General features: G+C 39.1%; 1 protein-coding gene across 2 annotated transcripts; it reads left to right on the top strand.

Moving 5' to 3' along the window:
• Positions 1-31,693: 31,693 nt before the first annotated feature.
• On the top strand, positions 31,694-120,456 carry LOC111160044 (fermitin family member 2). 2 transcript variants are annotated; one of them, XM_022522851.1, is made up of 16 exons: positions 31,725-31,775; positions 32,190-32,355; positions 65,434-65,667; positions 92,425-92,559; positions 98,614-98,839; positions 99,176-99,278; positions 100,723-100,830; positions 104,298-104,432; positions 105,143-105,192; positions 106,588-106,712; positions 113,340-113,446; positions 113,583-113,804; positions 116,315-116,335; positions 117,151-117,275; positions 117,584-117,725; positions 119,136-120,456. In XM_022522851.1, exons 2-16 carry the CDS (start codon positions 32,199-32,201, stop codon positions 119,307-119,309), a joined length of 2,064 nt encoding a protein of 687 aa, XP_022378559.1. In that variant the 5' UTR covers positions 31,725-31,775; positions 32,190-32,198; the 3' UTR covers positions 119,310-120,456. The 2 variants fall into 2 exon arrangements, with proteins under 2 accessions (XP_022378550.1, XP_022378559.1); XM_022522842.1 differs by lacking the exon at positions 116,315-116,335 and having other exon boundaries at positions 31,694-31,775; positions 119,136-119,630.
• Positions 120,457-144,179: the final 23,723 nt, after the last annotated feature.

Raw genomic sequence — 144,179 nt, 5'->3', positions numbered from 1 at the left:
GCAGAGAGGCAGGCAGGGGGGCGGGGGAAACAGGCTCCCTGCTGAGCAGAGAGCCCGATGCGGGGCTCAATCCCAGGACCCTGAGACCATGACCTCAGGCGAAGGCAGAGGTTTAACCCACTGAGCCACCCAGGCGCCCCTCATTTATTCTCTCTTTCATTCCAATGTATTGCCTGCTTGTGTCCCAGGATGCACTCGAGGCTGAGGATAAAAGCAACAAGGCAGGCCATCTACTCTCAAGACAGTGACAGACTTGTAACTGAGGATGTATAATTCACCGTGATGGACACAAAAATAGCACGCAGTAGGCCACAAGAGAGGAGTGGATTGCCGTGCAGGGGAACACTGGGGAGCTTCAAGAAGCCAGCTTAAAAGTCCTGTAGATGATGAATTTTGTTAAGGGATCCATGACGGACTATAGTAGCATGACTATAACGTCAGCCTGTTAAACAGAATCGTTCTTCCCTCTTACATGATCGACTTCTGTGATTCTTGGTGGCATACGCTCCCAATGTTCTCTTAGCAACTTTCAAAAACCTGATTGGGTTCATTCGCCAATGTTGGAAGAGGATGACACCATCCAAAAAGGGGTACAAATTGGAAGCAGAGAGGTTTTCCTGTAAGGAAAGTGAAATAAAGGAGCTATAAATTCTGAAATTAAAATGTGACATTCTTGGGACGCCTGGGTGGCTCAGTCGGTTAAGCATCTGGTTTCAGCTCAGATCATGATCCCAGCGTGGTGGGATTGAGCCCCACATCGGGCTCCCTGCTCAGTGGGGAGTCTGCTTCTCCCGTTCCCTCTGCAGCTCCCCCTGCTTGTGTGCTCTCTCTCTCTGTCAAATAAATAAATAAAATCTTTTTTAAAAAAGTGTGACATTCCTGGCTAATTCAGGTCTTTAGTGATTTAGTTCATGCAATGCACTACCCTTTGCAAAATTTCACATTAAGAGCTGGGCAAATACTTCATAAATTGATTTGGAGTAGTATGGTTCTATCAAAAGGTTAACCTGTTAGTACAAACCAATTTTTGCTAAGGGGCATTATTTCCGTGCTATGGCTGAGGTGCTGGCTGCTTCTTACCTCTCTCTTCTTAGCTCTCCTCTTCTTGGGCACGTGGCTGTCCACGTGCCCCAGCCCTCCTTGCAGAGAGGAGCAGCCATGTGACTGAGTCCCAGCTGAAGTCTTGTGTGCCACTGCCAGGCCTGGCCCATCAAAACCTCACATGCTTGACCCATCTTGCCCTTTGCCCCTTGCAGCTGGCTGGAAGGCAGATGACCCCCCCAGGCAAGCTTGGAAGCCACCAGTTAAAGACAGTGGAGCTTCTGTCAGCTCCAGTGCCAGAGGAGGCACTCCACGACCAGTGGGGAGTCCTGAGCACTGTTACATGAGCAAGGAATAAGCAGTAATAATTTATTTGAGCCATCATACATTTTTAGAGTGGTTAGCCTTTCTTAACTCATAGCTAAATTCTTCTTTTTTACTTTTTTGAGGAGGGAGAAGACACACCAAAAAAGGATAAGTGCAGGGAAATCTAATTATAATGTTTGTGCTGGGCCTCTGTCATTTGCCCCTTTAGACTCAGCCTCTATCCTTCTGTATCCTGCTTTTAGCCCATGAAGACTGACCTACACTGTGGGCCTCTCAGGCCTCTGAGTGTGTGGTGATGACAGGGAGGGAGGAGGGGGAGGTCAGGGTATTTTCTGTGCTGACTCACTCCCTGTGAGGTCCTCATAGGAGTTCATGGCTCCTCTTAATCTGGCCGGTTTACAAGAGGGTCCCAGTCCTTCCGGATTCAAAGAGCAGTGCCCTGCCCTTGCCCATGCGCCTTTGTCTCAGCTTGGGTGCCCTGACAAAATACCACAAACTGGGTGCTTATACAGCAGAAGTTTCTTTCTCACGGTGCAAGAGGTTGGGAAGTCCAAGATCAGGGTGCCAGCGTGGTCAGGTTCCTGGGAAAGCCCTCTTCCTGGCTTGCAGATGGCTGTCTTCCTGCTGTGTCCTTAGAGAAATGGAAAGAGGGAGAGAGAGAGAATGAGGGCGAGAATGTTCTTTGGTTCTTTCTCATAAGCACACTGATCTCATCATGACAACCCCTGCATGACCTTATCTAAACCCAATTACCTCCCACGTCCTCCTAATACCATCACATTAGGGATTAGAGCTTCAATACATGAATTTGGGGATTGGGGGATGCAGACAGTCTATCACAGCCCAGGCACGTGTTGGCAGCCAGGCCGTTACTGAGAGTTACTGAGACTCACGTTACTCCAGCATTCTTCACAATGACTCCAGGCCCCCACTTTGGGGCCCCCACCTTGTCCGTCTGTAAATAAACCCTCTTAGAATCATCTCGCTTTGAGTGGTCCATCTGTTTGCTGTTAACACTCTGACTGAGACAATCTTGCTTTGTCTTCACTCTCAAAAGTAATAGTAACAAATACTGTACATACTGCCCAAAACAAGTAAGCAGTTGTGTATTTTAGGGCAATCAGTAACAATCCCAAGCAAGAATTCCCATGCAGATTATAGCATCTCTCTCCTCAGTGGTACCTTGAACTTCGTGGCATCTCCAGATTCACCTCGTCCACAACCCAAAACTAAAAAGGAAATCTCCTTAACCTTAAGGTCAAAATTTGAGTCCTTAGCCTGGCATTCAAGGGCTATCATAATCTTGTCTCTCTCTTCTGTCTGGCTTCATCATTGTCATTTCCTCCCCCCATTCTCCTTCCCCACCCTACAAGCTGGGAGAAAGGTGACTCTGACCCTGTACATCACAAGCCCTCTCTCTGGATCGCCTCCCTTCTTCCTTCTCATTTAACTCCAGGAAGTGTTTCACCTCTGTCCTCTTTCCCTGACATCTAGACCCAACTCCTACCCCACCTGCCCATGCACATACACACCTTCCTGGCCTGGAGTGAGCACTCCTCTACGGCCCCATCGCATTGTGCCTACCTGCCTACATCACACCACTTTCCTACCTGCCCCATGACTGCTGGATTGTGATTCTCTTAAGGACCAGAATTGATGATTATTAACGTCTGTATCCCCACAGTACATCCTTAACATATGTTTGTTGAATGCATAAGCCTCCAATAGTTTTAGGCTTTTGTTAAAAACTTGCACTTGAACAGAGATTCCTGTAGGGACCTGGATAAAGCTGGAATGAGGATCAGGGCATGTCACTCTTCTGTTCCCATCGCTCCTCTACAAGAGCTGGAGACTTGGAAAAAGAATCTTGTTTCCCTTCCAGGGTCTCAACAACCCCACCTCCCCAAGAAATGAAGAGATCATTTCATCACCCCTGACTTTCACATGTTCAGCTCAGCACACATTCCCAATGTATAGGACCTGAAGTACTGAAGTCTTGCTGTTAGACATACTGAATTTTTTTAAAATTTAGTTTTCTAAATAGGTAATACGTTGTCATGGGTCAAAACCAAAATGCATAAAAAGTTACACAATGAAATGTCTCCCTTCACCATAGCCCACATCTCCATGAAGCCGGTTCGTACACTCCATGTATGTTCCTTTCTTAACATATACTTGGTTCCAGAGTTGTTTAGTGTATCTGCAAGCAAATTACACATATACATTTTTATATTTTGCCCTTCTTTACTAAAGCATGACATATTTCTTTGAACAGTTTTGGTTTTTTACTTACCATGTTTTGGAAACCTTTCCTTACATGTTCAGTTCTTGCCTCCTCTTCCTTTTGTAAATCTGCTTCATATTCTAGCATGTGCATGTATCATAGTATCTTTAACCAAACCTTCACTGATAGACTTTAGAGTTGCTTCTAAGCTTTTTTTGCAAACAGTGCTCGAAATGATGTGAATTTAATCTTGATATGATGCCATATGATTTAATGTATAATTCTTTTAACATTTTGACTTTATACTTCCCTTCAAAAAATGTTTACTCTGTGGGCCAGCTAATATACGACATTTGCTAAAGGATAAACTAAGGTTAGACCATAGATCAATGACCTGAAAAAGTTATTTAACTTTATGAGTTCACTTCTGGGCATTTATCCATAAGAATGTTGGACAATATAGCAGAGTATGAGTTCATTTCAATAGAGCAGGCAGGGTATGTGTAAGCTTTGCAGGTTTTGCCAAGGTCATTTGGACAAAGCAGCATTCAGGGTTTCCCTTGGGGAAAAGCTCAATCATTTTGGTACTTTTGATGATCAGTAATACTTCAATATGATTCAGTAAGCTAATGCATTGTATTCAGCAGAGGTTTACAAAAGTGGGGAAGGACTCAGCCTCCAGAGCACCAAAGGCCTCTGGAAGAAGGCATAAGACATCGGTGTCAAGACCCTGCTCATTCCAGAGGCTAAGAGGTCAGTTGGAGGTTTTCTGACTGCTCCCCTGTACAGAACAGAATTCTGTGTGGGATTCTCTATGGTAACCCTGCACGTACCTTCTGCTATAGAAGCTGGTACTCCATTTGGTCAAAGGGAGATTGTCTCCAGCTACCCTTCTTGAACCCGGTTGTCAAGGTTGCCTAATGAGGAGAGCCCTGAGGCGTGCCAGGTGCTACGTGGGCTGGAGGGTGGTGGTGGGTTGGGAAGGGCCTACAGAATGAGACTAGAACCTGCCAAAGGCTGGTAGGAGCTGATTTCCTCCGGGGGTGGGAGCATTATGGGTGGGGTCTTATAAAACTACTCAGCCTAAATAATGTCTGGGATTAAGACCAAACCTGTAAGACCAGATCTATCTCCCTTCAGGAAGGATGGACCTCTAGGCCCTCTGAAGCAGAACCAACTGAGCACACTCCACAAGGCCACACCAACCTCCACCAGGCCTTATTTGTGGGGCCTAGAGATCTAACTCCCTTAGAGGAGCAAACTGCTCTATCTCCTTTATCTCTACGTGTATATTTTATCCTTTCCAGTTGGAAGATCTGATTTAAGAACATAAACCCTAAGAAAAAGACAGAGATAAAATTACAGGCCTAAATTAGAAGGAACTAGTGCTAAAGAATATAGGTTTACAGCCTTGTTCTAGAGAGTTTTCACAAACCCTGGCTTTGTTTTGAACTTTAGCCTTCATAACCCTTTCTGAGTTTCTGGTAATGGAATCATATCTATTTTGCAGATTTCTGGAACTCTCTCAAGCTCACTCCACCTCTTCCCATCTCACCAGTCATCTGTTTGGAACCCCCAATGCAGATGAACTACTCTGTTATATTTCTGATATTTATTAGGTAAAAATTTTAGATGATATTGCTATTTCCATGTGTGTTTGTTTATTTCCTGCCACAAGTTTCCAACGAGCAGTTACCAAGCAGGCCCAGTTCCAGTCACTTGGAGATGCATTAGTGAGTAAAATTAGCAAAATCATGTCTCTACACTGAAGGACAGAATGGTAGATGAAGAGTTTATGTGAGCAACAGTTGAAGAGGGCCGATTTATTTTTTTTAAAGATTTTATTTATTTATTTGACAGACAGAGATCACAAGTAGGCAGAGAAGCAGGCAGAGAGAGGGAGGGGGAAGCAGGCTCATCCCTGAGTCAAAAGCCTGACACGGGGCTCAATCCCAGGACTCTTAGACCATGACCCAAGCCAAAGGCAGGTACTTAACCAACTGAGTCATCCAGGCGCCCCCAAAATGGTCAATTTAATACATTTATTTCCAGTGCCTCTTGGGTTCAAATATGGTCCTGAGAGAAAGATAAGCTCTTTTGTGGACTGTTTTCCCTTTTCTTCTTTCTTCTTCAATTTTCTTAGACATTTCCCTGACCTTCCCCCAACACATAGACACACACACACATATTCTTGTTTTATCCTATGTTTAATCTAAATACAGTAATAACTCCTCATATCTTGCTTCCACAGTTTTCTTGCATTGTTTGAATTTCTTACTTTTGTTTGGGAGAGTTATATTTACTCCAGAATAAAGCCCAGGTGGGCAGAGATCTCATACACATGCACTTGTGTTTGTAAACCTCCTGACTAAAACCACGTGCAACTTGGTCCTTAATTAAAAATCTCTATTATGACAGTATTTGTATGTTTCAGTTATCTATTGCTGCGTAACAAACCACCCCCAAATTTAGCAGCTTTAAACAGCAGCCGTTTTATTTGCTCATGATTCTGTGGTTCAGGAATTTGGGCTGGGCTTAGCTGGGTGGTCCTTCAGTTTCATATGACAGTGCCTGGGCTCACTGATATTGCTGCATTCAGCTCGGAGTTTGACTGGGGCTGGATTGTTCAAGATGTCTTCAGGTGTCTCTCCTCCAGGCTCCATCCAGCAATGATAGGACTTCTTATGTGCCTTCCAAGATGGAGACACAGACTTGGAAATTATGCATCACTTCTGTCACATTTTATTGGTCAAAACAGGTTCCAGAACCAACACAGATTAAAGAGGAGCAAAATAGGGGTACATGGGTGGTTCAGTTGGTTGAAGATCCAACTCTTGATTTCAGCCTAGGTCATGATCTCAGGGTTGTAAGATCAAGCCTGCATGGGGCTCCATGCTCAGTGGGGAGTCTGCTTTATTCTTTCCCTCTCCTTCTGTCCCTCCCAGCTCATGCTCTCACTCTCTCTCTCTAAAATAATAAATAAATTCTTTACCCAAAAAAAGAGGAGAAGAGGGGCACCTGGGTGGCTCAGAGGGTTAAAGCCTCTGCCTTTGGCTCGGGTCATGATCCCAGGGTCCTGGGATCGAGCCCCACATCGGGCTCTTTCCTTGGTGGGGAGCCTGCTTCCTCCTCTCTCTCTCTGCCTGCCTCTCTGCCTACTTGTGATCTCTCTCTGTCCAATAAATAAATAAAATCTTTAAAAAAAAAAAAAAAGAGGAGAAGAATACTCCACTTCCCCCCAAATATGAGGGGAGTGGCAAGATCACAATGCAAGAGCATGTAGGATGGGAGGTACCACTGCAGTGTCCTTGGAAACATGAGCTACCACACATTATAGAGCTTCTGTGTTAGCTGGTAATCCACTATACGTCTCAGTTCTGGGCAGTAGTAATGAATCTGCTCCTAATTTTCTTTCTCCCTGTATGTCTGTCTGCTTTTTATTAATCAGCACTTTAGCTTGAATGGATGTTTTGAATTATAATCCTGAGTTCCACATGTATCAGTCAGTATGTTCGGTTCCAAGGCACAAGAAGCACTTCTGGCTCACTTAAGCAGAAAGGGAATTTTCATTGGCGTATCAAGTTGTTTTCAGAAGAGAGAAAGGTTGGAGAACTAGATACAGAACAGGGACAAAACCTAAGGAAGGCTGGCAGGAAGGTATACGCATAGTGGCCCCACAAGGACACTCTGCTTGGAGCACTAGTGCTAACACTGCACACATTAGGCTGTGGGGCTGTCAATGTCACTGGGCCTGGGCGTGAGGCTTTCATTTTTTCCCTTACAGTTCCAAGTCCTGCACAGGAAAAATGAGTTGTCCAATTCTACTTACTACATCCTTTTTTTTTTTTTTAAGATTTTATTTCTTTATTTGAGAGAGAGAGAGCATGAGAGGGAGAGAGGGTCAGAAGGAGAAGCAGACTCTCTGCCAAGCTGGGAGCCTGATGCTAGACTCAATCCCAGGACTCCAGGATCAGGACCTGAGCCAAAGTCAGTCGCTTAACCAGCTGAGCCACCCAGGCGCCCCTACTTGCTCCATCCTTGACCAGGAAGTGGGGAAGAGGGCCCCCTCCACTTTACAGGTTGGGGCTAAGAGTATTCTGCCTCCTGCCTAGACTTACATGTTGGAATGTCCCCCACAAATACAAAGAGCTACCCAGTACTGAACATCCAGCCATTGCTAAAAGTATGAAATTGTCCTGATCTGGCCCCTCCTACCTCTCTGACCTCAGCTCCTATTCATTCCACTGTAGCCTCAGTGCAAAACAAAAACTAAGTTTGCTTCTGTCTCAGGGCATTATATATGAAATTTCCCATGTGAAATGCTTGTCCCCAAATACCAGCATGACTCTCTCTCACATTTTAAGTCTTCCAATAGTGATTTTGTCTAAAACTGTAACTCTTCACCCCCACACTTCCTATTCTATGGGGCAAGAATTTTAGCCTGTTTTGTTCAATGTTGCATCCCCAGCATCTAAAACAATGCCTAGAAAATAGTAAGTGTTCAATAACTATGTCTTCAATAAATGAATGTAGAGCCAGTATCTACATGAGTCCTTTGAAATCCCTTTGAAACACACTTGTTATACGGTTGACAAGGATTCTTCTCAGAGTTTAATCCTCCTACCAGCATATCTGCCTGCATATGGTTTCTTCATTTTACGTTGTTATGCAAGACAAATGAAATTTTTTGATAGGTTGAAAAATTGTTTAATTTATTGTTCCCTCTCCTTCAACCAGGCTTATCCCTGTGCCTAGAAGGAAATTAGGTGAATCAGACAGTATCATTTGTTGTAAAACCATACCTTATGCTTGATTCTCTTCTCACCATTTCTAAATTGATATTTTGCTGATTTATTGTACTATTTTTCAGGATATTGCTGATAGCTTAATAATTTTCAAGGTCATCCCTTTCATCCTTCATTCAGAAAGACATGAGGTTGGACTTTTTCCAGTTTTCAAGAATGTATTAGTCCTTGGGAGCTGCCACGAGCAAAGCAGCATGACAGTGACCTTAACTGATCCATGATCTCTCCCAGGAGGCAAAACATCAGCCCCTGTAGATTTGAACACAGTGAGAGCATTCACATAGCTATGAGAGAGTCAAAAAAAGTTTACTGAGAATCCACTGAATGCAAAATTTGTACTGGACATTCCCTTTCTGTGGTTCGGTGATCTTCATTCTCATGAGTCAGTGTGACATCATGGAGGTGCTAATCCAGCTCTGCCATTTGCTCAGCTTGGGCCAAGAGGAGGCAGAACGGAGAGGATCCAGCAAACTTTACCGGGTGTTTCATGCCATCACATTTGTGTTCCTGCCAGAGGGCCGGTTTTCTGTGGCCTGTTTCAGATGATAACATATTTCCCTGTTTGTACAATAACTGGTAAAGTGATCTGTCACTTACACCCTCATCCAGTCATCCATCCACTCATTCACGGACAAGTTACTCACTAAGTCCCTACTCTGTACCAGGCATTGTGGTTGTAACAGTGAACGAAACAAGGTTCCATCTTTCAGGAAGCATATGACTAATTGTACCACCTACTTTTATAATTCTTGCTTTATGACCACAGATATATACAGAAGAGAAGGTTGATGGCTGACACTTTTACCATCCCCCAGAAGGAGCAAAAATCCTTGGGTTGAAAAAAGAGCAAAAGGAAAAAAGGGGCTTCAGGCCCAATTCTTATTCATATTCCCAGCAAGCATCATCCTGACATATTGAGAAGAGGTAAATGATGACATTCCACCTGCCCACTCACTCCAGACCTCTGTCACACCCTAACACTGCCTCCTTGTTTCATGTCTTCACCTAAGGATGTCATCCTGCTGTCCTGGGTTGTATGCAGTGGGCAGGTGCTAAGGGGCTCTAAGTATTGTAGCATTTGGGGCAAGATTACCCCAGAAAATTCAAACTTTTACATGTATAACAGAAAATATTTATAAACCATTTTCTCTCTCCATTCCCATCTTGTTCATTTGGTATAGCCCATTGGGTTTCCAGCCTTGGAGCTTGCTTGTTTTCTACCCATTACTTGGCCCTGAGAAGCCCTGCCTATGAGCCTCAGACTTTCACCCCAGGGTATTTTGGCAGAGTTGGTGTTCAGTGAATATTGAGCACACAGAATGTGAGAGGCAAGGTATTTTCCAGCATGCATAGTGAGCGAAAGTTAAAGCAACCTCTGAGAATCTGGATAAAAAGGGATAAAGATCAGGATAAATCATGCATAGCCGTGTGATGTAGAGCCTCAGTGAAGGCTCTGAACTGCACTGAACTGAAGAGCTCCACAAACATTTCAATGTTTGAAGTGTCCAAACATTCTCTTTGGACTCTTCCTTGACTCCATACTCTCCTGCTTTCCTTCCCAACTCTATGGCTGCTTTCTCAGTCTGCTTTGTGCATTCCTACCCCTCCGTCTAACCTCTATTTGTTGGAGGTCATGGCTGAGCGTTGAGCAACCTTCTTTTCTCCATCCAAGCTACACTTTCTCCCTAGGTGATCTCACCACCCACTGTCTTTAATTGCTACATATAATTTTAACTCAATTACTATATATGTATTAATTACTACATATGTAGGAGTGAAGGCAGGAGAGAGGGAAGGAGGAAGACAGGAAGAGTCCATTTAATTACTGTATATATATATTACTTTAATTACTACATAGCAAAAGTGAGAGATGGGTAGAGGAGAGAGAGGAGAAGGAAGAGAGAGGGTGTATAAATCCAGCACAGTGACTCATGATTGCATAGTTGCAGCTCCTCTCTCCTCTAGACTCCAAATTCATATATTCAACGCCTTCTTAACATCTCTCCTTGGATGTGTCAAAGGCACCACAGACTCAACATGTCAAAACTGATTTCATATTCTCTCTCTTAAAATCTGATCATCCTTTGCCCTGATATCCTGGGATGGCATTTCCCATTCACTCACGTGGTTATACAAGCTGAAAATCCAGGTGTTATTTTGACACTTCCATCTCTCTTATTGCCCATAGCCAGTCCAGCACCAAGTTTTGACAAGTTTGCCTCCTAAATATCATTCAGATCTGTCCTCTTCTTTTCTATTCTCATCATTCCAATCCTTGCAGAGAGCAAAAATCCTCTGAATTTGACTCCTGCTGACCAACCCTTTTTGTCTCTTCCAATCCATTTTCCACAGAGCAGCCAGAGATCCTTCGGAATGCAAGGTTCCCAGATGGCTCTCAAAGGGTTCCACTACTCTGAGGATACACGTGTCCCTGCCGACTTAAATCAGCCTCCATTTGACCTATATTCCCCTTCATTCTCTCCAACTAGTTCCCTAACCTTCTTTTCAGTTCTCTTCTCTGTATGTCTCCCCTACCATAGGGCCTTTGTCCTTCAACCTGGGAATCCTGACCACATCTTGAAGTTTACTTCGATTCATGCTTCAGATCTTGACTCTTTTCTTTTTTTTTTTTTTTAATTTTATTTATTTATTTGACAGAGAGAGACAGCGAGAGAAGGAAGACAAGCAGGGAGAGTGGGAGAGGGAGAAGCAGGCTTCCTGCTGAGCAGGGAGCCCGATACGGGGCTTAATCCCAGGACCCTGGAATCATGACCTGAACCGAAAGCAGATGCTTCAGGACTGAGCCACCAGGCATCCTGCAGAGCTTGACTGTCTCTTCCCCATCACTTATCCCAAAAATATTTGTGAAATGATATTGGAGCTCAAAGAGAGGTATTCATAAGTGAGACTTCCTTTATCCTTGCCTGGGCTGAGAGCCAGTTGAGAGACAAGATATGGAGGGAACAATCAGATGGAGATCAAAATATCAGTTTTATGATCAATAGAGTGGTTGAAAAATGTGGTTTAGGTGTGCAGCAACATTGATATCCCCAACACAAAACCCCAAATCAGGCAGCCTCACTCCCCTAGTCTTTGCTGTACACACATGCCCATGGGAAAGCCCCTCTCAGAACTTACTTCCTAGAGGAAGAACAGAATATGAATCCAAGAGAAGAGGGGAAGAAGGAGGGCAGGCTGTGCCCCCCCCACCACCCTCAAGAACCTTTCCCAAATTTGCCATCCACGTAAGCCACCTCCACGGGTCAGAATGAAGAATGTGGGAAGAGGCCAAGTGTGCTGGGAAGATCCTTTCCCATAGAAATCAGAGTGAGGGAATCAGAAGCAATATGCCCCTACCAGGTCAATAACTGGCAGGACATATGACTGAATGAATGAGTAAACATACATTGACTACACATCTAAGTAGTGGTAGGCACAGTGCTAAGTACTAGAGATATAAAAAGAAGTAAATGTATCTAACATTAATCAAACATATACCATATGCATAGCTCTCTTTTAAGAGCTTTGTATCCATTTATTTAATTAATATTAAACACATTAGTATTTAATCTATTTAATTTTATGTAATATAATGTATCTCATTCTAATATAATTTAACATGCTTATTATGTTATGTTTTATAATTATAGAATATATATTAAATATAAAAATAATTTAACATGTGTTAATATTTGCAGTGTATTAATACATTTAATCCCCATAGCAACTCTCAGAGGTAGAAACTATTATTCTTCCTACCCTCATCTTTCTGCACCACAGGGTGAGGCCTGACCAGTGTGATGATGAGTTTTGAAGGCAACGTGCACACCTGCCTCAGCCACTTCTCTCTTCTTATGCCTCTATGTGCCGACAGAAAGGATATATTCTCAATTGCTCTGCCTTGTGTGGTAAGCTTACAGTTTCATGGACCTCATTTGCTTTCTTACTCAAAAACATCGCAACAAATTAGGGGTGCCTCACTGGCTTAGTTGGGATAGCATGTGACTCTTGGTCTCAGGGTCATGAGGTCAAGCATCACCACACAGAATGTAGAGGCTACTTAAATAAAACTTTAAAAAATTCCAACAGATCAGTCAAAATTTCAGATTATGCCCACATTAGAGCCAGTCCTCGTTAGTATAGTGGTGAGTATCCCTGCCTGTCAGATTATGCCCACATTGAATAAAAATCTCATAGAGCATTAGTTGAACATGATTCTACAAGGTTAGGCCATTAATAAAAAATCAGCTCTGTCCTCTGCATTATTTAGATCTTTAGTAAACAAGCATTATATCTGGTTTCGATAATTATACTTTGAAAACAATGCAGTGAATGCACTTAGGGTTCTAAGAAAAGTGATAAAGATGATCATCAAAATCAACAGATAATAAATTACTGCAATGGAAGTTTAAATTAATTCAGGTTGTTAACTTGTAGAAGAAAAGGCTAAGGAATTCTTTTATTACGCCTTACAAGTAAGTGAAGTATTTCAGTAAGTGGGCTGGTCTCTCTGGCCACAAGAAAAAATAAACAGATGAGGTTGGTTTTAGAAATTTTAATGTTTAAAACGTCAGAAAACTGCACCCAATACAACAAAACCATATTTCTTCCACCCCAAACTAGCAACCATTACCATTTTGTCTTATTTTGTTTCCAGCCTTAAAAAAAGAGTCATAGAGTGCATGGTAGAAATTAGTACAGTATTGAAGAGTTTATAGTAAAATAAAAGTAAGCTTCCCATCCCCAGACACCTGATCTCTCCTAGAGGCAACCATACAAAGATGTTCTGTGTACATATAATCATACATATGTTATTCTCCTTTTTTTCACAATTGGAAGCACATGATGTACAACATTCTGTGTCTTTTTTTTTTATAAGATTTTATTTATTTATTTGACAGAGAGAGAGAGATAGTGAGAGAGAGAGAATACAAGCAGGGGAGTGGGAGAGGGAGAAGCAGGCTTTCCACTGAGCAGGGAGCCCGATGCAGGGCTTGATCCCAGAACCCTGGGATCACAACCTGAACCGAAGGCAGATGCTTCAGGACTGAGCCTCCCAGGCGCCCATGTGTTTTACTTTTCTCAATTATCTTTGAGACTGTTGAAACAGGAGAGTTTAAATCTAACATGAGAAAGTACTTGTTTGCAGTCATGTGGATAAAATTCTGGAATGAGTCACTAAAACTGATACTAGTTTCAGCTCTCCTAAGCGACCTCTGTCATCAAACAGTTTGAGGTTCCTAGGAAGACGACTGAAATAGGAAAATAGTATGCAGGAATTTTATTAGGTAGTGCTCTTGGGATCAATACCTATAGAAGGGAATAGGAAGAGAAAAATATAAAGCAGAAATGGGCAGAGAGAAAGTTACAGCTGCTATGTGGTCTCAACAACATGAACCCTTAGGGAGCTAAAGCTGGAAAGGCCCTTCTGAGTTATCCTGGGATAGGAAGGAGTCCAGGCCTTCCTGCCTCCACATTAATCAATCATGGGATGCAGATGGCCCTGGGGAGGTGTGACCTTGGGCTACACAGTCTCTTCAACCAAAATAATTTCCAGAGAAGAACAATGGCTAAAAGCTATATGCCAGTGGCACTTCAAAAGTACAGGGGAATAAGTTCTTCATCCCTGAAGGGGATCTAGACAAAGAATTGCAGTATCTGTGGGAGGATGAGAAAGGGAAAAAGACAGAGCAAACTTACAAATGCTAACAGGTAGTGAGTCTAAGCAAAGGATGTATGGGTGTTCACAGTATTGTTCTTGGAATTTTCCTATGGCACTGGTGACACAGTAAGAAATTGTGCCTGGAACCCAAATGTTAGAACTAGATGTTGTGGGGCACCTCGGTGGCTTAGTGGGTTGAGCCTCAGTCTTCGGCTCAGGTCATGGTCTCAGGGTCTTGGGATCGAGCCCCCACATCAGGCTCTCTGCTCAGCAGGGAGCCTGCTTCCCTCTCCCTCTCTGCTTGCCTCCCTGCCTACTTGTGATCTCCGTCTGTCCAATAGATAAATAAAATTAAAAAAAAAAAAAAAAACTAGATGTCATGACTTGTTAAAGGCAGAATTTGTAACTATCTAAGGCCATAATGCCAGAGTTTCAGGGTAACCTTATTAGGGGGTACAAAAAACTCAGTGAGCCTCCACTAAGGTTTTCCCCCAACTTGTTGGACCTCATTCTGGGCAAGAAGAATTTTCCATCAACCCAAACATGTCTTCCAAAGGATAGTGGGGAGATTTGAGAAGCCATGTTCTCTACACATCACTGTAAAGAGATAGTATCCAAAACTTACAAATGAAACAGAAGGTACTGTGTGCCCTTTTGATATTATACCAGGGCATTATCTAACAAGACTACCTAACAAGTCCGATTCTCCAGGAAATATAATGTGTCATTTACTATTACTGTTGATTAGAGCCTAGACACAAGAAAGTTAAATGGTGCCTTGTAGAAAATCGAAGTGATTTTTGTCCAGTCAGTAAGATAACCTCAGGGCACCTGGGTGGTTCAGTTGGTTAAGCACCAGACTCTTGATTTTGGCTCAGGTCACAATCTCAGGGTCATGACGCTGAGCATGGAGCCTGCTTAAGATTTTCTCTCTCTCTTTCTCCCTCTGCCTCTCCCACCCTGCACCTGTGATCTCTCTTTCTCTCTCTCTAAAAGTAATAAGATAAAATAATGTAAAATACCTCAAAGGCCAAAGCACTGGTCAGGGTCTGCTGTTTCATGCATCCACCATCCATCCACTCTGACTGGACCAACCTTTGTTCTAGTTGCCCTGAGCCCCTGCTGTGTCAGCCATTAAATATTTTGAATATCATCCTTGAATTAATATAACTATAATAAGGTTATTGTTGTTTGGGGGATCATTTAAAATCACAGCATTTTGAAGTTCAGAGGTGTTGCCTCCTTTAAAAAACAAGAATGAACTTCTATGAAGTGCCTAGAATAGTCAAATTCATAGAGGCAGAAAGTAAAACAGTGGTTACCAGGGACTTTGGTTGGAGAGAAGGGGGAATTAGTGTTTAATGGAGACAGAGTTTCAGTTTGGGAAGATGAAAAAGTTCTAAAGACAGAGGGTGGTGAGGGTTGGACAACATTGGGAATGTTCTTAATGCTACTAAACTGTACTTAAAAATAGCTAAAATGGTAAATTTTGTGTTACATATATTTTACCACAAAAGAGTCATTATTAAAAAAAATATTCAGTCCAAAAAAAAAAAAAAAAAAAAACAGAATGAGACCACAGGTAGAAAATAAGTTCAAACAGATAATAAAAGGATAGAAAAAATATAGGTGTTCAGAAAAACAATAAAAATAAATGGTTTCGGGGAAGCCTGGGTGGCTCAGTCGGTTAAGCCACTGCCTTTGGCTCAGATCATGATCCCAGGGTCCTGGGATTGAGTCCCATGTTGGGCTCCTTGCTCAGCAGGGAGCCTGCTTCTCTCTCTCTGCCTCTGCCTGCCACTCTGTCTGCTTGAGCTCTCTCTCTGACAAATAAATAAATAAAATCTTAATAAATAAATAAATAAATAACTGGTTTGGGGTATTAATTTCTTTGAAGGAACTAAATATTGACTACTGGGAAATTATTAGTATTCTAATACCATATTTGAAAATTTTAACTTGTCACAGAAAGGAAATATCTCCAAGAGAAAAAGATGAAAATTTAAAATTTGGGTTGATTACTGGAAACACTCCCTGTCTGAGAGATAAATATTAAATTATGAAATGGCCTCCTCAGGGAAATTGTGAAAGTCATCATCGAAAATATTAAAAATTAAATCAGATAAAACATTAGGCAGGCCTAATGTAGGAAATGATCCTGGTCTGGTTTTGGGGAGACAGACTGGAAGGCTTATTGGGGCTTTTCTATTATTTATTTTAAGGATTCTGCCAAAAAGCATAACCCATATCCTCAGTTTCCGGCAGAAGCTAGAAATTGTTGTTCACCGTTCCTAAAGAAACAAGTGTTTGATTAGAGGTTGGAGGTAAGGTTTGGGTGCCATTTCAAGTGTATTAAACTAGAGACCCAGACGGACCAGCTCCTACACCACCAAACATACTCAGTTGGCTTGACCACATGAAAAGAAAGAGCCAAATGATGGGACGCCTGGGTGGCTCAGTTGGTTAAGCTGCTGCCTTCGGCTCAGGTCATGATCCCAGGCTCCTGGGATCGAGTCCCGCTTCGGGCTCCTTGCTTGGCAGGGAGCCTGCTTCTCTCTCTGCCTCTGCCTGCCTCTCTGCCTGCTTGTGTGTACTCTCTCTCTCTCTCTGGCAAATAAATAAAAATCTTAAAAAAAAAAAAAAAAAAAAAGAGCCAAATGCAAAACAGACTTCTCCTTCCTTAAAAGCTGAGCAAGCACTTTATAGTCCTACGAGGAGGGAGGAGGTCTCTGGCTAGATTGAGGAATGTAGCTTGTGTGGAAGGTCTAGGTGAGGTGTCATTTCTTTGCCCCAGATAGTAGAGGCCTGAGTCTCTGGAAGCCATGAGGAATGAAAGAGAGAAAGGTGTGAACCCTGCCCCAGATGTGGTACAGCTACTACAAAAAAAAAAAAAAGTGTATATAAGTGCAAACTTTAACATACAGTAAACTTACCTGTTAACAAAACAGTCCAGATGAATAATCTGGGCTCTAAACTACAAAATAAACTCCTCTCTTGAGGCATGAAGGCAACAGAGATTGGGTAAAGACTTTAGGTGTGGCGAGAAGGGGCACGTGTCCTCATCACCAATTTTTCACAGACCCAATGAAATTATTTATGAGGGCTGATTCAATCTCAGAGATGCAAAATTATTTAATATGTGTTCATATGTTCACCTCCTTTAGAAGTGAGAAGTCTGATGGAAGCCTGCAGGGAAAAGCCTTTATAGACTTTGAGGATGAATGGCAAGGAATTTTGTGATTTGAAAATTAAAAATCCTACTTAAAATAGAGTCTTTTCTACAGTTAGAATAGAATGACAAATGTTTTGGTTAGAAAGGAAATATTTTAAAAGATAAATCTAGACAAAAGTAACAGAAAGTAGTATTATGTAGAGAATACCATCATCCTAAACAAGAAATGGAAAAAAAAAAAAATAGAACCTTATGAAGGGAAAGAGGAGAAACCTACAAGAAGCATAAAAGAAAAATATGTTGATATGTAGATGAAAGAAAACCCGAGACTTTCTCAGATAGCCCTTTAGCAAGTTATGCATGAAAGGATACTTACTATCCATTTGTTGTCATTCATTCAACAAACATTTACTGTGTGTCTATTTTTGTGCCAGGCACTGGTAGGCATTGATGATGCTCTCGGGGAAATGCTGTGATGCAAAAGAGAAGCGTGAAAAAGAGCAGGTAACAGAGTGAGCTGATCCAGCCTGGATCATTGGAAAGCTTCCTCCACGTCAGGTATTCTCACTGTGTGTCTCAGTATGGGTCTCCCCGTAAGCAGATCTGAAGATAAGGATCTGGGCACAAGCGACCTATTGAAGAGTTGGTTCCAGAAAGCTCTATGGATGAGCAAGGAAGTGAGACAAGGAAAGGAAGGAAGGAAGATCATTAATGCATGAGGTAGTTCTGTGGGTAACTGGAGCTCAGTCCTACTGGGGACTTTCTGAGAGACTTTGTGGAATGTTCCTTAGAATGTCTTACTAAGGGGTATGGGGCTAGGCCTTTTATCCAGCACCTCCCATCCCTCCATAGTTAAGGGTCACTCCAGGGGTGTTAAATTCCCAGCACTTGACCCTCCCCTCAGGCAGAGAGAAAAAGGACATTTATATAAACACTATAAGGCAGGGGTTCCCAAATCTTCAGAATCACCCGGAGGAACAAGATTGCAGGACCCCATCCCAGAGTTTCTGATTCCGTAGGTCTGAAGTGGGATTGGAGAATGCATTTCTAACAGATTCCCCAGTGATGCTGATGCTGTTGGTTCAGGGACGACACTTCGAAGACCACTGCTCTATGCCAGCTCTGGGCCAGTATGTCATAGTATCTGTGACATACTAATATCTAAAGGATAATGGTCATTAAGGAGACAGAGGGTTAGAGGGAAACTAGAGCTGTCTGGGTAGAGGAAACCCTCTATAAAGACCTGAGGCTAGAGGGAGTCTGCCTGGTTAGAGGAACTGCAAGGTAGTGCTGCATGAGACAGAGAGAGAGAGAGAGAAATTAAAGGAAGTGCATGGGGATGAGATCAGTCAGGACCCTGGATGCATGGTAAGGATTTAGGATCTGTTTCCTAAGAGAAAGGCAAAGGTATTGAATAGTTTTACACAGGACAGTGACCTGATCAGATTGCATTGTTTAAATGTTCATTCCTGGGGTGCCTGGATGGCTCAGTGGGTTAAGCCTCTGCCTTCGGCTCAGGTCATGATCTCAGGGTCCTGGGATCAAGTCCCACATTGGGCTCTCTGCTCAGCAGGGAGCCTGCTTCCCCCCACCCCCTGCCTGCCTCTCTGCCTGCTTGTGATCTCTATCTCTCAAGTAAATAAATCTTTAAAAAAAATATATATATATATACATGTTAATTCCTGCTATAGCACTGAGAACATTGGGAGGGGCCAAGACAGGTATGGAGAACCCCCATAGGTTTCTATTGCAAAGCCAGATAGGAGACCACAGTGGCCTGCACTAAAGCGGTGGCAGCGGAGATGGAGAGAAGTAGATGGGTCTCATAAACACGTTGGAGAAAGAATCAACAGGACTTGATGATGGATTAAGAAGAGGAAAGAGGTGAGAATGTATCACGGATGACTCCTAAGTACCTGGTCTGTGCAGTTGGGTTGAGAACCACCTTACAAGGAAAGATCCAGGGTTCAGTTATGTGCACGTTGAGTCTGAGGCTCATGGGGGACACCTAAGTGGAGACCTGCAGTGAGCAATTAGGTATACAGCCCTAGAGCTCATGGAACTGCTTAAAAGCATAAAGTTGACTAAAAGTCAAAATGGCTGCATTAATGCTTCACTGAAGCTCGATTTTAAAGTAAGCTTCTTAGGGGCACCTGGGTGGCTCAATGGGTTAAAGCCTCTGCCTTCAGCTCAGGTCATGATCCCAGAGTCCTGGGATCGAGCCCCACATCGGACTCTCTGCTCTGCGGGGAGCCTGCTTCCTCCTCTCTCTCTGCCTGCCTCTCTGCCTACTTATGATCTCTGTCTGTCAAATAAATAAATAAACTCTTTAAATAAATAAAGTAACCTTCTAACTCTCTTTCATAAACCTTCCCTCTTCCCTTCTTAGCCTTTTGTTTCAGGAACCCAGTACCACCCTGAAGACAGGACAAAGGAGGCCAGCAGCAAGCAGCTAATTCCTGTCAAAACCAGCTAGATCCAGGTGCCTGGGTGGCTCAGTGGGTTAAGCCGCTGCCTTCGGCTCAGGTCATGATCTCAGGGTCCTGGGATCGAGTCCCACATCGGGCTCTCTGCTCAGCAGGGAGCCTGCTTCCCTCTCTCTCTCTCTCTCTCTCTCTGCCTGCCTCTCTACTTGTGATCTCTCTCTGTCAAATAAATAAATAAAATCTTTAAAAAAAAAAAAAAACAGCTAGATCCTGTATTTCCCTATTAAACACCCCCCCACCTCCCCAGTCCTTGCCTCTGAGGCAGGCTTGCAGGTTTTTTTAAAGGTCATAACTCGCTGCGGCCTCCTTTGCCAGGCAAAGCAATGAAGCTATTGTTCCTCTTTATCCCAAACTGTCTTCATGTGATATTTTGCGCCAAAGCACGGAGGCCAGTTTTTGGTGATTTAAATTTGGGAGTTCTTAACATGTAGCTGGTATTCAAGCCATGGGCCTGAGTGAGCCCCCTAAAAAGAGATCTTTGCATGAGAGCAAAAGGAGGCTCAAACAGAACCTCAAGGACTCCAACAAATCATGGTTATGATGAGGAACTTGAGCCAGCAAAAGGGTCTGAGAAGAAGCAAAGAAAGACGAAAATATGGCATGACAGGAGACAAGGGAAGTGTCGCAAAGATGAAAGGGTTAAGAACTGCCAAGAAATCAAGTCAGGTGAGGGCTTTTAATGTATGTATGTATGTATGTATGTATGCATGCATGTATGCATGCATTTTTAAGGTGAGGGTTTAAAATGCATTTCAACCTTAGGGAGATGGAGGTAATTCATGAGCCCAACATGAGCCACTTTAGTGGAACAGGAGGCAGAAACAAGGATGAAATTTGTTCCATAGAAAGAGAATGATATGGAAATGGAGACAGTGAGCATAAAGACAATGCTTAAAATACTTTTGAGAAGTTTTGATATCTACAAAGGGGAAGACAGCAACTAAGATGACCGTGAAGTCCGTGTGTACTTCATGACCTGTCCTCCATCCAGTCTTTCAAATGTTGGGGAAGACTGGAGCATATTTAAATGCTGATAGGAAGTTTCTGTCGAGAGAGTCTGAAGACATTGGACATGGATAACTGAGAATTTATGAATTGAGAGTAGGAGGAACTGGAATGCAGGGCACAGGTGGATTAACCTCTGATAAGAACATGGGTGTCTCTTCTGCCTAATGGCAGCAAAGGAGGAGAGAGCACCTTGTGCAGACACAGGCAGGATTAAAGCTTCAGTAACATAAGTCAAGGGGTTTCTACCCAGATGGCTTCAATGTTCAATGGAAATAGGGGATGAAGTCATGGGAGAGGGAGGAGTGAGTCTAGTTTGGAAGGGGCTAAGGTTGACTATTCAAGGGCAGTGGAGGAGACTGGAGAATGATTTTTTTTTGGGGGGGGGAGGTGGGGTGTGGTGGGAGGCTGAGAATCCCAAGCAGGCTCCACACCCAGTGCAGAACCTGAGGCGGGAGCTTGATCTCATGACCCTGAGATCACAACCTGAGCCAAAACCAAGAGTTGGACGCTTAACGGACTGGGACACCCAAGTGCCCTGATATTTTTTTTTTTTAATAATGGAAGGGAAAAACAACCTCATGGCTTGAATTCAAACTGATTTTCTCAAGTGGGCTGTTTTTGTATGAAGATGAGGACAGTACCTATAAACATTGATATACTTTACAGCTCAGAGATCAGAGACACCACGCTACTCAATATGCATGTGTCCCTGAGAAACACACCAATATTTACATGTGTGTTTATACTTTTGGTTCTAATGATCTTCTAGACTTTAAGTTTCTTGGAGGCATGGATCTGGGATGTGCGTCTGGGATCATCTGGCATGCTACATTTCATTCTTTCATTTCACAATTGTTGAGCACTTGCCATATGACAGGCACTGTGCTGGATGCTGGGGGATATGACTCTGAATGAGGCAGATGAGGGCAGGTTGCCACAAGGACCTCCATTCCCGTGGACTACAACACTGATGGTGCCCGGGAGCTAGTCAGCACTATGCAATTGGAAGCTCCCTTTTTTCGAGGAGCTTACATTCTAATGGCAGAGGGGAAGACTGGGTGTGATGGAGACAAGCAAAAAAACACATGAGATAATTTCAGGCTTTGGATAAGGTTTATGAAAGGAAAAAAAAAAAAGCAGATAAGGATATAGAAAGTAACTTGCAGGTGAGGACAAAGATTACTATAAACTGTGTGGCCTTTTTGAAGAGATGATGTTGGGGCTGAGGAAGACCCAGTCTTGGGAAGAGCCAGGGCAAGGACTGGTTGCAGGAGGAAAGGCAAGTGCTAAGGCAGAAGAGGGAGGAGGCCTCTAGGACCCGAGACAGGGAGCAGGAGCTCAGTGAGGTAGGTTCACCCAGATCCTGGGCTGCCTCTTGAGCCAGCTGTGTAATGAGTTTGGGTTTTATCCTAGGCTTGACCGGAAACCTTTGATGTTTCTTAAAGAAGAGTAAATGTTGTGATTTGCACATGTAAAGGATAACTCTAGCTACTGTGTAGGAAATTGACTGGATGGAGAGAGAGCAGAGAGGCCACTTAGGAGGCTACTGAATAAATAATCCAAATGAGAAGACAGTGGCTAAGACTAGGGTGGTGATGGTGGAGATGCAGAGAAATGGATCAATGCTGGACAGATTTCAGAGACAGACTTGGCATTAAATTAGTCACTGGTGGAGGTGTTAAATTAGTCACGGGGTGGGGGGTTGATAAAGCTGAAACCTTGTTTTTTGGGGGGGGGTTAGGCTGAGCTAATAGATGGATAGTGGTGTTATTTACTGAAATGGAAAATACTGGAGCAGGAATAGATATTGGGGTAGAGCCAGTCTCACATTGCACATGCTAGTTGGAAATGCCTGTTACACATGGATCTCCAACTCTGGAGCCCCAAGGACAGGTATGGGCTGGATATTTGGAAATCATCGTAGAGGCAGTATTTTATGTCTAGAGGTAGGAGATCAGCTAGAGAGAGAATGCATATCGAGGAGATAAGAGTGCCCAGACAGGGTCCACACCTGCTGTGCTGAATTTAGACATGGGTTGAGGGGAAGGAGCCAGAAAGGGAGACTGGAAAAGAAAAAGAGAGGTAGAGGAAAAACCAGGATGTGGCAACCTCCAAACTCCAAGCGGAGGGAGCATTTAGAAAGACAGCACCATGTGTTTTGCAACACAGAGGTCATTAGTGACGGCAAGAACAGTTTCAGGGGAGTGGTGGAAACAGAACAGTTTATCTTTTAATAGGTACAGGGATGGGCCTCCTGGGTGGCTCAGTCATTAAGCCTTTGACTCTGGTCATGATCCCAGGCTCCTGGGATCCAGCCCTGCACTGGGCTCCCCGCTCAGCAGGAAGCCTGCTTCTCCCTCTCCCACTCCCCCTGCTTGTGTTCCCTCTCTCGCTGTGTCTTTCTCTGTCAAACAAATACAATCTTAAAAAAAAAAAAAATAGGTGCAGGGACGCTGTTTCCATTTACTCCCTAAAGTTCTTCATGAATTATTTGTTGAATGCAGGTCAAAGGAGAGACAAGATTTGCAGTGACACCTCCCAGGCACCAGATGGTGATGTTCAGCTGCAGTCAATTCTCTGTCACCTGAGCACCTTCTCAGGAGCAAGTAGATAAAAGGTACTTTTGTCCTTCTCGATTGGACTGGGTTGGCTTTAGGGCAACTGGAATTGTAGGTGACTTTCTGGTTTGGCTCTTTTAGTGGAACTGCAACTCCTGTTCTGGGAAGAAGAGAAGGTTTATGCATGCAAAGAGGACATTGTGACACAAAGCACAAAGAGAGTAGGGATCATTTCCCAGAATGGGGGTTGGGAGTCAGTAGTTTACCTGCCACTAAAAATTGGGAGGAACCAGCTAGCTGCTAAATAACACTGAAAATCAGGGAGGAGACTAGCGTGCTCCTAAACAGGGAAACACTTGAACAAGTCAGGGTTTCTGGTGTGTTGTTGGAACTGACTGCATGAAGGCAGCGCGGGAGAAATGGCCTCTTGGCCTGTGGCCTTGGAGTCATCTGTGAGTGGTGGCTATACTGTCCAGGCCAGTGGACCCCAGCAGCACCTCTGGGCTGGGCCCGTTGGCATCTCTGCTGTCATCACTGGTTCTCCCTTATGGGCCTTGGAATCTGTCCTAGTTGTACCGAAATAATCTCTTAATCACATCCTTCCTTTCTTACATCCGGGCCCCAATCTGACCTCCTGGGAGGGTGTCCGCTGACCGGCACAATAACCCAGCCAGCCCCACCCTCTTGTTGGCTAATAGGAACAGCATTTATTGAAATATGTTTGTGCACGATTTGCTGTATCCTGCCGTGTGCTTCCACTTGTGTAAGATGGTTAGAGTCTTCCAATAACCCAATCCTATCCTTGCAAACTGGTGGGTATTTCTTCTGTCGTGGTAAGAGCTGTTCCTATTGCCCCTGAATCTGTAGAATTACCCCCAAATCTCAGAGGCACCTTGGTTTTAGGTTTAAGCAAACTATTTCCCCCTTATATTTTCCATAGTCTTTCTGCATGCTCCCGTCTCCTTTGTTTTTACAAAGCATCTTTGCTCCTGTGGCAGTTCCATATTACCGTTTTAGTTCTTGCTTTCCTTTCACTGATACACGTCCCTTTCTCTTCTTAAACCCTTGAGACCTGTCTCCGCCAGCTATAAAACTGTCCCCTGCAAGGTGAGCAATGATTTTTGCCAGTCTTTGTGTTCTTCAATCACTCTCTTCTCTTGGACTCCTCTGCATCATTTGATACTGATAACCACCTTTCTTCCTTCCTTCTCTCTTTCTCTTTCCCTCTCTCTCTTGCTCTTTTTTCCTTCCTTCCCTTTTTTTAAAAAAAAATTTATTTATTTATTTGACAGACAGAGATCACAAGTAGGCAGAGAGGCAGGCAGAGAGAGAGAGAGAGAGGAGAAAGCAGGCTCCCCGCTGAGCAGAGAGCCCGATGTGGGGCTGCATCCCAGGACCCTGAGATCATGACCCGAGCTGAAGGCAGAGGCTTTAAGCCACTGAGCCACCCAGGCACCCCCTTCCTTCCCTTTTTTGGCTTGCCTGACACTGGACTAACCTGATCTTTTTTTCACCTCTGATCCTTTCCTCTGTTGCCCTAGAGGACTCTTCTTCCTGCGTCTGCCCTTGGGGAGAAATTAGTAACCCCTGGGTCAGGCTCCTTTGCGGGGTGGAGCTATCTCTTCAGGCTTGCCTCTATGTTAATGATTTCTCTCTGTGATCTGATCCTCTCACAAGATAGGCAGGCTTATTTATCTAATTACCCTCTAAATGTTTCTACTGGGATATACTGCTCTCATCCCAAGTTGAATATTTCTTTTTTAAAATGTCTGTCTTCCCTTTGGTCCCTAACATTGACTCCTCCCTACTTCTGTTTCCCAGTTCAGTAACTCCACTGTTCTTCCTGCCTGGTCACCCAAACATAAAGAATTTGAAGCATGTATGACCTTCTTTTTTGAAACCTAGGTTTTGTTTGACCATCAGGTAACTCACATTAAATAAAGATAATCCAAAACTCAGGGTTGCTGTGAGGAACATTTAAAGTGTGCTGCACAGCACTTAGAACATCAAAAATGCTCAAAAGCTTTTGACAATAACTCTTTTGAAATTCCCTCCCTCTCCCAACCCCTGTTACTTACCTTATCAGCCCTCCACCCCCCAATCCCTATTACTTTTCTTACATCAAAGTTACGAGCAGATTCCAAACCAGCCTTCTGTGTTCTAGTCCCTAGCTCTTCCAATCCATCATGCATATTTTTACTGGGTGAATCTCACTTGAACGTTGCTTTCAGGATAATTGCCACCATGTACCAACTTTTTAATGGCTCACCATTTTCTGTCTCAGAATCTAAACTTCTGTCCTACCTACTCTGGCCTCACTCTACACCCACTCTTCCCCAGAGCATCTCCTGGGCATTTCTTCCTTTCTTTTCCCTGGTGGTGAGCATGCCACACTCACTTCTGCCTTGTGATTTCACATACTACTCCTCTTGACAGGCCAAACTCCATCCTTCGGATCCAGTTAGAGTTAACGTCTTTGTAAAGACGTTCCATGACTTCCCTGATGACTTTCTTTCAGAGGTTAGGTTATCATAATCCTCATAGTGGGTTTGTATTTCACGATTTAGATGTTAGAGTGATAGTTTTTCTCCTTCTTATTTTAATGAATCATTTCTTTAATTACTTGTAGCCAAGTAATTAATGCTAGCCAAAAGATGGAAACAACCCAACTTTTGTTCATTTATCCCTTGAAAAACACTTGGGATGTTTCCATCTTTAGGCTAGCGTTAAAATTTGCATACAAGTATTTGTGTGGATATATGTTTTCAGTTCTCCTGGTATATATCTAAGAGTATCGTTGGGTTATGTGGTAGCTCTCTAATGTTCTCAGGAATTGCCACATTGTTTTTCAAAACAGCTGACCTATTTTGCATTCCCACCAGCAATGAAGGAGGGCTACAATTTCTCTACATCCTAGTCAACACTTGTTTTTGTCTCTTTTTTATTATGTCATTCTAGTGGATATGAAGTGTTATTTCATTGTGGTCTTGATTCGCATTTTCTTGATGCCTAATGATGTTGAGCATTTTATCATATGCTGATTGACTGTATATCTTCTTTGGAGAACTGCCTACTCAGATTATTTGTTCATTTTAATTGAGTTATTTGTCTATAATAGCTATATATATTATATACATATATAATATCTCTAATAGCTATATATTCTAGATATAAGTCCCTTAAAAGATATACAATTCACAAATTTTTTTTTTCCACTCTGTGGGTTATTTTTTCACATTTTCCTTTTTTTTTTTTTTTTAAAGATTTTATTTATTTATTTGACAGAGATCAGAAGTAGGCAGAAAGGCAGGGAGAGAGAGAGGAGGAAGCAGGTTCCCTGCTCGATCCCAGGACCCTGGGATCATGACCTGAGCCAAAGGCAGAGGCCTAGGCTTTAACCCACTGAGCCACCCGGCACCCCTTTTTCACATTTTTCACACTGTCTTTTGAAATTTAGGTATTTTTTTATTTTTATAAAATCCAATTTAGTTTTTCTTTTGTTGCTTTTGCTTTGATGTCTTATCTAAGAAGCTATTGCCTAATCCAAGGTCACATGTTTTCCTCTGAGAATTTTATAGTTTAGATCTTAAATCTAGGTCTGTGATCTGTTTTGAGTTAATTTTTGTGTACAGTGTAGGGTAGGGGCCTGGTTTATTCTTTATGAATGTGGATATCCTTTATGATGTTTTAAATATAAGCCTCCTACATTAGACAGATGTTCCTTTAAGACCTTGCGACGTGTTTCACATCTACATGACTCTCAGTGCCCTGCACTGTACTGAGCACGTAATTAGCTACCTTGTATGTGAGCCTATGTGTGAACACTTTATATTTTTGTCAAGGACAGAATATCTCACAAGATGACATGACGTTCAAAGTTAAACCAAAGAAAAAAAGTTTTTAAAGTATCCCCCAGCATGGTTTCCTGCGAAAAATTTTCTATGCTCCGGAGCAGTAGATACAAGCAGCATATTTCTTTCTCCTTGAAGTAAATTTCATTGCTTTCCCAGAGTCCTTCTTTAGGTCTGTGTTGAAACATCCCCACCCCCAGCAAATCTTCCCTGTTTCTAGGTTTGCCAGTCCTTTTCCTGCTGTTTGCAGTGACTACCACTTCTACTCAAAAAAAAAAAAAAGGCCCGAAGGGACCAGCTGCACCCATCCTAATCTAATTACTACCCCTTGATTTCTACCTCCTTAGTAGCTTTACCAGTATGTTCCATTTTTGGCAATCCCTGGGACAAAGAATTCTGCTCACCTGGTATTTGACAGGTAATTGATTACATTTCATCTTGCTGGCCTCAGATGCTGGCTTTAAGTGCAATTTTAACCCCCCCCCAACACACACACATTCACATTCACACAAACCTTCTCTTATTTTTTCCTATCACCCAGCATCTGTTTCTTCTGAAACCAGTGGGTACACTCTGTATTCGCCTTTTAGAAACATAAAAGCGCAGTTTAGGTAGGCTCAGAGAAACAGCTGAAGTCAACCTGTGGATTAGCCAGCCCAAGGGTTGCATTTGACGGCAGATCTGTGAGGTATCATTTGGTCTAAATCTAAGACCAGTGCTTGGTACCTTATTTGGATATTGCTGCTTTCAGTGCTCGGGCTGTTCTTCCAAACACTGGAGTTCTCGGCTACTTTTCAGCATGATGTCAGTACCACAAGTATTGCATTGTCTTCAAGGTTCTAGTGGAGGATTTCAGATAAGATTTCACATCTGAATACACTAGAAAACATTAGGTAGAAGTAAACATTTAAGAAATGCACTTGAAAGCCTCACTTGATAAACTGGGGGAAAAAAAATCCCAGTTTCAGCGATTGGAGTCTGACTCCTTTCATCTTCACAACAAGCACCAGCTTGAAATACTCAAAAAGAGGGCCTGAAGGGACCAGCTGCGCCCATCCTAATCTAATTATTCCTCCAATGGTACTTAACGGAGGGTCACTGCCTTCCGGTGCTCTATACTGCTCAAACATAAACTGCTGATTTTCTAAAGATAGGAACGTCTCGTCACGCTATTTTCAAAAGTTGAGAAATGGGGCTGTTATTTACAATATTAACCACCCCCCTCTGTCACTAAATGTAGGGAACATTCACAAACGTGTGCGATAGAGCAGTAAGCACTGTGGTGGGAGGTTGTTCAGAAAGTACTCACCCGGAGGTGAGAAAATAACGAAAATGTGGAAACTGAGTGTTAAAAGCATTTCTGAGACATGACAGTTAGCTTCGACAAATTTGTCTGAAGCAAAGGGAATACTGAGAAAGGACATGGATATTTTTGGTTCTATAGAGGAATAATTGAGAAGCAGGAGTTATTCGGAACTTACTGGAACACTTGCCAAGTTCATTAAGGTACAATGCTCATTCCTGGCTCCATTTTATTTTATTTAAAGAATTTTAATTTATTTATTTGACAGAGAGAGAGAGACAGCAAGAGAGGGAACACAAGCAGGGGGAGTGTGAGAGGGAGAAGCAGGCTTCCCGCTGGGCAGGGAGCTGGACAAGGGGCTCAATCCTGGGACCCTGGGATCATAACCTAAGTGGAAGGCAGATGCTTAACTGGCTGAGCCACCCAGGCGCCCCCTGGCTCCATTTTAAATCTCTGTCCTTCCCCCTTCCTACCTCCTCCTGCTCCTAATTTTGTGGCATTTTTAATGTATGTTATCTCATAGCCTATGCATCCTTAAACATTGCCACAAATCTTTTTGAGATAAGATGTGGAAATAACAAACACATAAAACTTAAAAGCCAGGATTTCCCTGGTAATGAGATTTCACCCTGACCTACTGTTTCTTTGACATTTATACTGATTCGGTACTAGCATGTTTTCCATTTTTTTTTGTTTCAAGCTATTTGTAAATTTGTGGGCAATGCAAAGAATTCAAGTCCCTGCTCTCAAAGAACTCATGTTTTATTTGGGGGATCTTAAGAAACACAAAAGGAAACCCTTGAAAATCCTGCCAAGGAGGCCAGTAGCTTCTCCATCAGCTATGTCCATTATTGTGAATGTAATGGTATGCATAGAGAAAAGGAGATGCTGGATGAGATTTAAGGTGGTGACAGAAAAGTCCTAAATCTTAAGCTTTGGAGCTCGTACAAAAGAAGAGGGGCGCCTGGGTGGCTCAGTCCTTGAGCATCTGCCTTCAGCTCAGGTCATGATGCCAGGGTCCCGGGATGGAGCCCCACATCCTGCTCCCTTCTCCGCAGGAAGCCTGCTTCTCCCTCTAACACTTCCTCCACTTGTGTTCCCTCTCTTGCTATGTGTCTCTCTGTCAAATAAATAAATAAAACCTTAAAAAAAAAGGTTTTATTTATTTATTTGACAGAGAGAGAGATCACAAGTAGATGGAGAGGCAGGCAGAGAGAGAGGGAGGGAAGCAGGCTCCCCGCTGAGCAAAGAGCCCGATGTGGGACTGGATCCCAGGACCCTGAGATCATGACCCAAGCCGAAGGCAGCAGCTTAACCCACTGAGCCACCCAGGCGCCCCTAAATAAAATCTTTAAAAATAAAATAAAAGAAAGAAAAAGAAGAAAAAAAAAAACTCCCATGATCTTAACACAAAGACAGCTTCTTATCATTTTGGTGTATTTCCTTCCAGTCTTTTTTCTCTGAATATTTGAGGATAAGCTTGTGATGTTATGGCCACATGTACAGTTTTGAACAGCTTTTTACCCTAACAAGCAATTCCCTATTTTATTAAGACCGCTTTCATGTATATTTTCAGCACTGTAATTTACACAAATATCCCTTCCTCTCTGGACATTCATACTGCTTCCAAGAGAACTATCTGGAACCTTCATGAATAGAAGTAATTGGAGAGTGGAGAGATGACAGACTTGAGGCATCAGTTTCTCCATGATGACTAGCTGAAAATACTGTAGTGGTTTTCCTTTTTTTTTTTTTTTTTTGTGCCAGACCTCTGGCATCTGAGTTTCGCTGCTCTTCTTTCACTCTTTTATGGGTCCCACCCTTTCTTGAGGCCTCTAACCTCATTTCCCAAGTGCGTTGATGAACTAAGGGTTATTTGCCCAGTAGGTTCCTTTTCAAAGTAATTGACACAGTTTAAAAACCGGGGTCTTTTAGGGGACCCGACACATCTTGGTCTTTTTGACCTAAACTTTTTGGGTCATGCGTTTGCTAGCGAGGCAGGTTCCCTGCTAGCTGTTTCTGAATTGAGTGCCACAGTAATGGGTGAAGTGGAAGTCAAGTGGGAAGCAGGAGGACCATTTTCTATCACTAGTCAGTCTCAACAGAGTTCTTTAGCTCTCCTCTGTACCTGCTGGCACTTTTCCAGGGGTATTAAAATTCTTTCAAGGTGTGGCTGAGGGTGGGGTAGAGGATGTTTAGCCATCTGAAAGCCTTAGTAGACTGTTAGTTCTAAGCTGCATATAAAAATACACAAATACGCAAAGAGCTGGAGCGGCTGGAAAAAGTTTTTGAGTAAAACTCATTCTACTGCATTTCCTCCCCCATCAAACAAGAGCATCGTAGGGCGTATTTGACTCGCCGCGGGTCGGAGCTTCCGAACGGGTTAAGAGCGCAAGCGAACTCTTGGGAGTGCAGTAGGAGTTGCTGGATGTGCCGGACATTGCTTGCAAAGCAATTTTAGTGGTTCACCTCCCTCTGGGTTTTCTCATTCTTTTGTGGGATGTTCATGGAGCTGGCCCGGGCATTTATTTTCTAAAGTTTTTACGTCCCAAACCCCTCTCTCCGGCTCCCGGAGTGCTGCACCTCTTCCTGCCCCGAGACTTCTGGACTTGCTCCAGGCGTGGGGAGGGGGCGGGGGACTTTGTTTCCAGAAAACGACCTTGTCCTGGGAATTTCCTGTGACCATTTCTCACGGACCAGCCCCCTTCTCCCGCCGGAAGCACAGACACCCACCGCTGAGCGCTCCCGCAAAGTCGGAGACCCGAGCACGGAAAGCAGCTCCCCCGCGGGAGGCCGCCCGCCCGCTCCTCGCTCCTCGCTCCCCCTCCTCAGATCCCGCCGCCGAGAGCCCGGATGTTGGATTCAATCCCTACGCCCGGTCCTTCATTTCCATAAAAGGGCAGTGGCTCGGCGGGGCTGAGATTGCTGCGCCGCGGGCGCCCCCCCGCCTCCCCCGCACAGCTCCCACCCCCGCCGCGCGCGCTGCCCCGCCCCCGGCCCGGGAGGGTGCGCGGCCCCCAGCCCGCAGCGCGGCCGCGGGGGACAGTGAGGGACGTGGGTGAGGCGGCCCGACCCGCCCGGGGCGGCTCGGCGGGGCAGAGGAGGAGGGAGCCGGCGCGCCCTCCCAGAGCCGGACTCCGACTGAGGGGGCGGGGAGAGAGGGGTGGAGCGCTGGGAGAGAGGCGAGGGGCCGCGACGACAGGACTCCATTAAGTCGCTCCAGCCGGGAGGCAGCGCTTCGCGGGCTGACGAGGGGGACCGACGCCGCCGCCCCGCGAGCCGCTGCCCCCGCGCCTGTTGCAGCGCGAACCCCCGGTCGGGAGCGCGAGGAGCCTGCGGTGAGGGGCCGGGATCAGGGCTGGGACCTGAGAGGGAGCGCGGGCGGGGAGGAGGAATGTGAAGCCCGCGGGGCTGCGTCTCTTTGGGCCGGGGTGCGGTCTGCAGGCCGGCAGGTGAAGCCCGCCGCGGTCCGCTAGGCGAGGGCCGCTAGGCTGGGGCCGCGCGGGGCGGACGGGCGGCGCCGTGTCCGCCGAGGGCTGCGGCGGGCGGGAGTGCTGGGCCGCCGCTGGGAAGGGCGCGGGGGCGCAGAATCCCGCCAGCGGTCCCGCCCCACCGCTGCTCTCCCGAGTTCGTGCGGAAACCCTCGGGTCTTCCACCTTCTCCCGCTCCGCGGCGGACTCTGCGAGTTCGGTGGGATTTGCCTTCCTTTGGGGGAGTGACGCTTACGAGAGCCATTTCCTCCGTGCTCGCAGGAAGGAGCCATGGCTCTGGACGGGATAAGGATGCCAGATGGCTGCTACGCGGATGGGACGTGGGAACTGAGTGTTCATGTGACGGACCTGAACCGCGATGTCACCCTAAGAGTGACCGGGGAGGTGCACATTGGAGGGGTGATGCTCAAGTTGGTGGAAAAACTTGGTGAGTAGCATCCCAGCCGCGTCTAGATAGATAAACGACCTCCATACCTAGGCGGCGGGCGGGTGGTGGGGGGTGGTTACGGATGGGGGAGGGGAGGCTTTTGGAAATCTTGCTTGGCATCCCGCAAATACTTTTCAAAATTGTAAGATCTTTCACTATTTAACCAGAAAGACTTTTTTCACATTTGTATCTTGTTTTGCGATGTTACTGTTTGAAATTTTCTTAATGTGGTGATTCCAGCCTCCCAATTAATAAACTTAATTGTGTAGTGATTGGCGAGAACGCCTTCAGCGACTTCACGTTAGAGGAAATGAGAAATGTGCGCGTTTATGTAGAGAGGGGAAAATTACGGGGCTTGTGGTTATCAGTTACTTCAGTGTACCTGAATGTTGGTGACATCTGGTATTGAGGATGATGCAAAGAATTTTTAAAGTATAAATTGCACTGGAAAATGTGCAACTTGCGACGCCAAAATGCAGGTTCTATAGCTGTACTACTACGTGATGGAGCGTATTACAATATTCCAGTCATTCTCTGTTAACAAGGGGTGGGGCAGTGTTTGACTGTCTGTAGTCTGTGCTTTAAATACGCTATTTCGAGTGTTCAGTTGTATAATATTAAGCTCATGAAAGAATGTGCTTAAAAAAAAGGCATAATTAAATCGAGATTCATAGTATTTGCTTGGGTACAAATATTACTGCATTGATTTAAAACTGACTCGATTTTAAATAATAGGGTATCCAACAGTATGGACTGTAAGAAAATTCTGCAGTACGTATTTTGGTTCTGATACATTAAATAATTTGCAGTTTTAAGAATCAACTAAAATGATTGTATAGATAATTTTATCCCAAGTGAAATGCTTGGGGCTCTGTCTTTCTGAGCTTAACATACCTTTTTTATGTCATGCAGTTCTGGTAAGGTGATGTGTGGCACTGCCTTTTTTTTTTTTTTTTTTTTTTTTGTGGTCTTTTTGAAACACAGTATTCATTTTTGAAACTACTGTGGAAAAATAGAAGAGTGTTTATCAGGAAACGTATTCCTTAACCATGGGATTGTTGTATACCTGCCATGTAAATCTATGGAACTAGAGTCCCAGTGGTATTTGCACAATAAGGCAGAATTCATTTAGGTAGATCTTTGTATCTCTACAGGAAGTTTAATTATTGAAGGACCAAAAAGAAGCTCCTTACAAGGGAGACTCTTCTTTGGTCTCTGCATTGTTTGCCTCTCTGAGACTTGGCCCAGGAAAGCAAGCCCCCCTGAGTAGTCCTTTGAAAATGAGATTTTGCATATTGTTAATCCAGTTAACTGTTGGTTAACATTGTTCTTACCTGATTTGACTACATCAGTCACTGCAAAATACCCGTGAATCTTTTTTATCCAGCACTAGTGTGGGATTAAGGAAGAAAATAACAAAATTTTTAATGTTTCCTTTGTTTTCAGAGGAAACAAGCATTTGCATCAGAAGTTACATATATATGCTGAATGGACCTTGTTAATACACTGGTTTCAATAAGAGATACTTCTTACTGTGAGAAAGGAGCTGTTGAAGGTGATTGAGACAATTTAACAGTTCTTGAAAGCCAGTCTTTATCTGATGAATAAGTAATGACTTCTATATTTATATTGCATTGATTAGAACTGTTTATAACAGAATTACAGGCATAAATAGAAATATAGAGAATAAACTATTTGCAGGCAGAACTGATGTTAATTTTAAGTGACTATAACCTGAATCTTTTAATGTTGATACATTTTAAATTTTTTATGCAGTGAGAAAGAAGCCCACAAGCCCTGTACTTGGAAACCTTGCATTTTTCTTGAACTGAACCAGTACTGATCTCTTATATTTTGACTTCCAAATAGAAAGTGCTTTTCATCATTATTCTGGCTTATCTGTTTGGTACAAGGAGAGCTAAATGATTTTTTGCTTCTGATTTTAGGATTAGGTACTTTGAATGGTAAGCTGTTTTCTTACCTATTGGTAAGGGAAAAGAGGAGAAATTCAGTAGGGCAGCATTTAAAGTTTACAAACCTGGGTAGGCAAATTAGAAAGGAATTTTATAATTTTTTTTTCTTAAAGATTTTATTTATTTATTTGACGCAGGTCACAAGAAGGCAGAAAGGCAGGCAGAGGGAGAGGGGGACTCAATCCCAGGACCCTAAGATCATGACCAAAGCCGAAGGCAGAGGCTTAACACACTGAGCCACCCAGGCACCCCAGGAACTTTATAATTCTTGAGAGTAGCCTAAAACTGCAGTGGCCTGTCTTTTGAAACACTGAGCTGTGTCACTGAAGGTATTAAAGGGTGGACTGGGTGGCTGGCTGCTTGTCAGCAACTACAGTAGATCAGAATAGCTTGCAGGATCTGGAGGATTGGAGGTGTCCATGGCAGAAGGTCTTGTGTCTCGGGATTGCAGAGCAGGGATGGACAATTGGCAGAACCTGGCAGCTATGGCTTTGGAACAATTATGGTAACTGTGCAACAAAAGGTATCACAGGTTTCTTCATGTTCTGATGAGAATCTGTATGAAAACCAAAAGCGCTGAGTTTTACGGCTTTCTTCCTATGTAATCAGTGATGATAATTATTTCCTGGGGATTGATGGATTCTATGGTGACTCCTCCTTTCAAGACTGTATTAAAATTTTGTATGTGGGGCACTTAGTTGTTTCAGTCAGAAGAGTGTGTGGTTGCCTGGGTGGCTCAGTGGGTTAAAGCCTCTGCCTTGGGCTCAGGTCATGGTCTCAGGGTCCTGGGCTCAGGCTCTCTGCTTGCTTAGCAGGGAGCCTGCTTCCCTTCCTCTCTCTCTGGCTGCCTCTCTGCCTACCTGGGATCTCTGTCAAATAAATAAAATCGAAAAAAAAAAAAGAGTTTGTGACTCTTGATCTCAGTGTCTTCAGTTTAGAGTTCCACACTGGGTGTAGAGATTACTTAAGTAAATATTTAAAAAATAAATAAAATTTTGTAAGTATGTACATATATGGGATTTTCTGAGAAGAGGCTTTCTAGCTTTCATTAGATTCTCAAAGAAGCCTGTGATTTAAAAAAAAAAAAAAAAAAGGTTATGACACAGCCTGTGGGTTTGACCCCTGAAGGTCACCCTTACTGTGAGCGTATAGCGGTCAGATCAGACTTAGGCACTTTAATTAAGCAAGCTAAAAAAGTAAATAATGCTTCCTTAGTATGTGTCAGCAACATTATTATATTTAGTTAGAATTTTATAAAGAATTTTTGCACTTCAGTTAAGGTCATTAAATAATTCTTTGATTCATGACTTTGAGTCAAAGATCTGAAAGGCCTCCTTTAAATCTTAGTGTAAAATTCATATGTCATTCTGCACTAACCTTTTAAAAGAAAATAAAGAGTGTATGCTATTAAGAAGTGGGCCTTAAAGGAATTATATCCTGATGTCACAGAAAACTTTTTGCATCTGTGACTTAGTTTAGGCTGATTAGACATTATCTCAAGATTTGTTCCCTCAATGTTTATACCTCATTCTAAAAATAAAAAGTTGAAAAAAAATGAAAAGTTGTTTTCACTTTTTTATTTTTAAAAATTCAAGTTGAAAGCTTGAAATCAAACTTGAAAAATTTATTGTAGTTTTTGTTAAAAATAATTTCCAAATCTGTATAGTGTTTTTTGTTCAGTGCTTTTTTATTTCAAAGTAAAGAGTTAGTATATAAAACATCAGGGATAAAGATTATAAAAATAAGGGGCACCTGGGTGCCTCAGTGGGTTAAGCCTCTGCCTTCTGCTCAGGTCATGATCTCAGGCTCCTGAGTTCAGCCCTGCATCCGGCTCTGCTTAGCAGGGAGCCTGCTTCCCTCTCTCTCTCTCTGCCTGCCCTCTGCCTACTTGTGATCTCTGTCAAATAAATAAAGTCTTTAACAAAAATTACAAAAATAAGACATTAGAGAATAAAATTATAAACTAAGTGTATTCAAAAATTTTGTAAGGAAGAGGCCCAATTTTATGGGATTCCCTTATGTTCTGGAGATCACTAATATTCAGAACTAAGTATTGAGGATTCTAAATGCCAAGGAGATGCTTTGTTTCACTGCATTTTGTGCTTTATAAATGTCTTTTCTGAAGTTTTTCTTTTTTCTTTTCTGAACTGTGTACAATATTCCCTTTCTGTAGAGATTTGTATTAGAGGATAAGGAATTTATTGTTACATGGTACTCACTGGCGTCTCCAGCCAGTAGCTCTCTATAAGCTTGAGGGAGGAATAGACTGATTTCTGAGTTTCTTTTCACCTCTGTCTATGAGTAGGAAGAACATAGAAATCGGGTTAGATCAGGTTAAATAATCAGAGGAAAAAGTACAAATTGGGGGATTCAGGAGGAATTAAAAAAGGTATGGAGTTGACCTAGAAAGTTTAGGGAATGATTCTGAACGTAGCCTTTATAAAGATATCCTTCTGGCATTGAAGTGTGTTATGTTCTTGCTACAACTAATGAAATAGAGTACATTTATGTTGGAGTTGTATGTTCAGATGCAGTTAGTTGTGAGGTTGGCACACATGACAAAAAAAGTAGATTTTAGTTAAAATAACCCCCTAAAATCCCTTAAAGTATTTATGAATTATAATATACGTTTATTCCATCTCCCAGGAGTGCAAAATAGCTAGTTTTTCCTTCATAAACTTAGAAACCAATTTCTTTAGTTGAGCACCACATGAAGAGGTTGGCTTGTGTTAGGGGATTTGTTGCACAAAAATACTTTAAATACTAGAAATGAAGCTTGGCAAGATGAACACAGAGAAAAGCATGTGTAACTGGACAGCTCCCTTCTACTGGTGCTTAGTGCTCCTTGGGGAAGTCATGTTTATTTAGTGAAATGGTGTCTGTGCTATTGAAATCCTGTTTTTTTTTATTTTCCCCCTGAAGTCTTATGGTTTAATCATGGAAATATCTACATGGTGCACATTCACAGCACTTACTTTGAAATATATGAAGATTATAAAAACATTTTTTAAAATCTTTTGGAGTGGGATGGGAGAAAAATTCAGTGGTAAGATCATATAAAAATGGGTTGGGACTCCTGGGTGGCTAACTCATTAAGCGCCTGCCTTTGGCTCAGGTCATGATCCCCAGGGTCCTGGGATTGAGCCCCGCATCGGGCTCTCTGCTCAGTGGAAAGCCTGCATCTGTCTCCCTCTCCCACTCCCCCTGTTTGTGTTCCCTCTCTTGCTGTGTCTTTGTCAAATAAACAAAAAAATCTTTTAAAAAAAAGTGGGTTGAGTTTAGTTAAGTATGTACTTTCTGATAGGAGATTTACTCTAATATCCTATTAATGATCCATAAGAACTGGACATTGGATTTTATCTGCTCTTAGTAAATATTAAGCTTCTTAAAAATAGGGGACAGTAGGGGGCGCCTGGGTGGCTCAGTGGGTTAAAGCCTCTGCCTTCGGCTCGGGTCATGATCCCAGGGTCCTGTGATCGAGCCCCACATCGGGCTCTCTGCTCAGCAGGGGAGCCTGCTTCCTCCTCTCTCTCTCTGCCTGCCTCTCTGCCTACTTGTGATCTCTGTCTGTCAAATAAATAAATAAACAAAATCTTAAAAAAAAAAAAATAGGGGACAGTAGGGATGTCTTGGTGGCTCAGTGGGATGTGGGTTAAGCGTCTGCCTTCAGCTCAGGTCATGATCCCGGGGTCCTGGGATAGAGCCCCACATTGGGCTCCTTATTGGTGGGGTGCCTGCTTCTCCCTCTCCCCCTGCATGCTGCTAACCCTGCTTGTGTGTGCATGCACGTGCGCACTCTCGCTCTCTTTCTCTCTCTCTCAAATAAATAAGGAACAGTATGTAAATTTTACTAAAATTCTCATAGTACTAAAAAAGTATGAGCTGTTCCTTGGATATATTAATGTATGGTTTGCTGTCATGTTTTGTACCCCGTTTTTTTTTCTTTTAATCAACAAATAACTGAGTGCAACTAGTGTTAAATAAGTTAGTCACTAAAAAATAATATAGGCACTAAAAAGAATATCTTTTAAAATTCAGTTTCTTGGGGGTACCTGGGTGGCTTGTTGTTAAGCGTCTGCCTTTGGCTCAGGTCATGATCCCAATGTCCTAGAATCAAGCCCTGTGTAGGGCTCCCTGTTCAGCGGGAATCCTGCTTCTCCCTCTCCCACTCTCCCTGCTTGTGTTCCCTCTCTCGCAGTGTGTCTCTCTGTCAAATAAATAAATCTTAAAAAAAATAAAAAGTAGGGATACTTGGGTGGCTCAGGAGGTTAAGCCTCTGCCTTCAGCTTAGGTCATGATCTCAGGGTCCTGGGATCCAGCCCTGCATCGGGCTCTCTGCTCAGCAGGGAGCCTATTTCCCCTTCTCCCTCTGCCTGCTGTTCTACTTGTGATCTCTCTCTGTTAAATAAATAAATAAAATCTTTAAAAAAGTAAAATTCAATTTCTTTTTTTTTTTTAAAGATTTCTTTCCTTATTCATTTGACAGAGAGCACAAGCAAGGGGAGTGGCAGGCAGAGGGAGAAGGAGAGGCAGACTCCCCAGTGAGCAGGGAGCCCAATGTGGGGCTTGATCCCAGGACCCTGGGATCAGGACCTGAGCCAAAGGCAGATGCTTAACTGACTGAGCCACCCAGATGCCCCCCCACCAATTTTTTTGGTTTTATTTATTTGTTAGAGCATGTGTGCACACATAAGCTTGGGTGGGGGGGCGGGCAGTGGGCAGAAGGAGAAGCAAGCTCCCCACTGAGCAAGGACCCTGACATGGGACTCTATCCCAGGACCCTGGGTTCATGACCTGAGCTGAAGGTAGCCGCTTAACGGACTGAGCCCCCCAGGTGTCCCTTTTATTCAGTTGCTTAACAAAAGATCTCTTTGGAGGTGTCTAATAGCTATTGAAGAAAAGTGAAAAAAAATTAATGTTTTTTATCTTCAGCTCTATTTTTTGAAATTTCAGTCTTACAAATTCAGTAATAAAAGTAACCATGAGGGGTGCCTGGGTGGCTCAGTCAGTTAAGTGTCTGCCTTCAGTGCAGATCATGATCCAAGGGTCTTCCAGAGAGCCCCACATCAGGCTCCCTGCTCAACAGGGAGCCTTCTTCTCCCACTGCCCTTCCCCCTGCTCATGCTTTTTCTCTCTCTCTCAAATAAATAAAATCTTAAAAAAAAAGTAACTGTGAGCACTGTATAGTTTTCACCTATGTCACCAGTTAGCATTTTGCCATTGATTTCTCTGTACACACATAAATTTTTTTGAACCACTTTCAGTAAGTTGCAGACATCATAACCCTTCATCCCTGAATACTTAAAATAGGTATTACCTAAGAATGAGGACTTTCTCTTACATGCTATATTACAGTTATCAAATTCAGGAAATCATTGATTCAATAGTATTGTGTAATATGCATCTGTGTTCAAATTTGCCACTTGTTCAAGTAACGGCCTTTGATTTTTTTCCATCCAGGATTCCATTCCACATTTAGTTGTCACTAAACTGCTCTTTACTCATTCTCCTTTAATATACATAATGGGTACCAAGTATTGCTACTATTTTTAAACATTGTTAGGTATAGCTTTCCCATAATGTTGTCTTCAGACTAGTAGTAGATGCTGATGGGTACACAGAATAATACAAAACAACATCCTGGCTCTAACACTTAACTGGTATGCTCTTTGGACAACTAATCTAACCTTCTGAATGGGTTTTGGCATTTACAAAATGGAAATTAAAAAACAACAGCACACTTTGTTATAGGTCTTGGTGAGAATTAAAAGAGATAATATGTGTAAAAATATATTTATAAACTATTAGTGCTGTAAAAATGAGAGGGGCTGTTTTCTCAGTGGCATTGAGAGTCCCTGTATATACGGTACTGGGGGGAAATAAAAGGACTGCTTTTAAAAGGAATTAAAATGTTATCTCAACTATTTAACTTTAATAGGTTCCACCTTTGAAACAGAAATGTACTCAGAAGGGGTTTAGTTTGGGACTGCTTTGTGTTCTCACCCCCTAAACAAAAAGAAAAATAGTTATCATTTCAGCTTTCTCACTTCCAAACACACCTACCTCTTTAACATAATAAAAGCTATTTAACTGCTGTATACACAGGATTTCTGAAGTTGAATGGACCAGTGAGAGGATGATGGTATTAAAGGGATTTGAAAAATTTATAACCATGAAGGCTTTAGTAGTAAATTAATTCTTTTTATTAGAGTGGTTTGTTTTTTCAGTTATAACAAAGGAATGATATAAAATTGTTTTTTTGGCACATGAAAACATTGAGCCCATGTAGGAACTAGGGAAAATGGTTAATGTATACAGTATTTTTTTTTTAAGATTTTATTTATTTATTTGACAGAGCTCACAAGTAGACAGAGAGAGAGGATGAGAGAAAGGGGGAAAAGCAGGCTCCCCACTGAGCAGAGAGCCCGATGTGGTGCTCGATCCCAGGACCCTGGGATCATGACCTGAGCTGAAGGCAGAGGCTTAACCCACTGAGCCACCCAGGTGCCCCTACAGTATTTTTATTTAAATAATTATTTTAGTGAAATAAAAATTAATGTTAATGACATGATATGTTACAAAATGGTATATATGCCCAGTGTGAATTAAACGAATGTTCTAAAGGAAAATTTAAAAATTTTTTAATAGAGATGGGATGATGTTCTACACTTGGATTTGTGGTTACAAATTCATATCCATTATAATTCATTGCAACATATTATTTGTGTAATTGTATTTTTGACTAGTTTTTTTCTTAATACTTAGCTTACTATGATACAATTTATGTACGTTAACATTCATCCTTCTTGGTATAATGTGCTGAGTTTTTTTTGTTTTTTTTTAAGATTTTATTTATTCATTTGAGAGACAGAAGGTGGGGGTGGGGAGCAGAGGGAGAAGCAGACTCCCTGCTGAGCAGGGAGCCAGATGCGGGACTTGATCCCCAGACTCCAGGATTATAACCAGAGCTGAAGGCACTTGCCCAACCAACTGAACCATCCAGGTACCCGTAAGGTGCTGAGTTTTAACAAATGTATACCATCATGTTAAACTACCATAATTAAAGGGCATCTGGGTGGCTCAGTTGTTTTAGCATCTGCTTTTGGCTCAGGTCATAGAGCCCCTCATCTGGCTTTCTGCTCAGTGGATAGTCTGCTTCTCCCTCTCCCTCTGCTGTTCCCCCTGCTGCTCCCCCTGCTTATGCTTTCTCTCTCTGTCAAATAAATGAAATGTTTAAAAAAAAATACCATAATTAAGATACAGAACTTATCCAGCACCTGGAGAAGTTTGCTTGTGTTCTTTATAATCAGCCTATCCCCTTAACCCCACCTCTTGAAAAACACTGATAGTCATTCTTTACTAGAATGTCCTCTAAATGTAACCATAGAGCCTGTAGCTTTGAGTCTGGTGTCTTTCACTTAGCATAATATATTTAGAAAAACATTTTTTTAGCATAATACATTTAGATTTATCTATGTATCATGAATATAAAAGTAGTTTTTTCTGTTGCAGTGTTGTCATTGTATGAATTGTACCGGTTTATCCATTCACCGGTTGAAGGGCATTTGTAGTGTTTCCAGCTTGGAGAGATTATGAGTAGGGCTGCTGTAAATATTTTCATTTCTCTTGGATAACAATTGAGGAGTTGGGATTCCTGGATAGTATTCTAGGTATATGCTTATATTTATAAGAAGCTGTCAACTTTTCCAAAGTGGCCACATTATTTTGCATTCCTGTCAGTGTTGTATGAGAACTGGAAAAAAAAAAAAAAGTTTGAGAGTCCAGTTGTTCTGGGTCCTTCCCCAACATTGATACTGTCAGGTCGTGTTTATATTTTTGTTCAATTTTAGTCAGTCTCATAAGTATGAAGGGGTATCTCATTATGATTCTAATTCACATTTTCTTCATGATTAATGATGAGGAGCTTTTCATATGTGTGTATGACATCTGTATATCCTTTTAGTGAAATGTCTTCATATATTTTGCCTGTTTTTTTTTTTCTTTCTTTCCTGCCCTACCTCATTTACCTGTTTTTTGTTTTATTTTGTTGTTTTTTAAAAATCTGTGTTGTTTTTTTACTGAGTTTTGGTTTTTTTTTTTTTTTTTTTTTTTTTTTTTTTTTTGAGGGGGAGGGAGTTGACAGGTGGGGGGGGGGGGGGGGGAAGCGGGCTCTCTGCTCATTCGGGGCTCAATCCCAGGACCCTGGGATCATGACCTGAGCTGAAGGCAGAGGCTTATTAACTACATTGAGCCACCCAGGCACCTGAGTTTTGGGTATTCTTTATATATGTTTTAGACATAAGTCTTTTATTGGATACATGTTTTGCAGTACTTCCTTCTGGTCTATGGCTTGTTATTTCATTTTCTTCACACAATGTATTTCAAAGAGCAGAAGTTCTTAATTTGGATGAAGTCCATTTTACCAGTTTTTTTTTCTTTTGGATTACCCTTTTTAATACGAAGCTTGCCTAATCTGAGATGTCCAATGAAAACCAATTTGTTATTAATCTTCTAAAAAACTTAGATTTTTAGAACTTTAGTCGTAAATATTGACTATAATGAAGCATATTTGAATAATAAAAGAAAAATTTCAGGGTTTATTTTATTTATTTATTTTCTAAAAGATTTTATTTATTTGAGAGAGAGAGAGAGATAGCAAGAAAGTGTGAGCAAGAAGAGGGAGAAACAGGCTCCTCGCTGAGCAGGGAGCCTGGTGGAGGGCTCCATCCCAGGACCCCAGGATCATGATCTGAGCCAAAGGCAGACACTTAATGTACTGAGCCACCCAGGTGCCCCAAGTTTTGGGGTTTAATGTTACAGGAATGTTACAGAAAGAATTAGGTCTGGGTTCTAATCCTGCCCTACCACTGAGTAGCTGTGTGATCTTTTTTTTTTTCTTTTTTTAAGTCAGAGTTTTCAGTGTTTAGAATCTCAATTTCCTTATCTGTATAGTATAGATAAACACAGAATAAGTCTTCCTTTAAATTTGTTTTCTTCTCTATGTAATTTTATTAGAGTTCTTCGAACATTGCTTTTTAAATGTGGTAACTTTTCAAACTAGATGATACAGCATTCTAAGATAGTCCTGTTGTGGATGGTCTACTTTCCTTCCCTGAGACTATTATACTATTTATTTGTAGTAACACTCCTGGAGTGACCTGGTAAAATGTTTTGAAAACTAAATCATCTGGTATTTTCTCTCATTTCAATACTTCTTATATATGCGAATTCACGAATAAGTGAATTAGTATAAATAAAAGAAGAAGATAAGCAGTAAATGATTAAAATGTGAAGTTTGCATTTGGATTTTCTTTCATGATTCATGTTTTTTTCCTTTTCTCCCATGATTCATGTTTTTGGAGTTGATTTTCTACTATCGAGTTGTATAAGAACCAGCAACCCTCAGTATTTCCTTGGACAACCTGTATACATTTTTCATTATTAGGAAGCTGGTAACCTCCAGCACAGAGGAGGTGAAATCTGCTTTAGAATCTCTTGTGTATCTTTTCTCAGATATTTATCTTATTTTTATATTATGCTATAACTAAAAACTATATCAGGTATTTTAATGATTGTGATTTCAAAGCATCGGTGTAATGATGATTTAGATATCTTTTCTATAGTGGAACACTCAGAATTGTGAATAAAACACCAATAAAGGGCCAGCATTATTGATGATAGATGAAGCTTTCTATTGGAAAAGTACCTCCCAGCTTAATATTCCTTAATATAGTCCCTGAATTCCCTAACTTTTGAAATTAAAAAGCAGATGATTGCTATTAACCAATTTACAGTTTCAGGCAGGGTGTTGAATTCTGTGGCTGTGAGAGAATGCTCTTGGTGGGGAGAATGACTGGGATGGGGGACAACAGCCTATTGGTGTGACGGCCCTGACTTTATTCTAGTTGTACAGCCTTGTGCTGGGTGACCTACCTGGTCTGTGCCTCTGGTTGCTTGGCTATGAATTAGGGATAATAATAGTAACTTTATCAAAGCATTGTTAAAGGATTAAGTTTAGTTAATAAATATGAAATGTTTCAGAATAGCCTTTGTAAATGTACTGATGATGATTATAGTCTGGACTATTTTAGTGGTGAGTAAATTTTTCCCTTTTACTGAACTAGAGAAATAAGGCTATTTTATAAAAGATTGAGAAAGTATCTTTTATAAAGGGAGGCCAAATAGTACTAACTTATTCACTACAATATTAGGAATGTATTTTGACTTTATTGTGCTACCTTGTATCACTGTAGTATTATTATAGAGTTATGACAAGAATGTATTAGAAGCAGTAGATTTTATGCTCTAATATATACAAAATTATAGATAAACTATGCTGCAGTGAAGGTATTTCCAGTAAATTTAATTTCTGGTTTAGGCAGATGCTTTCTTTAAAAGATAAATTTTGTTAGTGTTTAAGAACTTAGTCTAAGACATGGCTACTTATGGTTATGTTGTGACTTGGTAGTTCTTTAACTTCTGATTATTTAGTCTTACTTAACCTTAGTTTATTTATCTGTTTCTTGGAGTTAATTATAAAAACTAAGATGTTAAGAGGATTAACAGAATCCCTGGTAATCAGTAGAATGGTTAGGAAGAGCTCAATAAAATGTTATCTTCAGTTATACTTCAAATACTATGTAAACCTAAATAAAATGTAAACTTGTAGAATGAAGCAGTCTAATTTGTTTTCATTGTATTTATGTAGTATTTAACCAGAAACCCCGTCTTATTTTCTTGCTTTTGTAAATTGTGTTGAATGGTTCTAAACTCTCTGGATACATTACCTGAAGCCAGACTGCCTGGGTTTGAATACCAGCTTTATTCCCTGTAAGCTTTGTGACGGTGTGCCAAATTATTTAATACTGCTGTGGCTTGGTTTCCTTACAAGTAAAATGGGGGTAATAATATATTTACCTTAAGGGTTTGAGGGTTAAATGAATGTATATGTGTAAAGTACTTAGAACAGTTTTTGGCACGTACTAGTTGTTATAATGTTATTTTATTGAGGATCCTAATGGACCTCTGGAATATCTCTCTACTAAGTATCTTATCTCATGGGTTTGAGGAATAAATAAAATGCCTTAACTCAGACTAGGAAAGAAACACTTTAGAGTGAGATGGGACATTTGTGTGTAAACATTCCTGTATAAAAATAGTTCTTCTACTCACACTGTATTTTTGATAGGTTATAGAGGTATATAGCAGGATACTTCTATGGGGATAGAAAAGGTAGATGGACTTGATCTCATCAAGAGCAGCAGCAGCAAATGTTTATGGAGGGCCAAGCATTGTATTAGGTAATGGGGCATAGTCCCTGCTTAAAATGTAAGCAGCTTTCTAGTACCAAAATGAAAATGGAAGATTGCTTTGAGTTAATGGTCTAGTTGTGAAGTGCCAAAGAAAAGTATAGGAAGATAATGGAGATTTAGAAGAATGAGCAGTGACTGGTCTTATTTGAAGAGGGCCAGGGTGAAAAGTTAGGAAGAAAGACATTCCAGATTGCGATTGCACTGTTTATGGTGCATTGGATAATAGCTTGGAGAAGTAAAAGATAAGATTGTAGAGAGGAAGGGTGAAGGTGCAGTAAGTGAGGAGATGATATTCTATTATTCCTTCACTCACCCACTTAATATTTTTATTTTTAATTTTTTTTTATTTTTAAAAATATTTTATCTTTTTATTTGACAGAGACCTAGCGAGAGAGGGAACACAAGCAGGGGGAGTGGGAGAGGGAGAAGCAGGCTTCCTGTGGAGCAGGGAGCCTGATGTGGGGCTATATCCCAGGACCCTGGGATCATGACTCCAGCCGAAGGCAGGCATTTAATGACTGAGCCACCCAGGTGCCCTCCCCCGCAACTTAGTATTTTTAAATGAGAAACTGCTGAATGCTAGACAGTGTACTATGAATGGGAGAGACAGGAAGTGGACAAAATTCATTCCTTATTCTCATCTTATAGTCATAGGGACAAGACAGTCTTTAAATATGTAATTGCTATAGTGTGATGAGTATCATAATTGAAATAGTTACAGAAGTATCTCCTGGGGAATGAGACCTGGTATATAGGGAAGGATTTTTGGAGGAAATTATTTTAAACTTGAGAGTTCAAGGTGGAGTAGGAATTAGCCAGACGTAGGCAAAGGATGTTAGCTTAGGGCATGGGATGAAGAACAGCAGGTTGGGAGAAATTGAGAAGCCCCAGCTTGAGAGGTAGAGTGAGGAAGGGTGGCCATTCAAGGAACTGAAAGAAGTCTAATGAAGAGCAGTCCTAGGGAATCAGTGGCTTGATAGGCTTAAGAAATGAGCTTAAGAAGTAAGTGCTTAAAATGCTTTATAAACCAGGTTTAAAAGATTTAGCATTACATATACTAAGAGCTATCAGATACCAATAAAAGATTTAAACAGGGAAAGACATCAGATTTTTACAAATTTGAAGCTCATCAAGTATGTATAAGTCAGTAACATAAGATATAAGCTATAATAAGCCTCTTGGATTCCAAGAAATATTTATTTCAGTAGTCTGTACTTCTGTCCTGTATTAAGATATAGAAGTACTTTCTGAGATAAGTTTACCATGCCAAAACCAATACAGCATTCTCACTAAATTACTTCTTTTTTGAATTATAGAATAGTTAGTGCTTTGATCACCTTTTTTTTTTTTTTTTTTAAGTTTTTTTTCAGTGAGAGAAAGCAAGAGCTTGTGCATGGGATGGGGGGGGGTGGGGGGGAGTAGAGGAAGAGGGAGAGAGAATCTGAAGCAGACTCCCCCACTGACTGTGGAGCCCAACATGGGGTTCAATCTCATAACCCTGAGATTAGACCTGAGCTGAAAGGAAGAGTCAGAAACTTAACCGACTGCTTTACCCACGTGCCCTGATCACCTTTAAAAGACAAATCCAATTAGTACTTCTGTGAGTCAAATACTAATTGGTGAGTTCAACCCTGATGTTACTTTTTGGTATTTCATGGACTTCTCCAGTCCAATCTCCTAGGAACTAAGCCAAGTTGAACCAAATTAGTATTATGCCTCCTGGATTGGATAGAAAGTTATCCACCCTCTGGAAATGAATAATTGGCATACTTTCTGTGTGTGGGCATTCTGTAATTCGAATGCATGGTTTATGTGATCTGATAAAGCTTATCAACTACTTTGGGTTAGTCTATTTTGTAGTATCAAATAACAAATTGAAATTGACAGATATTATTATTTTGGTCTTGTGACTAACTTCATAAGGGGATTTGTAAGTTAATTGATTTTTTTTTCTTTTTTTAAGATTTAATTATTTTTTTAGAGAGAGCATGCACAGGCAGGGGGCGGGCAGAAGGTGAGGGAGAGAGAGAAACTCAGGCAGAGTTCCCACTGAGCACGGAGCCCATAACGGGCTTGATCTCACTACCCTGAGATCATGACCTGAGCTGAAATCAAGAATTGGATGCTCAACCAGCTGAGCGCCCCAATTTTGTTTTGCTTTGATGAATGAATTCCTAAATTTTCAATAATGAGCTATATCAAAGATACACTAATTTGTCACTTTTTATCAGTGTAGGTTCTAAATGTTTCCTATAAATGTTCAATCCATCTGCTTTAGTCAGTCATTGAAGCCTTAATGTAAGAATAGTTGTTTAGGGGCACCTGGGTGGCTCAGTGAGTTGAAGCCTCTGCCTTCGTCTCAGGTCATGATCCCAGGGTCCTGGGATTGAGCCCCACATCGGGCTCTCTGCTTGGCAGGAAGCCTGCTTCCTCCTCTCTCTCTGCCTGCCTCTCTGCCTACTTGTGATCTCTCTCTGTCAAATAAATAAATAAAATCTTTAAAAAAAAAAAAAAGAGTTAAGTTAAAAATTGAATGGGGTACTTCAATTGAAATATATGGCAGTTTTTTTTTTAATTTTATTTATTCATTCAGCCCAAACTTAGGAGTACAACTTGCCAAGGCATAAGTAAGCACTATTTAAACTACTCTTGATTAAACTTTTTTTTTTTTTTTTTTTTTAAAGCTTAAGGGACTGAGCCACCTAGGGGTCCCACCAAATTTACATTTTAAGAGATAACTTAGTTTTGCAAAAATGCCAAGTAGTCTAGGAAGGAGATGTTGAGGATATGAAGTAAGGCAGTGTTAAAAGGAGAGGAAATGACAAATTCAGCAGCTGCTTGAAAGGTAAATTACAAGAAAAATTGGAGAGGAAGAAACAGAATAGGACTTGAGATACATTCAACTTCAAAGATTTAAAGGGTAAGCCAATATAATTTTTATGTACATGATCTTAGTGTAGTCTTCCCTTAATTTGCTGGATGGGGTGGGGTGGGATGAGGGACAGTTTCTGAGTTATGAAATATTTGCGTGCTTCAAATAGCCAGTGGGTTGTTGTTTTGTTTTCCATTTTATTGATTACCAAAAGAATATGTTCACTAAGTCAGTGTTGGAACTTTCTTTAAGCAGTCTGTTTCTGGTTTTCATAGCTGTGGAAAATCAAGAATAGTCTTCTGTCTAGTATGTATGATGCCTATATTATAGAAATTTTGTGTAAGTCTTAGTTGATGTAGTGATATTTGTAGAATGCACTGCTCAGAATTCTGTTGTTAAAGGGTAGTTCTGGTAGTGGGGAGGGTCATCCTTCTAAAATAAGGTTAAGAATGATTTAGACTCTTGAGTCTTAAGGAAGAGAGGAAATGACTTAGAAGGTATTCCAATTATTTTTAGATGATAGACTTCATTTTATAGTAATATAAATCTAAAATATGAAACAAAAAGTTGTTAAATTATTTTTCTAGGGACGCCTGGGTGACTCAGTTAAGTGTCTAACTCTTCAGCTCAGGTCATGATCCCGGGGTTGTAAAATCGTGCCCCAAGTTGGGCTCCATGCCGGATGTGGAGTCTGCTTAAGATTCTCTCTCTCCTCCCTCTATCTGTCCCCACCCCCCCGCCACCACTCATGTTTGTTATCTCTTAAATGAAAAAAATATTTTTCTGTATTGTTTCTTTGCAGTTTATATGTTAGTGTTTTTCACTTGTTTTAAGGTCATCTTAATTTTCCTTATTAGTATATGCATTCTTGAAATAATTATATAGCTGCTAACAGTAACTGTTTTGAATTTTACAGGAATATCTCAAAGATAATTGCTGGTTTGGTTCCAGACCACTGCAATAAAGCAAATATTTCAATAAAGCAAGTCAAATGAATTTTTTTGTTTCCCAGTGCATAAAAAAAGTTATGTTTACATTATACTGAAGCCAAGTGTGCAATAATAGCATTATGTCTAAAAAAACAATATACATACCTTAATTTAAAAATACTTTTATTTCTAAAAATGCTAACCATCATCTGAGCTTTCAGGAAGTCATGATCTTTTCTGCTGGGGGAGGGTCTTGCCTTGATGTTGATGGCTACTCACTGATCAAGGTGATGACTGCTGAAGGTTGGGGTGGTTGTGGCCACATTTAATTTCTTAAAATAAGACAATGAAATTTGCCTCATTGATTGACCCTTTCATGAACGATTTCTCTGTAAGCATGCAAATACTACTTGATAGTATTTTATTCATAGTAGAACTTCTTTCAAAATTAGAGTCTGTCCTCTCAAACCCTTCTGCTGCTTTATCAACTGAGCTTATGTCATGTTCTAAATACCTTGTTGTCATTTCATCTTCACAGCATCTTCAGGAGTAAATTTCACATCAGAAAACCACTTTCTTTGCTCCTGCATAAGAAACAGCTCCTCCTCTGTTCAGGTTTTATCCTAAGGTTGCAGCAACTCAGTCCCATCTTCATGCTCCACTTCTAATTCTATTCTCTTGCTGTTTCCACTACATCTTCAGTTACTTCCTCCACTGAAGTCTTGAACTCCTCCAAGTCATCTGTGAGGGTTAGAATTCACTTTTTCCAAAATCCGTGTTTATACTTTGACTTCTTCCCTTGAATCAGGAATGTTCTTAATGGCATCAAGAATGGTGAATCCTCTCTAGAAGATTTTCAGTTAACCTTGCCCACATCCTTCAGAAGAATCACTGTCCATGGCAACATTAGCCCTATGAGATGTATTTGTTAAATAATAAGACTTGAGAGGTAAAATTACTCCTCCCTTGATTCATGGACTACAGAGTGGATGTTGTATTAACAGGCTTGAAAACAACATTAATCCCATTCTACTTCTCTATCAGAGCTCTTGGGTGACCAGGTATATTTTCATTGAGCAGTAATATTTTGAAAGGAATTTCTTTCTGAACAGTAGGTCTCACTAGTGGGCTTAAAATATTCATTAAACCATATTGTAAATGGATGTGCTGTCGTCCAGGCTTTTGTTGTTCCATTTACAGAGCACAGGCAGAGTGGAGTTAGGGTAATTCTTGAGAGCCCTAGGGATTTTTGGAGTAGGCTATGAGCATTGGCTTCCACTAAAAGTCACCAGCTACATTATGTAGCCCCTAACAAGAAAGTCTGTCTGTCCTTTGAAGCTTTGAAGCTAGGCATTGACTTGTCTCTAGCTATGGAAGTTTTAGAAGGTGTCTTCTAATATAAGGCTGTTTTGTCTATGTTGAAAATTTGTTTAGTGTAGCCACCTTAATTAGTGATCTTGCCTATACCTTCTTGGTAATTTGCTACAGCTTCTACATCAGCACTTGCTGCTTCACTTTGTACTTTCATGTTCTAGAGATGCCTTCTTTCCTTAAACCTCTTGAACCAACCTCTGCTAGCCTTAAACTTTTCTGCTGCTTCCTTACCTCTTTCAGCCTTAGAATAAAAGAGTTAGGGCCTTACTCTGAATTAGGCTTTGGCTTAAGGGAATGCTGCAGTTGGTTTGGTTTTATATCTAGACCACTAAAACTTTCTTCATATCATCAATAAACTTGTTTCACTTTCTCTTCATTCATTCCTGTGTTCACTGGAGTAGCACTTTTCTTTCAAGAACTTTTCCTCTGCGTTACAAGTTGGCTGTGTGTGCAAGAGGCCTAGTTTTTAGCCTGTCTCAGCTTTCAACACTAGGCTTGGGATTTAAGCTGGGAGATTTGCAACTCCTTCTTTCACTTGGATATTTAGAGGCCATAACAGTGTGGTTAATTGGCCTAATTTCAATATTTTGTCTCAGGGAATAGGGAGGCCTGAGGAGAAGGAAGGAGATGGGGAAATGGCCAGCCAGTAGAGCAGTCAGAACGCACACCAGCCACCTTTATCAATCAAGTTTGCCATCATATGGGCATGGTTGTGGTACCCCAAAATAATTATACAGTAGTAACATAGGAGGTCACTGATCACAGATCACCGTAACAAATATAATGAGAAATTTTGAAGTATTGCAGAAATTTACTGAAATGTGATACAGAGACATAAAGTGGGCAAATGCTATTGGAAAAATGACACAGACTTGCTTGATACAAAGTTACCATAAAACTTCAATCTGTAAAAAAAATGCAGTGTCTGCAAAGAGCGGTAAAGCAAAGTACAATAAAATGAGGTATGCTTGTAGTTGCTATTATTAAATCAGTTAAAGACATGCATAGTTTAAATATTCCTTCATTCATGTTTGGTGTTTGGAGAGTGACCTGATGAGAGAGACATGTAGTTTTGGCTGGTTCTAGGCAGGGCCTCTTAAGATGAGCTCCTCCCTCACTTGAATTACAGTTTCCATGGTGTAGTTCATAAATTTCTGGTGTAATTTATCTTCCTTAGTATACATCTTGAATTGATTAGCTTAGTGATGAACTGGTAAATGTGTGGTAGGAGATGGAGTCCCTTTTATATTAATAAATTGATATTCCAGTATATGGATAATATTGGAACAAAGAAATGGAATTGTTTGAATGACTGTTTCAACATAGGTCTTGGAGACCCAAATGAAATTGCAGTCTGGTGACAAGATTTCTCTGTGCTTGCCAGGCAGGGTTTATTTTGGGCAGAGCTGGATGAATATAAATATAGTCTGTGAACCCATTTTTTCATGCTGATCACTTATTCAGTTGACAGATACCTGTGTGAACTGAATTCTGATCTCACCTCTGCCACTGAGGAACTGTGGGGGCTCAAGCAAGTCACTAGCCCCACTGGACCTGGATTCCTTATCTAGAGGAAGAGTTTAGATTGGGTTGATTTCAGGTCCCAGTTCACACAACCTTCATAGCATCCCTCTATGGTGGGATGTGAACAGACTAAGCAAGTTGCACTAAGATCTGATGAAGTCAGACTCAATGGAAAGTTTGTTGAAACTCTCACCAGAATATTAGTCTCTGCTGCAGCCCTTTGCCTTTGAGATTTCTTGAAATTGGGGCACCTGGCTGGCTCAAACGATGGAGCTTGCAACTCTTGATCTCAGGGTTGTGAGTTGAATGACACCTCACCTTTGGCATAGAGCCTTTAAAAACAACAACAACAAAGATTTCTTGAAATCTACCACATAATAGTGCTCTTACCAGTGCAGGTCACTTAGCTTTGAGGTAGGAAAGGCAGGTGCTAAGGAAGGGAAGGGAGGAAATAAAATCCTCATGTGAAAGCATATCTCACTTCTCATTGCTCCCTCTGGCAAGACTTGGTATTTCCACTTTGGGTTGTTTTTGTTTTTGTTTTGTTTTTAATTTTTAAAAATATTTTTATTTATTTGAGAGAGAGAGAGCATGAGAGAGAGAGCTAGATCACAAGAAGGGGGAGGAGTAAAGGGAGAAGCAGACTCCCTACTGAGCAGGAACTCCGCTGTGGGGTTCTATCCCAGGATTCTGGGATCCTGACCTGAGCTAAAGGCAGATACTTAATCTGTTAAGCCACCCAGGTGCCCCAGATCTTAGTGCTTTTGTTGCTCTCCATTTAATTTTCAAGCTAGGAGCTTTCTAGCTTTCCATTTCACCTACAGCTATCTTCTCTCATCTATAGTCAGTATCATTAAGATCTGTGATTCCTAGACATAGTCCTTCTATTTGGCTCCTTCTCTTCAGCTGCTGCCTTAGGTCAGGTCCTTTTTCCGGAATGTTGCAGTAAATTTCTTGCTATCAGGCACTTCCTTTTCCTGATTTATTCTCCATAATCCCATCATAATTACCTTCATTAAAAAATCTGATTTAGAGACTCCTTTGTCTATAGGATAGTTCCTCTGAGCACATGTTGGAAATCCCATATCTCTTAAGAATCAGGTAAAAATCTTTTTAAAAAGGGGGGGGTGCTTGGGTGGCTCAGTGGGTTAAGCCTCTGCCTTTAGCTCAGGTCATGATCTCAGGGTCCTGGGATCGAGCCCCACATTGGGCTCTCTGCTTGGCGGGGAGCCTGCTTCCCTCTCTCTCTCTGCCTGCCTCTGCCTACTTGTGATCTCTCTCTGTCCAATAAATAAATAAAATCTTTTTTAAAAAATAAGGTAAAATACCACCTCTTCTTCAGAGCCTAATTCCTCTTTTACATTAAAATTGGTTGGTTCTGATCAGACAACAAAAAGAAATAAAAGGAATCCGAATTGGCAAAGAAGTCAAACCCTCATTCTTTGCAGATGATATGATACTTTATGTGGAAAATGCAAAAGCCTCCACTCCAAAACTGCTAGAACTTGTACAAGAATTCAGTAAAGTGGCAGGATATAAAAACAGTGCACAGAAATCAGTTGCATTTCTATACACCAACAAGAAGAATCTGTACTCAGGAAAGTATACAATACTCATGAAAGAAAATGAGGAAGACACAAAGAAATGGAAAAACGGGAGCCTGGTGGCTCAGTGGGTTAAAGCCTCTGCGTTCAGCTCAGGTCATGATCCCAGGGTCCTGGGATGGAGCCCTGCATCGGTTCTCTGCTCAGCAGGGAGCCTTCTTCCCTTCCTCTCTCTCTGCCTGCCTCTCTGCCTACTTGTGATCTCTGTCAAATAAATAAATAAAATCTTAAAAAAGAAAGAAATGGAAAAACGTTCCATGCTCATGGATTGGAAGGAAAATATTGTTAAGATGTGCACACTACCTGGAGCGATCTACACATTTAATACAATCCCCATCAAAATACCATCAACTTTTTTCACAGAAGTGGAACAGATAATCCTAAAATTTATACAGAACCAGAAAAGACCATGAATAGCCAGAGAACAGCAGAGCTGTTAGCATCACAATTCCAGACTTCAAGCTCTATTACAAAGCTGTAATCATCAAGACAGTATGGTACTGGCACAAAAACAGACACATAGATCTGTGGAACAGGATAGAGAGCCCAGAAATGGATTCTTAACTCTGTGGTCAACTAATCTTCGACAAAGCAGGAAAGAATGTCCAATGGAAAAAAGAGTCTTTTCAACAAATGGTGTTGGGAAAATTGGACAGCCACATGCAGAAGAATGAAACTGGACCATTTACTTACCATGCACAAAAATAGACTCAAAATGGATGAAAGACCTCAATGTGAGATAGAAATCCATCAAAACCTTTCAGAACACAGGCAGCAAACCTCTTCAACCTCAGCCACAGCAACTTCTTCCTAAAAACATCGCCAAAAGCAAGGGAAACAAGGGTAAAAATGAACTACTGGGACTTCATCAAGATAAAAAGCTTTTGCACAGCGAAGGAAACAGTAAACAAAACCAAAAGACAACTGACAGAATGGGAGAAGGTATTCGCAAATGACTTATCACACAGAGGGCTAGTATCTGGTATCTATAAAGAACTTACCAAACACAACACCCAAAGAATGAAGAATCCAATCAAGAAATGGGCACAAGACATGAACAGACATTTCTAAAAAGAAGACATCCATATAGCCAACAGACACATGAAAAAGTGCTCCATATCACTTGGCATCAGAGAAATACAAATCAAAACCACAATGAGATACCACCTCACACCAGTCAGTGTGACTAAAATTAACAAGTCAGGAAATGAGACTTTGGCAAGAATGTGGAGAAAGGAGAACCATCTTGCATTGTTGGTGGGAATGCAAGCTGGTGCAGCCACTCTGAAAAACAGTATGGAGGTTCCTCAAAAAGTTGAAAATAGAGCTACCCTACAACCCAGCAATTGCACTAGTGGGTGTTTACCCCAAAGATATAAATGTAGTGATCTGAAGGGGCACCTGTACCCCACTGTTTATAGCAGCAGTGTCCACAACAGCCAAACTGTGGAAAGAGCCTAGATGACCATCGCAGATGAATGGATAAAGAAGATGTGAGATACACACACACACACACACACACACACACACACACACACACACAATGGAATATTAGAAAGCTATCAAAAAATGAAATCCTGTCTTTTGCAAGGACGTGGATGGAACTAGAGGTGTTACGCTAAGCAAAGTAAGTCAATCAAAGACAATTATATAATCTCACTGATTTGTGGAATTTGAGAAACAAGGCAGTGGATCATGGGAGAAGAGAGGAAACAATGAAATGGGACGATACCAGAGAGGGGAAACAAACAATAAAAGACTCTTGATCTCAAGAGACAAACTGAGGTTTCCTGGAGTGGAGGAGGGGGTGGGAAGGATGGGGTGGCTGGGTGATGGACATTGGGGAGGGTATGTGCTATGGTGAGGGCTGTGAATTGTGTAAAACTGATGAATCGCAGACCTGTACCCCTGAAACAGTTAATACATTATATGTTAATTTTAAAAAAGTTGGTTGCTTCTCTGGCATTTGTTTTTTGTTTGTTTTTTTGTTTTTAAATATATTTTTAGTTCATTTTACTTGTTTGTGTCCCTTACTTGGGCTCTTAAGTGTCTCTCAAATGGGAGTTATTACTAATTTTATATTCCCATGGCCTAGCTTAGTGTGGCAAATGGTGGGTACTTGGAAAATGTCTGTTAATTCATATATTGATTGTGCCCCGGAGGAATAAGAGTGTCCATTTTGCTTCCTCTTTCCGTTTTTGAAGTTCTGAGTTACTAAAGAGTCCAGAACAAGAAGGCACACCTAAAATCAAGGGAGGGGATCCTCCGCATTCTTACCTCTGAAATTAAAAGTTTGAGAGGAAGGAAACCTAAAGGGATGAGAGTAAGAAGTTCTTCAGGGCAAAAGAATATGATTGAATAGTGAAATTAAGATCTGATGTCTTTAAATTTCAATATATATTAGAGATAACATCATAGAGATAATTTTTAAACTTATTTTAGCATGAATTTTACTTGTAGACCCTGTCTTTGTGTATTAGTGGCAATGACATCTCCTTAGAAACCTTAGAAGAGATGTGTATTTGTTTTAGCAGTTGGAGAGGAAAGCAGAAACTAAAGCTCTTCTACTGTCAGTAGCTTAGTAAATGTAAGAAACCTTGGCTTAAGACAGCAGATTACAGCTAGGGAAGAGGAAGGAGGCAGATTAATTCCTGGAGTTGTGGAAAGAAGACTGGGGAGAAGCCCAGTTCTGTAAGTTAGATGGAAGCCCTTGTCTCCCTGACAATTTACCAGCAGTGTTCTTTCTTCCCTCTCTAATCCAGACTCTACAGGTACTCCACTGCTAGCAGTTTTCATTCTTTCTCAAATTGAAGCATTGACCATATATTTTGCAAAAAATCTTGTGATATATGTTTAGTGTGGTATAATACTGTTAATAATATGCTTTGGGTTATTTTAGATTTGGGCAACAATCTGATTTGGAACCTACCTATTATTTATACTATTTCTTTGTGGCAAATCTGAATTCTAAGACCTAAAAATGAATTTTTGGAATATAATGATTTCATATTATAGGGTTTGTCTTAGACAAAGTAATTTGTCCTCTTTAGAAGATGCGAGTAGGAAGAGGAAATCAATTCAGTTTGATTTCCCCACATCTAGGGAAATCTCTGTTGTGCTTCTGGTTAGTATAGAAGCATGTTTTAATTCTGAAGTTAAAAACAAAATGGATTTTTTAAAACCTGTATCTAAATTAATCTTTGTCTGGGATAATATTTTCTTGGGGTAGTAATGAAGGATGTTTAAATTTTTCAATATGAGGATTTATTCGTTTATCAGTTACTGTGTGCAGGCACTGTGCTAGCAATATAATGGTGATTGAAACAGAACTTGTGTTTGTTTTAGAGAGTACAGTCCAGTAGGGAAGAAAGACACTTACCCCACCCATGAACAACAGTGAATGCAAATTTTGAGCAATACCATAGGGTACTGAAATAGAGAATAATTAAGGGACACAGGACATTGGAAGGTTTATCTTAGGGTGATTGAGAAGGCTTCCCTGGGAGCATGAAATTTAAACTAAAATTTGAGAAGGAGGGAACTCGACATTCAGAGTGGAATAGCATGTTCAAAGCCACTAAGGCGGGAAAGAGCTTACTTCTATATATTAGTTTCTGGAATAAAGAGAAGCAAAAAGTATGGTTGAAGCAGAGGAAGAGTAGCGAAAGATAAATTCAGAGGAGTGGATGGGCCATAGTGTGTGGGGTTTTGTAGACTATGATAAGGCATTTGGATTTTATTTTGAGTGCATTTGGAAGCTGTTAAAGTATTTTCATCAGGGAAATGACAAGAGTCAACATTGAGTAGATCACCTTGGGATGTTGTGTGTAAAGTGCTGAACGGAATCAGTAGACTTGTCAGGGGGCTGTTACAGTAATCAGTGGAAGAGGTGTTGGTGACCTGAACAGTATGGGTTCATGCCAGTGGAAATTGGAGATTTTTGGAAGTTAAATAGAAAGGTTGCTGATAGATGTGGGGAATGGTGGGAAGAGAAGAATCATTACTTCTAGATTCAGGTTTGGCCAACTGGGTTGATGTTAGTGCTATTTAGTAATAGTTGAGATAGAAAATTGGGTTAAGTTTTGGATATATTAAGTTTGAGATGCCTGTGAGATATCCAGATGGAGATGTGGGTTAGGCAGTAGGATATATAAGCAGGTGCTCTAAGCAGAAGGTTGGGCTGAAGATAAAGCTCAGAAATGTGAGTGTATACATGCCATTTAAAGCCATGGAAATGGATGAGATCCCTAGGGAGTCAATGTAAGAAGTGTGTGGTTCCTAGAAGGTGAGAAGGGCAGCACAGCACAGTTAACAGGATTGGTTTGAGATAAATAGACAGTTATTTTATCATAACTCAAAGGCAGGATACCCATATAGGTAGAATAAATACAAGAAGGTTTGTAAATTTGGTTGGCATGTAGGTGAAATAGTTCCAATCTGATAGCCTCTGTATTTTCTGAAGTAGAATCTGTCATTGTCTACTTAGAAAGAGGGAGGATAGTCAGCAATTTGAGGATGGCTATGAAGTTTGAAATACAGTGGTGGACTAAAGAAACATAGGCTTGCCCAGTGGTGTTTCAGACCATGTTGATCATAAAATTTATAGTGCAGGCATACTTCAGAGATACTTTTTTTTTTTTTTAAAGATTTTATTTTATTTATTTATTTGACAGAGATCACAAGTAGGCAGAGAGGCAGGCATAGAGAGAGGGGGAAGCAGGCTCCTTGCTGAGCAGAGAGCCCAATGCGGGGCTCCATCCTAGGACCCTGAGATCATGATCTGAGCTGAAGGCAGAGGCTTTAACCCACTGAGCCACCCAGGTGCCCCCAGAGATACTTTGAATTTAGTTCCCAACCACCATAAAATGAACGTCCCAGTAAAATACATCAAATGAAATTTTGGTTTTGTAGTTCATATAAACATTATATTTACACTGTAGTCTTAGGTGTGCAATAGCATTGTCTAAAAAACAATACACATACCTTAATTTAAAAACATTTTTTAAAAGATTTTATTTATTTGACAGAGCGAGCACAAGCAAGGGGAGCAGCAGAGAGAGAAGCAGGCTCCCCACTGAGCAGGGCCTGATGTGGGGGTTCAATCATGACGTGAGGCAAAGGCAGACGTTTAACAACTGAGCCACCCAGTCAGCCCTTTAAAAATATTTTATTGCTAAAAATTGCTAACTCTTATCTGAGCTTTTAGCAAATCATATGAGTGATCACAGATCACCATAAAAAAATAATAATAAAGTTCGAAATATTGCAAGAATTACCAAAATGTGACAGAAATATGACGTGAGCAAATGCCGTTGGAAAATGGCACCACCAGCACACTTGCTCAAAGCTGAGTTGCTACAAACCGTTCAATTTGTAAACAAAAAAACCCCACAGTATCTGCGAAGTACAATAAAAAGAGGTGTGCCTGTAATTGTTTCAATCTGGTTATGAAATGAATGAGGGAAAATCCTCTTTTAAATTTGGTAGATAGGTGACTAGGTGGTATAAGTAAGTGGTGTGATGGGGGCATCTTATTTTGGAGGTCAAGGGGACACTGTCTTATGATGTCTGGTCAGTTTGCATGGCTTGCTCACAGTGGTGTCAGAACTAGTTGCTTAGTAGCTTTGTTAATAGATTACTAGGACTGAAGTTTTTTGCTGTCATTAAAGAGAGGGTAAATTCTTGACATGTAATAGTTATATACTACCTAATTTGGGGTTTTAAGAGGAAACAGAGAGGCAGAGAGGCAGGCAGGCAGAGAGAAAGGAGGAAGCAGGCTCCCTGCTGAGCATAGAGCCCGATGTGGGGCTCGATCCCAGGACCCTGGGATCATGACCCGAGCTGAAGAGCTGAAGGCAGAGGCTTTAACCCACTGAGCCACCCAGGTGCCCCCTAAATACTCTACTACTTTTTGAATTTGAAGAGCATTCTATTATAGTCAAATGAGAAGATTTTTATTGATACAGTTAATGTTTTAGCCATTTGAAATTTTAATGATATGAATTTGAGTGTCTGTCAGGTAGTAGTAGTTTTATGTGGAACAGAGCACAACATAATTGGGTGTATTAAATACGGGAGGAACACAGGAATAATTCTTTCTAGAATTCTGGCAGATTTTTAAAAATTAATTTTAAAAGTTAATTTATAAATTCAGCATAATTAACATACAGTGTTACATTAGTTTCAGGTGTACAAAATAGTGATTCATCAATTCTACACATTACTCAGTGTTGGCAAAATGTTTTGAGAAATTTACACATATTACTGAAACTTATAACTTTTATTGGATATATGAAACCATAATCTAAATAATTCTTGACTTCTAAAAAGTTACTAAAAAGGCTAAATTTATGAGAAAGAAAACCATGACTTTATAGTAGTACATTTTCCCCCTTAGGTTTCCTTTCTGAGGAGGTTTGTGTTTATGGTATGTTGCTTCTTAAAAATCTGGATACAAGATTTTAATGTCACAGTATACCAAATACAAGAAGGCGATTTACACTGTACCTGTAGCACAACTGAAATCCTGACATTGGACAAACTATCAGAACATGTTGAGCATGATCTACCCCTTGAATGGTTATATGATATTGATGGAACAAGTCCCCTTTATGCTGATGCTTGCTAATAAGTTCTACCATAGCAAGTGGCAGGGTGATTATTGTTGTTGTTATTATTATTGTTGTTGTTGTTATTTTGAGAGAGTGGGGAGGCAGGTAGAGAGAGAGAGAGAATCTTAAACAATCTTAACCAGGCTCCATAGCCAGTGAAGAGCCTGACATCTGATTCAGTCTCATGACCCTGAAATCCTGACCTGAAATGAAATCGAGAGTCAAGTCTTTTTTTTTTTTTTAAAGATTTTATTCATTTATTTGACAGAGAGAAAGATCACAAGTAGGCAGAGAGGCAGGCAAAGAGAGTGGGGAAGCAGGCTGCCTGCTGAGCAGAGAGCCTGATGCGGGGCTCGATCCCAGGACCCTGAGATCATGACCTGAGCCGAAGGCGCCCCGAGAGTCAAGTCTTTTAATCGACCAAGCCACACAGGCACTCCAGGCCGGTTATTCTTATGAGTGAGAGTATGTGTGTGTTGCATTCAGTTTTCCAGTGCTACGTTTGGAACACCAAGACTACCATTCTGAAAAATCAGAAATGTTTGTTTATTAGAACATGGTGTAGGGCTCAGATTTTGATGTGGAAGGGAGTTAAATACATGGAAAGTTGTTCCAAAGCTTTTTGATTATGCAAATGTAGGGAATTTCAGTAACTGTTTATAAATCCTCTTACGATTTATAAAGAAAATAATCCATTATTTTAAAAGAAATACACAAAGAAAAATAAACCATTGTTTTACAAATAAGTAGCATTTTCATTTGCTTTTCATTTATTCATAATTATTTTATAGATGGCCATTTTACTTTATTTATTTTAGAGATTTTATTTATTTATTTGACAGAGACACAGCAAGAGAGGGAACACAAACAGGGGGAGTGGAAGAGGGAGAAGCAGGCTCCTCACTGAACAGGGAGCCCAATGTGGGGCTCGATCCCAGAACCCTGGGATCATGACCTGAGCCCTGAAGGCAGACGCTTAACAACTGAGCCACCCAGGTGCCCTGACCATTTTACTTTTAAAATCAAAGTTTTTTATGCCTCTATTCAGTCTCTAATGGGAGGAATATGTAAATATATATGTTGATATCTGAAATCTACTCTTGTGCATGTTGTTTATACCAGTTACAGTTGCACTGTAGAGACAAGCTGCACTGTAGTGTACTAGATAACTTAAGTACCAAGAGTCATTACATTAAGATATACTGCTTTACACATATACACACAAAATTCGTTAAGCATTTTTGATGTACAGTTGGTTCTTGTGCTTGCCTCGGTGAATGATTCTCAATTGATACACCATCATTTTTCTTAGGATTTTGATCAGTGTTTAAAATAAGTTTTTGCTGCATCTGAATAGAACAACTATATTCTTATGATATCCTGGGTGAAGCCAGTTGTGGGTCTTCATGTGTAAGTATTAGTTTCAAAGCACCAGAGGAAGATTTCCTAGAAACCAAGAAAACATTGTTTTGCGTATTTAAGAGAGCTCAGTCAAGTCTTTAAAAAGTTTTGAAGTGAAACTGTGACACAATGACTCTGCTGAAGACCAGATTAAAGAGTACCAGATTAAAGATTACTGTAAATGTGTTTTGAGCTTTATAGAATCATTCTAGTCACTGTTTAATTGATACTTTAGGGACACATGGGTGGCTCAGTTGGTTAAGCATCTGACTTGATCTTAGCTGGGGTTTTGATTTCAGGGTCATGAGTTCAGGCTAGGCAGGGAGCCTACTTAAAAAAATGATACTGTAGGGCCTCTGGGTGGCTCAGTCGGTTAAGTATCCCAACTCTTGGTTACGGCTCAGGTTTCTAGGATAAGGCCCTGCGCCGGGCTGCACTCCCCTGTTTATTCTTGATGGATACAGGTGTGCTGCTCCTTTGTTGTGAGAAAGGGAAGTGGAATTGATGGGGAGGGTCAGATTTTTAAAGAGGAAAATCAGGTGAGGTGCTTGTTTCTGAGGTTAGGATTTGAAGTCTAATTGTTGTGAAGTTGAGATTGTCATTTGTCAGGGGCACACAAAGTTTTTCTTTAAATGTCCTGATACAAATATTTGGGGCTTTGTGAGTTTCCTCTGCCTGAGTGAAGGGTGGTCAACTACATACATGACATCCAGAAAGTAGTAAGAATTTAATGGCCTTGGGGACAACCTTTAACCAAGGAAGTGGATAGCTTCTCTTTCCTTAGGTGGGCCAAGTGTTAGGCATGTTCCACATAATTAGTCTAGAGGGTCTTTAGCAGGACTGAACTCCAGTTATAAACAGCAGTCCATCTCACTGTCCCTAATCCCCTCAAGTATGCTTCCCCTCAAAGTTCTTATTTCAGGTTTACTCTTGGAGGAATTCAAATGACAGTCGGTTGTTGTATACTTTTGGTGGTGGTAGTAGTAGTGGTAGTATACAGCTTTTTCTTCCCTTCTCCCTGCACTGGAGAGATATGGCTTCCTTAGTGATTGACCCTGTCACAAGAGTACAGCAGAGTGAATGGACTGAGGAATGGGGAAGAAAGTATTGTATGCCTACCTACCATTAATTCAGTTCAGCTCAGCCTTACTCAAATTGGTACATTCTTTGCAGGTGATCTTTTTCTGTCTTGGGTTTTCTATTCATGAAGAAAAAAGTAAATCACTTAACTTGTGTGACCATTTACCTCAGAATAAATGAAAAGGTCCCAACTTTGTTTTTCTGTGAGCAAAATTAGATTTTCTGTGTTTAAAAGTTAATTGACATTTTCTATGCTGGAAAATAACTTAAGATTCAGGGTACTATATACATTGTGTCACATAATGAAGTGAGTAGTTATAAAATAGTAGTTACATGTATTTCTACAGCCAAACTTCAAATAACATGATTGACTGGGTTTTCCCAAAACAAATAATAAAATTTCAAAATGGCAGTGTAATGACAAGTAACTACAGTTCTCCCATGAAAGTACTTGCTGATTAGGAACGCCTGGGTGGCTCAGTTGTTAAGCATTTGGCTCAGGTCAAGATCCCAGGGTCCTGTGATCAAGTCAGGCATCAGGCTCCTTGGTCAGCAGGGAGCCTGCTTCTCCCTCTGCCTGCAGCTCCCTCTGCTTGTGCTCTGTCTCTGTCTCTCTCTCTCTAAAATAAATAAAATCTAAAAAGGAAAAAAATACTTACTGATTAAATTTCTTTTAACGTCTGGGGAATTGAAAGTGTTTCTCCACTTGTGATGTGTTTCTTCTACAATGAGAAGTTCAAATCGTATGATGTAAGTTTCACCATTAGAGAGGGGTTTCCAGGCACATAATCAGCGCAAAAATTTTACTTTTTACTATATGAGGCTTTTAGGTATACAAGTTGTGTTTTTAAAAAATTTCATATTAGCATATGCTTTTGAGCTCATTTTCTAAAAGTTGACCAGTGCTTTTTAAATCTGTGTTAAAATTAGCTTTTTATCACAATCATGATAATTGGTTGTTTTATTTGTAAGAATGCTATTTTCCAGGTTTGTTTGTTTTTCCCTTTCCCTGGAAGGCTTTGGCCAATCTTTTGTTTTAAGGATTTATTTATTTATTTTAGAGAGTATGTTCAGAGGAAAGTGGGGGGAGGGTCAGAGAAAGAGAATCCTCCAGCAGGACTCAGAGCTGAGTTCAGAGTCCCACTCCAGGCTCAATCCCAGTACCCTTAGATCATGACCTGAGTTGAAACCAAGAGTCGGTCACTCAACCAGTTGAGCCACCTGGGTGCCCTATTTTTTTTCTTTCTTTCTTTCTTTTTTTTTTTTTTTTTTGTTTAAGATTTTATTTATTTACTTATTAGAGAGAGAGACTGCGAGAGAGGGAACAGAAGCACAGGGAATGGGAGAGTGGGAAGCAGGCTTCCTGCAGAGCAGGGATCCCGGTGTGGGGCTCTGGGACCCTGGATCCCAGACCCTGATCCCAGGACCCTGGGAGCATGACCTGAGCAGAAGGCAGACGCTTAATGACTGAGCCACCCAGGTGCCCCGCCCTGCCTATTCTTTTTTTGAAATATCATATCCCCTTTTTTGGTTCTTAGTTTAATGCATACTTATCTAAAAAGTCTTCACTTTTATTGCTACTTTAAAAAAAGAGCTGAAGTTGGATTTTATTTTGCAAGTTTATGTTATGATCTGCTTTACTGAGGTAAGCCATTGTGTTTATTCTTTTATTTGGTTTCATTTAATTTAATTGCATAAGGCTGTCAAATAGTTTAGCAGGTAATAACATTTTCTTTTACACTTGTATCAGAATATATTGGGGAAAAAGTTGGGTTGATGTAACTTGTAAGTTACTTCTCTGGAAATGTATTTGGGATAGCTTGTATATTTGGGATGTAGTGTTTTGTTTTGTTTTGTTTTGTTTCTTTTACTCGTGGACATTTTTCTCCATACTCTTCACCTAGGATATTGGTTTTTGTTCACTTGGATTCCCCATCTTAGTCTTCACTACTCCTTGTACACCTCAACACACATCTGCAGCCTTATAAACAAACCTCAGCCTTCTCACTGGCTTTATCAGAATATTGTCCTTTCTTTAAGGCTGGGCTTAGAACCCACCGACTCCACTTCATTATTAATTTTTCCGAGTCTAGTTCCCAGGGTTCCCTTTGTTTTCTGAGTGACTGCAGTGTATTCTCTCTTCATCCTTGTGCCCTATATTGTACCTGATGATTAGTTACACTGTGTACTCCGCCTCAGCTACGTTATGTATGGCTTTCAAGGGCACAGTGTTTTCTCAGCTCTTTAGGATTTCTTTTTTTATCTATCACATAACAGACACTTCGTATTTTAATTAGTTGCTTGTATTAAATACCCAATTTAGCTTTCTTCTTATAATTTCTCTCTAGGTAATCTTAGTGATTTTTAAGTGTTTTGTTTATTGCTTGTTTCTTAATAGATGTTAAAAAGGATTGGTCTGACCATGCTCTCTGGTGGGAAAAGAAGAGAACTTGGCTTCTTAAAACACATTGGACCTTGGATAAGTATGGCATTCAGGCAGATGCTAAGCTTCAGTTCACCCCCCAGCACAAACTGCTCCGCCTGCAACTTCCCAACATGAAGTATGTGAAGGTGAAAGTGAATTTCTCTGATAGAGTCTTCAAAGCTGTTTCTGACATCTGTAAGACTTTTAGTAAGTATCAAATTCTTCATGAAATTATTAGTGGTGTGATGTATGTATGACTGATGATTAACAGCTTATTTCAAAGAGTAGGTTGGGGTGAGCTACGTCTGTATGTATATGTCAGTTTTTCACTTTCTTCTTGAAAGTTTTTTATTACTTTAAGATAAAGAAATATTGAGGTAAGATGGAACAGGATTCTTTCCTTACTAGAAGTATTATGGAATACTTCATTCTGATGACTTAATTTTTATTTCTTGGGAAGGAAAAGAAAAAAGGCGTTATTTTCAGGATATAGGTTTTGCAATGTTTCCTTCACATAAATCACTATTTGATTTTGGTGATTCAGGCACATAGTGTCACTTCCTTCACTGAAGGCCTGACATAGCTCCTAAGGAAATGACCATGAGTGTTATCTTCCTTAAGCAACTTGAACTTGAAGTTCAACTACAACTTGAACACTCTTGTAGTGATTCTGTTTATGCTTTCTGAAATGAAATGTGGACTACTTTTGGCTGACCCAGTTATGTCATATGACAGGAAGTATTCAACTATCAGAGAAAATGAACTATTGCCATTACCACTAGTACATAATTCTTTTATACCATAGATTTAGGGGGAGATGTAGAACATTATTGTTTTGATCTAATGACTGAAATTATAGTGTTTTTTATGCTTAACGGGGTTTTTAGGAAAAAATAAACATACAGAAAAGTATAAGGAATTATATGAAAATTACCTAATTCCTGTTAGCTTAGAATTAATAACTGACATTTTGCAAAACTTTTTTAAAGTCACAATAATAAAGTTCTTGAGTCACATTCTTATAATTTCCCTTCACAAAGCAACCACTGTCATAAGTCAGTGTGTATATCCTTCTAGTACTTTTAAAAATACATCAGCACACACATATGTACATGTATTTCTTCATATTTGTGTGTTTAGATATCCATAAACAGTATACTGCCATAACTCTTTGGGTATTTTTCTTTTTGCAGTTTGTATTTGTATGTCGGAGTTTCTCAAGTGGTTATACAATAGTCCCCTACTTCTCTGTGAGGGATATGTTCCAAGACCCCTGGTAGATGGTTGAAACCACAGATAGCACCCCTATATCTACTGTTTTTTTCCTATACATACATATTTATGATAAAGTTTAATTTATAAATCAGGTATGGTAAGAGATTAACAATAATAAACAAAACAGGTCAATTATAATAATACACTATGATAAAAGTCATGTGAATGTGGTCTGTTCCTCAAAATATCCTCTTATACTGACTCAGACTTCTTTATCTTGTAGTGATGTGAGATGATAAAATGCATATGGGATGAGATGAAGTGAGGTGAAGGATATAGGCACTGTGACACAGCATTAGGCTGGATGGTACATCAGAAGAAGGATCATCTGCTTCTAGATCACAATTAACTGAAACTATGGAAAATGAAATAATGGATAAGGGGGGACTGCTGTACCAATTTACATTACGGGCAGCAACATATGAAAACTCATTGTCCCAAATCATCACTAACATTTGAATATTGTCAGTTTTTAGTGTTTACTTTTTTGAGTGAAAAAATACAGTATTTCATTTTAGTTCATAAAGGTAAGTATATTTCTGTATCTCTATTAGTCATTTAAGGTTATTATTTTTTTTTACTTACCCATTTATATCATTTATTTATTTCTTTAGTTCATAAACTTTATAAACAAAATTGAACAGAAAGTACAGAGAGTCCCATTAACAGTCTGTGGGTTTGGACAAAGACATGACATGTATTCATCATTATAGTATCATACAGAGCAGTTTCACTGCGCTAAAAATCTGTGCTCTTCCCTCTTGCCTACCTCCTGGCAATCACTGATCTCTTTACTGTCTCTGTAGTTTTGGCTTTTCCAGAATATTGTACAATTGGAGTCATACAGTATGTAGTCTCTTCCGATTGTTTCTTTTGCATACTAATATACATTTAAGTTTCTTTCATGTCTTCTCATGGCTTGATAGCTCAGTTCACTTTAGCACTGAATAATATCCCATTGTCTGGATGTACCAGTTTGTTTATCCCACATAGCTACAGAACCTACATCGCTAGTTTTTTCCAAGTTTTGCAGTAACAAGAAAAGCTACTATAAACATCTGTGTGGAGGCTTTTGTATGGGCATTTGTTTTCAGTTCCTTTAGGTAAATACTAAGGAGTGTGGTTGTTGAACATAGGAAAAAAATATGTTTAATTCTTTAAGAAACCACCAAACTGTCTTCCGAAGTAGCTGTGCCATTTGGCATTCATACTAGCAGTGAATGAGAGTTCCTCCTCTGAATCCTCACCAGCATTTGATGGTGTCATGTTCTGGATTGTGGCCATTCTAATAAATGTGCCATGACATTTCATTGTTACTTTAATTTGTATTTCTTGGATGGCATAGGATGTGGAGCATCTTTTCATATGGTCATTTGCTATCTGTACATCTTTTTTATGGAGGTGTCTGTTAAGGTCTTCAGTCTATTTTTTTTTTTTTTTTTTTTTAAGTAGGCTCTAATGCACAATGTGGAGCACAGTGTGGGAACTTGAACTTATGACACTGAGATCAAGAGTCAGATGCTTAACCAACTGAGCCATCCCTTTTGGCCCATTTTGTTAACCAGGTTGTTTGTTTTCTTAACTGTCAAATTTTTAGAGTTCCTAGTATAGTGTTTTGGAAAACAGTGCTGTATTAGATACTCCTTTAGCAAATATTTTATTCCAGTGTCTGGCTTGTCTTTTCATTCTCTGATAATTTCTTTGAGGGAGCAGAAAGTTTTAATCTTAATGAAGTCTAGCTTATCAGTTACTTCTTTTGTGGACCACATCTTTATTGTCATATATAAAATGCCATCACTAAACCCAAGATCATCTGGATTTTTTTTTTTTTTTTTTCTGTGTTATCTGGGGGTTTTACCATTTTGTGTTTTACATTTAGGACTGTGATCTATTTTGAGTTAATTTTTGTGAAGCTTGTAAGGCCTGGGTCTAGATTCCTTTTTTTGCATGGGATGTGGAGTTGTTCTAGCATCATATATTGAAAAATTATCTTTTGTTATATTGCGTTTGTTCTTTTGTCAAAGATCACTTGACTGTACTTATATTGGTTTATTTCTGGGTACTACATTCTATTCCATTGATCTGTTTTTTTTTTTTTTCCAGTAGCACCCTGTCTTGATTATGATAGCTTATATAAGTCTTGAGGTCATGAATCATCAGTCCTTCAACTTTGATTTTCTCCTTCAGTATGATTTGGCTATTCTGATTCTTTTACCTTTGCATATAAACCTTAGAATCAGTTTGTTGGTATCCATAAAATAACTTGCTGGGATTTTGATTACATTGAATCTGTAGATTAAATTGAGAAGAACTGATATCTTAACAATATTGAATTTTCATATACTTGAATGTGGAACATCTCTCCATTTATTTTTTGATTCTTTCATCATCAGTTTTATAGTTTTCCTCATTAAGATCTTATACATATTTGTTAGATTTATATTTAAGTATTTTCTTTTTTATGTGTTAATGGAAGTAGTATTGTGTTTTATATTTCAAATTCCACTTGTTCATTGCTGGAATATTGGAAAGTAATATACTTTTATAAATTTACTATGTATCCTGCAACCTTCCTGTAATTATTTGTTAGGGGAGTTTTTGTTGATTATTCTGAATTTTCTGTAGGAATGATGATTATATTTGTGAATGAAGACCATCTTCTTCTTCCCAATCTATATACTTTTTTTTTCCTTTTCTTGTCTTACCGTATTAGTAGTTGGAGTAAGATGTTGAATAGCCGTGGTGGGAGAGGGACATCCTTGCGTTGTTCTTGATCTTAGTGGGAAAGCTTCAAGTTTATCATTGTTAGGTATGTCCTTTGCTAAAGGGTTTTGTAGGGGTTTTGGGGGGGGGGGTTGTAGGTATTTTTTATCAAGCTGAGAATGCTTGCTAGCTTACTGAGTTCTTAATCATGAACTTGAAATTGGATTTTGTCATGCTTTTTTAATTTATATCTTTTGATGTGATCATGTGAGTTTTCTTTAGTCTTTTTTGTTTAGTCTTTGATGAGATGGATTATGTTGATTTTTGGATCTTGCACCACCCTTGTATAGTTGGCATAAATCTCACTTGGTCACGGTGTGCGATTCTTTTTATGCATTGTTGAAGTCTATTTGCTAATACTTTGAAGATTTTGCATACATATTGGTCTGTAGTTTTTTTATAAAGCTTTTGATTTTGGTATTAGAGTAATACTGGCTTCATGGAATGAATTAAGAAGTATTCCCCTCACTTTATCTTCAAAAAGAGATTTTAGAGAATTAATATAATTTCTTAAGTGTTTGTTAGATAGGGAAAAAGCTCCTTGAAATGGGTCCTGGTAGTGACTTTTGGTTATAACACATAAAGCACAAGCAAATATAAATAAGTAGGATTGTATCAAACCAAAAAATTTCTGCACAGCAAAAGGAACAGTCAACAGAATGAAAATCTCTGAATAAGAAAAAATACTTACAAATCCTGTAACTGAGAAAGGGTAAATATCTAAATTATAGAAAGACCTCATACAACTTAGAAAAAACAAAAAAACAAAAATCCAACTAAAATTGGGTATAAAGGACCTGAATAGACATTTTCCCAAAGAAGATACATATACAAATAGTCAACAGATACATGAAAAAGTGTTCAATATCACTAATCATTAGAGAAATACAAACCAAAACCACAATGCAGTGTCACCTCATACCTGTTAGAATGGCTGTTGTCAAAAAGACAGATAAATACTGGCAAGGATATGGAGAAAGGAACCCAGCCACAATGGAAACAGTATGAAAATTCCTCAGAAAATTAAAAATAGAACTACCATACAACCCAATTGCTGGGATGGGTTGGAATATAACTGAGGGAAATGAAACCACTGTCGTGAAGAGATAATCTGCATCCCCATGTTCATAGCAACATTATTTGCAATGGCCAAGACAAGGAAATAGTGTAAGTATTCACTGACGGATGAATGGATAAAAAAGTTGTGATACACACACAGTTATTATTCAGCCATAAAAAAGAAGGAAATCCTGCTATTTGTGACAACACTATGGACCTTGAAGGCATTATGCTAAGTTAAGAAAAGTCTGAGAAAAATACTGTATAATCTTGGTTATATGTGGAACCCAAAACAAAAACAAAAAAGCTAAAAGAGAGATCATTTTTGTGGTTACCAGAGGCAGAAGATGGAGAGTGGGGAGAATTGGATGAAAGTGGTCAAAGGTACACACTTCAGTTGTAAAATAAGTAAGTACTGGGGTTGTGATGTATGACATGAAGACTATAGTTAATGCTGGTATGGTATATTGGAAAGTTAAGAGTTCTAGTCACAAAGATTTTGTGTGTTTGCGTGTGTGTGCTTACTTATATTAAAGGGTGGTTGTTAACTTACTGTGGTGATTACTTCACAGTGTACATAAGTCAAGTTACTATGCTGTATACCTTAATTGTATAAAGGTAACTCAGTATCTCAATAGAGCCAGAAAGGTGTTTGGTAGAATTCACCAGTAAACCAGTCTGGCCCTAGTGCTTTCTGTTTTGCAAGGTTATTAATTATTGATTCAATTTCATTATAGACACAGGTCTCTTCAGATTATTTCTTATGTGAGTTTTGGCAGATTGGCTTTCAAGTGTGTGATTTAGTAAAAATTATATTGGCTTTCTTTTAAAATTTAACTTAAAATACTTTTATGTAATGATTAAGTGAGGTTTTTAGTTATACTTCCTTTTTCTTTCTTTCTTTCTCTCTCTCTCTTTTTTTTTTTTTTTATTTTTTTGAAAGAACCACTTTTGGCTAGGCACAAGTACTTTCAGCTCTTTGATGTAACATGTGTTTGGAAGTGTAGGCTCTACAAATGTAGAGCCTTATTAAGAAGAAATGAAAATTCTCCCAAAGTTTAACTGACAATTACGTAGAGGCACTATGCTGCCATCTCATATCATCAGTACATAAACAATTTGAGTCTTGACCAATACTAATTCGTTAATACTTTTTCTTTTCTGTTCTTACAAAGTTAACTATTTGATAGGGATAGTAGTAGTGGATAGTAGTAGACAGTAGTAGTGGAACAGAACTCTAACTCAAATTCAGTTGTGTTTAAAAACATTTTTTTAAAAATTTGAGTAATTTCATTTTGGTAGCCTAATTTGTACATAAAGATTCTAATGCAAAGGGCTTGTTTTAGGAGTAATGATGATTACTTTTTCTGTAATGACAAAGATGAAAAAGAAATGAAGAATCACTTAAAACTTCTAGCAGCATTTTCTAGTTTTAGCTGTTCTAGTGGATGTAGAGTAGTAAGTGCTGGTGACTTTAATTTGTATTATGCTAAAGACTAGTGATGTTGAGGATCTTTTTACATGATTACCCATATGTCTTTTTTTGGTAAAGTATCTGTTTAAATCCTTTGCCTCCCCTTTTTAAAAGAAAAAAATTATGTTGTCATCTTACTGAATTGTAAGCACTTTTTTAGATATTCTGGAAATAGAAAATTTATTGGATTTATGTTTTGCAAATACTTTTTCACTGTGGTTTATTTTTTAAGTTTTTTTGAAGAACATAAATTTTAATTTTGATGAAGAAAGACAAGTTTATGATCTCTTTTATGATTTTTATTCATAGACATAAAAATCATTAACAAAATTTTAAATCGGGCCTAGTAATAAAAGATTAATACATCATTGTCAAGTGAGGCTTATCCCCCAACAGGAAACTTTCTGTGTGCATGTGGAAAGAATGTATATTGTCATTGGGTGGGGATGCTTTATAAAATGACAGGCAAAGTTGGTTGAAAAGCAAAGGGATGTTGCAGTCTTAAGCTATAATTGTTGCTTTGTCCTTGCTCCTTTCACATCTGTCAGTTTTATCAAAGTATTATTAGTAGGGGCGCCTGGATGGCTCAGTGGGTTGAGCCTCTGCCTTCAACACAGGTCATGATCTCAGGGTCCTGGGATCAAGCCCCGCATCGGGCTCTCTGCTTAGTGGGGAGCCCGCTTTCCCCCTCTTTCTCTGCCTGCCTCTCTGCCTACTTGTGATCTCTGTCAAATAAATAAATTAAATATTTAAAAAAACAAACAAATGAAAAAACGTATTAGTATATGCACACATTTAAAATTGTTTTGTCCTCTTGATGAATCTTCTCTGTTAACACTGAAACCTGTATTTCTGATAATATTAGCTTTGAAATATACCTTGTCTGTATTTAAAAAGTGCTGCAGCTATCTTTTGGTTGGTATTAGTATTTTTTATTATCCTGTTTCTTTTAATTTATGGCTTTAAATTAGGTTTCTTGTAAACAACGTATAGCTAGAACTTTTTCCATTTAATCTGACAACCCTTGCCCTTTTATAAACTGTTTAGGCCATTTATCTTTAATGTGATTATCACTGTGGTTAGGTTTAAGTCTGCCATGTGTATTTGTTTTACTTACAGTATTTTATTTTTAAATTTCTACATGTTCTATTTTTTTTGTTTTGATGGACAGGGATTTGTTAAAGTTATATTTATTTCTACCCATGAGTTAAGTAGATTTTACTGCCTTTTTTTTTTTTTTGCCTTTTAATATTCTAGAATTTATAGTATATGACTAACTTAATCACAGCGAATGCTCAAATAGTATAGCATATAATAGCATATAATAATCTTTCAATAATAAGTTCCGTATCCCCTTTCATTTCCTTTTTGGTACTATCATATATTTTACTTTCACATATTCTGAAAGTCATCATATGTTGTTATTTTCCTGTGAAGCAATAATTGTCTTTTCAAAGTAGTAGAAAGTAAGGAAATTTTTTTTTAAAGATTTTATTTGACAGAGTGTGTGCATGTGCAAGCAGCAGGGGAGGGGCAGAGAAAGAGGGAAAGAATCTCAGATTGACTCCATGCTGAGTGCAGAGACTGACTTGAGGCTCAGTCTCATGACCTGAGCCAAAACCAAGAGTTGGATGTGTGCCCCAGAAAAATGGTCTTTTTAATTGCTCACACATTTACCATTTTTTAATGGTCTTTGAGAATACTTTTCATTTGGTATCCTTTTTCTTCTATCTGAAAAACTTCATATAACCCAATTATAGTTCAGGTCTGCTGGTGATACTTTTCACCTTTTGTTTGTCTACAGAAGTCTCGATTTTTGTCTTCATTTTTATAAGATATTGCAGCTGGGTAAAAAATCCTAAATTTCTTCCCCCTCCAGTAATTTTCACATGTCTTTCTGTTGTCTTCTGGTTCATGTAATTTCTGAGAAGTCTTTTATTATTATTTTATTTATTCTTCTGTGTGCTTTCTCTGTTAGTCTTTCAGGAATTTATTCTTACTTTTTTTTTTTTTTTTTTTTGTAAGCAATTTAATTCTATGGTCCTGGCATAGTTTTCTTTAGGTTTATTCTATTCTAGGTTCATTGCATTTCTTAGATCTGTGGGTTTATGGTTTTCATCAAACTTGGATAATTTAATCTTTCTTTCTTTCTTTTTTTTTTAGTAGGCTCCATAGCCAATTGGAGCCTGATATGGTGCTTGAACTCACGACCCTGAGATCAAGACCTGAGCTGAGATCAAGAGTTGGATGCTTAACGGACTTAGCCACCCGGGGTGCCCCAAACTTGGATAGTTTATCAGTTCTTCAAATAATTTTTAGTGTCCATTCCCACAACTCCCATCCTTTGCAGGACTCTAGTTTCATGTATGTTAGGGTGATTATTATTGTTTATTCCTTTTTTCCCCAGTCTTCATTCTCTGTATTTTCATTTTGGATAGTGCCCATTTGTATCTTCATGTTCACTGATACCTTGCTAATCTGCTGTCAACCCCATCCAGTGTAGTTTTCATTTCATATGTATTTTTCATGACCAGAAGTTCGATTTTGGCCTTTAAAAAATCTAGAAATCTTTCATTTTTCTCATTATGTTTATGCTTTCCTCTATTATATAGAATATATTTCTGATAGCTGTTTTAATATCTTTGATTACTGATTCTATCATCATAAATAGTTACTTCTGTTACTTTATTTTTTCTCCTTAATGCTGGTAATGGGTTGTATTTTTTTGCCTCTTTTATATCTGGTAATGTTTGATCAAATGCCAGGCTTTATTAAATTTGTATATTTTGGTGGCTGGGAATCTTTTAGTATCCCTTTTAAGTAGTGTTGGCTTGCTTTCTTTTTTGGGGGAGGTCAGTAGTTAAATTACTGGGGCGCCTGGGTGGCTCAGTGAGTTAGGCCTCTGCCTTTGGTTCAGGTCACGGTCTCAGGGTCCTAGGATCAAGCCCTGCATTGGGTTCTCTGCTCAGCTGGGAGCCTGCCTCCCCCTCTCTCTGCCTGCCTCTCCGCCTACTTGTGATCTCTCTCTCTGTCAAATAAATAAATAAAATCTTTTTTTAAAAAAAAAGTTAAATTACTTGGAATCATTTGGACCCTTTTGATACTTTTAACCTTCTTTAGGGTAGGTCCAGAGCCACCATTAGCTCTGGACCTCTTTTGGGGATTCTTTTCAATACCCTGTGTTTCAGGAGGCCTTTCCCCCATATAAATACACAGATCAGTATTCAGACAGACTTCAGTGGGTAACACAGCTCTTCAGTGTTCTCTCCATGGTTTTCCCTTTTCTTTAGAATTCTGACTCACAAATTATATGCATCTTGGCCTCCTTGAATTCCTGGCTGTGTGTGCCCCTTCCCTGCCCTGAATTACTGCTAAGGAGCGAGCTGGTGTACTGCAAGGACTCATCCTGGTTTTGTTTTGTGTTGTTTTGTTTTTTCTCTTCTGTCCTGTGCTCCTTGTTGTCTAATGTCTGAAAAGTGATTTTCCCCCTCCTTACTGTTTAAATAAAGCAGGAGGGTAAATAAAGTTCCTATTACTCCCATCTTATTTGAGACCCTTCATTCTTTATTTTCTTCCATCATTATACCTTTCTAGAAAGCCATCATTTGCTCATTATGTTTAATAACAATTTCTTCCCACAGAAATTTTAAGTTAAATATGTTCAGAACTGAGCTAACGCTATTACTTCTGAAATCTCTGTACTTCTCCACACTGACCCTCAGAAGTCTCCACAGCAGTAAAAAGCACCACTATCCCAGATAAACATACCAGAAACTCGGCGTCATTCATCCTTAGCACCACTGTCTTTCTCACCTACTCATCTCATCTCATCACCTAGAAGTGTTATTTTGGCTCTTGGGCAGATCCTGAATCTTTGCACGTCTTTCTGTCTCTGCCATCCCCACCACTACCATCTCTCCCCTAGACTGTTCAGCAGCTTCCTCTATTCATCTTGTTCCTTCCAATATGTACTTCATAGAGTAAGCAGCAAGATTTTGAATTTCTTAAAAATCAGAGCAGCAGATGCAGAGTTAAAGTTAAAAGGGCTTATGATAGGGGCACCTGGGTGGCTTAGTTGGTGGAGCATCTGACTTCTTTGGCTCAGGTCAAGATCTCGGGATCCCAGGATCAAGCCCTGCGGTGGGGGTGGGGAGGTCCCTGCTCAGCAGGAGTCTGCTTGTCCCTCTCCTCTTCCTCCACCCCCACTTGTGCATTCTCTCTCTCAAATAAAATCTTTTGTTTTTGTTTTTTTAAAAAGGTTTTATTTATTTACCTGACAGAGATCACAAGCAGGGGAAGCAGCAGAGGGAGAGAGAGAAGCAGGCTCCCTGCTGAATAGGGAACACAATCTGGGGCTTGATCCCCGGTCTTAGATCATGACCACAGCCAAAGGCAGATGCTTAACTGAGCCACCCAGGTGTCCCTCAGATAAATAAAATCTTTTAAAAAGGGGGGGGTGGTGCCCTAGTGGCTCAGTTGGTTAAATGCCCACCTCTTGATTTTGGCTTAGGTCATGATCTCGGGGTTGTGGAATCGAGCCCTGCATCGGGCTCCATGTTCAGTGGGGAATCTGCTTGAGATTCTCTCTCTCCTACCTCTGCCCCTCTCCTCCCACCTTGCTCTCGTGTACTCTCTCTATTAAATAAACAAATCTTTAAAAAGGGAGGGCAGCTTATGACATAGGGTGTGGGGGGAGTTAAATAGGTGATGGGCATCAAGGAGGGCACTTGTGATGAGCACTGGGTGTTGTATGTAAGTGATGAATCACTAAATTCTACACCTGAAACTATTACACCTCATGTTAAGTAACTGGAATTTAAAACTTGAAAAAAAAGGGGGGGCTTAAAACATTAAAAACCACTTTTCTGCCCTCTTTCTCCCCAGCTCTTAATCACATTAGTTCCATTTTCCACTCTTTTGTTTGACTTTTATTTTCATAATTCTAAATAATGTACTGTTATATCTTGATTTATTAGTTTTAGATATCTGCTCATTGCTTTTTACCCAAATGTTTCTTTTCCCTCTTCTTATAACTATTAAAATATTTGACTAAATAATTATTGTTTACATTATTTCAATAAAGTTAATCTTTTTACTTGGTGAACCAAAATTTATACTTTATCATCTCATATGCGTATTTGTTTATCATTTACTTAGTTTTCAACCTATATCCAGTGCTGATTCTTCTGCATTCTCTGTAGTAATCTCCTCCCTGCCCCCTTTTTTATTTCTAGACAGTCTGAAGCCCCTCCATCCTCCTGCTCCAGTCTGAAGTGGATGCTTTCTAGGCTAAGCTGTATAGTTGTAGCTCCGGGACAGCCCTTCATTACTGTCCAAGCAAAATGTCTTCTCTTCTCTCCTATTTGATCCTTGCATTTTCCCGGTATTGATTTGCTCACTTATTTTGGTGGACTAGATCCTCCATCAGCATAGTAGGAAAAAGGTGAATGGGATATAAATTTTTGAGGTATTACCATTTTGTCCTTTGATAGAATTGTTGGGTTGAAAATTATTTTTCCTCAAAATTGGGAAGTCATTGTTACATAGCATTTTTGCTTCCAGCATTGCTATTAATGGTCCTGATAATGTTTTTGTGTTTTTTTTAAAGATTTTATTTGACAAAGACATAGAGAGGGAACACAAGCAGAGGGAGTGGGAGAAGGAGAAGCAGGCCTCTCGCTGAGCAGAGAGCCTGGTGTGGGGTTCAATCCCAGGACTCTGGGATCAGGACCCAAGCCAAAGGCAGAGGCTCAATGACTGAGCCACCCAGGTGCCCCTTGATAGTGTTGTTAATTTTGTTTTCATCCTTTTGTAGGCTGCTTTTTTCCTTTGGAAATTAGTTTCAGGATCTTTTCTTTTCCCTACCATGTTGAAATTTCATGGTAATATGCCCTAATTCTTCCCTTCTGTTTTCTCTGTTCTCTCCATAACTAGTAATTAGTCAGATGTTGTTGTTGGATTGGTCCTTTTACCTGACTTAATGTCTCCATTGGATTTTTTATTGTGGTTATCAAATTTAAATTTCCATCGTTCTATATTTTTATCTGGAGGTATGTTACCCAAGTATTGATGAATACATTTGAGATTGTGGATTTTATATAAATTCAAACCTCAATCAAAAAGAAAAAAAGAAATTGAAGAAAAAGGACCCTTATCTCTCTCTCTCTTTAATAGATAAATTCTTTAAAAAGGGGGATTGGAGGGGAGTGCCTAGGTGGTTCAGCCAGTTAGGCATCTGCCTTTGGTTCAGGTCATGATCCCAGGGTCCTGGGATTGAGCCTCATGGTGGGCTCCCTGCTCAACAGAGAGCCTGCTTCTCCCTCTGTCCCTCTCCCTGCTCATTCTCTCTCTCCTTCTCAAATAAATAAATAAAATCTTAAAAAAAAAAAAAAAAAAAGGAAAAGACCCTCTCTCCCCATTGTTAATATCCAAGATCTTTTTTTTTATTATTATAGTTGATACAATATTACATTAGTTTCAGGTGTACAACTTAGAGATCTAACAAGTTTATACATCATATTGTGATCACCACAAGAGTAGCTACCATACGTTACCATATATGCTATTTCATTATCATTGACTGTATTTCTACACTGCCTTTTATTCCCATGACTTAGTATTCATCCCATAACTAGAAGCCTGTATCTAGTACTCCTTTTCACCAAGTTTTGTTCATCCCCCCCCAAACCCCTCACCTCCAGCAACCATCAGTTCTTTGTATTTATAGATCTGATTTTGTTTTTTGTTAATTCTTTTTTTTTTTTTTTTTTTGATTCCACATATGAGTGTTATATAGTATTTGTCTTTCTCAGTCTCATTTCACTGAGCATAGTACCCTCTAGGTCCATTCATGTTGTTGCAAATAGAAGATTTCATCCTTTTTATGGCTGCATAACATTCGTATACGTGTGCACCCGTGCACACTCCACATTTCCTAACCATTCATCTATCACTGGAAACCGGTTGCTTCCATGTCTTGGCTATTGTAAATAATGCTCCAAATAAACAGTGGTGCATGTATCTTTTTGAATTTCTGTTTTCATTTTCTTTGGGTAAGTACCCAGTAGTGGAATTACTGGATCATATGGTAGTTCTGTTATTTTTTAAGGAAACTCCATACTGATTTCTGTAGTGGGTGTACTGATTTACATTCCGACCAAAAGTACATGAGGCTTCCTTGTTCTCCACAGCCTTGCTAACACTTGTTACTTGTCTTTTTTATTTTAGCTGTTCTGACCAGGTGTTAGGTGGTATCTCACTGTGATTTTGATTTTCATTTCCCTGAAGATTAGTGGTATTGAGCATCTTTCCATGTGTCTTTTGGCTATCTGAATTTTGGGAAAATATCTGTTAGGGTTCTCTGCCCATTTTTTAATTGGATTGTTTTTTGATGTTGAGTTGTATGAGTTCGTTATATATATTGGATATTAACCCCTTATTGGATATATCATTTGCAAATACCTTCTTCCACTCTGTAGGTGGCCTTTTGTTGATGGTTTTCTTTGCTGTGCAATTGCTTTTTATTTTGGTATAGTATCAGTTTATTTTTGCTTTTGTCTCCCTTGCCTCAGGAGACATAGAAAAATGTTGCTATGGTCACTGTTAGAGAATGCCTGTGATCTCTTCTAGAGTTTTTATGGTTTCAGGTCTTATGTTTAAGTCTTTAATCCATTTTGAGTTCATTTTTGTATACGGTGTTAGAAAGTAATCCAGTTTCATTATTTTTTTACATGTAGCTGTCCAGTTTTCCTGGCTCCATTTATTGAAGGGACTGTCTTTTCCATATATATTTAGTTTTGTTTATATTTTTTTGCTTCCATTGTCAAAATTAATTGGCCATATTAGCATGGGCTTATTTCTGAGCTCTATTTGTTCCATTAATCAGTGCATCTACTTTTATGCCAATGCCTCTAATTTTATGCCATTTTAATGCTATCTTTATGTTTTGATTACTAGAGCTTTATAATAGTATATTTTGAACTCAGGAATTGTGATTCCTTTAGCTTTGTTTTCCTTTCTCAAGATTGCTTTGGCTATTCAGGGTCTTTTGTAGTTACATAAAAATTTTAGTATTATTTGTCCCATTTTTGTGGAAATGATGTTGGTATTTTGATAGAGATTGCATTGAATCCATAGATTGCTTTGGGTAGTTTGGGCATTTTAGCAGTATAACTTCTAATCCATGAGCATGGAATATCTTTCCATTTGTTTGTGTCTTCGGTTTCTTTCATCTGTTTTATAGTACAGGTCTTTTTCCTCATAAGTTTATTCCTAGGTATTTTATTCTTTTTGGTGCAATTATAAGCAGAGTTTTCTTAATAACTGGCCATTGTTTCTCTTTCTGCTACTTTGTTACTAGTATATAGAAATGCTACTGATTCTGGGTATTTTATATCCTGTAATTTTACTGTCTGCTTCTAGTAGTTATTTGGCAAAGTCATTAGGATTTTTTATGTATAGTATCATGTCATCTGCAAATAGTGACAGTTTAACTTTTTCTTTACCAATATGGATGCCTCTTATGTGTGATTGCTGTTTCTAGTACTTGCAGTACTATGTTGAATAAAAGTGGTATCTTGTTCCTGATCTTAGAAGCAAAGCTCTCAGTTTTTTACCACTGAGTATACTGTTAGTTATGGGTTTTTCATAGTTGGCCTTTATTATGTTGGGGTATGTTCTGTCTAAACCCACTTTTTTGAGACTCTTATCCGGAATGGATGTTGAATTTTATCAAATGCTTTTTCTGCATCAATTGAAATGATTATGTAACTTTTATCCTTCATTTTGTTGATAAGGTGTATCCATCCTGTTGACTTGTGAATGTTGAACCATCCTTGCATCCCCAGAATAAATCCCACTTTGTTGTGGTGAATGATCTTTTTAATGTATTGTTGAAAGTGATTTGCTAAGATTTTCTTCAGGATTTTTGCATCCATTCATCAGAGATGTTAGCTTGTAGTTTTCTTCTTTTTGTTGTATCTTTTTCTGGGTTTTGTAGCTGGATAATGCTGGTCTCATGATACATGTTTGGAACCTTTCCTTTCTATTCTGTTTTTTGGAATACTTGGAGGAGAATAGGTGTGAACTCTAAATATAGAATTCACTCATGAATCCATCTGGTCCTGGACTTTGGTAAGTTTTTGATTACTTATTTAGTTATGAGTAGTCTGCTCAGATTTTCTATTCCTGATTCAGTTTTAGAAGATAATATTTTTCTAGAAATTTGCTTTTTTCTAGGTTGTTTAGTTTGTTGGCATATCATTTTTCATAGTATTCTCTTGAATCCTTTATTTCCGTGAGGTCAGTTTTTACTTCTCTTTCGTTTCTGATTTCCTTTATTTGGGTCCTTTCTCTCTCTCTCTCTCTCTCTCTTTTTTTTTTTTTTTGGTGATGAGTCTTTCTAAGTGTTTGTCAATTTTGTTTATCTTTTCATAGAACCACCTCTTCATTTATTTTTGTTCTGTTTTTTTTTTGGTCTCTATGTCAATTATTTCTGCTCTAACTTTTATTATTTTCCTCTTTGTATTTACCTTGGGCTTCATTCTTTTTCTAGTTCCTTTATGTATGAGATTAGCTTGTTTCTTTGACCTTTTTTGTTCCTTGAGGTAGGCCTATATAATACTGTATATTTCCCTCTTAGAACTTTTTTTTTTTTTTTAAGATTTTATTTATTTGACAGAGAAAGACAGGGAACACAAGTAGGGGAGAACTGGTGAGGGGGAAGCAAGGAGAAACTCCCTGATCAGCAGGGAGCCTGATGATAAAACAACATGGGGCTTGATCCTAGGACACTGGAATCATGACCTGAGTTGAAGGGAGATGCCCAACAACTGAGCCACCCAGGTGGCTCAGAAAGAACAGAAAGAACTGTTTTTGTTTTGTTTGTTTAATTTTTTGCCCTTGATTTTTTTTTTAAGATTTTTAATTTTATTTATTTATTTGACAGAGATCACAAGCAGGCAGAGAGGCAGGCAGAGAGAGAGAGGAGGGGAAGCAGGCTCCCTGCTGAACAGAGAGCCCGATGTGGGGCTCCATCCCAGGACCCTGGGATCATGACCTGAGCCAAAGGCAGAGGCTTTAACCCACTGAGCCACCCAGGTGCCCCGTTTTGTTTGTTTGTTTGTTTTTTTAAGATTTTTTTAAAAAAATGTTTCTAAGTAATCTCCACACCCAGTGTGGGTCTTGAACTTACAACCCCAAGATCAAGAGTCATGTGCTCTACCAACTGAGCCAGGCATTCCTTAGAACTGTTTCCACTGTATCTCCAAAGATCTCTTTGTTAATCTCTGGTTATTCTTTATAACATCTTATTCATCTGTCATAGATGTCATCATCTTACTTTCTGAGAATTGTATTTAAGAAGGTTTTGTTTTGTTCTTCTGTTTCTTGCAGTATTGCTGGCTCCCCACGTTGTTTTTCTTTTTCATGTTAGAAACTCTGTGCGTTCATTCCATTGGTGCCATAGCAAATTTTACCATAAATTTAGCAGCTTAAAACAACACAAATTTGTTATGTCACTGTTCATATAGTTTAAAAGTCTGGGCATAGTGTGGCTCAGATGGGTGTTCTAGTTAGTCTTATAAAGCTGAAAGTAAGGTGTCAGCAAGGCTGTATTCCTCCTGAAGGATCTGAGAAAGAATTTTTCATGGTAGAATTTGGTTGCATGTGGCTGTAGGACCAGGGTTTCTCCTAGCTTGTCTACCAGATGTCATTCTTAGCTTCTAGAGGCCTCCCAAATTCCTTCCTCCATCTTCAAAAACAGCAGTAGCAAGTCCAGTCCTTCCTACTCGTCACATCTGTCTAACCTCTCCTTCTGTCTCATCTTTCCTATACTGACCTCTCCTGTCTTCTGTTTGGCAGGCCTCATATGATTACTGGACCCATGGAGAGAATCAGGGGAGAGAGATCTCCCTTAAATCAGATCATTAGTAGCCTTAATTCCATTTGCAAAGTCTCTTCACAGCAGTCCCTAGATTAGTGTATAATTGTATAATCAGGGACAGAAATTTTAAGGTGTTACCTCTGGAACTGTAGCCCTACCAGAGTCCTTTCTCAGATGTCTGTCAGTCACTGACTTCCGTTCATATATTTAATAATGGGCATTACAGATACCAGTAGGAAGTCCTACATTAAATGAGGTTAGCTTGTCACCCCTCTCTGGAGTATTTAGACATTAAGTGAGCTTTATCAAATGTCTGTATCTAAAAGATTGTTCCGGGGCGCCTGAGTGGCTCAGTGGGTTAAGCCTCTGCCTTCGGCTTGGGTCATGATCTCAGGGTCCTGGGATCGAGCCCCACATCGGGCTCTCTGCTAGGCAGGGAGCCTGCTTCTGCCTGTCTCTCTCTCTCTCTCTGCCTGTCTCTCTGCCTACTTCTGATCCCTCTCTCTGTCAAATAAATAAAAAATAAATCTTTAAAAAAAAGAAAAAAAGATTGTTCCCTAGGCCAGTTTAGATTCTCCTCTAAGAGATCCTAGAGGGCATGCATCTAAGGGATGGGTTTAATCCAGTATGGGACAGGATTTGTTTTTGTTTTGTTTTGTTTTGTCAATTTTCAGTGCTTGGTCATGCTTGATGTTTGGCACTATGAGTCAGTGTGTTTCCCATTGGTATTTCCTTTTGCAAACACCTTGATTTTATTTTTCTCCCTTTTGTTAAGTCATTTACTACTCTCCCAATCTGGCTTCTGTCTCCCAAAATTTTTCTGCCTTTTTTTAATGTGATATTTTCTCCTATTCTTTTTTCTTTTCTTTATTTAGTATCATTTTGGAGAGGATTGAAAATAAATGCACAAGTTCAGTATACATGTTTAATAAGAAATTCTCTAGACAGAATTTATTTATTTTTAAAAATATTTTATTTATTTGACAGAGAGATCACAAGTAGGCAGAGAGGTAGGCAGAGAGGGAGGGAGAAGCAGGCTCCCTGCAGAGCAGAGATCATGACCTGACCTGAAGGCAGAGGCTTATAACCCACTGAGCTACCCAGGCGTCCCTAGACAGAATTTATTTTTAAACTAAAATCTGATTATCTTACCTGAAAACCCTTCTGTGCTCCTCAGTTTCCCACTTCCTCACCCTCATAGTTTCTGATACATATTATTTGGCATTTATGTAGTCCATCTTTCACCAGATTTGTCTTCTACTTAATAAAACACTGATTTTGAACATTACACTTCATTGCTATGTGTTATAAAGAGGTCCTAGGACATTACTTTGTGGAGTGACTCCTAAATGCTACTTTATATTTATTGAAGTATAAAATTTAGTATGAATGAAAGTCAGCACTGCATTTTGGTAAATCCATTTAAAAATAGTTGTCCAGATGTATTTTAGTTAAGTATAAATTTAATTACTTTTGCTCTTCACCAGGCCCACTTTTATATGTGATTCAGATTTCTAAATTCACCGTTTAATTCTTTTTTGATACAAAACACAGTAAGTAAATCAGTCCTAAATTCCTGTATGAATGAAATAATTAGTGTCTTATGTGGAGGTGTAGGTTTACTTTACTTTTTGATTATAATAAAATGAAAACTTATTCACGGGTTTCATGTATAGTCAGTGGCTACCCTGTTCCAATGTAGAACTGCCTATCATTTGAGAAATAAGATGTCATTCTTCCCCTCCCCCCACCCCCCTTACCCTTTCCTTAAGCTACTAGTTGTCAAGAAGTTGGAATCAGAATTACCTATGAAGCTTTTTTTTTTTGAGATATAATTGACAATTCAGGTATATAAAATAATGATTTTATATATGTATACATTATGAAATGATCACCACAGTAAATCTAGTTAGTGTCCATCACTAGAGCTTTTATAAAAACAAGCTGCTGGAAGCCCTGAGTCAGTTAGAGTATATGGGGGTATGACTGAAGCATATATTTTTAGTAGTATTTTTAACTTCACAAGCAATTCTCCTGGACACTTATGGTTAAGAACTTTTTTATATGCTTATGACTGACCCACAAGCTAGTTACACTTAGCAATATTCATTCTTCTAATAACATTAATAGCTGGTTTGTGAGCTGGACAGGAAATGACCGAGGAACAAAAATCTCAAAAGGATGAATCATGTAGTATAGTGATTCTCAAGCAGAAGGGACATGCCAGAAACATTTTGGATGGATTTTCAAATTAAACATGCTTTCTTTCCCCTCTCCCACTAAACCTGCCTATGATGAACTCTGATAAAAGCATGTCCTATATCTCAGGCGTGATTCATTATATGTCCTTTTATACTTCTTTAGATTTTTCGCCCTGTACCAGTACATGCTATAGTTTGAACAGAGGAGAGATAGACTACTACCACCACCCTACCCGACACTTGATATTGAAGTAGTGATTATTCAGAAGCTTGGGATTGTGTAATGCCTTTTGGATCTCCCAACCTGGCAGTAATGGCATTTAAAGGCGAGGGTATACTGAGCATTGAAAGTTTAACTCATAAGTGATTAGGTCTCTTAGAACGTTAAATCTTGTTTATTTTAAAAGTACATTTGGAAAGGGGTGCCTGGGTAGCTGAGTGGTTAAGCCTCTGCTTTCGGCTCAGGTCATGATCTCAGGGTCCTGGGATCGACCCCGCATTGGGCTCTCTGTTCAGCAGGGAGCCTGCTTCCCCCTCTCTCTATGTCAAATAAATAAATAAAATCTTAAAAAAAAAAAGTACATTGGGAAATAATGGCTCAGTTCTACTAATTAAATGTGGGTCCAAAAATACACTTTGTTAATCTACATAAAGCAGTTGATTCTAATGAATTAAACTTCAAAAATTACATTTGAGGATAAGTTGATTAACTTCTTTTTACCTGGAATATACAAGAATGAAGAGAATCTTTGATTTAATTAGGGAACTTTAGTTAAAGAATATGCTACACTATTTTTAACTTTAAAAAGAAATCAAGGGGTGCCTGGGTGTCTCAGTTGGTTAAGTGTCCAGCTCTTGATTTTGGTTCAGGTCATGATCTCAGGGTTCTGGGATTGAGCCCTGTGTTGGGCTCTGCACTTATCATGGAGTCTGCCTAGGATTTTCTCCTGGTCTCCCTCTGCCACACCCCTCACCCTGCTCGTTTTCTCTCTCTCTCTCTCAGATAAATATATAAATCTTTTTTAAAGATTTTTTTTTAAAAATCAGACATCCCTGGAAGCTTTTTAAGAAAGTGACAATTTAAGAAGCAAGAATTTATTTTTAACGCGATTTCTGCTGCTTAGTACTTAAAATATACATACCTCAAATTTATTAATAATTAAAGAGCAGTTATATCACCTGTCCTCTGTTAACATGTCTCTTCAGGACAGTTTTTCTGGTAATTCCATTTTTGCATTTCAGAAAAATATTCCCCAGAAAATAGCCTGTAGAATTCAGGACAAAACAAAAACCTGACTTGTACCAGAGTGTTCGTTCATAATAGAAAAATTCAAATAACCAACAGAAAAACAGAAAAAAACATACAGTTATTAAGAGGTTTTTGGACTTATTTTTTAAACGTGGGCTGAGGTGTACATAAAATAGGTTTTTAAAAGAAGATTGTATTCAAGAGAGAGATTCAAGAGAAAGAGAAAGAGCATGAGCAGGGGGAAGGGCAGAGGGAGAGGGAGAAGCAGACTGCCTGCTGAGTGGGGTGACAGGCACAGGGCTTCCATCCCAGGACCCTGGGATCACGACCTGAACCCAAGGGAGATGCTTAACCGACTGAGCCACCCAGGCGCCCCTAAGAGAGGGCGCCTGAGAGAATTTTTTTTTAAAAAAGAAACTCCAGTGTGGTTTGCAGTGATTGCTACCATGCACTCTGCATGAGAATTAACTGACTTGAAGAAACCTAATAAGAAAAAAAAAAGAAGAAGAAACCTAATAGAAAAATTAGTGAAGGAAATAGGAATGTCTAAAAACTTTTGAGATGTACATCACTAGTAAATAAAGAAATGTAAATTAAAAAAAGAAAATAAACATACTGTATTTCAAGTAAGTAAAGCTTTAAAAAACACATGTGCCCAACTTGCTTCACTTTTGTTTTAAAATTATTATAACCTTTGATCTAGTAATTCCACTCCAGTGAATTCTTAAAGAAATGAAATGTGGAAAAATATGTGCACGGATAGATGTTTGTAAAATCATTATTTATAACAGGTTCAGTATTAGAAGAATGGTTAAATTATGCTACATTTACACAGACTTTTATTTATTTTTTAAAGATTTTATTTATTTATTTGACAGAGATCACAAGTAGGCAGAGAGGCAGGCAGAGGTAGAGGGGGAAGCCGGCTCCCTGCTGAGCAGAGAGCCCAATGCAGGACTCTATCCCAGGACCCTGAGACCATGACCTGAGCCAAAGGCAGAGGCTCAACCCAGTGAGCCACTGAGCCACTTAGGTGCCCCCAACAGTACATCTATTTGTACATCTATTAACATAATCCCTTATTTACATAGCCGTATTCCATTTTTCAAGAATGGGTTTTAAATGACTTGACTACTTATACTTTTGTAATTTCCAAATTTCTACCATAATCACACATTTTTTTAATGAGAGAAAAACATTAATACCTAGTACTTAATGAAGTACTTATTATTTGCCAGGCCTTGTTTAGGGAACAGTACCCATATTAATCATTTAATTTTCACAACAACCTCCTGAGGTACTATTATTCTCATTTTACAGAAAACTCAGACGCTGGCATGCAGAGTAGCTTGTCCAGACTCCCAGTTACTAAGCAGTGGAGCTGTGTGATCTGAATGCAGCTGGTTTGGCTGTGTGCTTCAGCCTCAGAATGGGTCTCAGCAGCTCTACAGCAGTCTGCTCCGTCCTGCTCTCAGTTCCCCTACAAACCAAAAGCTTCCTGCGTTTGTAATACTAGATTGAATCTAGGGGAAACTGTGAGCTTCTGAAGACACAAACTGCCCCTTGTAAAACTCCATCTGATCCAGTAATTTTTAGCAATCTATAGCATTACAGATTATGCGGTGGTTTGCATTTTGTGGTCTAGTCTACTTAAACCCTGACAGTGAGGGTAGTGCCGCCGAATAAAAATACAGACCTAGTCCTCCTCCTTTCTGCTGTATTTTTCATTTTTGGTTTTTCTTGGTTCTCTCTACACTAATTTTTTAAGTATTTTTAAAAAATATTTATTTGACAGAGAAAGAGAGAGATCAGAAGTAGGCAAAGCAGGCAGAAGGAGAGAGAGAAGCAGAGAGCCTGATGCGGGGCTCGATCCCAGGATCCTGAGACCATGAGCCAAGCCGAAGGCAGAGGCTTAACCCACTGGGCACCCAGATGCCCCTACACTATTTTTTTTTTTTTAAAGATTTTATTTATTTATTTGTCAGAGAGAGAGAGAGGGAGAGAGAGCAAGCACAGGCAGACAGAATGGCAGGCAGAGGGAGAAGCAGGCTCCCTGATGAGCAAGGAGCCTGATGTGGGACTCGATCCCAGGACGCCGGGATCATGACCCGAGCCGAAGGCAGCTGCTCAACCAACTGAGCCACCCAGGCGTCCCCCCTACGCTATTTTTAAATCAACCTAATTTTGGTTTTCATTCCACATGAATTTTACAATCAGCTTGTCATCTTGTATAAAAGAGCAAGTTGGAATTTTAACTTGGATTCTATTTAATCTTTAGCTCAATTTAGGGAAAAACTGACTTCTTAACAATCCCTGCAATTCATGGACATGGTATGTAATTTAAATATGTTATATAGCTATTCATATAGGTCATTGTTAATTCCTTTTGTTACTTTTACTTAACATTTTTGCCTTTTACCAGATTCTTCATATGTAAATGATTAAGATAAACACATTTTATATAAGACAGAAGAGATTGAATCAATTAAAACTTGGAGATTTGATAATGTTATGAAAGTACTTACATTTACTTCATGTATTGTATAACTTACAACATACAGGATGAATGAGGGATACCCAATAATCTAAAGCTTTTTAAAAAAATTGAGGTATAATTGACATATAATAATAGTATCAAGTGTACAGCATAGTGAATCAATACTTAATATACTTTACAAAATGACCACCATGTTCATTCTGCTTACTGTCTGTCACCATACAGAATTAATACAGTATTATTGACTGTATTCCCCATGCTGCATATCACATCCCTGTGGCTTATCTATTTTATAACTGGGAACTTGTCCTTTTAAAAAAAATTTTGTAAGGTTTTTGTCAGACACAGAGCATGTGCATGCGCACAAGTAGGGGGAGCCACAGGCAGAGGGAAAAGCAAGGAAGCCCTGTGTGGAACTCCATCCCAGGTCCCTGGAATCATGACCTGAGCCAAAGGCAGATGCTTAACTGACTGAGCCACTCAGGCGTGCGGAACTTGTACTTCTTGATCCCCCTCTAACTATTGCACCTGCCTCCTCACAACTCCCTTCTCTGCTAGCGAACACCAGTTCGTTCTCTGTATCTATGCCTCATTTTTTTTTTTTAAACATTCCACAAATAAATAAAATTGTGGTACTTGTCTTTCTCTGACTCATTTCACTTAGCATAATATTCTCTGGGTCCATCCATGTTGCTGCAGATGGCAAGAATTCATTCTTTTTTTGTGGCTGAATAATATTCGTGTGTGTGTGTCTGTACACACTACATCTTCTTTATCCATTCATCTATCAGTGCACCCTGAGGTTGCTTCCATATCTTGGCTATTACAAATAATGCTTCAACAAACATATACCTTTTTGGATTAGTGTTTTTGTTACCTTTGGATAGATGTCCGGTAATGGAACTGCTAGATCATAATCTTAGTTCTAGTTTTAAGTTTTTGAGGGACCTCCATACTGTTTTCCATAGTGGATGCACCAGTTTATATTGCTAAACAGTGCAAAAAATTTCCCTTTTCTAGGGTGCCTAGATGGCTCAGTTGTTAAGCGTCTACCTTCAGCTCAGGTCGTGATCCCAGGGTTCTGGGATCAAGCGCCACATTGGGCTCCCTGCTCAGCAGAAAGCCTGCTTCTCTTTCTTCCTTTGCCTTCTGCTCTGCCTAATTGTGTGCTCGCTTGCACGTGCGTTGTCTCTCTCTCTCTCTCTCTCTCTCTCTCTCTCTCTCTGAGGTTATTTAAACCTTTATTTAAAGGTTTAAATAAAACCTTTAAAAAAAAAGATTTCCCTTTTCTCCATATCCTAACACTATTTTTTTATAATAGTCATTCTGACGGGTGTAAGATGATAATTTCATTGTGGTTTTGATTTGCATTTCCCTGGTGACTAGTGATTTGGAACCATCTTCATGTGTTTGTTGGCCATCTGTGTGTCTTTGGAAAAATGTCTTCAGATCCTCTAATTGGATTGTTTGCTTTCCTGTTACTGAGTTCTATGAATTGTTTACTTATTTTGGATATTAACCTGTTACTGGTTATATGATTTGCACATATCTTCTATTCAGTGGGTTGCCTTTTGATTCTGTTGGTTTCCTTTGCTGTGTAGAAGCTTTTTAGTTTGATGTGGTCTCATTTGTTTATTTTGTTTCCCTTGTCATTAGGAGTAAGATTACAAAAAAAAAAAAAATTCTAAAACTGATGTCAAAGAACTTACTACATGTTTTCTTCTAGGAGTTTTATGCTTTCAGGTCTTAGATTCAAGTCTTTAATCCATTTTGTGTCAGTTTTTGTATATGGTCCAGTTTCATTCTTTTGAATACAGCTGTCCAGTTTTCCCAGCATCATTTACTGAGGAGACCATCCTTTTCCCATTGTATATTCTTAGCTCCTTTGTCATAAATTGACCACATAGGTATATGTGAACTCTCAGGCTCTTTATTCTCTTCCATTGATTTATATGTGTTTTTATGCAAATACTATACAGTTTTGATTACTGTAGCTTTGTAGTATAGTTTAAAATCAAGCAGTGTGTACCTTCAACTTTGTTCTTTATCAGGATTGTTTTGGCTGGTCAGGGTCTTCTTTGGTTCCATACAAATTTTAGAATTATTTGTTCTAGTTCTGTGAAAAATATCATTAGAATTATTAGAATTTCAATAGGGATTGCATTAAATTTGTAGATTGCTTTGGGTAATACGGTCATTTTATTAATATTGGTTCTTTCAAACCAGAAACACAGAATATCTTTCCATTTATTTCTGTATTTTTTTTTCCATCAACTCCATATAGTGTTCAGTGTACAGTACAGCTCTTTTACTTCCTTGGTTAAATTTATTCTTAGAGGGGTGCCTTGGTAGTTCAGTAGAACATCTGACTCTTGGTTTTGGCTTAGATCTTGATCCTCAGGGTCATGAGATCCAGCCCCGCAATGGGCTCTGTGCTCATTGCAGAGTCTGCTTGTCCTTCTTCCTCCCCCTCTGCCCTTCCCCATGCTCATGCTCCCACACATGCATGCGCTCTCTCTCTCTCTCTCTCTCTCTCTTATAAATAAATAAGTCTTTTTAAAACAGTTTAAAAAAACCAGGGGCCTCTGGGTGGCTCAGTCATTAAGCATCTATCTTTGGCTCAGGTCATGATTCTGGGGTCCTGGGATCAAGCCCCGCATCAGGCTTCCTGCTCGATGGAGAGCCTGCTTCTCCCTTTTGCACTCCCCCTGCTTGTGTTCCCTCTTTGGCTTTCTCTCTCTGTCAAATAAATTTGAAAAATCTTAAAATAAATAAAAAAGTTTAAAAAAAAATGTATTCCTGGGTATTTTACTTTTTTGATGTAGTTGTAAATGGGATTGGTTTTCTCAACTTCTGTTTTCCATAGTTTATTATGTATAAAAATATAACAGGTGGGTTTTTTTTTTTTTTTTTAAGATTTTATTTTTTTGAGAGAGAGCGAGAGAGAACATGAGTGGGGGATAGGGATCATGACCTGAGCCGAAGGCAGATGCTTAACTGACTGAGCCACCCACGTGCCCCAAAAAGAACACAACAGGTTTTTATATAGTGATTTGTTTTACCTTGCACCGTCACTGAATTTTACTGGTTTATTAGTTCCAGTGGTTTTTGATGGGAGTAGTTAAGGTTTCTATATATCGTATCATGTCATCTGCAAATAATGACGGTTTTACTTCTTCCTCTCCAATTGTTATGTTTTTATTTCTTTTTCTTGCCTAGTTGCTGTGGCTAAGATATAAATCTTAACTTTTTTATGGTTTTAGTTAAATAAATATATAAATGAGTTCTAATATTTTCTCTCTGTACCCTAGCAGATTGTTCTCTCTCTACTTCAAGGCTACTACATTCATTAGATGGTATTGAATACTTCGGGAGATTATTTGTAGAAGTGCCATACTTCATTCTTTCGCATGGCATTAACGTCTGGCAAAACAAACACATACATACATAGAAGGAAACTATGAATTCTTACATTGGAATGGATTAATAGATGAATTTTCCAGATGTAAAGTGCTTAAATTTTCCATTATGCTACTAAAATAATCTTTCTTCTTATTTTAACAGATATCAGACACCCTGAAGAACTTTCTCTCTTGAAAAAACCCAGAGATCCAACTAAGAAAAAAAAGAAAAAGCTAGATGACCAGTCTGAAGATGAGGCACTTGAATTAGAGGGGCCCCTTATCACTCCTGGATCAGGTAAGACTTTGCAGAGGCATAGTGTGCTAACCGTGGATGTGTCTATATGTTTGTGGTTTTTTGACAAATGGTATACGTAGGTCCAGAGAGTGATCAACTTTAAAAAACTCTCTTTCATCACTTTTCCCCCTCAGTCATCATGAAATCACCACTGAGGTCTGTCATGTACAAAGCATTGTGTCAGGTGTTAATAGCTGCATCAATAAAAAAGGAAGGCTGGTTCTCTGCTCAGGAAGAATCAGAAAGGGGCAATCAACACTTTAACTGGGCTCAGTTTTTGCATTGCAAAAATTGGACAGTTTTCTTAGTATTTAGTTCCTTTTTTCTATATTCTGTGAAAACCACAATTACTTAGTTAAGACGTGATTACTTCTGTGGGTTACTTAAAATCTCTGTGCTTTGCAAATACTGGTCCTTTTTCACCTTTTTCCTTTAAGGTTTTGCCCCTTAAAGAAGCTTCCTCACATTTCCTTCCATTACCTCCCCAACCTGAATTAGGTATCCTTCTATCTTAAGTCACCAGACTTTTCTGTGTTACATTATATTGCATGTTCTTACCTAATAAATTTTGAGGTCCCGGCGTGATGAAACTGTCTCTCACATTTTTGTTAACCAGGACCTGACTTAGCATGTGGCATCCAGCAGGAGCATAGGCAGTGTCTTTTGGGTAGCTAGAGGACTAATTAAATGACATGGTTATTTTGTCCTGGGCATACACAGGGACTGGACATTACAGTTTCCCATGTGTCTCAGCCACACATTTATAAATCCATTTCTTAGGAAATAGGTTCCTCAGTCAGTAAGTAAACTAATTTAACTAATTCAGTTTGTTCTTGGTTTTTTACATTCTGGGGTAATGATGATAATGGAAACAGTTTAGTCCTTACTATATACCCATTTTATACATTATACTCATGGAAATTCAGTTTAGCATATTTTACTTGTGGAAATCACTTAATTCTCACTACAGCCCATTGCAGATTATGTTATTGTACTCATTTTAAGGTTGAAGAAATGGCACAGTAATGTTAGGAACATCTAACGGCTCATAACTTGTAACTTTTATACCCTTACTCATGTACTGATTGGACTTGGGAGATACCAAAAAATAAGACAATCCTAGCTCATAAGAAGTTTTTAGGCTAATTGAAAAACAGTTACTTTATTTATAAGGTATATTTATACTATATAAATGCTAAATGAAAATTGTAGAAAGTAATGTTCCAGGAATTCTGAAGACAAAACAATTCCAAACAGGATATATTTATTTTATAGGTTAGGGAGTTGAGTTTGTAAATTAAGCATTCAAAAAGTTCCAATGTTTTAGTGATAAACTCATCTTCTGATAAGTTGGATACTTTCCCTGTACTGGCATTTTTTTTTTAATTTTGTGGTCTTTTTTACTGTATTAAAGTTTTACATTTTTATGTAGTCAAATCTGTTATTTATAGTTCTGGGGCCTTCATCCTTGGTTAAGAAAATCTTCACAAATATTAGTAAAATTATTCTATTATTTCCTTTTTACACTTTTATATAATTATTTCATATTTACAAACTTTAACTCATCTGTAATATCAACATTTGTTATTTTTAATTCACCTGAAATTTGTTTACTAAGTGTGATATGAGGTGATATCTTGGTGGGAAATTTTCCGAAATGTATTAAATACTTGAGCACTCTTTTTAAAAAAAAATGTATGAGACTATAATTTATAGTATCCAGGTTATCAGGCAGATTGTAAAGTTACATGAAGTTTTTAATATTTGTAGTAGGTGGCTCAAGACTGTAGTACTTGTTAAATTCTCTTTTCCTCCTTAACAGTTTTTGTTATTGTTCCGTATACTTGAACGAGCTCCTATTTTGTTGCTAAGTATGTTACTTCATCGTACCTACTTTCTACTTCAAATATGTTGTAAATTTGGCAATCAGGAATACAAGGTAGTTGGGATTGTCACTGAACTGAGACTTAGAAGGAATGTAAAATGTACACACCCTCCGTCCCAGCAGTGCTATTGGAATTAGGAAATAACAAACATACCTGGTGGAAGGCATTTGCTGGAAGGTGTATTTGCAGCAACGGTGAAGTCCACAAAATTCTAAAGAAATGAATGCACACGAATCGGGAATGGCTTAAATAAGTTATGGTACCCAGGAGGTGGTGTGTGTAGCTTCAATCAGAATGGCTGATTTATAGCTTGGCTCTGAAATGTAATAGCTTTTGGCACTTGACAACTTACTTAGACCCCTCAGTTTTCTTCTCTAAAATGAGAATAATAGGATTGTTGGAAACACTAATTAAGTTACTACTGTGGAGTACCTAACAAAATAAGAATAGAAACAATGAAGTGTAGAATATACAAAGTAGAGGAAATTGAGAGGGCAGAGAAGTGATCGGGTAGCTGATTCTATTAAATGTTAATTTAGGGGAATATGTTTTAGAAACTTCATAAAGAAAATTGTCGGTTCTAACTGCATTTAATTCTGAAGAGTAATTACAGTCCATCATACTAGGAACAAAATTTCAATATTCTGACATTCCTAGTAAAAGACTTGTTTGCTAGATCTTTGAAATACACAAAGAGAAGATTTTGCCCAGAAGATAATGTTTTTCTGTCCCTTATTTACATATGTACTCTCTATAGCAGGATTATTCTTTGCCCACCTGAGCTGGAGTAATGTTTTCAGCCCTTTTAATTACTACAGGGTGCCCAAGTAACCCTTTCACAAAAATGCCTTTGTAATTTTTTAAAGTTCTGGCTTTTAAGGATATCACTGACTATCACAATGCCCTTTAAAGCTAAGAAAGGAGAACTGACAGCTGTTTATTTAACATATAATGTATTATAGTTTCAGGGGTACAGGTCTGTGATTCATCAGTCTTAACACACTCCACAGTGCTCACCATAGCACATACCCTCCCCAGTGTCCACCCCCAGCCATCCCATCCCTCTCACCCACTCTCCATTCCAGCAACCCTCAGTTTGTCTCCTGAGATCAAGAGTCTCTTACAGTTTGTCTCCCTCTCTGGTTTCGTCCTGTTTCATTTTTTCCTTCCCTTCCCCTTTGATCTTGTTTCTCAAATCCCTCATATCAGTGAGATCATATGATAGTTGTCTTTCTCTAATTGACTTACTTCACTTAGCATAATACCTGCTAGTTCCATCCACGTCCTTGCAAATGGCAAAATTTCAATTTTTTGATGGCTGCATAATATTCCATTGTATATGTATACCATATCTTCTTTATCCATTCATCTGTTGATGGACATCTAGACTCTTTCCATAATTTGGCTATTGTGGACACTGCTGCTATAAACATTGGGGTGCAGGTGCCCCTTCAGATCACTACATTTTTATCTTTAGGGTAAATACCCAGTAGTGCAATTGCTGGGTTGTTGTAGGGTAGCTCTCTTTTCAACTTTTTGAGGAACCTCCATACTGTTTTCCAGAGTGGCTGCACCAGCTTGCAGTTCCACAAACAGTGCAGGAGGGTTCCCCTTTCTCTGTTTCCTTGTCAACATATGTCATTTCTGACTTGTTAATTTCAGCCATTCTGACTGATGTGAGGTGGTATCTCACTGAGGTTTTGATAAGTATTTCCCTGATGCCGAGTGATAGCGAGCACTTTTTCATGTGTCTTTGGCTATGTGGATGTCATCTTTGCAGAAATGTCTGTTCATGTCTTCTGCCCATTTCTTGATTGGACTATTTGTTCTTTGGGTGTTGAATTTGGTAAGTTCTCTATAGATTTTGGATAGTAGCCCTTTATCTGATGTCATTTGCTAATATCTTCTCCCATTCTTTTAGTTTTGTTTACTGTTTCCTTTGCTGCGCAAAAGCTTTTTATCTTGATGAAGTCCCAATAGTTCATTTTTGCCCTTGATTCCCTTGATTTAGCGTTGTTGCTAGGAAGAGATTGCTGCCTGTTTTCTTCTCAAGGATTTTGATGGATTTCTGTCTCACATTGAGGTCTTTCATCCATTTTGAGTCTATTTTTGTGCATGGTGTAAAGAAATGGTCCAGTTTCATTCTTCTGCATGTGGCTGTCCAGTTTTCCCAACATCATTTGTTGAAGAGAATTTTTTCCATTGGACATTCTTTCCTGCTTTGTCAAAAGATTAGTTGACCACAGTTTTGACGGTCCATTTCTGGGCTCTCTGTTCTGTCCATTGATCTATGTGTCTGTTTTTGTACCAGTACCATAATGTCTTGATGATTACAGCTTTGTAATAGAGCTTGAAGTCCGCAATTGTGATGCCACCAGCTTTGTTCTTTTTCAACATTCTTCTGGTTATTCGGGGTCTTTTCTGGTTCTATATAAATTTAGGATTATTTGTTTCATTTCTGTGAAAAAAGTTGATGGTATTCTGATAGGGATTGCATTAAGTGTGTAGACTGCTCTAAGTAGCATAGAGATTTTCCACAGTATTTGTTCTTCCAATCCATGAGCATGGAACATTTTCCCATTTCTTTGTGTCTTCCTCAATTTCTTTCATGAGTATTCTCTGAGCATAGATTCTTTACATCTTTGGTTAGATTTATTTCTAGGTATCTTATGGTTTTGGGTGCAATTATAAATGGGATCAACTCCTTAATTTCCCTTTCTTTGAACTAACAGCTTTCTTTGTTGCTTATTTAACAACGTTTAGATACTGCATATTGCTTTAGTTACTAACATTGGAAGAATACATACTGAGAATGTCAAATCAGATACCCTGTGGCTAGCAAGTTTTTTTGTTTTTGTTTTTGTTTTTTTGTTTTTTTTTTTTTTACTTTGTGTTTTCTTCCTAGACTAGATCATGACAACTACAAAAATCTCTAGCATGATCACCACTTTTTCATAGGTTAGTATTCTATCATTGCATTGAGTGAGGTGGTGGGGGAGGGGTTGTTAGAGTGAAAAGGAAATTCCTAAGCATATTCCTAAATTAGGTAGGGGAAACAGCCATTCTCTTTCCATCATTCGTTAACAGTGTGATGCACATTTACGCATTTTCTTTTTAAAAATTATGACTGAAGACAAAATACAATTAACAGAGTTAGGACTTCAGGGGAGGTGCTTTTACTTAACATTATTCTGAACTTCTGAGTCTTAATTTAAACCAATTTTTTGTAGTTTAAATGATGGGAGATGTATTTTCAGTTGACTAAGTCAACAAGTGTTTATTTATGTGCCTCTATTATATGTCTAGTTCTATTGAACACTGGGGAATTGGAAGAGAAGATATCTCTCCCTTCAGGGGCTTAATTATAAGATATATCTTTTTTAGCAAAATTTTATCTACCCATTTGCTTTAATACTTTATTTGTAAATCTGTTGGAACCAGTTTAGCTATTCACTGAGAAAACATTAATGTAAAATTGTTCTCAATTTATGTGCATTTATTCAGTTACATTGAGCTGTCTTAAAACGGTATGGATTTCAAAGGTTGGTAAATGTGGATGTGTCTTTCACTGGACATTTGACTAGAGCACAGATTTTTTCTTTTGAATTGAACAAAAAAAACTTAGGTTACGGTTTCTAAGATTCTTTACTCTTAAATTCACTTGAAATATTTACTTAAGTTTATGATGCACATTAGGAAAAGTCTTTTTCTTTTTCCATTTCCTTTTCCTTTTCATTCTTTTGTTTCTTCTATTGTTACCTTTCCTTTACCTTCTGAATTCCTTTCTCTCCTTTCCTATAGGCACTGATGTTCTTTACATTGGCCCTCTGAAAGGTGAGCCTTGCCACAATTAAAAACAAAAACTTGGTCTGTCTGCTTCAGCTATATCTTTAACTTATCTTCTAATTCCCTTGAACTGATTTTTTTCCCCCCAGAATTTCTGCCAACTTATATTCTTTTGACCTTGTTATTATATGTTCTAATGTTATACAAATAGAGTTAAAGTTAATTTTTACATGTTTTCAAGAGAGGTAAAATAATGTACTAAAGCTTTCCTTCGAGAATGAAGCTTTTGTTTCACAATTTGCTTTATATAGCATGTATTTTTGAAAACCAAGATTCTGTACTTTATTCATACTTACTACCCATTTTTTATATTATTTATTAGGAAGTATATATTCAAGCCCAGGACTTTATAGTAAAACAATGACCCCCACTTATGATGCTCATGATGGAAGCCCCTTGTCACCAACTTCTGCTTGGTTCGGTGACAGTGCTTTGTCAGAAGGCAACCCTGGGATACTTGCTGTCAGTCAGCCAATCACATCACCGGAAATTTTGGCGAAAATGTTTAAGCCTCAGGCACTTCTTGACAAAGCGAAAATCAACCAAGGGTAAGTTTTAAAATAGAGATACATTGAGGGGTACCTGGGTATGGTTCAGTTGGTTAAGTGTCTGAGTTTTGAGTTTGGCTTGGGTCAGGATCTCTTCGGTTGTGGGATCAAGACCCTTGTTGGACACCATGCTCAGTGCCGAGTCTGCTTGAGATGCTCTCCCCCTGGTCCTCTGCCCCTCCCCCTGCTTGTGTATGTGCTCTGTCTTTCAATAAATAAATCTTTTAAAAAGATAAAATATAGATACATTGAAGAATTTCTTTCCCCAACTAGAGGTAGAAATATTTTATTAATTTTTTTCTTGCGTTGTTCCACTGCTCTTGTTAATTTGTCCAGGTGGCTTGATTCCTCAAGATCTCTTATGGAACAAGATGTGAAGGAAAATGAGGCCCTCCTTCTCCGATTCAAGTATTACAGCTTTTTTGATTTGAATCCAAAGGTACCGAGGGTTTAGAGGGATCTCTTCTTTTTTTCCTTTTTGTTTTGTTCATTTGGATGTTGTTACCTGGTGTTGGGATAAGGAATCATTTGTATATAGCAAGTCTGAATAATATTCAAAACCCAAGCTTTAGACAAAGGCATCTGTATTTGAAATAAGTCTGTTGTGTTAATAGGTTGAAAGCATAATTAAACCATGTTCTTTTGTGTTAAAATAATTGAATTTTTGGTTGATTTGTATTTTAAATGCAGTAGCTTGGTACTATAGAATTGGTAAAGTTAGTTTTAGCAATTTTTTTACACCTCTCTTTAGCTGTGTTTTTGGTAAAAGAGTTCTATGAAATAGTACCTTTTCGATGACTTTCACATTTCTAATTATAAATCAGATGTGGCTTCAAAGAAAAATTCCTCTAAGTCTATGTTTCTTCATATTTAATAGGCAAACATTATGTTTTTATCAAATGACTGCATCATCTGTGCTTTTCTGAGAATAGTTAAATTTGCTATGAAATAGAGTATATTCCCTAGAAAACACATGGCACAGAGATTTGGATCTTTTGCTTCCTTATTTATCATCCTTGGGGGGTAAACCTCTCTTGACTGATTCTTACCTTTCATGTCTAGATTTTAATGTATATACTTAACATTTTTATTATGTACTTAGGTTATTCTTTTTGTAACAGTAAAGTGTGTAATTTAGAACTACAGAAAATAATCTTAATACCTTTCAGGCCATATCATGTCTCATTTTAGTAAAACCAGTGCTGTTTTGGGAACATAGTTATATTTGCTGGGGAAGGGAGATGCTGTATGTTTTGTTAACAGTCTAAAATAGTATTGTTAAGACATTACTATTAATTTTTATTAATAACTAAATGGATAATTCAGTAACATATAAATAAATCTTTACCACAAGGTACATATATATATATATACTTTGTATTTCAGATTCTTAAAAGAATTACTGTTTCCAAGGACCTAAGTCTTGGTCTAAGTATGCTTTTCCATAGGGGGCAAGATGTTCCCTGAAATAATTAACTCTCTGATCATAACATTTTAGTGTGACAGGTTGCAATAAGAAACTGAAAAGCAGTCACTCTTTCCTTATTTTAAATGTCTTTCATGTTGTTTTCATTTTGTTACAAGCTCTGTAATATCTAATGATTATTTCCCTCTAAAATAACATACAGAATCTTATTTCTAATACTAAATAATAATAATTTGGTTTTAACTGTCATTTTTAATGGAAAATTAGATGTGGGTATATATAGATATACCTCACCCTGTAGGTCTCTTTATTATTGAGTATTTGATACTGAATAAAAATCCCAGAAAAAATGTATATTAGAACTTTGTGAGGCTTTGAAAGTGAATATTCAGTTTTCAGACTTTGTGTTATGTTAAAGGTAGTGTATTACAAAAGGACTGTGTCTCTTTTGCTGCAGTATGATGCAATCCGAATCAATCAGCTTTATGAGCAGGGCAAATGGGCTATTCTCCTAGAAGAAATTGAGTGCACAGAAGAAGAAATGATGATGTTTGCAGCCTTGCAGGTAGTAAGAGTATTGGTAAATGGGACTTTTCAAGGGAAAGGGTAGGGAATTATTTCTAAATAGTAACATAGCACTGTAATTTCAGTAGCATTTTGATAGTGTTTACTTTTTTGTTATGTAGAAATTGAGTACACTTAGAAGACAAAATAAGTACATGAATTTAACTTTTTTTAACCTAAGAGTTTAATGGTATACTTGATAGTTATTTTTCTGTATCCTATAGCAGAAAAATATCCTCCCATCCCCAGATATGTATTAGCTTAAAACTACCCAGTTTTCCCTTTGAAATAAGCTCTTTATTGCAAATCAGATTTCTAAAATGAAGCTTTTAATTGCATAATTTCCTAAGTAGCTGTGGATGATAATATTTTTCAAATGGCTATAACAAAAATAATACATTTTAAAGGTGATAAAATGTTAAGTTTACTGAAACTAAACAAATTTTTAGAATAATCCTTAAGAAGTAGATAGCTAATGTTTTCCTTAGATTAAACCAGTGTTATCCCAGAAGTGATTCTTGCATATCAGCTTTTCCAGAATTACAGTAGTGGTTATTAAAAGACTGTCATTTCATTATTGCTGTCCCCTTTAGTAAAATAACATAGGGTGGCACCCACAAGTCTGCATTTTTAGAGACACTGTGATGCATGCAGCTGACCACTACACCAGTCATTCTTGTTTAGTGAGACTTTAGTGAATGTTCTCAGATTATGGTAGAATTCTGGTTTTGCCTAAAGTCCTAACAAAATTGGTGTTAAGTACAGGAAGCAGAGTTGCCAGTTATGAAAGGCTTTCACTGTTGGGGCTCCTGAGTGGCTCAGTTGGTTAAGGGGGGCTGCCTTTGGCTCAGATCATGATCTCAGATCAAAGCCTTTCACTGTTGGGGCTCCTGGGTGGCTCAGTCGGTTAAGGGGCTGCCTTTGGCTCAGATCATGATCTAGGTCCTGGGATTGAGCCTCATGGGGCTCCCTGCTCAGCAGGGAGCCAGGGAGCCTCCTCCTCTTCTTCCTGAGCCCCACTCCACCCCACTCCTGCTCTCTCTTCCCCTCCCTCTCAAATGAATAAAATCTTTAAAAAAAGAAAAGAGGAAAAAAAAGCTTTCACTATAAAAATGATTTTATAAATATAGTACAGTAAATGTATTTTCCTTATGATTTTCCTAATATTTTCTTTTCTCTAGCTTTATTGTAAGAATGAATATAACACGTATGGAATATATGTGTTAATTGACTGTTTATGTTTTCCTTAAACCATGTTATCCCAAAAGTAGTTCTTGTGCATCAGCTTTTTCAGAATTACAGTAGTGCTTATTAAAAAATTGTCCACTTCATTACTGCTGTCCCCTCTAGTAAAATAACATAGGTTTTAGTCAAGAGCAGGCTATTAGTAAAGTTTTAGGAGAGTCAGCGCCCCTAACCCCCATGTTGTCCAAGGGTCAAATATACACATAATTGTATTTTTACAGAAATGGATTATTTTGTAGCTTTCCCCGACCCAGTGTATTGTAGGTATTCCATTTTAGGGCAGTAGAAAACGCCTCAGAAACCATGTATTTTAATCTGTGGAAACTGAATGTCCCAAAACATAACTTTGCCGAACCATTTTAGAATCTAGATTTAGTGAGAGAATTCTGAACTAAAAATCTCCTGAGTTCTTAGAAGCCTTCCCAGAGACTGACCCGAAGGCTCTAGAAATCCATCCAGTACCATAAGGGGTAGGGGGGAGTTTGAAAAAATGGCATGGAAATGCCTGGTATTTTTATCTCTGGCATAACCTACACTGAATTATTTTCTCCTTGGGGCTTCTGTTTCCTTGTGTGACATAAATCTACAGTAGTAAAAAGAAACAAATAATTAAAAGTAAGAAGGTATGGATAAAAAAATAGAAAGGTTAAGAGCACTGATTTTAAAGCGGTTACGTCTAAGTCTGTATTGTAACATTTCATAGATGTCCCATGCACCTCTGAAAGCAGAGCTGGATTTTAAGACCAGTCCCATTCATAGCCAGGTTTTTCCTGGATAACTTCTAAGGACTTTGCATCACAATCACCTGAGTCACTTAATAAAAATGCGGACTCTGGGCTGGACCTCAGATGTACTGAATCAAAATCTCTGGGGATGAACTTAAGAATCTGTATTTTTAAACAACTCTCTTCATGATTCTTTTTTTTTTTGTTTGTTTTTTAAGATTTTATTTATTTACTTGACAGAGATCACAGGCAGGCAGAGAGGCAGGCTCCCTGCTGTGCAGAGAGCCTGATGTGGGGCTCGATCCCAGGACCCTGAGATCATGACCCAAGCCAAAAGCAGAGGCTTTAACCCACTGAGCTACCTAGGCATCACTCTCTTCATGATTCTTAATGTTATTACTCTGACATGTGAGGTGACTAAGGGTCTCAGCCTACCTCGTTCTCCATGATTTGTGAACATGGAAGTTTCTGTCACTTACTTTAACACAACTGAAGGTTTAGCTAGAGACTATTCATTACCAATTCACTAGGTCTTAAAGTATAGAGGAACGCTGACAGTTGGCCCCAGATTAGTTGATTCAGTGTTCCCCATGAATAGACTGTATTCAGTGAATGAATACTTCAGAAATTTGGAATGCTGTTTAATGTTTTGAAAGGTAACTGATTAAGTGATTTAAAAGTTCTGCTTACCTTTGTGTGAAACCTCTGTAAGGTTAAGCATCAAACTCTAATTATTAGTATATGTTCTAAGTGACTTTAAACTAAGTATATTTAAAATCATTATTCTATATGCAAAGATTTTTTCTATCTACATGTAGGAGTGTTTATCACTACTCATTGTGTATACATACACATGTAAATATATGAGTGTATATATTCACATATAAATGTAATCAATCTTATTCTTACATAACTGAGAATATAAATATCTTCCTCTGGTTATGTTTTCAGCATTGAATTGAGGTGGGGATGGGGGGTGGTGGAGAGGGGAGCTTTAGCCTAACACTGAAAACTAATTTTCCTCTCCTGGGTAGTAGTAGTAATTAATATAAGGTAATCAGTGTTAATCCATTTTTACAAAAGACCTTATGCATATTCTGTTAATTCAGTCAGTATTCATTGCTTTTAGGACCTGTTCTAGACACAGGGAAAGCTGTGTGGGGCCAGGAGGGGACCAGTAAAAAGAGTCTCTGCTCATGTGGAGCTTAGTGGAGGACATGTTAACTCTTAAGTTCTAGGGCTTCCCAAATTAAATTCAGTTTTATACGTCCAAAGACCTACTTCTTTTGGATAAATATTTATTAGGATATTTAGGACACTGATTTCAGATGCCATTTATTTTCCTATCATTCTAGTTCTTTCCTATCATTTTTAGTTCTTTCATCTTCTCAAGTTAGGTGATGGAAAGCATTCAATATAGATGTAGGTAGTAATCTCATTTTATAGGTTTACTAAAGTTAGAATAGTCATTTAAATGAAATATCATTTCTGTTTTCAGTATCACATCAATAAGCTGTCAATCATGACATCAGAGAATCATTTGAACAACAGTGACAAAGAAGTGGACGAAGTTGATGCTGCCCTTTCAGACCTGGAGATCACTTTGGAAGGGGGGAAAACATCAACAATTTTGGTAGGGTAAATCTAATTCCTACTAGTTTAGTTGGAATTGATGCTTATCTTTTTGTGGATTTAGGTTCTCATAAATATTGGGTGGATATGGAGAAATATTTCATGCTTTAGAGAATACAGGTATTGACTTTTCAGGAACTTTTCAGGGAAAATTGTAAAATTAGTATTGTTCTAGTCTCCAGTGCTTCCAATACAGTAAAGTTAGAGCTTGTGATATGTACCCATTCTCTCAGTAAGCAGTGGGAAAACATTTCTGCAGAGTGAAAAGTAGTTTCAAGTCCTAGTAAAATTGATTTAGTGAGCTGCATATTTGAAATATTATAGAAAGAAAAGAAAAATCTCAGGAAAATTTTTGAATACTAAGTTTGGTTTTAAAGCTTAGGAATTAGTTATTACAGAAGAAACACCTCAGGGCTCTTAGGATTTTGCAGAATTCCCATAAGCAGATACAAACAGTTTTAGCTGAATTAGAATCAATAATATGTTCTTAAAGGTTATATGAACTGCCATTTTGATCACATCTTTTATTAGCTTTTTATGCCATTTGAAAATGCTTTGTAATTTATGACCATATGATTATAACTTTAAAACCTTCATAATCTCTATATAATTTTGCTTATTGAATAAGCTGATACTTGGTATTAGATATTAAACATTAGAGTTTTGAATTTCAAGAAAAATCAGGAAAAACTGATTTAATTCTTTCCCTAGGGTGACATCACTTCTATTCCTGAACTTGCTGACTATATTAAAGTTTTTAAGTAAGTACAAAATGGGGAGGGATTCCAAATATTAATGAATGATAAATATCAATTTTATAATCTTGTTCACATTATTTTTTTTTCTAGATTTTATTTATTTATTTGACAGAGATCACAAGTAGGCAGAGAGGCAGGCAGAGAGAGAGGAGGAAGCAGGCTCCCTGCTGAGCAGAGAGCCCGATCCCAGGACCCTGGGATCATGACCTGAGCCGAAGGCAGAGGCTTTAACCCACTGAGCCACCCAGGCGCCCCTCTTGTTCACATTATTGAAATTTATTGTAAATTTAGGAAATGCATCTGTAAAAGCATTTACCAGTTAGAGAAACACTAAATTATAAGAGAAAACAACGATCTTTACCAAATTAAAACTGCAGTATTCACGAACTTGTTTTTTTCTGATAAACATTTTTCTTAAAGGGTAAAAACAAAGACTGTGTAGCCTAGATTGCATTGTGTAGATTGAGTTGTACAGTGGCATTTCAGGGGCTTTCATCCCCTCTGGGTGAAGGAAAGCAGGACTTAATGAACTGTTACTGCCAGTGGTTATTTCCTTGTTCAGAGCCCCAGATTCTATTGCATTTTATTCATTTGTTCATGGGACATTTTATAATAAGGTTCCAGTGTATCTTATCTAGGCTTTTATCAATCTAGGTGTAATCCAGTCGAGAACTAGGCATTAAAGCAGAGAGGGCAAAGAGGAGAGGAAGTGACTTGGACTATAAGATGAAAAGCCATTATGGAATAAACCATATACTGTAGCTAAACCTAGAACAGCTCCCCACATAGACCATTTCTGAGATAGGGGCAAGATTTCAGATGCAGCTCCCTACCACTTTCTCCTCCCATTACACACGTTTCCTTACCTGCTCTCCATTATGACTGCTCTGTTTCCTTTGTGTTTGGCATCGGGGTGGCAAGATGAAGCACCACTCAGATATATCGGAGACAAAAAAGCACTTCCTGCACTTTAGTTATGCTAGGTGCACCTGCTTGTCCAGAGAGGCCCCAAAGGCAGCCCTGCACACACCCAAGAACCTGCTGGTGATTATAGGACCTAGGAGCCTTCCCGTTGGTGACATTTACTTCACCTTTCTTGTCCTTTCCATGTGACCTGCTAGTGATAGAGATGGCTGCCACTGACAGAAATATTAGAATGCTGGCCCTCCTTGTCTTTGTCCTCTGCCCACTCATTCTTTGTGAGAGATTCCTGAATAGATTGATCACGAAGAGGCAAATCCAGTAACAGCAATGTTGAGTGTAACATGGTGGCCCCAGGAAACTGAGTTCAACATACGTACAACTTGGCCATAGACTTAATGATGTGAAACGTCGCTGCTGATACTATTGATAAAGTTATTTCAAAAGTTTTTTCTGTTAATTCTGTTTGACACGTAGGCCAAAAAAGCTGACTCTAAAAGGCTACAAGCAATATTGGTGCACCTTTAAAGATACATCTATTTCTTGCTATAAGAGCAGAGAAGAATCCAGCGGCACACCAGCTCATCAGATGAACCTAAGAGGTAAGGAAAGCCTTGGAAATACTAGTGTTGATGGAGAAATTTCTCTTGGCTAATAGTCAATAAACTTCACTTTGCTGGGCGGGGGGTAGTTTTTCAGCAGATTCATTACTTCTTTGGTTACTATTTTCGGTCTAGATTCTTCGCTTTTCTCTTGTATGTTTTTGTCATAATTTTGAATATTTCACATGAATATTTTGTTGTAATGCCTTTGTGGCATCCTCATTTGAAGTGATACCACTTTTCTTCTCAGCTAAATTTATGGTTCTCTTTTCTCATCTTCAGCATTGGGACATTCAGGTTTTCTTCAGTCTCACCCATGTTGTCCTCTCCTCTGTTTTTCCTGGCTTCTCCCTTCCTCATCAGCATCCTACTCTTTCTGACTTTCCCTGATGACAAACTTGTCCCTCTCATGTTCCCCAGCCTCTTTTTTGGCTCAACACTAGGGTAGCATGCACGTGGGGTTTGGCTAAGTTCTTCCTCTCCCGCAGTAACTCTTCCCTGCACATTATTGTTCAACATTCAGCTCTTGATTTGGCCTCTGCGGTAGCCCCAGGATACCCCTCAGAGGCTCCTCCTAGCTGACAACCTTAATGTCATTGGTTTCCTCTTGTCTCTTCAAATCTAGAGCTGTCACTAGGGGCACATGTTATTGGACACATTTCCACTCCCTTATGGCAAACTTGCTTCCTATGGCCTGGGCTGATCCTGGCTAGGGCCTCAGAGCTACTGGCTCTGGTCTTTTATTGTTTCCCCATTTCATTTGCCATTTGGGTGACTTCATTGGTTCTTCACACTGCTCCTTCACCTCCTTTATCTGATTGATGCAGTGGTTCAGGCAGAGGGAGAATTTCCTGTCCAGGTTGGTCTGGTTCTTCTTCAGCTAAAGGACATCTTGCTGCTTCATGCCGCAGTTTTTCTACAGGGTCTTGAAGAGTGTTGATGAGCCCTTCACTTGTGGGCATATTCACTAAAAGCACCTGGCTCACTTGCAGTGAGAAGTACACTCACTACCCCCTTGGCACCAGCGTGCTAGATGGAGGATGCAGTAGATTGGCATCTCACCGTTCACACTCTTTACAGCAAAGGCCAGAAACGAAAATACATTTTCTGGACTGATTTCCAGTGAGATTTTGATTCCAATCAGATAAACATTCATGTTGAGACTTGAATCCTGATTAAGTTAAGGGGCTAGAGAGACAGAATTGAGAAAGGAACAAGGTGCTTCTGGGCTCTGGAGCTGCAGGGGCAGCCTCTGGGTTTCCCAGCCTCTCGGTGGTAGCGAGGTTTGCACTTCCTTTGGCAGGCCAGTCATGAGGGTGGTGTTCAGGGAGTTAATTCCTATCGGCCCAGCCCATTTCTCCTTTGGGTTACATTTTGCATGTACATTTATGATTATATGTAAAGCCATATGTCTTTCTAACTAAAAATACCCCTATTTGAACAAAAGTACCCAAAGAGGGGACCCCTGATTCATTCACAAAAATGATTCCCAAAATAATTTCTTGCTTAAAATACAGGGGTGCTTTCCTTGATCTATTTAATTTTCCTTTCTACATAGTACATTAGGATATTTTTAGTATATTTCAACAAAATGTCCAAATCTGTATTCTGCCCAGTAATCCTCTGAATTGTTGTTTTAAAAAATGGGAAATCTCTGTCCTGGGTAGAAGATTGATATGCCCATGTGTTAGAATTCTGTACTTTTCCTAAAAATTTTAATTGGGCTCACTGCCTTTCTTTCATAAGATCCATGGGTTTAATTTTTGGAGCTCTCTCATTATTTGTTACTGTTAGAATCCATTGCAGCTTTGTTCTTGCTTCTCTTGTTAAGTTGTCCAGGACCAGCCCAGGTTATCTACTCTTGATCTATAGACTAGATCTATCTTCTGGGCCCTGGCTTTTCTGTCCCTATTACATCCTTAACCTTCTCTCTTGTGACTTAGAAGTCAAGTCCTGGTATGGAGAATGGCTTGTGATGTGCTGCCTCTTCCAGGTCCACCCAAAAGAGCACTTTTGCTCTGCTATTAAATAAGCCCCATGATTTTAGAAAAATAGCCATTGGACCTCAGTAACTTCCCCTAAGAAATGAGAGTGTTGGACTAGATGTTCTCTATGGCCTTTGGACATCTAAAATGCAAAGTTGTAAAAAATTCAGTTCAGCAAATACTGAGTGAATTCCTGTGCTGTGAACTGTGCTGGATACTAGAGACTTGAGCAAGAACAGATGACAGTCCCACCCCTCAAGGGGTTTAGAGTATGTTGGGGGAGATAGAGAGTTACAATTTGGACAATAGTACTTTAAAAAGGAAATAATAGGTCTAAGGAAGAGCAAAGCGGGTAAGGGTGCTTGCTCTGTCAGTGTTCAGTGACTATGGAGAGAATTAGGATAGACTTCGTGAGGGAAATAACGCCAGAGTTAGATCCAAGCTCTAACTTGAGGTCCATGGAAGAAAGGTGAGTCCAGGCAGAGACTGTTGTGGAGAAAAGCCTGGAGAAAAGCATGAGCAAATGGGGTTTGTGCTGCTGGAATGTAGAGTTCAAGGGGGAGGATGAATACTTCTGTAGTGGGTGTTGAATCTGATTCTTACTAAGATGAGTGATAATAGCAGAAGAAATTGGCAGGAATTAAGGGGATAAAAATATTAAGGAGATTGTTTTTTACACTGGCAGCAATGAAGTGCCACTAAGATTATTAACATGAAAATGACAGGATCCATCCTATTTATATTGGCTATGGTATAGAGGAGTAATTTAGATCACTCTAAACTGTGATCCAGATTAAGGAGGTCAATATAGGTGGGGAAAAGGGTACTGATTCAGAGGGCCCTGAGGAGGCACAGTCAGCAGCCTGGTGATTGACTTGGGAGAGGCTAATGGGGAGGGACTTGTGCAGTTGGGTGAATAGGGTTGAGAATGTAGAAGAGCTGAGTTTGGGAAGAAAGATGATGAGTTTAATTTTGGGTTATTTTAAAGGTGAGGTACCTGTGGGATTTCTGTGGAAGATACTCTGTAGGCCATTGGATCATGGGAGATCTGCACTGCTGATAATGATGGTAGCTGTTTCAGGATTGTAAATGCCACCTAAGAACAGTTGTCTGTAATATGAAAAGGCTAAGAATAGAACCCTGCAGGACACCCATGTTTGAGGTACAAGGCAGATGAGAGGAAGAGGAGCTTGCAAGGGAAACAGCAAATGCTTATGAAGACCATGGAAATGAGGTATGGTGGGAGCCAAGGTAAAAGTTATTGCCAAAAAGACAATAGTCAACAGCGTCAGGTGCTATAGAAAAATAAAGAGTGTTAAGCCTCCATAGCATTTAGCCCCATTGGAGGTGTTTAGTGGCCTTGATGAATAACAGATTCAGCAGATATCAGTGGCCTTTTGAATATGGGAGCCGAAGTACAGTCACTGAGAAGTAAATAGGAAACAAAGATAGCTTTTTGATGAACCTTACTGTGACAAGGAAGGAGGAAAGAGGGCAGTAATAGCAGAGAGAGCTATAAGGTGGAGGAGAAAGGCACTTTGTGGTTTAAGATGGGAGAAACTCAAGGAAGTTAAATGCTGATGGAAACATCACAATAGAAATAAAAAGGAAGAAAGAAATCTAGTATCCAGGAGAGGAAGATCTTTTTAATGGAGCAAGGCTCCTGGGATGGCAGAAAACTCAACTTGCTTGGATAAGAGAGCCTTAAGAGGAGAGATCCCTCTCCCACTCTGGAAGTTGAGGGGAGCTAGCTTTATCAGTCATGGTAGCAGGAAGCTCTGTGACTCATGGCTTTTTTGGAAAAAAGAGATGAAGTTGTCCACTGAGAGTGGGTGGCATCAGAAGCCTGAGAAGATGTGAAATAAACGTTGTTGAGAATGTTTGAAAACACAGAGGGACTGCAAATTTAAGGGCTTGGTTGAAGTTGGGAATCCATGAATTTCTAGTGAGATCTGTCTGCTTGGTTTTGTGATTTTTTTTTTTTTCCTTCCCTCTCCACCTTTTGAGTGCTCAGCAGCCTAATATAGGCAAGTAAAAGTTAGATGATTGGATTGATCCCTGGTTAAGGTTTTGGTAAATGAGTATAGTGGACAGACAGTGAATCTAGGGAATTGGAGGTTGATACCTGGTGAATGGTGTGCAGGCTGAACTCAAGAAAAGAAAGAGGTGAAAACATGTTGCTGATGGGGAGAAAGTTGTGGGGCTGCAGAAAGGGTCCCTCAGATGGTTTGAAGAGAGGACTGAAGGTTGTGATTAGAATGGGCTCTTTGCATTGAATGTTTCAAAGGAAGCATAATTGGGTTACAGTGAAGTATGGCATATTGCCATTGAAGTAGGCAGCCCAGGTGGCATGGAATGAATATGGCCTGAGATGTGGCCTCGTAAGTGCCTCTGCCACCTACACTAGCACCTGAGTTACCCATTCTGCCTCTCTGAGCTTTCTAGGGTTTTTTTTGGTATTTTACTTTACTTTTTTTTTTTTTAAAGTTTATTTATTTAAACAATCTTCACACCCAACATTGAGCTGAAACTCATGACCATGAGATCAAGAGTCACACATTCCTGCAGTTGAGTCAGCCAGGCGCCCCAGTATTTTATTTTTAAAAGAGGCCTAGTTATTACGGGATTGTACACATTAAATCCATTTGAATGATTAATAAAGTCCGTAAAAGATCACATATCTTCAAACATCTCATTTTAACTTTGCAGATTAAATGCATTGCCACACAACTTCCTTATAATTTGTAACCCTTGCACAGAAATAGTTAAATGCTATAGCTAATTTTTTAAAAAAGATTTTATTTATTTATTTGACAGAGAGAGAGTACAGGCAGAGAAGGAGAAGCAGGCTCCCCGGTGAGCAGGGAGCCTGATTCAGGACCCTGGACTCCATCCAGGACCCTGAGATCATGACCTAAGCCAAAGGCAGCTGCTTAACCAACTGAGCCACCCAGGCGTCCCTGTAGCTAATATTTTTTAAAGAAAGCAAAGGGGGAGAAAGTCTACCGAATTCATGATAGGAGTTGCTTCTAGAGAGAAGAGGACCTCCCATTTATCTAAAATGTTCTTTTTCTTTTAATATAATACTTCAATTTTAACATTTGTCTTTATTATGTGGTGGATATATAGACATTCATTATCTTGTTCCTTATACTCTCTGTGCAGAGAGAAGTTGCTCCAGTACAAAGAGCAAGGCAACCACAGGCCCTAACAGTTTACAAGCCTACTTGATGGTCTTAAGACATATGAGGGTGACAATTAGAATACCCTTTAAAGAGCCTGACATGGTACATTATCTTATTTGTCCTTACAGCATTCCATTGAGGTAGAATTTATGGTCAGGAAATTTTGGGGGGAGATGTTAAATAAATTGGCAATAATTATGAAGTGACAGAGAAAGGTGTGAAGCCTAAATCAGATGGCAGAACTGCACTACACTGCATTACTCTGGTTACTACTTGCTTATGACAGCCGTTCTCCCGCCATATTCAGTCCAACTGTGTTCTCTACTGTGAAGCTACGAGCTAATGCTTAACTGAGTTGATAACGTGGCTTTTTGTAGCCCATATCTGTGTGTTGCTGAAAACGAGTGAAATTCTGAACACCAGTCATTTTCATACTGACTTCCCCAGTATGTAAGTGTAGATTACCTTCTGTAGTAGATGTGCTCCTGAAATATTGCGTGTAAAGTTAACTTGTGAATTGAGTCAAATCCATGAAGAAATTACAGTTTTAAAGAAACCATTTTTGTGCAGGTGCTCACCCTCTGAATCGAAGTTATTTTAAGTGTGAATATTTAAGTGTTTCAGCACTCTGGAATTTTGGAAAGAGGCATGTGCCTAGGAGCATTCAGTTGGATCCTGAGAGCCTCTGTTTCTCTTCTCCCTGCCATTAGGTTTCTTCCTGCCATGGAGGATAGGAGGGCCTTGAGGAGAATCCTATATAGGACTCCAGCTCAAATAGGAATCCCACGGACACAATGCCTTTTCTTTTGTTTTTTTTTTTTAAGGCATCATAAGTCATTTATTCTTGGGGTATCTGGCCAGTAGAGCTCAAGCCCCATGTTGGGTGGAGAGATTACTTTAAAAAAAAAAAAAAAAAAAGTCACCTATTCTTATCAAAACATGAATTACAGAAAGACACTGTAATATCCCTATACATCTAAAAACTTAAAAACCCCAGATAATTTAAGGTTCGAGGAACTGAATGATATTTAAAGAGTATCAGGGCACCTGCCCAGCTCAGTCGGTTGAGTATCCGACTCGGTTTCAGCTTGCGTCATGATCTCAGGGTTGTGGTGTCAGGCTCTCTCTTTCTCTCTCTCTCTCAAATAAATAAATCTTTAAAACAAAAACAAAAACCCACAATATCAAATTTGTGGGATGGTGTTTTTGGGTAATATCCTTTGTAATAGGACCCTTTCCTTCTCTTTTCAATTAAGTTTTATGAAGGCCCCAAATTGTATTAGATGTGACTCTTCTCTGTGCCTCAAAGTTACTGGGCGGAAAAATTTCTTCCCAATTAATCGATTACAAAACAGCAAAATTCAGCATGTTAACATAACATAAAATGAGGGCTGCCTGTATTGGCTTGGGATTTCTTAAAAGTAAATTTGACCGTTATAATATTTTTTTTATTCTAGGATGTGAAGTTACCCCAGATGTAAACATTTCAGGGCAGAAATTCAATATTAAACTCCTGATTCCAGTTGCAGAAGGCATGAATGAAATCTGGCTTCGTTGTGACAATGTAAGTTTTCCATTTAAAAATATAAACCTCAATTTTTCTTTGATTCCTTAGTGAGTAGACCAGCCATCCTTACATTTTATACTCATAGGACCCATCATGTGATACATTTCATATTTCAGTATTTATTTTCCAACAGGAAAAACAGTATGCGCACTGGATGGCAGCCTGCAGATTAGCCTCCAAAGGCAAAACCATGGCAGACAGTTCGTATAACTTAGAAGTTCAAAATATTCTTTCCTTTCTGAAGATGCAGCATTTAAACCCAGATCCTCAGTTAATACCAGAGCAGATCACAACGGATATAAATCCTGAATGTTTGGTATCCCCTCGCTATCTAAAAAAGTACAAGAACAAGCAGGTATTTGATTCATTTTACTTCATCTATTTTCCCCTGGTTTTATGATTTTGTACATACTTTAAATTTAGTTTCCCCTCTTAAATAAAACTTTTAGTCATAATTTATCTGGTGGTCAGAGTATAAAATAAGCTGCAGATAGCCTTTAGTCCATTTGAAAATTGGTCATTTAAAAAAATGTTTCTCATTTTAATAGGACACATAATGAGGTAAAATAGTTGGGAGCATTTACTCACAACAACGTAAGGAAATCACCCTGTGAATGAGGTGTTCTTTCAGGGAATTGAATATCGTGTGGATGCTTTGGGTTTCATTCCTTTTATAATTGTGGTATAAAGCATAGCCAGCATTTCCCAACAAAATCTCTAACAACTCTTCCTGCTGTTGAAATTGACTTTTCCAGCTTTGGAAATAAACTTTATAAGGGTAGAAATAGTCTACAGTTCGACATTGTTTTTTTCTTAACAGTAAAAAACCTAAACCAAAATTTGCATGATGTGACGGAGTTTGGTAAATTTTCGTTGACATTCACTGCTTTTGTTCACTCTGTTTAGAATTCCTTTCCTGGAAATTAATACCATAAAAGGATTGCTATTTAGGAAAACGGTTCTTCGGTACAACATGAAAGGTTCTTTTCAGGGGAATTTCACTTGGGATAGCCCCCAGTATTCACTACACCAAACATCATGCCATAAAAGGCAAAGCCTTCAGTCTGAGGTGGGGGGTGAAGAAGACCTTTCAAATAAATATTTCATTTCTATCTAGTTTCATTTTTATCTCTGTTAAAGAATAATTTAAAACATTACTGAAAGGGCCCAGTGAAATACCCAGAATGCTTACTAATTCTTAACTTTAAATATAATGTTTATCATATGGGTCTGAAATCACTTAGCTAGAAATAGATGTTCAGAAGTTTTAATTGCCAAGTATTTGTCTTTAAGTTTCAGAGATTGTGTAAGCTCTACACAATTTTTCTACATAGAAACTGTTTATCCCACAGTCCAATGATGTGGGAGTAGTAAGGAATGGAGGAAATGCTGCCCTGGGGAGCTTTGTGGAATGTAGATTGTAAGTTAAAAAGGGAAAGTGAATCAAGTACTAATTTAATTTTTTTTAATCCTTAGTTATTTCATTTAAAAATTGTTAAAGAAAAAAACTTGTTTCCAAAAGAGGATTCATTTGCCTTCAAAGGCAAGGAACAATTTCAAACCTTAGCAAGCTTATTTCACTTTCAGGTATCAGGAAAAAAAGATCTTAAAATGTAACTGAAGATTGCCAAATGTTGGTTTAGTTGTCAGAGGTCCTGAGTTGTTTTCTCAGAAGCCTTTCAAATGATCGTTTTCACTTTAAAAAAAGATAGTTTTCTGTCCCTCATTTCTCAGCTAGATTGTCAAGTGAAAATTCTCTTGTGGACAGAAACAGTGAATATTTGACTGGCAGGATAATAGTATGTGTGTGGTCCGTGGTTAAGGATTCTTCCAGTCTTGTCTTCCATGTTGACATCTTATCAGAAGCATATTCTTTCTTAATCTTGCCTTCCGTGACTAGATTTATGAGTTGTTCCCAGGACGTAGACACCTAGGAAGTGCTGATAGGCAGAAGTGTAGTTGCTATTGTGTGTCCGGTGCTGTACTGGTCATTGGATGTAGTGCTTAGTAATCGTTCAACTATCTAATATAGTGGCATTCAGGAGTCCACTAGGAACAGAGGTGGGCCATGGGCTCTTTCATTCCTACCAGGGCCCAACAATTTTGTTACATTTAATCTACTTTAAATCCCCAAAACCATGTATTATTGAAACTTACTATATATATCTTAACATGACTGTGACTCCCAAACTAGATTTTTACATTTTAGAGAGAAGAGTTGTTCTCTGCTTTATCCATGTGAATACAAATTGAGAGAGACTAATGTTTACAGCCGCCATTCCTAGTGTAGTGTATAGCATCTCTCCATTTTCCCTTCCAGGAAAAAGGATGCAAAAAACAGATGGTAATTGAGGGGTTTGCTTTTCTTGTGTAAATAAAGAAACAGTATGGTCACTGTACTTACCTTACACGTTCAACTTATTTCTGAAAAGTGGTGCATGGGTCATATTATTGGACTCGATCTCAAAACATTAAAGGTTTTTGAACATTAATTCTGATTTTGCTACTAAAATCATTAGGCCTACCCTAACCAGTAAGAACTGGTAAATGAGCAGGGAAATGTTATTTGCTCTTTGTTTTTCCCTACAAATTTCTATCATAATTTTAGTAACACTTAACAATCTAAAATAATGAAGTGTTTCTCAGTATTCTAAATGGAAAGTAATCGCTGCTTCCTTGTTTTCATTTTCATGCTTGCATTACTTTGCTTGGTTTCCACCTAAAGTAATTTTTTTTGCATGGTTTTTGGCTGGAATTTTGGTTTGCAGGTTACCGCAACTTTTTCTTTGCTTCATTGCCATTTTTTCTGATTGCCTTTTTTTTTCTTTCTGCTTCCTTTTTCTTTCTTCGCATTGCCATCTACAGCCAGGCTATATAAGAGATTTGGTAAGTTCTCCATATTAACCAAAAAAAGAAAAGAAAAATATTTAAAGCTTTAGACACAATCCCCTCTTACAGATTAATTTCCTTCCACTCTTAGTGGGAGTAGTAGTCCCAAAGGGAGTATAATTTAAAAGTTAACTTTTCTATGATTCCTTTAGAAAAAATTTTTAAATTATTATAGTTGTTTCAAGTACTTTAAAGGTGATAATAAATACTCCTGCTAGAAATTTATATTCCAGGTGTTCATTCTGATATTGTGTTTTGGTGCTAATTTTAAAACTCATGTATAGGTTTAGAACGTGCCCTTTTATAAAAAGCAGTGACATATATGTGTATACTTGGAATATACCTCAAGAGTGGCAGTTATGTGCTCCTAATAGTACTTGTTGTTTCTGGATATATGGAAACTGAAATTAAGAAGAAATATACCAAGGGTTATTTATTTATTTTTTAAAAGATTTTATTTATTTATTTGACAGAGATCACAAGTAGACAGAGAGGCAGGCGGGGGTCGGGGGGAGCAGGCTCCCCGCTGAGCAGAGAGCCTGATGCAGGGCTCAATCCCAGGACCCTGGGATCATGACCTGATCTGAAGGCAGAGGCTCAGTCCACTGAGCCACCCAGGCACCCCTACCAAGGGTTATTTTGAAGAGTCATCAGTTCACTAAAACACGTAAATGTAGCTGCAGAAATTTCCCAATTCCAGCTCTTAATGATACATGATTATGGGGTGGGGCACATAATTTTTTACTTTTTGTCTTGATCCTCCCATGAAAGACTATTGTCTGATGGTAAAGGTGGTGTTTAATCATGTTTAGATAACAGCAAGAATCTTGGAGGCCCATCAGAATGTAGCTCAGATGAGTCTAATTGAAGCCAAGATGAGATTCATTCAAGCTTGGCAGTCCTTACCGGAATTTGGCATCACACACTTTATTGCAAGGTCAGTGGTTCTCCTAAATACCTGTGTATAAATAGTAATCCGTGCTTTTTTACTTAATCTACTTCAATTAAACATTTAAAGTACCTGCAGAGATGCTTTAAGCAATTTTACAGTAACATGTAAAGAATATTTTAACGTATTATCTATATTGTAATTTTTACATTAAAAATTAAAAATGATTGATTTCTGTTTTTACTTCTGTGAAAATATTACTCTCATGAGTTAAAGAGTACATCTTAAAACCAGAGCAACATGTCCTCCTATCCCCAACATGTTTTTAAACATTTTTTATGTTTTTAATACTCTAGATTCCAGGGAGGAAAAAAAGAAGAACTTATTGGAATTGCATACAACAGACTGATTCGGATGGACGCCAGCACGGGAGATGCAATTAAAACATGGCGTTTCAGTAACATGAAACAGTGGAACGTAAACTGGGAAATAAAAATGGTAAGCTCAAACAGTGTTACTTTGAGTGCGCATAGAGCACTAATTTCTGCTAAGAATCATTAAGTTAAGAATAAAAAGGGAGATAAATTTCTTAGATTATTTGTATCATCACCTCTTACAGTATAAAATCTGGTTGGTTATTCATTTCCCACTTAAACTTTCCTATTTCATGACTAACCCAGTTATTGGAACTCTAAGAACACAATCTGCTTAGAAGGTGGTTTTCTGGAACTGGTACATCCCTGTCAGTCACCGTAGCAGCTACTTTTTATTGAATGCCTACTCTGTGCCCGTTATGATGGCTAGATGTTTTTATATTCGTACCCTGTTTCTAATCTCACCACAGCTTTGTGGGTGGTTGGATTGTCCCTGCTTTACAAATGAGGACACTCACATTTAGAGACCTGACGGCTGTGATTACTATGACCACACACTTGGTAATGGAATCAGGATTCAAACTCAGATGCTCAGGGCTCTAAAAGCTGGCACAGCTCCTACTGTATATCATGCTGTCCCTAGCCTTGAAGTACAGTGAATATCATTTAAAATAAATGGTCTTTTACTGATAAGCCATGTTTTAGGATCTTCAGGTTTGTTGTATCAGTTCCTATTACTGCATAGAATCTCATATTTCTGAAATACAGTAGTGTCCCTCCTCATCTGTGGTTAACCACGGTCTAGAAGCAGAAGACACACTCTCCTCCTGACCTATTGTTAGAAGGTCCATAGTGGCCTAACGCTATGTCACAGTGCCTGCTGTGTCCTTTACCTTCATCCCGTCACGCTGGCATTTTATCATTTCCCATTATCACAAGGGTGAGTACAGTACAATAAGATATGTTGAGAGAGACCATATTCACATAACTTTGATTATAATATAATTCTATTGTTAATCTCTTACAGTATCTAATTGGTAAAGCTTATCATATGTATGTATGTAAAGGGAAAAAAGCAGAGCACATAGAGAGTTCAGTACTACCCATGGTTTCAGGCATCCACTGGGGTTCCAGAGATTTCCCATGGATAAGGGGCTGGGGGCTCCTGTATTCAAACATAATACCTAAAGGTTAAATGTCTTGAGCAAGTATTAAATTAAATGCAGGAAATGGGTTTTCTCCCAGGCCTTGAAGAGAGACCTTCTCACTAATTGAATCACCAGAGACCATTGGAAACATAATGACTTAAACCCCTTGCATTCAGTCTTTTCAGAATGAAAAACTAAAAAGGAGTGGTAGAGGGACTAATAAACTTACTCTTCTGGAATCGAAGGCACTATTTAGGATTTTTTAAAAAATTTGAGGATCAACAAGTACTTTGTGAGAGGGCAGACATTAATAGCACATTAGCTTTGCTTGTACCCAACCATACAGAGTTTTCCTGGGACTGACAGCTCTTGGTCTTTGTTTCCAGGTCACGGTAGAGTTTGCAGATGAAGTACGATTGTCCTTCATTTGTACTGAAGTAGATTGCAAAGTGGTTCATGAATTCATCGGTGGCTACATATTTCTCTCAACACGTGCAAAAGACCAAAATGAGAGTTTAGATGAAGAGATGTTCTACAAACTCACCAGTGGTTGGGTGTGAATAGAGCTACTGTGTAATGAAACTCCATGGCCATAACAATATTTAACTTTGAAAGCTGTTGTTTGTTATATGCTGCTTAATAAAGTAAGCTTGAAATTTATCATTTTATCATGAAAACTTTTTTGCCTTACCAGACCAGTTAATAAGTGCACTAACAAGCACGACTATTAATCTGCTATCATGATACAATATGTGGACTTTGAATATGGCACACATTCCTTAGGGCCAGGAATTGAAAACTAAAGTAGTGGACAAGTCAGAAATAAAACATCACTGATTTAATTTAAGCTAGCCAAACTGAGAAACTCAAGCCATATACTTTAAAGCTATCCAGGGCTTAAACTACATGAAGTCTATTTATCATGTTTAATGCACGTGTTTTAATGTATGTTTAATTTGATCTTGTGTTTTAAAAATGCCAACTTCTGGTAGCCATTGATTCTCCATCCCCCACTCTCATCCCCAAATAAATCAGGCCTACAAAAGATGCCTGATACTTAATAATGATGTCATTGTTCGACTTTGAAGGAAAATGCTATCAGTGCGTTAGGCTTGGTTCATTTTTGTCCTTGAATAAGCATGTATGTATAATGTCTTGTGTTTTTATTTTTACACCCTATTGTATTACAACACCTGTAGTATTCACCAGCATATTCACGTCTGCCTAAAATATGCAACTTTTGCATTACAATATGAAGTAAAGGTCTATGAAGTATGCATTTTGTGTAACTAATGTACAAACACAAATTTTATAAAATTGTACAGTTTTTTAAAAAAACTCACAACTAGCAAATGGCTTAGATGTAGCATCTTTGCATTAATTAAATGCTTTTAAAAGTATAATATGCAGTTTTCATACCTGCTAAATTAAGAATGACTTCGTTATAGTCATGATTTACCACAGTGTCCTTAACTCTGATGCCTGGACTGGCCATGTTCTCGTCCGCTGCGCTGTTACAGTCCCCATTGGTGCTAGTCAGAAAATCCCTAGCTCACACAACCCAAAAGAGTGCCAGGAGGGGTGGATTACCAGTATTGTCCAATAATCCATGGTTTAAAGACTGTATAAATGCATTTTATTTTAAATAAAAGCAAAATCTTTTATTTAAGTTTCTTTTTGTACTTCTTGTCTTTACTGTTTACATAGAATTAACTGATGAACTTTGGCCTTTTTGATACGTTTTGCCTGTACCTTTTGTTGGAAGGACAGCTTGCTGGTATTCCAGAGTATCACCAGAGAGTGATACTTAATCTCTAGGGTCGATTTTTCCACTCTCCCCCTCACTTTTCATATTTAAATACTAGAAATATAAACAGAAATATGACATTGAAAAGACATTATTGACTTGGACCGAATTTGTTTGAAACTGCAAACTGACTCCTGGTCTAAAAAAAACACAACTCACATGTATGAATTTACTCCCTGTTGTTAGTACTATTACATCCTCATTCTGTCGCCAAACTTCAGTCCTGGATGTTTTCTCCTTTAGCTCTGGCATTTAATCAGGCCAGGTCTTGTTGATTTTTCCCTCAGGCAAACTTTTGTCATCGCTATCACTGACACCTGAATTCAGGTTCTTGTCCTGTGCCTGCCATGAAGCCACAGCCTCTAAAAGCAAAGCAGATCACATCCTCCATGGCTTTTCTTTGTACTCTACGGTCAAGTCCTAACAAACCTCACTCCAAAATATAAGGGCTTCTTCCCACTAATAAATAAATAAAAATTAAACAGTATATTCCCTTTCCTCGCCTTAAATACAGGGTACCCACTTACACAGAGCCCGAAAACATATTTATGTTTAAGATTTTATGTATTTGAGAGAGAGCATGAGTGTGGTAAGGAGCAGAGGGAGAAGCAGACTCTGCTGAGCAGGGAGCCCAATGCGGGGTTCCATCCCAGGATCCCCAGATCATGAACTGAGCCAAGGGCAGACACCTAACCAACTGATCCATCCAGGCACCTCAGCTCTAAAACATATTTAGATGAAGGCATACCCAAGTCCTGTAGAGTCTCATAGCCACTCTGCTGATTTCTCGGTGTTTTGCCCCACTTGTTGTACCAGCGATTTTGGTAATTAATTCAGCCCCAGCATATCACTGGCTTTATGTCAGCTCTGGTGATTCTGGTTGACTACAGCATAACAGCCAAAGTTCCCAGGCAGGAGCTAAGAGGTCTTCTATGATCCGGATGCCAGCCTGCATTCTCCTTACCTCTCAAACTGGGCGGCCCACATTCTCCAGATGTGGTTTGCACTCACCTACCACCATGTCATTCTGCAGACTTTCTTCCAGTCTCCCACCTGTCCCAAATCCCATCTTTCTGGCGTTTTAGAAATTTTACAAAGAGCTCAAGGGTTCTTTCTTCCATGAATACTTCCAAGTTTCCTCATAGCCCCCAAATTTCTATTCCGGTGAACAGCTACTAAATTTAGTCTTTTTGGAACTTAAGAACAATCATCCTTAATGGTTATTGCCTGTAATAATTTATTACTCCCTTGAGGACAAGATCTGAGCCTCATGGTTAGGATCACTTAACATAGGATCACTTAACACATATTTGTTCATTGAACATGGCTATTTTAGAAATCAAGGAATTAATTACAAATTAGAATTTTTACAATCAAAGCATAGTTTAATAGGGAAGAAACGGACATGGTTTTTGCACATCAGCTATGCATTGAGAGGTGTGCTGGGTGCTTTCATATACATGACCTCTTCCAAAGATTAATATAATCCATCCTCATTTTCTAGACTCAGACCAAGTGACCTGTTCAAAGTAACAGTTATAATTAATATATATCTATATCTCTCTATCTATATATAAAATTAAAAGCTATAAAATAGCCAAGGCAGAGCTCGAAAGTTGAACCCAGATTTACTTCTCCCTACCCAGTAGTGTTAAACCCTTCACAAATCTTGAGGAATCCCACTGGTAGTGGTCTCTACAGAGACAACATCAGTCCATGAAAAGGACTGGCCCGAGCCTCCAGAGACCCATTTTCAGGTTTCTGTTTTGTGACTCAGTTTCATGTGAACATGAAGGCACTGGGCACAGGAGATCAACCAAGCTCTCTTCCAACTCTGTTTCTCATAAATCAGCAAGTTAGAGACCTGCTGATGTAGTTAATCAGTAATTTTAACTTGGTACAAATTATTTTTTACAAAACCTTGAACTTCAAAGGTCAGGGACCTAAAGACAACTTTTCTTTTTCAGCTTTACCAAGGCATAGCTGACAAAGTTGTAAGATATTTAAAGTGTAGGGAGCCTGGGTGGCATAGTTAAATATCTAACTCTTGGTTTCGGCTCAGTTTGTAATCTCAGGGTTGTGAGATCAAGCCCTACGTCAGACTTCACACTCAGCGCAGTCTCCTTGAGATTCTCTCTCCTCCCTCTACCCCTCCTGCTTGTGGTTGCTCACTTTTTCTCAAGTAAATGATCTCAAAAGAAATAAAGCATACATCATGGTGATTTGATATATGAATATATTCTGAAAGGATTTCTACCATCTAGTTAACACATCCATCCCCTAGAGACACAAACTATAGAAGAAAAGCCACTTGCAGTCCTTGACCCTCTGCTCTTAGACAAGCCAAAAAACAAGTGTGGCAGATTATAGTTTTTGTATTCTGTATACCATACTTTTTGTTCCCTTTTTATGTTAAAAGTCTTTGCAAATCAAAACCACAACGAGATAGTATCTCACACCTCTCAGAATGGCTAGACTCAAAAAGACAAGGAAACAAGTGTTGGCGAGGATTTGGAGAAAAAGGAATCCTCTCATACACTATTGGTGGCAAAGCTAACTGGAGGGTCCTCAAAAATTGAATAATAGAAATCCTGTATGATCCAGTATATTCACTACTGGGTATTTACCCAAAGAAAACAAAAACATTAATTCTAAAAGATATATGCGTCCTGTAATTGTTGCAGCGTTATTTATAACAGCCAAGATCTGGAAACAACCCAAGTATCCATCGATAAGTGAATGGAGAAAGAAGATGTGTAGATACACCCACACACACACACAATGGAGTATCACTGAGCCATAAAAAAGGATGACCCCTTGCCATTTGCAGCAGCATGGACGAGCCTAGAGAACATTATGCTAACAGACTGAGAAAGACAAATACCATACAATTCCACTTACAAGTGGAACCTAAAAACCAAAGGGAATGAATAAATAAGCAGAAACGGACCCATAAATACAGAGAACAAACTGATGGTTGCCAGAGGGGAGGAGGGTGGTGAGATGGGCAAAATGGATGAAGGTGGGTGGGTACAGGCTCCCCATTATGGGATGAATCACGGGGATAGAGTGTGCAGCACAGGGAACAGTCAATGATGCTGTAACCGTGCTGTATGGTGAAGATGGCAGCTGCACCTGTGGGGAGCATGGCATAATGTATAGACCTGCCAAATCACTATGTTGTACACGTGACACGAACATTGTGTGTCAACCACACTACAAAAAAAAACCAGCGATGTGGTGGGATCAGACCAACCTGGGTTTCTGACCTTAATTCATCTGCAAAAAATGCCACACTGTTAAAGGACATGGTTTAAAGTGCCCAACACTCCACTTACACTGAATAAATATAGTAGTTTCCTCAATGAAATGTTGGGTTTTTTTTTTAACGTGAAACTTTCTTTTGATCCTCTAAGACACATTCCTATCCTATTCCTTTCATAACTGTCTCTACCCCCATAATTAAGTTTGACAAGCTCTGCTGCTGGTTTTAGACTAATCACTTAGAACAAGGCAACATCTTCACCACCTTGATAATTCGTAAGAGAACAGGGCTTTCGGAATTCAACCCTTTGGGCCAGAACCGTCAGTGATACTCACTGATACTTTCCTACACGCATAACCCTACGCAGCTGCCATCGGTGCGCTGCTTTATTCCAAAATTGTAGACTGATTCAAAAAAATCCTGGCACCCCCCAAAAACTGTTTTTGCAGCTACTGAGGTCATTCCCTCTTTCTGTAGCTCTGCAGTTGTGAAGAAGGCAAGGAGGAGCTGCGGCGCTATTCGAGGGCAGAGCCAGTAGACGTGGATGAGGATAAGTTGGTCAATTCTAAATCTGCTGATAAGGGTCCAGTCATCTCACACCATTATCCAGGAAGAAGTTGTTTACTGAGAGCTCTGTGCTCTTCAGCAAATGAACTGTGTCTTTATCTGTTTGGACTGCTTTGGTTTGGCAGCTCAAGAATGGGGGAGGGGGTAGAGAGTGACAGGAAATGGGAAATTTTCGATCTGGGTAAAAGGAATGAAATTCTCAGAGTGGATTGCAGAGCCACCGAGAACAGGAAACAGGGTAGCAAAAAAAGCCTTATCTGGTGACCTTATTTCCCACTGTGCTGATTCCTCTCTTGCCTTCTCTGCTTTATTTAATAAACAATACAAATTTTCCCAGGCTGAATGTGTACATTAAAATTCTCTATTGCCTTAGTAAACAGTTACCAGCACACATATATTTCTAGTTGTTACCCTTTCGATATTTGTGCATGGGCCAGCGTATTACTAAAAATTATAAATACTTAAAATAATTTGAGACCCTTTATTTCATGAAATCTGATTAGAATCTCATGTGGCTTCACTGTCCAGGCATTATCTATATTACTGCTCAGAGAAGTGGTCCAAGTCCAATGTTAATTAAATTTGTGATAAAAACAGCACAACCAACTGACAAGTTTAACATACCTGTATTAATATGGTTTGTGGATACAGCACAATAAAGAAAACATTTTTTATGAGCATAAATTCTCATCTCAATTTTCATCTAAATTTTGTGAATTTAGTTTTTATGACCAAATAAAATTTAGGTAAACATATTTACTCTCAGGTTTAGTGATCAGAATACCTAAACTTTGTTTCTACCTTCCTTGCCTAATTATAAATTCAGTTAACTCTTTGAAGGAATATTTGGAAAACACATTTCTCCTATTTCAGGAGAGCAAAGGGCCAAGGATAGCCAAAACACTCCTAAAGACCAAATCAAAAGGTGAGGGGACGAACCTCACCAGATGGCAAGAAGCATATCGCACTGTACTCAAAGTGTAACATTGGCACCGGGGTAGGATAACCAGAGTTCAAACAGAAACTGCAGAAACAGACATGTACACATATGGAAACTCGATTTCTGAAAGCCAGTCTTGCAGATCAGCACGAAACAGGACAACTTCCCAATGAATGGTGCTGGTGTTTATCTTTGTGAAACAAAGGAATTTGGACCACTGCTTCATACATATGTGTAGTAGTCCAAATCAATTCCACACAAATTTCAGACTTAAATGTGAAAAGAAAAACTAAAACAGAAGAGAGCATATTTATGTGACACTGAGGAAAGATTTTGTGTTATTAATAAGGCACAAGAAGTACAAATTAATTATATTAAAATGAGAACTATAGAGATATTATAAAGCATAAAAAGGCAAGCCGAATTGGGAGAAGATATTTGCAACACATAATGGACAGAGGATCAGCATGTAGAATAGAAATATGCACACCTGCTCAGTGATCGAGCCAAAAGAAAAATGGACAAAACACTGGAATGGGTACTTCTTGAAAGAGGAAAACTGAATGGCCAATCGATCTACAAAAGCTGTTCGATTTCACAAGTATTCTAGAAAATGGGGAAAAAACACAAATTTTAAATAAGATTAAAATGAAGTTTCACACATACCATATTAGTACAATTTTTGAAGTCTGACAAGAGTTGGTATTGACTAGGACATGGAACCAACTACCAGGATACTTACTGTTGGTGTGAGTACAAACTGGAACTGAGCACTTAAGAAACACTTTGACATCAGCTGGTAAAATTAGAGATCTCTCCTACGACCCTGCAGTTCCACTCCTAGGTATATATATACCCTGTAGCAACTCTTGTATGTGCACACCAGGAGACATGCACAAGAATATGCCTAGCAGAACTACTTATGATAACAAAAAATGAAATAATCAAATGTCCATCAGAGTAGGTTGAATTATAATACAGTCATAAAATGGAATCAAAATAGCAGTGAATACATTCCAATACACAAACAGCAGGGATGGATCTCAACCCAATGCTGAACCAAAAATGTAGCTGCAGAACACGGTTTGATGAAAGCTGAAAAAATGTACAAGATTTCTGAAACACTAAAAAAAAAAAAAAAAAGGAAGTGGCAAATATTTTCCTCTTCTATTGTAGAGTAAAAGCTGCATTTGTAAAAGATAGTTTGTTGGTGATTCTAAAGTTCAGTGTGAAACAATGTGATGCTAAGAATCACTGTGGCCTAAGAGGTATGGGGGTCTGCTCTCGACAGCTGCCGCTCTGCCTCTGACATACTTTCTTAGGTCTGGACTAGATCAGCACATGAGTCTGGTCTCTACTGTCCAGTGCATCACTAATTGGCTGACTGTTTGGCTGCCCTAGTTTCAGAGTGGAGCTAATGAGCCCAGGGTCAGGGGTTCAGTGCCCTTACGGTCAAGCTGGCTCTGCTCTGTTTCATGCTCACAGGCCACACCATTATTCTGTAAATGTGCATGGTTAGTAGGAGGGACTGGATAAGAAGGGAAGAATAGATCCATCAGCTCAACCAGAAAATCAACTTTAAGCTCAAGGCTCTGGTCAGTATACAAACGACAGCGCTGTTAAGCAATTGTGAAGATGTCAACCCAAATATTAAACCATCCAAGTCATAGCAGAGGAGCCAAGGAACTTACTTGATACCTTCTTTTGCTGCCTGGATTAGTATAAAAGGCATTCCTATACTTGAGAATGCACCTTCTATAGAGGCTGACTTTATGAGAGAGGAATTCTGAATAAGATGTAATTCTCAAGAAATTAGTCTTTCGATTTGAAAATGCCTCGTAAATGTATGAGCATGAAATCAGCAGGATGGGGCAACGCCGATAAAAACCACTGCTATGTGGATGCCTGGGTGGCTCAGTGGGTTAAGCCTCTGCCTTCAGTTCACGTCATGATCCCAGGGTCCTGGGATTGAGCCCCACATTGGGCTCTCTGCTCAGCGGGGACCCTGCTTCCCCCTCTCTGCCTGCCTCTCTGCTTATTTGTAATCTATGTCTGTCAAATAAATAAAAATAAAATCTTTTAAAAAACAAACAAACAAAAAAAAAACCACTGCTACATAGCAGAACAATCTCGAAAATGCCTGGAGCCTATTTTGATTTGTTTGTTTTGAAAATGTCCCTGGTTCATATAGAAAGTACCCGAGTAGGGAGTGATTACAGGCAGGTAAAACTATTAGAAGGCTTTTTTTGAAAAAATCAGTATGGCTAATTCAGGGCAGCTTCAGTGAGAATGGAAAAGATACTGTATCATGGACTAAGTGACACCTATAAATGTGTTTTCCTACAAGGGGACATTTTAAAAAGCCACTGCTTGTTGGGGGGGGGGGGCAGTACCAGTTGATCTGTACCAAAGATGGGGAAAAGGAAGCTAGCTCTTCGCAAACAGCCTCAACAGGAAAGAAACGGCTAATGAGAGCACAGAATAGGCAGAAAATAGGAGACTGTTTTGAGGTCATCTTTGCCACTCAGGTTTGAGTTTTATTTCTGAATCTCCAACTCAAGAAATAATTTTGTAAAAACAGCCTATGTCTTCAAAGTTTTTTTAAGTTTTACAAATGCTTCGGTTTCCAACCCTTGGAAACAATGCTTCAGTTTCAGGTCTTCTCAAAAGAGGCCTGTCTTGTCCTAAATGTGTTACCTTTTTTGATTGGGTTTTTAGCCTCCTTTCATCGCTCCAAGTACTTGCCATCTGGCAGTAGTTTAGAAACTTCTTTTTGCTTTCTCATAAATTTTGTTGAAAGCAACCACATAATGAAGAGTAAATACCTTCTACTTAGACTTAGCAGGAAGCTGGAACGAAGTTCCTTGTGACGCCCCGTCTAGATCCTGCTGCCCTAGAGAGAGGTTTATACCGTCAACTTGCCTCTTCACATACCCAGAATTCCTGCTATGAAGATCTCTAAAAAGGGAAGTGGACAGATGTTTTCTTTAATCATCACTGGTTAAGGCAAATCTGTGGAATGCAGGCGTTCTAGTTTTGTTTGCTTTTTTTTTTAAGGCAAACAACATGAATTAACAATGTTTCCTCTAGTTCCAAGAACCGCCTGAGATCAAACCATGTTGATCTCTAAACAAAAATGACTTCTAAACCTATGAGATTTGAATATAAACCTTGCCCTTGATTTATATTCTAGGAAATTACAGTAAGAGGGCGCCTGTGTGGCTCAATTGGTTGAGCCTCTGCCTTCGGCTCAGGCCAGGATCCTGGGATTGAGCCCAGTGTGGGGCTCTCTGCTCAACGGGGAGTCTGCTTCTCCCTCTCCCTCTCTATCTCAAATAATTAAATAAAAACTTGAAAAGAAAAGAAAAAAGAAAGAAATTACACTAAGAAGTTGTGTTCCATAAAACCCGGGGTATAATCTTTTGCAATCTGTTAGGCAACTATTTTTTAAAGTGGGTGGTGGAGGAGAGATGTGTATGATAACTGTTAGGCACATAATTAATTGAGTTCTGTCTCCAAGTACAAGGTCACAGATCACTGGAGGCTGGTCAGCTCATTTTGTTCTAGGAGATCTACTCATTCAGATGTATTCCTCAGTGAGGCAGGTAAAGCTGCATGGTTGACAATTGTTTTGAGGAAGGGAAGAAACATGTCTGGAGAGATTAAAACCAAAGTAAGTTGCTGAAGCTGAAGATGGAACAGTAGAGGCAAGGAGCTATAATCTTTTTAATAAATTTAATATTCTGAGCACTGAATCGGGGCCCAGAGACAAGAAGAGTCATAACCACGTCAGGCAGCACAAGTACGCAAGAAGTTTGGTACATGCACGCGGCCGTTTATGACTTAACTGCCAAGGGGCTGATGGAGGTGATAAGTGCTCACGAGTCACAGAGCACTGGGGGTCAGAGCAACCCCAGGAACTGCCTGACTAGGGGTACCCCAGCAGCAGGCCTTTGAAAGATGTGGAGAAAAGTGCAGGGGAAGGGCAGGAAGGCAGGAGGGGGGATGGAAACAAGGATCCAGGTCAGTGAGAATATCCCAATCTTAACATGAGGAAACAGGAGGAGCTCAAAAAATATTTTTGAAAACACATAATCCCTAAACATGTTTAAATATTTAATCCCTAAAAGATTTTTTTTCTTTAAAAAGAAACCGATGGAAATACTCAAGACAGATCCTGTGAAGTAACTGAGTATGTGTTTGAGTTACTCAAGTGAAGCAAAATTAAGCCAACTGTTTCAGAAGTACAGATGGGGAAGCCAGAATGTGAGGGAGACAAACTATGGAAAATCACCCTAAAGAAACCAGAAAATAATATGCACATGTGAAGCATCAGCTATTACTTTCATTAGCATAAATTCTTGTATTATCAAGAAGCAGTGGAGGAACAAAGATGAGAAAGCAACAGAAAAGTTTTACAGAAGTACAAGATAAAGGAATAAAACACATTGAATCTTCCAAAAACAAGAAGTCACAGAAGACCCAGGGAAGGCCAATGTCCATTTTAAAAGATGCTCCTTACATTTCAGGAGAGGAGGGAAAGGGCCAGAAACAGACATGAGCACGTGAGCATGTCCTCAGGGGAGGTCTGAAGGAAAGGAGAGAAATCACCCCATCCAGCAAGGCTGCTGAAGCGTGGGAATCGCGGCAACACAGTAAGGGGTGTGTGGAGAACTTCGACCCTGAGCAGATGTGCCTAAATCTGCTTTTCTGAAACAAAATATATTGTGGTACTCAGAGAGATCTCTGTAAGGGATCTGGAAACATGATAACCACAATTAAGTCTTCAAAGCCAACCCTTTCTGGCAAATTCCATTTAGGTTCTCTAAAGAAAAATGACACCAAAAACCTAACACTATAACCAACACTCTGTAAAGCAAGAAAAATGGACCAGTTGGGCCCTTCTCATCCACCAGGCCCTGTGCTCAAGACGTCTTGGAGAGGCCTTTCTGGACAGCCCTCTGTGTCCCTATAAGCTACTTATTATTTCCCAAGTGTCTCCCAGCCCTGGAACTAAGAGGGCAATGCTTATCCTTACCTCCCAGTGCCTCTGATGCATTCCCTGAGTAAATGAGGGAAAGAGTTACAGCCACAAAGAAAAGGATTAGCCTTTAACAATGTGAAAACATGGAGGGGACAGTCCTGAAGGGAAGAAAGTCAAGGATGTGTACTCCAGGCCTGAGATTGAGCATGGTTACATGCTTGCTTTTTCATTAGCCAGCTGGGGATTATTTATTTTGCTATTTTTAGGTCCAAATATCTTAGCTTTCTTTCCCTACCACTAGCTGTTTTGAAGTTAGAAAACAGAGCCAATTTAAATACTAGCCTAAGCGAAACATCCCAGAGACAGGTGCCCTTAAAAGAAAACAGTAAGCACAAATTCAAAAAACAAACAAACAAGAAAAAATTTTTTAGGATTGTCTGTGTTATTATTTTCCATGTTTTATGTTAGGGATTTGAAGATGGTCTCAGGGAGACAGTGTTTAGGTGTTGGCTGTCAAGTTAAACTTGAAACGGAAGGGTTCGCTACAAGGGCAGGCACCCTTGTGTGATTTCTTCTCAGGCCACCTTCCCTGTCCATTCCCTAAACAGTGGGCACAGTCCCACTCAAATTAAACAGATAACAAACTAAATAAGAGTACATTTTTTTAACATGATCTCTGCCACATTTTCCCTCCACTAGTGATAATAACCAACATTTATTGAGCAACAACTTGGCAAAGCCCTTTACGTGTATTTCATCTCACTGAAGCCTCACAAAGGGAGCTAGCTGGACTATGGGGAAACCAAGGAATTTTCTTAAATCCATGCAGCTAATCAGTGGTTCCAAAGTTCATGATCTTAAAGTTCTACACCATTAATATGGACAACTGAATACCCAAGGAAAGTACAGCAACAAGGGCAATCCATTATCCATCCATCCAGTTAACTTCTTATATTTCGTAAACACTTTTTTTTAAAGATTTTATTTATTTATTTGACAGACAGAGATCACAAGTAGGCAGAGAAGCAGGCAGAGAGAGGGGGGAGGAAGCAGGATCCCTGCCAAGCAGAGATCCCGATGCGGGGCTCCATCCCAGGACCCTGGGATCGTGACCTGAGCGGAAGGCAGAGGCTTTAACTCACTGAGCCACCCAGGGGCCCTCATAAACACTTTTTAAAAGTTTTATTATAAAGAATTCAAACACGGATAAAAGTAAATGAGATAGAATGTCCATGTACCCATCACACAATTTTAACAATTACCAATATCCTGCCATTCCTGTATCATCTTTACCTCAACCTACTCTTCATTATTTTTTTGCCTGTTCTTGAGGTAAAAATAAACACACATGGAAATGCACAAATCTCAGATGTACCATTTAACAAATGGATACCTGCATGTAATCTACACTTCTCTTATAATTCAGAACATTTCCAAATCCCAGAAAGTGCCACCCCATCCATCCCCAGTCAAATTCTTTCCCCAGGGGCGACCACTGCTTTCGTTTTTTGGTTTTTCCACCATTTTTGCCTCTTCTAGAATTTCTGTAAGTGGAATCACACAAAATGTCCTCTGGAGTCTAGATTTTGCTCAGCATATTTTTGAGATCTATCCCATGTTGTTGAATGTATCACTGGTTCATTCCTTGTATGAATACAACACAATTTGTCTATCCAATCTTCTATCGATCCACGTTTGGGATGTTCCCATTCTGAGCTATTATAAATTCAGTCACTATGAGCATTCTTGTACAAGCCTTTTTATGAATAGGTGGTTCATTTTTCCTAGGAGTAGAATTTCTAAGTCAAAAGGTCAGTAGAACTGCTATGCCTTTTTCCAAAGTGGATGTACTATCTTATATTTCCACTGTAATGGATTAGAGTTGCTTATAGCCTCACCAGAATTTACTATTGTCAGTCTTCTTAATTTTTGCCATTCTACTGGGTATAGCATTAGCTCACTATGGTTTTAATTTGCATTTCTCTGATGACTAATGATGTTGACCATCTTTTCGTGTGCTTACTGACCATTCATACATTTTCCTTTGTGAAGCATTGGTTTAAGGTTTCTGTCCATCTTTTAAAAAGTGGATTGTGTGTTTACTTATTTTTTTTAAAGATTTTATTTATTCATTTGACAGACAGATCACAAGTAGGCAGAGAGGCAGGCAGAGAGAGAGGAAGGGAAGCAGGCTCCCCGCTGAGCAGACAGCCTGATACGGGGCTCAATCCCAGGACCCTGAGATCATGACCTGAGCCCGAAGGCAGAGGCTTTAACCCACTGAGCCACCCAGGTGCCCCTATTTTTTTCTTTTTAAAGAGAGTACGTGCATTCGTGTGAGCAAAGGGTCAGAGGGAAAGGCAGAGAGAGAATCTTTTTTTTAATTAACATATAATGTATTATTTGTTTCAGGGATACAGATATAGGTCTGTGATTCATCAGTCTTACACAATTCACAGTGCTCATCATAGCACATACCCTTCCCAAAGTCTGTCACCCAGCCACCCTATGCCTCCCACCCCCTCCACTCCAGCAACCCTGTTTGTTTCCTGAGATTAAGAGCTTCTTATGGGTTGTCTCCCTCTCTGGTTTTGTCTTGCTTTATTTTTTCCTGTCTTCCCCTATGATCCTCTGTCTTGGTTCTTAAATTCCACATAGGAGTGAGATCATATGGTAATTGTCTTTCTCGGACTTATTTTGCTTAGCATAATACCCTCTAGTTCCAACCATGTTGTTGCAAGTGGCAAAATTTCTTTGATGGCTGAGTAATATTCCATTGTGTATCTGCGTGTACAACTGTATCCATATATATCTATATCTGTATCTATAGCTATATCTATATACATCTATATCTCACATCTTCTTTATCCATTCATCTGTCGATGAACATCTGGGCTCTGTCCACACTTCGGCTATCATGGACATTGCTGCTATAAACATTGGGATGCAGGTGCCCCTTCGGATCACTACATTTGTATCCTTAGGGTAAATACCCAGTAGTGCGATTGCTGGGTCGTAGGGTAGCTCTATTTTCAACTTATTTGAGGAACCTCCATGCTGTTTTCCAGAGTGGCTGCACCAGCTTGCATTCCCACCAACAGTGTAGGAGGGCTCCCCTTTCTCTGCATCCTCGCCAACACCTGTTATTTCCTGACTTGTTAATTTTAGCCATTCTGACTGGTATGAGGTGGCATCTCGTTGTGGTTTGGATTTGTATTTCCCTGATGCCAAGAGATATTGAGCACTTTTTCATGTGTCTGTTGGCTATTTGGATGTGTTCTTTGCAGAAATGTCTGTTCATGTCTTCTGTCCATTTCTCAATGGATTATTTGTTCTTTGGGTGTTGTGTTTGATAAGTTCTTTATAGATTTTGGATAGTAGCCCTTTATCTGATATGTCATTTGGCATATATCTTGAGAAAGAGAGAATCTTAAGCAGGCTCCACTCCCAGTGCAGAGCCACCATGGGGCTGGATCTCCTGATCCTGAGATCATGACCTGGGTTGAAGTCAAGACCTGGATGCTTAACTGACGGAGCCACCCACATGTGTGAAAAGTGGATTGTTTCTATTACTGCATTATATAGTTCTTTATATGTATGTGTGTGTATATATACACCCCCCCACACACACACATACACACACATATTCAGGATACAAGTCCTTTATTGTATATACATTTTGCCACACCTTCAGGCTATTGATTGCTTATTTATTTTCTTAATAGTGTTTTTGATAAAAAACATTTAATTTTGAAGAAATATAATTCGTAAATTTTTCTTTTGTGGCAATTGCTTTCTGAATCCAATCTAAAAAATAGTTGCCTATCCCTACTTCACAAATGTACTCTCTTATGTTCTCTTTCTAAAACTTTGTAATTTTAAATTTTACATTTAGGTCCAGGCTCTATCTTAAATGAAGTTTTATATATAATGTGAGGTATTGGTCTAAGTTCATTTTTTAAATGTGGTAATCCAGTTATTCCTGCACCATTTGTTGAAAACATTATTGTTTCCTCATTGAATTACCTTGCCCATTTGACAAAAATCAATTGCCCAGTAAGTGAGGATCTATTTCTATCCTTATACCACACTTTTCTCTCTTCTGACATTACCACACTGTTCAGATTATTGTACTTTGTACTGTAAAACTTGAGTCAGATAACTTACATCCTCTACTTTTATTCTTCTTAAAAAACTGTTTTGGCAAGTCTAGATCCTTTGCATTTCTATATAGAGTTTAGAAACATCTTGTCAATTTCTACATTAAAAAGCCTGCTGGAATTAAGACTGTGATTGTATTCAGCCTCTACACTACTTGGGGAACACTGACATTTTGACAATATTGAGTCTTCCAATCCATGAATATGGTATCTCTTTCCATTTACTAGAATCTTTTTTTCGGAGAGGGGGAGCAAGACTGAGCCTATGTTTACTTGACAGAAACAAAGTTGTTATTATTATTATTATTATTATTAAAAATTTATTTATTTATTTGAGAGAGAGAGCACAGGGTGGGAGGGGCAGAGGAAGAAGCAGAGAGTTTTAAGCAGACTCCCTGCTGAGCGGGGAGCCCGACACAGGGCTCAATCTCACAACCCTGAGATCATGACCCGAGACAAAACCAAGAGTCAGACACTTAACCAACTGTGCCACCCAGGGGCCCCCAGAGTTATTATTTTTTTAAATAAACAATTATGCTTAGACATAATTGATACCAAAAAAACTCCACATACTTAATGTATACAATTTCATAAGTTTGGACATACCCATATTCCCATACTACCAAACTGGAATCATTAAAAGGAAAATGTTGCCTGAGATATCTTATCTCAAAGTTAAAGATGTTTTCCAATCCATTCTACCCTACTAAAAAACTTATTAGCTATTGTATTATTTTAGTCAGAGATTACCTCAAATAACAGTAACAATTCCAAACAGGGAAAAATGCATTCTTCAAAATATAAATGTAAATAAAGGAACTATATAAGCTTTAACTACTGAGTTAAAGCATATTTTTTGTTGTATACTTTTTAAAAAAGTAGCATGTTAAGGGGATGGTCATATAGGCTATCTAAGAGTAAGGGAAATTAGTCACGAGATTTGAGGTCCTAGAGTTGGACAATGTAAGTTAAAAAAAAAAAAAAGAAAGTAGATGTTGGCTAAAAGATAATTGAAAGTGGAAACCCCCACTTCCTTATGATAACACAAGACAGCCTCTTTCATTAACTTATGAAACAGAGTGAAGTGTGATTTGTTAGACAAAAAGCATTGGCTAGAGTGATATGTGGTATCTTATACTCTAGTGTCACAAGTCAACTCTCTTATAACGAAGACCAAGAAGTGACAGTAGAAGTAGTTCTGTAATAGAAGAGGGAAAAGTCTTAGCAGAGAACTGAGAAAGGATGGCTTTGACCTCAGTGGTACTTTTTCTGAGACTAACATCCAGCAATGGTCAAGTCTTCTAAGGCCACATTAATGAGACTACTAAGGTATTAATGACATATAAACTTTGTGATCTAGGCAAATCATTTCCTTTGTGAATAAAAAGTGCTTCAGAGATAACTGAAGCAAGTTTTAAAACTCCTTTTTCTACTGTGTCGTACAGAAGATTTTGACTAGACACAGAAGCTTATAGGACAGAATGTCAGTCTTTAATAATTTAAAAAAACACCCTAATTCTTGAAATGTATCAGTGTAACTATTAAAAATATCCAGTGCTCATCAGAGGTATCCCAGCTTCAATGGTATAGGGTACATTTTAAATGTATCTGCTATTTAATGCATAATCACCTCAAATTACAATAATTACAAAATCATGACAAATCCTAAAGAGAGGTGTGTGTGTGTGTGTGTGTGGGTGTGTGTGTGTGTGTGTGTGTGTGTGTGTTGGAGGTAGAGGTGAGGTGAGGGTCACAGAAGGAAAATCCTCTGTTAGGTGTTTTTTAGCACTGTAGTCTTCTCATGTTTTCCCTAAAAGAAGGACTGTGAGAAAATAACTAAAAGAAGTACTTCCAAGTCTAGAGAAACATATGCTGTTGCCTTAAAATGAATATGAAAGAGATGGGTCTGGGTCATGCACTCACATCTATGGATTACTCATGCTCGCTTCCAGAGCCTATCCCTGACACAGCTGTGAAGCAGGCAAAATTAATCTTTAGATTCTCCTACTTCCCCTTCTGGGCCACAGTTTTCTCTTCTGCTCAGTGCCTCATGCTGTCCACAGTAGCACCAAACCTAGGCCTGCCCTCCTTGGAATGTGGCCTTTTCCTTAAAGCAGTGTTCTTCCTTTCTCCTCTTGCTCTACTTCTCTCCAATTTTCCAATAAAGTTGAAGTTAAAATTCCCTTCTTCTCAGTTAATCAGCTGTAAGGAATGTAATGTTGTAAATGAATTCACACTGGCATGTAAATGACTAGTGTTTTTTATTCCTCCCATGTGTACTTGTGTTTTAAAGGTTCATTAAACTAAAGGAATATATTCCTTAGGAGGAAAGCTCAATCTGTAGGCTACCTAAAGAAGAAAATTTGGAAAGGTCTGGGTTTCCTCAAACCATACAAGTATCATCAGACTGGCAGAATCCTTCATAGGCCCAACCCTTGTCACCCCTAGTAGAGGTAAAGTCACTACACCCATTGACTAGCAGAAGGCTGGTGAAAAACATTGGTGGATGCATAGATTTTGAAAAATTATTTAAAAGTGAAATGCACATGTAAAAGTAACGCAATTCTAACAGTTTCCTCTTTTTTTTTAATATTTTATTTATTTATTTGACAGAGAGAGAGAGAGAGATCACAAGTAGGCAGAGAGGCAGGCAGAGAGAGAGGGAGAAGAAGGCTCCTTGCTGAACAGAGAGCCCGATGCGGGGCTCAATCCCAGGATCCTGAGATCATGATCTAAGCTGAAGGCAGAGGCTTAACCGACTGAGCCACCTAGGCACCCCCCCCCAGTTTCCTCTTCTTAATGTAAGATAAAACTGAATGATCAACAAAGATGCCAAGACTATCCAATAGGGAAAAGACAGCCTTCAACAAATGGTGCTGAGAAAACTGAAAACCCATATGCAAATGAATGAAACTGCTCCATACCTTATACCATATATAAAATTAACTCAAAATGTATCAAAGACCTAAAACTCTTAGAAAAAAAAAAAAACAGAGCAAAAGCTTCATGGCTATGAATTATTTGATATGACACCAAAACACAGACAACAACAACAACAAATAAATTGTACTTCATCAAAATTGAAAACTTTTATGTATCAAAGGATACTACCGACAGAGTGAAAAGGCAATCAACAGAATGGGAGAAAATATCTGCAAATCATATGTCTGATAAGAGATTAATATCCAGAATATAAGAATTCCTACACTCAACAACAAAAAACCTCAAACAACTCAATTTAAAAATAGGCAAAGGATTAGAGCTGACATTTCTCCAAAGGACATATACAAATGGTATGTATAACCACATGAAAAGATGCTCAACATCATTAATCATCAGGGAAGTACAAATCAAAACCATAATGAGATATCACTTCACACCCATCAGGATGGCTAGAAAGAAAGAAAGAAAGAAAGGGAGGGAAGGGGGAGGGAGGGAGGAAGGAAGGGGAGGAAGGAGAGGAGGAAGGGAAGGGGGAGGGGAAGGAAGAAGGGAAGGAGGAAGGAGGGAAAGAAGGTGGAGGAAGGAAGGAGGGAAGAAAGGAAAATAGGAAGGGAGGAAGGAAGGAAAAAAGAGGAAAGAGAGGAAGGAAGGAAAGAAGGAAAGAAGGAAGGAAGGGAGAGAGAAAGAAAGAAAGAAGGAAGGAAGGAAGGAAGGAAAGGTAGATTGATAAGGTTATAGAGAAACCAGAACTCCTGTGTACTGCTGGTCTGACTGTAAAATGGTACAGACACTGTAGAATACAGTGTGATGGTTCCTCAAGAAACTGGAAATATAATTACCAAATGATTCAGCAATTCCACTTCTAGTAGATACCCAAAAGAAGTGAAAGCAGGGACTCAAACAGATACTTTTACATCCATATTCATAGTAGCATTATTCACAAAAGCCAAAAGCTAAAAGTAACTCAAGTGTCGTTTGACAAATGAATGTATGAACAAAATACAATATATACATACAATGGGATATTACTCAGCCTTAAAAAAAGGAAGGAAATTTTGACACATATTATAACATGGATGAATCTTGAAGACATTATGTTAAGTGAAACAAGCCTGTCATAAAAGGACAAATGTATGGTTCCACGTCTATGAGATGCCTAGAGTAAGTCAAATTCATAGAGACAGAAGGTAGAACAAGAGTCGCCACAGACTAAAGGGAGGGGGCAAGAGGGAGTTAGTATTTAATCTGGGGATGATGGAAAAATTCTAGGAATGGATAGTGGTGAATGTGAATGTGCTTTCATGGCACTGAACTATATACTCAAAAAAAGTTGAAACGGGGCGCCTGGGTGGCTCAGTGGGTTAAGCCGCTGCGTTCGGCTCAGGTCATGATCTCAGGGTCCTGGGATCGAGTCCCGCATTGGGCTCTCTGCTCGGCAGGGAGCCTGCTTCCCTCTCTCTCTCTCTCTCTCTCTCTCTCTCTGCCTGCCTCTCTGTCTACTTGTGATCCCTCTCTGTCAAATAAATAAATAAAATCTTTAAAAAAAAAAAAGTTGAAATGAAAAAAAACTTTTTTTAAGTTAAAATGATAAATTCTATGCTTACCACACACACAAAATTGAACAAGCTTTTGAGGTGATTACCACACAAGATCGTTTATAATCTAAAATATAGTTCCAATTTTAAAAAAATACATAATAGTAATAAAATGTGATCTGATTCTTCAATTTTGACTCTGAGACATGCAGTAATAAGGACTTCCCAGTCTCCCAGGATCTAGTTTTTGTTGTTGTTGTTGTTGTTGTTGTTTAAGTATAACTAACATACAGTGTGATAATACTTTCAGATGTATAATATAATCATTCAAAACTTTTACACATTGGGGCAGCTGGATGGCTCAGTCAGTGGAGCATCAGACTCTTGATCATGGGATTTTAAGTTTGAGCCCCATTTTGGGTGGAGAGTTTACTTAAAAAAACAAAATCTAAAAACAATAACAACAACAACACTTCTACACATTACTCAGTGCTCATCTTGATCGTGCTATCTATTTTCACTCATCTCCCCCACCCACCTCCCCTCTGGTAACCACCAGTTTCTTCTCTGTATTTAAAAGTCTGGGTTTTTTCTGTCTTTTTCTTTGTTTTGTTTCTTAAATTCCACCTGTGAGTGAAAGCATATGGTATTTGTCTTTCTCTGACTTATTTCACTTAACACTATAACTTCCAGGTCCATCTATGTTATTACAAATGGCGAGAACTCATTCTTTCTTATGTTTGAGTAATACTTCATTGTGTGTGTGTGTGTGTGTGTGTACATGTGTGTATACACGTATACCATGTCTTTATCCATTCATCTATCAATGGATAGAGGATGCTTCTGTATCTTGGCTATTGTAAATAACACTACAATGAACATATGAGGGTATATATCTTTTCAAATTAGTGTTTTTGTTTTTTAGGGGGGCAAATAGCCTGGGATGGAATTAGTGGATCATATGCTAATTCTATTTTTAATTTTTGAGAAACCTTCATACTGTTTTTCACAGTGGCTGCATTAATTTACATTCCCACCAACAGTGCATGAGGGTTCCTTTTTCTCTACATCTTTGCCAACATTTGTTACTTCTTGTCTTTTTTGTTCTAGCTGTTCTGACAGTTGTAAGATGATATCTCACTGTGATTTTGATTTGCATTTTCCTGGTGATTAGTGATGTTGAGTATCTTTTCATGTGTCTGTTAACCTTCTATCTATATGTCTTTCTCTGAAAAATATCTGTTCAGGTCCTCTGCCCATTTATAATCAGATTATTGTTTTTTTTTTTGGTGTTGAGTTGTACATTATATATTTTAACCCCTTATTGGATATATCATTTGCAAAAATCTTCTCCCCTTCAGTACATTGCCTTTTTGTTGATGGCTTCCTTTGCTGTGCAAAAAGCTTTTTATTTTGGTGTAATCTCAATAGTTTAATTTTGCTTTTGTTTCCCTTGCTTGAAGAGACATATCTAGAAAAATGTGTCCATGGCCAATGCCAAAGAAATTACTTCCCATGTTTTCTTCTAGGAGTTTTATGGTTTCAGGTCTCACATCTAGGTCTTCAATCCATTTTGAGTTTATTTTGTGTATGGTGTAAGAAAGTGGTCCAGCTGCTGGACAGGTACATGCAAAAGAATCAAACCGTATTACTTTCTTACACCATGTACAACAAATAACCCTTGGATCTAGTTTAACAGCAATTTGTTCGGCTGGACTAGCTGGGGTGGGCCACAGTGAGAAAGTCCGTAAGCTCTGGCTGGCCCAACTGCTAGCCCTGCTGGCCCTCTGACAGCCTTTGAGGCCGCCCTTCAGAAGAGACACACCGGCCCTCACACAGCAACCCTGCATTCATTACTTCCCACGCACAAGTCTGAGAAAGGCTTTGCCCCATCTCTAACTAACTGTACCACAGTCTCCACTGCCCCCAACTTTTTAAAGATTTTATTTATTTGAGAGAGAGAGAGAGTGAGCAAGCAAGAGAGAGAGAACACAAGCAGGGGGAGAGGAAGAAGCAGACTCCCCATGGAGCAGGGAGCCCGACCTGGGACCCTGGGATCATGACCCAAGCCAAAGGCAGAAGTTTAACCAACTGAGCCACCCCGGTGCCCCACCGCACTCTCCTTTCTGCAGTGGACAACAAGATTTAGTACATATGACAAGGATTCTCTTTGACCAAACTTCAGTCAGATTCCTCAGAAACCTTTTCTCGACTAGACCTCAGCCATGGCCTTCATCCTTGCTGGCATAGAGTTCCTCATGCCCCAACTTTGACGTGTATGTCTTTGTCCTGCCTTTGGCAAGAATCCTGTTAAGGTGGTTTGGCAAGTTCCCCCATCTTTGATGTCTCCTCTTGGTAATTTTCCATCCACTGACACCTTCTCTCTGCTAAGATACCAGCTGTCTTTATTGTATTTGGAGTTGAGCACCATCTCTCTCCCCTACTGCAATGCTCTTACTACAAGGGCCCTGAATAGATTATTCTTTACTGTTTTAACAAAAATAAATCTTGGGGCACCTGGGTGACTTAGTCAGTTGAACACCTGGCTCTTGATTTCAGCTCAGGTCATGATCTTGGGGTCCTGGGATTGAGTCCTGTGTCAGGCTCCCTGCTTAGTGGGGAGTCTGCCTCTCTCTCACTCTCTATCTCAAATAAATAAATCTTTAAAATAAATAAAATCTCAAAATAATTTTTAAATTATTTTATAATACATAATTTTATATATTATATATTTATACATTTTATTATATTAGTAATATATTAATATACATAAATATATAATATACTTACATTATATATATTTAAAATATAGTCTTAAAATTATAATTTATTTTAAGTAAGCTAAAATTTTAAAATTTAGAATAATTCTTCAGGGTAAATTTTAACACATATCAGCAGTAATCTTGGAAGTTTAAAAATATTAGCGTTTCAAAAGTAATAATCCCACAGGAGTCACAGTTACTGGCAAAGTCACCAATAATTATCTAATCATTTCATTGCATTCTGGTAAATAAAATCTAACCGTGGTTGAGCCCTGGGTTCATAATCTTCTAAAAGAAAATTTAATGACCATACTTGAGCTCTCTTGGGAGAATGGGAAAGAAATTATAGGTGGTGATTTAAAAAACAATACCCAAGGCCTGAAATGCTGTTGTAGGCGATCCAAAATCCTAGACCCATTTACCATCTCCGTCAGTCCACCTCACCCCAGACCCAGCACACTTTTACCCACCCTATACCCGCTTTTCCCTCCCACTCTGTAGGATCCTCAGATATGCATGGTTTCTCAGGGCTGTGGTACTAGGCTGTGGTACTTAGAGAAAGTGGAGGAGGCTGCTGAAGTGGGATGTTGGTGCAATGTAACCTGCCTGTGCTTAGCAGAGAAAATGCCCTAGATATTAGAGTGTTTGTGCATGCCTCACTGGAGGAGCTGTCTCTTTGGGAGGATGTCGGGAGCAGCCTCTCTGAATTCCATTTGGTGCATTAAGGGATGGAAAACCACTTGGAAGAAGCAGGAAGCCAAGGGCCAGAACTTATTCCTGGCGCATAACTGCTTTCTGCATTCAGTGGTACAGACTCATTCAGAAGGAAACAATTCATCCTCTTTACTCGGTGAGAAAGAAGTAGGTCTTTGTCCTTTGTCAAGATGTCCCAGGGAAGCCTGTGTGGCTCTCACTAACAGAGAGCAAGTGCCTTTCTAGCCTCCCATAATGTCAATAACAGAAAATACTGTAGAAATATTTCTGGAAACATCCGTTTCATCAGAGATGCTTTACACTTAGTATTAGGAGATCTTCCTTGGACCCAAGGTCATTTGGATTTCCCAAGAAAGTGAGTCATTTGTCTTAATAAACTCTATTATTAACTTCCTGACCTTGGTTATAGACCCCACAATTAGCTGGTTTCTAAATGAGAATGGTATTCATTTTTTAAAAATGGCAATCATTTGATTTATCAAGTATTCTAAGTAAAACAAACAAACAAAAAAATCTTTCTTGGGGTGCCTGAGTGGCTCAGCGGATTAAGCCTCTGCCTTCGGCTCAGGTCATGATCTCAGGGTCCTGGGATCGAGCCCCACATCAGGCTCTCTGCTCAGCAGGAAGCCTCCTTCCCCCCACCCTCTCTGCCTGCCTCTCTGCCTACTTGTGATCTCTCTGTCAAATAAATAAATAAATAATCCTTAAAAAAAAAAAAAGATTGCCCTCTTTATAAAAAAATCTTTCTCACAAAAGTCCTATCTACTACTTGGGGATTTCTGACTGGTAATCAGCTAACTGTTAATCACCTAAACATATACACCCTCCCTACCCCCATCAAATTCTAATTTAAAATTTTTCCTGTTTAAAAAAAACTAAGTCGGGGGCGCCTGGGTGGCTCAGTGGGTTAAAAAAAACTAAGTTATTTGCATTGCTCACAGAATATGCCTTTAAATAAATTGTATTTCCAAAAATCTAATAATTCAGAAGTCTCCTGAACCGTGTTCTTTCTTTTCTATTGTCCAAAGAGTTTTCTAAAATATGACATGAACCATCTCTATATATATCTGCAGCAAAAACAATGCCAAAACAGTGAGTCAGCCAAATTGAAGACGTTACATGACACCCTATATGACTTCTGTTTTTGGACCAAAAGGTACCATGACAATGATTTTAACTAAACCATATGACATTGCATAAAAATGTATTTCAAAATGAAGAATTTTTTCTTAGCTAACTATACTATGTCATGCAATTTTTTGTTCCTGGTTAACTAATGTTATCTGTCTTTATATATCTACTGGATTATTCCCATTGACTAGTATTTTTTGATGAATAGTAATTAATCAAATGTTGCCCTCTGTTAAAAAAAAAAAAAAAAAGAGAGAGAGAAGAAAAGAAAAAAGAAAAAGCCAAGGTTGCTGTGGGCTAAACCTAGCTCAATTAGTTGTTTTGGTTTTTGATTTTTTAAGATTTATTTATTTGGGGAGGGGACAGAGGGAGAGAGAGAATCTTAAGCAGACTCCCCGATGAGCATGGAACCCAACGCAGGGCTCCACGCAGGGCTTGATCTCACCACCCTGAGATCATGACCTGAGCTGAAATCAAGAGTCAGATGCTGACCTAACTAAGCCATCCAAGTGCCCCTAGCTTAATTAATTTTTTAGAAAATATATTAAGCTGAAGAAAACATAATTTAGAAAAGCCTATTCCCAGTGACCTTAATGTCTTCTCATTAACTTTTTAAAAAACT

This window comes from Enhydra lutris, unplaced genomic scaffold (genome assembly GCF_002288905.1).
Source record: "Enhydra lutris kenyoni isolate GAN:26980312 unplaced genomic scaffold, ASM228890v2 scaffoldscaffold4, whole genome shotgun sequence".
In the NCBI taxonomy this organism is placed as follows: Eukaryota; Metazoa; Chordata; class Mammalia; order Carnivora; family Mustelidae; genus Enhydra; species Enhydra lutris.
This window is presented reverse-complemented; position numbering and strand designations above follow the sequence as displayed.

Bases quoted from the DNA above. Each gene is read 5' to 3' on its own strand.
- LOC111160044 (XM_022522851.1), top strand. From the start codon at position 32,199: ATGGCTCTGGACGGGATAAGGATGCCAGATGGCTGCTACGCGGATGGG. The intron at 99,279-100,722 runs GTACCGAGGGTT...CTTTTGCTGCAG, and splicing joins TTTTTGATTTGAATCCAAAG to TATGATGCAATCCGAATCAA. The intron at 105,193-106,587 runs GTAAGTACAAAA...TTTGACACGTAG, and splicing joins GACTATATTAAAGTTTTTAA to GCCAAAAAAGCTGACTCTAA.